Source organism: Argiope bruennichi, chromosome X1, assembly GCF_947563725.1.
Source record: "Argiope bruennichi chromosome X1, qqArgBrue1.1, whole genome shotgun sequence".
NCBI lineage: Eukaryota > Metazoa > Arthropoda > Arachnida > Araneae > Araneidae > Argiope > Argiope bruennichi.
This window is the reverse complement of record NC_079162.1, coordinates 95,000,501-95,144,679: the sequence shown is the minus strand read 5'-3', so window position 1 is coordinate 95,144,679 and position 144,179 is coordinate 95,000,501. Positions and strand designations below refer to the sequence as shown.

Genomic DNA, 144,179 nt, shown 5'->3' with positions numbered 1-144,179 from the left:
TGAGTATTTAAAAATTTAAACATGTAAAATATACAATAATTCTACTTCAGAAAAAACAGGCAATATTTCTACTCTATTCTAATTTTTGAAAGTTAATACTATTCTCATCAATAACAATTTATTCTATTTTGCTTTATAACTTTTTGTTATAATTTATGGATTTAAAATAAATTTCTGAGAAAATACTGAATTTTTTCATAATTTTTTTTGTATATCATTTATTGAATCTTTATTTTTCATATTGCTTAATTTATACTGAGTTTAGATTTCTTTAGAACTATTTTTCGAATTAGATTCCACAAGGTGGCTTCTTTTTTCCTATAATTGTGGGATACTGCTCTTCAGTCTTTCGTATTTTTTTTATTATATATTTATTCATTCTCTTGCAGTAAGATGAACAACATTGTTGCATTCTTTTTTGTCATTTATTCTCAAAAATTTCTGTTAGATTTCTATATTTACAACAATATTTTAATAAATGTGTAAATTGACTGTATTTTCATGAGGAGCGTAGTCAAAAATTGCAAGCTTTATGGATTCAGCTTTTGAAGTGATTTATATTTATTTTATGATTAGTGACTGAGTCGATATTTGGTGTATTATTTGTTGTTTCTTTCAAAGTAAATTAATAACCTGTTTTACTATCCATGTGTGGATAAAATTGATGCTTCTAAGTGTTCCTTTGTCCCCTCTTTTGAAGACATATTTTCTACTTTTCTTGGGTCATACAAGTGTAGTTGGTTTGCTTCTATTCTCATATTTTATGTGTCTATTCCAAACATTTCTTTAAGTTACAGATTAATAATTACTGTTATTCTTGTTTCATATTTGAGTGTCTTATTGACCATATAATCAATTTCATATATCTAGTTCTTGGGTGCAACACAATTTTCTCGAAAAATGATTTTTTCAGGACTGTATGAACATGTTCTAATTTTATTTATTTTATTGCTCCTAAAAAAGCATATAATAATCATATTATTTAGTATTAGTTCAGATAAATACATATTTGAAATGTGTTTTCTTTGATTTCAGATATGCATTTGGACTTGATTGAGTGTGTTTCCTTTATCTTTTGAACACTTATTAATGGTAAGTAATAAATAATATTTTGCTTGATATCTCAAAATTGATACAATTCACTTATTTCACTTTGTCTGCGTGTTGTTTTAGGCATTCCATGTATCAAGTATTTTCTTTTTGAGTATTTATGCCCTAATTACAAGATTAGAAATGATTATTTAACAGTATAAATTGTCTACTTCACATATTTTATTTAAATTCTATTTTGAGAGCTTGTATGCTTGAGCAATATCATAATGAGATAGGAAAAATTTGTAACGGTAATACAAAAATATTCTGTTTTTGTTCGAGTATGCATGTTGTCAGATTTAAAGTGTGGATCAGAAATTTATGGCATCAGAAAATTTTAATACTACTACGCATTTATGGATATTATATTCTTTATTGGTGGATGAAACTTAAATTTTGCATAATGCCTATAAACTTTCACTTCAATATGGGTTGAAATTATATATTAGAAACAATCCTATTTTTAAAGAATAAATGAATGAGAATTTTGTATCACAAGTTTTGTTTAAATAATGTAAGTTACTTGTAGAAATTTCTCAGTATCTTTCTGTCATGGAATTATTATTATTGAGTATTTAAAAATTTAAACATGTAAAATATACAATAATTCTACTTCAGAAAAAACAGGCAATATTTCTACTCTATTCTAATTTTTGAAAGTTAATACTATTCTCATCAATAACAATTTATTCTATTTTGCTTTATAACTTTTTGTTATAATTTATGGATTTAAAATAAATTTCTGAGAAAATACTGAATTTTTTCATAATTTTTTTTGTATATCATTTATTGAATCTTTATTTTTCATATTGCTTAATTTATACTGAGTTTAGATTTCTTTAGAACTATTTTTCGAATTAGATTCCACAAGGTGGCTTCTTTTTTCCTATAATTGTGGGATACTGCTCTTCAGTCTTTCGTATTTTTTTTATTATATATTTATACATTCACTTGCAATATGATGAACAACATTGTTGCATTCTTTTTTGTCATTTATTCTCAAAAATTTCTGTTAGATTTCTATATTTACAACAATATTTTAATAAATGTGTAAATTGACTGTATTTTCATGAGGAGCGTAGTCAAAAATTGCAAGCTTTATGGATTCAGCTTTTGAAGTGATTTATATTTATTTTATGATTAGTGACTGAGTGGATATTTCGTGTATTAATTTGTTGTTTCTTTCAAAGTAAATTAATAACCTGTTTTACTATCCATGTGTGGATAAAATTGATGCTTCTAAATGTTCCTTTGTCCCCTCTTTTGAAGACATATTTTCTACTTTTCTTGGGTCATACAAGTGTAGTTGGTTTGCTTCTATTCTCATATTTTATGTGTCTATTCCAAACATTTCTTTTAGTTACAGATTAATAATTACTGTTATTCTTGTTTCATATTTGAGTGTCTTATTGACCATATAATCAATTTCATATATCTAGTTCTTGGGTGCAACACAATTTTCTCGAAAAATGATTTTTTCAGGACTGTATGAACATGTTCTAATTTTATTTATTGTATTGCTCCTAAAAAAGCATATAATAATCATATTATTTAGTATTAGTTCAGATAAATACATATCTGAAATGTGTTTTCTTTGATTTCAGATATGCATTTGGACTTGACTGAGTGTGTTTCCTTTATATTTTGAACACTTATTAATGGTAAGTAATAAATAATATTTTGCTTGATATCTCAAAATTGATACAATTCACTTATTTCACTATGTCTGCGTGTTGTTTTAGGCATTCCATGTATCAAGTATTTTCTTTGTGAGTATATATGTCCTAATTACAAGATTACAAATGATTATTTAACAGTATAAATTGTCTGCTTTACGCATTTTATTTAAATTCTATTTTAAGAGCTTGTATGCTTGAGCAATATCATAATGAGATAGGAAAAATTTGTAACGGTAATACAAAAATATTCTCTTTTTGTTTGAGTATGCATGTTGTCAGATTTAAAGTGTGGATCAGAAATTTATGGCATCAGAAAATTTTAATACTACTACGCATTTATGGATATTATATTCTTTATTGGTGGATGAAACTTAAATTTTGCATAATGCCTATAAACTTTCACTTCAATATGGGTTGAAATTATATATTAGAAACAATCCTATTTTTAAAGAATAAATGAATGAGAATTTTGTATCACAAGTTTTGTTTAAATAATGTAAGTTACTTGTAGAAATTTCTCAGTATCTTTCTGTCATGGAATTATTATTATTGAGTATTTAAAAATTTAAACATGTAAAATATACAATAATTCTACTTCAGAAAAAACAGGCAATATTTCTACTCTATTCTAATTTTTGAAAGTTAATACTATTCTCATCAATAACAATTTATTCTATTTTGCTTTATAACTTTTTGTTATAATTTATGGATTTAAAATAAATTTCTGAGAAAATACTGAATTTTTTCATAATTTTTTTTGTATATCATTTATTGAATCTTTATTTTTCATATTGCTTAATTTATACTGAGTTTAGATTTCTTTAGAACTATTTTTCGAATTAGATTCCACAAGGTGGCTTCTTTTTTCCTATAATTGTGGGATACTGCTCTTCAGTCTTTCGTATTTTTTTTATTATATATTTATACATTCACTTGCAATATGATGAACAACATTGTTGCATTCTTTTTTGTCATTTATTCTCAAAAATTTCTGTTAGATTTCTATATTTACAACAATATTTTAATAAATGTGTAAATTGACTGTATTTTCATGAGGAGCGTAGTCAAAAATTGCAAGCTTTATGGATTCAGCTTTTGAAGTGATTTATATTTATTTTATGATTAGTGACTGAGTGGATATTTCGTGTATTAATTTGTTGTTTCTTTCAAAGTAAATTAATAACCTGTTTTACTATCCATGTGTTGATAAAATTGATGCTTCTAAATGTTCCTTTGTCCCCTCTTTTGAAGACATATTTTCTACTTTTCTTGGGTCATACAAGTGTAGTTGGTTTGCTTCTATTCTCATATTTTATGTGTCTATTCCAAACATTTCTTTTAGTTACAGATTAATAATTACTGTTATTCTTGTTTCATATTTGAGTGTCTTATTGACCATATAATCAATTTCATATATCTAGTTCTTGGGTGCAACACAATTTTCTCGAAAAATGATTTTTTCAGGACTGTATGAACATGTTCTAATTTTATTTATTGTATTGCTCCTAAAAAAGCATATAATAATCATATTATTTAGTATTAGTTCAGATAAATACATATCTGAAATGTGTTTTCTTTGATTTCAGATATGCATTTGGACTTGACTGAGTGTGTTTCCTTTATATTTTGAACACTTATTAATGGTAAGTAATAAATAATATTTTGCTTGATATCTCAAAATTGATACAATTCACTTATTTCACTATGTCTGCGTGTTGTTTTAGGCATTCCATGTATCAAGTATTTTCTTTTTGAGTATATATGCCCTAATTACAAGATTAGAAATGATTATTTAACAGTATAAATTGTCTACTTTACATATTTTATTTAAATTCTATTTTGAGAGCTTGTATGCTTGAGCAATATGATAATGAGATAGGAAAAATTTGTAACGGTAATACAAAAATATTCTGTTTTTGTTCGAGTATGCATGTTGTCAGATTTAAAGTGTGGATCAGAAATTTATGGCATCAGAAAATTTTAATACTACTACGCATTTATGGATATTATATTCTTTATTGGTGGATGAAACTTAAATTTTGCATAATGCCTATAAACTTTCACTTCAATATGGGTTGAAATTATATATTAGAAACAATCCTATTTCTAAAGAATAAATGAATGAGAATTTTGTATCACAAGTTTTGTTTAAATAATGTAAGTTACTTGTAGAAATTTCTCAGTATCTTTCTGTCATGGAATTATTATTATTGAGTATTTAAAAATTTAAACATGTAAAATATACAATAATTCTACTTCAGAAAAAACAGGCAATATTTCTACTCTATTCTAATTTTTGAAAGTTAATACTATTCTCATCAATAACAATTTATTCTATTTTGCTTTATAACTTTTTGTTATAATTTATGGATTTAAAATAAATTTCTGAGAAAATACTGAATTTTTTCATAATTTTTTTTGTATATCATTTATTGAATCTTTATTTTTCATATTGCTTAATTTATACTGAGTTTAGATTTCTTTAGAACTATTTTTCGAATTAGATTCCACAAGGTGGCTTCTTTTTTCATATAATTGTGGGATACTGCTCTTCAGTCTTTCGTATTTTTTTATTATATATTTATACATTCACTTGCAGTATGATGAACAACATTGTTGCATTCTTTTTTGTCATTTATTCTCAAAAATTTCTGTTAGATTTCTATATTTACAACAATATTTTAATAAATGTGTAAATTGACTGTATTTTCATGAGGAGCGTAGTCAAAAATTGCAAGCTTTATGGATTCAGCTTTTGAAGTGATTTATATTTATTTTATGATTAGTGACTGAGTGGATATTTCGTGTATTAATTTGTTGTTTCTTTCAAAGTAAATTAATAACCTGTTTTACTATCCATGTGTTGATAAAATTGATGCTTCTAAATGCTCCTTTGTCCCCTCTTTTGAAGACATATTTTCTACTTTTCTTGGGTCATACAAGTGTAGTTGGTTTGCTTCTATTCTCATATTTTATGTGTCTATTCCAAACATTTCTTTTAGTTACAGATTAATAATTACTGTTATTCTTGTTTCATATTTGAGTGTCTTATTGACCATATAATCAATTTCATATATCTAGTTCTTGGGTGCAACACAATTTTCTCGAAAAATGATTTTTTCAGGACTGTATGAACATGTTCTAATTTTATTTATTGTATTGCTCCTAAAAAAGCATATAATAATCATATTATTTAGTATTAGTTCAGATAAATACATATCTGAAATGTGTTTTCTTTGATTTCAGATATGCATTTGGACTTGACTGAGTGTGTTTCCTTTATATTTTGAACACTTATTAATGGTAAGTAATAAATAATATTTTGCTTGATATCTCAAAATTGATACAATTCACTTATTTCACTATGTCTGCGTGTTGTTTTAGGCATTCCATGTATCAAGTATTTTCTTTTTGAGTATATATGCCCTAATTACAAGATTAGAAATGATTATTTAACAGTATAAATTGTCTACTTTACATATTTTATTTAAATTCTATTTTGAGAGCTTGTATGCTTGAGCAATATGATAATGAGATAGGAAAAATTTGTAACGGTAATACAAAAATATTCTGTTTTTGTTCGAGTATGCATGTTGTCAGATTTAAAGTGTGGATCAGAAATTTATGGCATCAGAAAATTTTAATACTACTACGCATTTATGGATATTATATTCTTTATTGATGGATGAAACTTAAATTTTGCATAATGCCTATAAACTTTCACTTCAATATGGGTTGAAATTATATATTAGAAACAATCCTATTTCTAAAGAATAAATGAATGAGAATTTTGTATCACAAGTTTTGTTTAAATAATGTAAGTTACTTGTAGAAATTTCTCAGTATCTTTCTGTCATGGAATTATTATTATTGAGTATTTAAAAATTTAAACATGTAAAATATACAATAATTCTACTTCAGAAAAAACAGGCAATATTTCTACTCTATTCTAATTTTTGAAAGTTAATACTATTCTCATCAATAACAATTTATTCTATTTTGCTTTATAACTTTTTGTTATAATTTATGGATTTAAATTAAATTTCTGAGAAAATACTGAATTTTTTCATAATTTTTTTTGTATATCATTTATTGAATCTTTATTTTTCATATTGCTTAATTTATACTGAGTTTAGATTTCTTTAGAACTATTTTTCGAATTAGATTCCACAAGGTGGCTTCTTTTTTCATATAATTGTGGGATACTGCTCTTCAATCTTTCGTATTTTTTTATTATATATTTATACATTCACTTGCAGTATGATGAACAACATTGTTGCATTCTTTTTTGTCATTTATTCTCAAAAATTTCTGTTAGATTTCTATATTTACAACAATATTTTAATAAATGTGTAAATTGACTGTATTTTCATGAGGAGCGTAGTCAAAAATTGCAAGCTTTATGGATTCAGCTTTTGAAGTGATTTATATTTATTTTATGATTAGTGACTGAGTGGATATTTCGTGTATTAATTTGTTGTTTCTTTCAAAGTAAATTAATAACCTGTTTTACTATCCATGTGTGGATAAAATTGATGCTTCTAAATGTTCCTTTGTCCCCTCTTTTGAAGACATATTTTCTACTTTTCTTGGGTCATACAAGTGTAGTTGGTTTGCTTCTATTCTCATATTTTATGTGTCTATTCCAAACATTTCTTTTAGTTACAGATTAATAATTACTGTTATTCTTGTTTCATATTTGAGTGTCTTATTGACCATATAATCAATTTCATATATCTAGTTCTTGGGTGCAACACAATTTTCTCGAAAAATGATTTTTTCAGGACTGTATGAACATGTTCTAATTTTATTTATTGTATTGCTCCTAAAAAAGTATATAATAATCATATTATTTAGTATTAGTTCAGATAAATACATATTTGAAATGTGTTTTCTTTGATTTCAGATATGCATTTGGACTTGACTGAGTGTGTTTCCTTTATATTTTGAACACTTATTAATGGTAAGTAATAAATAATATTTTGCTTGATATCTCAAAATTGATACAATTCACTTATTTCACTATGTCTGCGTGTTGTTTTAGTCATTCCATGTATCAAGTATTTTCTTTTTGAGTATATATGCCCTAATTACAAGATTAGAAATGATTATTTAACAGTATAAATTGTCTACTTTACATATTTTATTTAAATTCTATTTTGAGAGCTTGTATGCTTGAGCAATATCATAATGAGATAGGAAAAATTTGTAACGGTAATACAAAAATATTCTGTTTTTGTTCGAGTATGCATGTTGTCAGATTTAAAGTGTGGATCAGAAATTTATGGCATCAGAAAATTTTAATACTACTACGCATTTATGGATATTATATTCTTTATTGGTGGATGAAACTTAAATTTTGCATAATGCCTATAAACTTTCACTTCAATATGGGTTGAAATTATATATTAGAAACAATCCTATTTTTAAAGAATAAATGAATGAGAATTTTGTATCACGAGTTTTGTTTAAATAATGTAAGTTACTTGTAGAAATTTCTCAGTATCTTTCTGTCATGGAATTATTATTATTGAGTATTTAAAAATTTAAACATGTAAAATATACAATAATTCTACTTCAGAAAAAACAGGCAATATTTCTACTCTATTCTAATTTTTGAAAGTTAATACTATTCTCATCAATAACAATTTATTCTATTTTGCTTTATAACTTTTTGTTATAATTTATGGATTTAAAATAAATTTCTGAGAAAATACTGAATTTTTTCATAATTTTTTTTGTATATCATTTATTGAATCTTTATTTTTCATATTGCTTAATTTATAATGAGTTTAGATTTCTTTAGAACCATTTTTCGAATTAGATTCCACAAGGTGGCTTCTTTTTTCATATAATTGTGGGATACTGCTCTTCAGTCTTTCGTATTTTTTTTTATTATATATTTATACATTCTCTTGCAGTAAGATGAACAACATTGTTGCATTCTGTTTTGTCATTTATTCTCAAAAATTTCTGTTAGATTTCTATATTTACAACAATATTTTAATAAATGTGTAAATTGACTGTATTTTCATGAGGAGCGTAGTCAAAAATTGCAAGCTGTATGGATTCAGCTTATGAAGTGATTTATATTTATTTTATGATTAGTGACTGAGTGGATGTTTGGTGTATTAATTTGCTGTTTCTTTCAAAGTAAATTAATAACCTGTTTTACTCTCCATGTGTGGATAAAATTGATGCTTCTAAGTGTTCCTTTGTCCCCTCTTCTAAAGACATATTTTCTACTTTTCTTGGGTCATACAATTGTAGTTGGTTTGCTTCTATTCTCATATTTTATGTGTCTATTCCAAACATTTATTTTAGTTACAGATTAATAATTACTGTTATTCTTGTTACATATTTGAGTGTCTTATTGACCATATAATCAATTTCATATATCTGGTTCTTGGGTGCAACACAATTTTCTCGAAAAATGATTTTTTCAGGACTGTATGAACATGTTCTAATTTTATTTATTTTATTGCTCCTAAAAAAGCACATAATAATCATATTATTTAGTATTAGTTCAGATAAATACATATTTGAAAATTGTTTTCTTTGATTTCAGATATGCATTTGGACTTGACTGAGTGTGTTTCCTTTATCTTTTGAACACTTATTAATGGTAAGTAATAAATAATATTTTGGTTGATATCTCAAAATTGATACAATTCACTTATTTCACTATGTCTGCGTGTTGTTTTAGGCATTCCATGTATCAAGTATTTTCTTTGTGAGTATATATGTCCTAATTACAAGATTACAAATCATTATTTAACAGTATAAATTGTCTACTTTACACATTTTATTTAAATTCTATTTTGAGAGCTTGTATGCTTGAGCAATATCATAATGAGATAGGAAAAATTTGTAACGGTAATACAAAAATATTCTGTTTTTGTTCGAGAATGTTTGTTGTCAGATTTAAAGTGTGGATCAGAAATTTATGGCATCAGAAAATTTTAATACTACTACGCATTTATATATATTTTATTCTTTATTGGTGGATAAAACATAAATTTTGCATAATTCATATAAACTTTCACTTCTATATGGGTTGAAATTATATATTAGAAACAATCCTTTTTTTAAAGAATAAATGAATGAAAATTTTGTATCACAAGTTTTGTTTAAATAATGTAATTTACTTGTAGAAATTGCTCAGTATCTTTCTGTCATGGAATTATTATTATTGAGTATTTAAAAATTTAAACATGTAAAATATACAATAATTGTACTTCTGAAAAAACAGGCAATATTTCTACTCTATTCTAATTTTTGGAAGTTAATACTATTCTCATCAACAACAATTTATTCTATTTTGCTTTTTAACTTTTTGTTATAATTTATGTATTTAAAATAAATTTCTGAGAAAATACTGAATTTTTTCATCATTTTTTTTTTTTTTGTATAACATTTATTGAATCTTTATTTTTCATATTGCTTAATTTATACTGAGTTTAGATTTCTTTAGAACCATTTTTCGAATTAGATTCCACAAGGTGGCTTCTTTTTTCATATAATTGTGGGATACTGCTCTTCAGTCTTTCGTATTTTTTTTATTATATATTTATACATTCACTTGCAGTATGATGAACAACATTGTTGCATTCTGTTTTGTCATTTATTCTCAAAAATTTCGGTTAGATTTCTATATTTACAACAATACTTTAATAAATGTGTAAATTGACTGTATTTTTATGAGGAGCGTTGTCAAAAATTGCAAGCTTTATGGATTCAGCTTATGAAGTGATTTATATTTAATTTATGATTAGTGACTGAGTGGATATTTGGTGTATTAATTTGCTGTTTCTTTCAAAGTAAATTAATAACCTGTTTTACTATCTATGTAAAGATAAAATTGATGCTTCTAAGTCTTCCTTTGCCCCCTCTTCTGAAGACATATTTTCAACTTCTGTGGGTCATACAAGTGTAGTTGGTTTGCTTCTTTTCTCATATTTAATTCTATTCCAAACATTTATTTTAGTTACAGATTAATAATTACTGTTTTTATTTTTACATATTTGTGTGTCTTATTGACCATATAATCAATTTCATATATCTAGTTCTTGGGTGCATTACAATTTTCCCGAAAAACGTTTTTACCCATACTGCATGAGCATGTACTAATTTTTTATTTTATTACTCCAAAAAAAAGCATATAATAATCATATCATTTAATATTACTTCAGATAAATATATATTTGAAATGTGTTTTCTTTGATTTCAGTTATGCATTTGGACTTGACTCAGAGTGTTTCATTTATCTATTGAATACTAATTAATGATAAGTAATAAATAAAATTTTTTTTGATATGTTAAAATTGATAACATTCACTTATTTCACGATGCCTGCGTGTTCTTTTAGGCATTCCATAAATCAAGTATTTTCTTTGTGGGTATATATTTCCTAATTACAAGGTTACAAATCATTATTTAGCAATATAAATATTCTACTTTACACATTTTATCACAATTCTATTTTAAAAGCTTGTATTCTTGAGCAATGTAAATTCTCCTTAATACATATAAACCTTCTCTTCAATATGGGTTCAAATTATATATTAGAAATAATCTTTTTAAAGAATAAATGAATGAAAAATTTTTATCACAAGTTTTTCTTTAAATAATGCAATTTACTGGTAGAAAATACTCAGTACCTTTCTGTCTTGGAGTTATTAAAATTGAATATTTAAAAATTTAAACGTGTATAATATAAATAATTCTACTTCAGAAATACAAGGCAATATTTCTACTCTATTCTTAGTTTTGGAAGTAGAACCTATTCTCATCAGTAAGATTTTTTTTCTATTTTGATTTATAACTTTGTGTTATAATTTTTGGATTTAAAATAAATTTCTGATATAATGCTGAATTTTCTCATAATTTTTTTAGATATCATTTATTGAATTTTTATTTTTCCTATTGCTTAATTTATACTGAGTTTGGATTTCTTTAGAACCATTTTTCGAATTAGATTCCAAGGTGGTTTCTGTTTTCATATAATTGTTGGATACTGTTCTTCAGTCCTTCCTATTTTATATTATATATATTTATACATTCACTTGCAATATCATGAACCACATTGTTGCATTCTGTTATTCAAATTAGTTACCTTCAAAAATTTCTGGTAGATATCTATATTTACAACAATATTTTAATAAATGTGTAAATTGACTGTATTTTCATGAGAAGCGTATTCAAAAATTGCAGGGTTTATGGATTCAACTTATGAATCGGAAAAAAAAAAAAAAAAAAAAAAAAAAAATATTTATTTTATGATTAATGCCTGAGTGGACATTTGGTGTATTAATTTTCTTTTTCTTTCAAAGTAAATTAATAGCCTCTTTTACTATCCATATAAAGATAAAATTGCTGCTCCTAAGTGTTCCTTTGCCTCTTCTACTGAAGACATATTTTCAACTTTTCTTGGGTCATACATGTGTTGTTGGTTTGCTTCTATTCTCATATTTTATGTGTCTATTTGTGTGTCTTATTGACCATATAATCAATTTCATATATCTAGTTCTTGGATCAAGACAATTTTCTCGAAAAATGATTTTTTCCTGACTGCATGAACATTTCCTAATTTTATTTATTTTATTGCTCCAGAGAAAGCATATAATAATCATATTTTAGTATATTTGAGATAAGTATATATTTGAAATGTGTTTTCTTTGATTTTAGATATGTATTTGGGACTTGACTCAGAGTGGGTCGATTATTTATTGAACACTTATTAATGGTAAGTAATAAATAAAATTTTCCTTGATATGTTAAAATTGATGCCATTGACTTATTTTAGTATGCCTGCATGTTCTTTTTAGGCTTTAGATATATCTAATATTTTTTTTGTGGGTATATATTTCCTAACTTCAAGATTACAAATTATTATTTTACCGAATAAATTGTGTACTTTACACATTTTAACACTATTCTATTTTAAGAGCTTGTATACTTGAGCAGTGTCAGAATGAGATATGAAAAATTTGATACGTCAGTACAAAAATATTCTCTTTTAGTTCGAGAATGCATGTTGTGAGTTTTGTAGTATGGATCAGAAAGTTACGGCATCAGAATCTTCTAATTCTACTATGCATTGATGGATATTGTTTTCTTTAGTGGTGGATAAAATATAACTTCTCCATAATATTTATAAACTTTGTCTTTAATATAGGTTAGAATTATATATAATTGAAACAATCCTATTTTTAAAGAATAAATGAATGAAAAATTTGTAATACAAGTTTTAGTTTCAATAATGTAATTTACTTGTAGAAAATGCTGAGTATCTTTCTGTGATGGAATTATTATAATTTTATTTCCAAAACTTAAAAATGTAAAATATACAATAACTCTACCTCAGAAACACAAGGCAATATTTGTACACTTATCTAATTTTGGAAGTTAAACTTCTATTCTGATCAATAAGAATTCGTTCTATTTTGCTTTATAACTTTGTGTTATAATTGATGGATTTAAAATAAATTTCTGTTTGTGGGTATACATTTCCTAATAGCGAGATTTAAAATTTATTTCTTAACACAATTAATTTTCAGTTTTACACATTTTATCACCATACCATTTAGAGTGTGAGCATACTTGAGCTATATAAATTGAATGAAAATGTATTTATAGGATAATAAAAAATAAAACAAAAAAGAGTGTTTCAGTTTTAGATTGAATTTTGTCAGATTTAAAATGTGGAAAATTAAATTTATGGCATCAGAATGTCTTAATAGCATGTCACATTGATGTATATTTTACTCTTTAGTGGTAGGTAATAGATAGCTTCATCATAATGCTTATAAACTCTCTCTTTAATATGTTGGGAATTTAATATTAGAAACAATCCTATTTTTAAAAGAGTAATGAAATGAAACTTTTGTATCCCACTTTTTTGTTTAAATAATGTAATTTACTAATAGAAATTGTTCAGTATCTTTTTTTCTTCATTGAATTAATGTAATTTAACAGTTAACAATTTAAAAATATGAAATTGACGATGTCTCTACCTCAGAAAAACAAAGCATGATTTGTAAACTATTCTAATTTGGGGATTTGATGTCATCTTTTCTCATCATTAAGATTTTATTCTGTTTTGCTTTAAAACTTGTTTAATTAATGGATTGAAATTGAAATATCAGAGGTGGTGCTGTATTTTTTTTTCCCCATATCATTTATTGAATTTTTATTTTTCATATTACTTAATTAATACTGAGTTTAGATTTCTTTAGAACCATTTTTCGAATTAGATTGCACTAAATGATTTCTTTTTTCTTAGGATTGTTAGATACTGTTCTTCATTCCTTCGTATTTTATTAATTACATATTTATGCAATCGCTTTTGGTGGCTTGAAGAACATTGTTGCATTTTGTTTACGTTTTATAGTATTATTTAACATCAAAATTTCCTGGTAAATTTCTGTTTTTTATTATTGAATTTTTATAACAATCTTTTAATATCAGGGCAAATTTAATGTATATTTATGAGATGCATAATCAAAAATTGCAAATTTTATAGATTCGCCTCAGAATGTTTAAACATTTCTGGTATTTATTTTATAATTAGTGACTAAATGCAAATTTTCCTTTTTAATTTTTAATTTTATTTCAAAGTAAATTAAAGACCTGTTTTACTGTCCATGCAAAGATATAATTGATGTTTCAATGTCATCCTTTTCCCCCTCTTCTGAAGACATTTTCTTCTTGTCTTGGATTATAAAAATGTAGTTGGTTTGTTTCTATTCTGATATTTTATTTGTCAATTTCAAACATGTGTTTTAGTCACAGATTAATAATTTTTTCTGTTTTATGTCCTAATAAAGCGTTTTCTTATATCTAGTGCTGTATGTGCAAGAAACTTATCTCAATAAAATGTTTTGTCCATACTGCATGTATTTTTGGAGATGCATAGTCAAATATTGCAACTTTTATGGATTCATTTTTTGAATTCAAAATATTTAGGGATTCACTTCATGAGTTTTAAAATGTTTTGGTGGTTATTTTATGATTAGTTGCTGAATGCAAATTTAGAGATTTTATTTGCTGTTTCTCTCAAAGTAAATTAATAATCTGTGTAACTATCCATGTAAAGATAAAATTATTTTATCGAAGTCTTCCTTTGACCCCTCGTCTGAAGACTTATTTTCTTCTTGTCTTGGGTCATATCTGTGTAGTTGAATTGCTCTCATTTTTCCTTCTTTTTGTATTATTCTTTTCTTGCCATTTATTCAGTGAAAGATTACTGATTATTGTAATTCATGTTACAGCTTTGAATCTCTTATTGACCTGATAAATCATGTTCACACGTCTACATACATATGGAAGAAACTTTTCTTAGGAAATATTTTAATCCACATTGCAAGAATTAATTAATTAATTAAGTCATAATTTTCTTCATTTTATTGTTGCTGAAGTATCATGTAATATGTATTGTAATATGTTATTACAATCATATCATTTTATACTGGTTACGATAAATATATTTCGAAATTATTTCAATTTTCTAATATGCTTTTGGACTTGACTCAGAGTGTTTGTAATACATTTGAACACAATGGAACAATGGTTAGAATTCAATAATATTTGCCTGAAATGTTAAAAATGGTAGTTCTCATTAAATATTATGTTCCTGCATTTTCTTTTAGAGATCAGATATATCGTATAAGTTCTTACCAGGTATATATTTTTTAGTTTCGAAATTATAAATTATTTTTTAATGAAATTTTTAATGAAATATCTACTTTTTATATTTTAATACAATTCTTTTCAAAGAGCTTACTTACATCCATGATCATTGTCAATATTTAGATAATAAAATATTATTTGATTAATACATAAAAATATATGCTTTAGTTTCAGAATTAATGTTGTCAGAAGGAAAGTGCAGATGAAGTGAATTTATTGTATCAGAAAGTTTTAAATGTTCCACACATACAGGGATATTATATTCTTTACTACTTGATAATAGATCATTTCTTCATTACCTTATAAACATTGATTTCTGTCATTTCTACTGCATAAATTTTTCATTCTTCTTCTTTTTTTTAAATTTTGTATCATAATTGCTTTATTTAATGTTGATGAGAATGTACCATTTATATGGATGGTGCTTTTGGGTTTTATTCATTCGTTATTACTTTGAATATATTAATGAACTGATATATACTCTGTGTTTACATCTTTTTTAAAATATAGAACAGACGATTTTGGAAATCCCTGGCATACTAAATAAATGTACGGCTTCTGAATGTGTTAAAATTACAGCATGCTGCTATATCTAATATTTTTTCTGTTAGATAATAGATGATTTTCTATAATATTCAAAAACAAGCATTCCAGTATGTGGAGAAATTTACTATGGATGTACATATAATCTAAAGTAAATATTGAAATGAAAATATTACATGAGAAAGTTTTTTCAGAAAGTTTTTTTTTTATTTATTTTATTTAGTGTATACTGAATGCTTTTTTATTGTTTAATTAAAAGTAAATTAACTGGTAAAAATTTAAAAATTTGTGTTCTGTCTCTTCACATTGAATGCACAATTCCTTTGCTCCTCTCTTTGTTTACATAGAAAATTATTCCTCCTGATATTAAAACTTTATTCTGTTGTTCATTGAAATGTTTTTCTATAATTTTTGAAATGAACTAAAAACTTGGGAAATTATGTTGCAATTTACACAAGATTTTTTTTCTATTAGATTTTATAAAATTGTAATTTTAAATAATTCTTTTGAAAGTTTGAAAATTTTCTAGTCTTTTTATGGATATGTTTTGAATATGGTTGTTTTTATTTAAAGTTTAATTTTCTCTTGAATAATTCTTAAATGTTGATTGCATTAAATATGTTACCTCTTATTTCCAAAAAATGATTTAATAATAATTATATCTATTAAATATATTTTTATGAGATACAAATTAAAATATTCATTTTTAATTGATTCATCTTATGATATTTAAAATATTCTGATATTTATTTTATTAAGAGAGATTGAATGCAATGTGAACTTCTTTATTTGGTGCTTTGTTCATAGTAAATAAATGCTTTGTGGAATTATCCATATGAAGATGTAAGTGAGGATTGCAAGTCTTATTTTTGTAGCCTCTTTTTGTGACTTTGTATTTTGTTTTATTGAGAATTGCTTGCCCTTTAGAAATTTGTCAGCTGATGTAATATCTCATCAGGTTAGATCAAATAAATAAATTAATTGATGAAATGCTTGAATGTGCTGTTTCAGCTGGTAAATTTACAACATGTGTAATTATCCATATAAAGATGTAAATAAAGATTAAAAACCTCCTTTTATAAACTCCTCCAGTGTCTTAGTATCTGATTATTTTGGGTCATAGAAATGTAAAAGGATTACTTTCATTCAACTTTCTCTTTTTTTATCATTACACTTTAATATTCAATCAATGACTCATTGCTAAATTTGGAATTCATATTACACTTCAAAAAACATATTGAAAACAATAAATAAACATATCATCATCATATAGATATGAAATACTCTAGATGCATGAAAAATTTATATTAGCCAGAGTTTTATTCCATAAAAGTGTTATATATATATATTCTTGATAATGTCCTTTAATGTTGACATAACAAAATATAGGCTAAAATGTAACTATTTCAGGTGTTTTTTTTAGATTTGACTTATGAAATTTCTGATATACTTTAAATATTAATTATTAGTAAGTAATTAAGAAAATTTCACTTGAATTTTTAAAGCTGGTAAGTGGCATTAAATTTGCTGGTAAGGATTATGTCATAATTGCATTTACTATTTCTTATTTTATGGGGATTAATATACATTATTGTTATATATTCATGTAGTTTATTTTTCATTTTAGTTTATATTATATATCTTGTAAGCAAGACATCATCATTTTGCAAATTTAATCATGTGTCTTCTTCATATTTTTCAGTTTTAGTATTACACACACACATATATATATATTTCTATGTGCTCTGCAGGTATTACTTGACATTTTTTTTTTCCCTGACTAAATTTAAATTTTTTGCCTTTTATGTCAATTTCTCTTTCAGAATAATTCTTCGGGTATATGTATTTCACTTATAAGTCATATGTTTTATGAAAAATTGTGTTTCTCTCAACTATGCTTATCTTCCTATGGACATGGAATCTGCAGGGAAAATAGTTTTAAAACCAAAGAATATCCTGCTTAAATTTTTACTGGCAAGATGATCCACTCATTTGTGGAGGCAGTGATTTAATTGCTCCACAGTTGTAGTAGATTTTCTTGAATGTATTTAATTTAAGTCAAAAAAGAAGTCTACAATACTTGGACATTTAAATTTGAATTATTTAAAAATGTTTGAATTTTTAAACTCATTTTCTCATATTATTCAATGCTTAAAAAGCTGGCATATTAGTTTAAGTATTGTTTTTATATTAATATTAATTTGTAGAATTTGTATTGCAATTGTTGAACTCAAGAATGTGAGATTCTTTCCTTGACTAATTTACAAATTTTGATGTTGAGGCTTTGTAAATGTAATGTTTGCAATAATTCAAGATTTAGAAAATCCTCTGTTTGTAATGATCTATATTTAATAAAATATAAAACTATTAAATCAGTGATGATTTTTTTAATGAAAATTATTGTGTAAAATGTATTTATTCAATTTATTCACTTTTAGTGATAGACTTTAATTCATTCAGTCTGAATTCAAGTACAATTTCTTGACAAGTATTGTTTTTTCCACTTTTAATATGTTTTTTTTTTTTTTTTTTTTTACTTGTAAATTTTCAATAACAAAGTTAAATTTGTATTCCACAGAGCAGTTTCAAGTTCAATTTTTCTATGAAATATTTATGCAGGGTATTCTAATGAAATGAAAGAGGCATTTATTTCCCTAACTTTTGCAGTAAGACCTATATCACCAATTGCGAAGTTTCATCAAACAAAGTGACTAAACTTATAAATATTTTGACTTCTAGAGAAGGTAAAAATATAAAATTACAAAAATTCAATTTTAATTCGGCACCCATAGCGAAAATGTACCGATTAGAGAATTATCTTTCTTACACTCATCTATAAGGACAAAAAATTTCATGTTCCTATTTGTAATCTTTTTTTTTTTTTTTTTTTTTTTTTTGAGCTATTAAAATGCAGATTTATTCTCTTAGACCCTTTTCCCATGCTTTTGACTGGTGTTTCAACGAGTATTTCACTGTAATTTTCAAGAGTAGTATACACATTGCAAAAAATTATTAAAAGGACCAAATCAGAAAATAATAATGCATTCTTTGACATCTATACAAAGTTGCATTCTTTAAACAATACTTGTGTATACGTGATCCAGTTCATCACTTGAGGTACAAAGAAAGGCTTTCTGCATTTTTGGACAGATTTGCAGAGCATGTACTGCCGAAGACAATTTATGCTTTAGTTTAGATATATTCCAATAAAAACTAATACCGGCTGAATATATCTCCAACCATTCAGTAAACTGTTGTAGAAAGAGGGCTAATCAAGAAGCTTCTAAAAATACCACACCACTTATTTATAGAAACTAGTCACTGTCTAAGAACCTCTGCTATGAAGAATGGATTTTTACCGTTCCAAAAGCGATCATTTTGAATATTAATGTTTCTATGCCAATTAAAGCAATATTCATCTGTCCAAATTACATTTATCAGAAAAGAAAGTTTTCATTTTACCTAAATAATGAAAAATTATATAAACACAGATCGCGTATTTGTCCATGTAACTGTTATAACAGTCCATGTTCTTCACGAAATCTCCATGGATGCTAGTTATTAAGTTGAAATATTCTCTACACTGTTATTGTTAGAAAGTTGAGCTCTGAATTGATTATTAGTATTCCAGCATGAGAGTAACTTGAAAAATAAGTCAAAATATTAACGTCTATATCACTTGTCTAACGCCTGATTTTTCTGGTTCCTTCTTGGGAAAGTTTGTTATTGCTTCTGTAGTTTGTTATTATTAAATCATTATATGAACGCATTTCGTAGAAGGATGCCGGGAATTCAGAAAACAACGCTTGTACTCTACAGTTATACGAACATTATGATTATTTAAGTATAAATCGTCAACATTTCCAGATGCTCCTTGCTATGAAATATTTCATTCTTTTAGAAAGTGCAAAGTTGCAAACTAAGAATTTTATTTTCTTATTAGACAATCCATTACGTCTCAGTGATATCCTAAATGTTGAGTTTCTCCCTTATAAAGCCGATGTTTCAACTGTCGACTGATCAAAGTCATTATTAAACATTATTCGTAATTAGAAAATTTATTTCATGTCATTATGATTGGATGATGTACTACTAGAAATATTTGCAAAAGACAGTTCTGTATTGAATAAACTTGCCTTTCTGAAATAAATATTTTGATCTAAATTTATGATTAGATCCTCTAAATTAAAAAAGAAGCATATTTCTGCAAATCTTGTAGGCAGAAACATCTTTTGCTCTATTTATCTAATTTTTTTTTAACTTTATTCTCAAACTCCCCAGGAGCGAAGTTGTTTTCGAATAATTTCCCACCTTATTTAATGAATTTTGTGATTGGAAGTATATACCTAACTGCAATATTTAGAGAAAGAAAATCTCGTTTCCCTTTTTTGGAACATCTTGTATATATTACGTTTTTTGATGAGAAGATTTTCTGAAATTGCATCTCTATGGCTAAACTCATAAAGTCTGTATAAGGCTATTTCTGTTAAAAAAAATAAACAATAGCGTGCTTCTGCAATTGGCTGTTCTTCAGTTCAGAAACGAGTAGTGTAGAAAAGATATTTCTGAAAAAAGAACAATTTTAAAAAATCACCTACTCTTAACTAATCCAAAATTTGTGATTGTAATTATCTGTATATTAGAAGTTTCCTGATGACCCTAATTTGTTTCTTTCAGGACAGCATGAATGCAAAAATAAAACCCAAAAATGAAAATGAGAAATCAAAAGAGTGAAGATGAACCTTTTGTTTGAGTGTGTGGGGAGGAGGTTAAGAAAATAAGTTGATGATCGTGTTTTTCGTCTCTTGATGTGTCACTCAGTTTTTTTAGTTTCTTTTATTTCTGTTGGATGCGAGTTATTAAAAATAAGAGTAAAGTGACATTTATTCTTCTGCATCTACTTGCCTTTGCAATTCCAGATGTCACGATGGAGCTCCGAATTCAAACCAGAAGTAATACCGCCATTTTGAGGAGACCAATTAGTGAGAGGCGAAATTGTTTGCGTGCGCCATCTGTTGGTTGCTGCAGGAAACTTGGCAGAGCGGCAGGCGTCGAACGAAGTAGCCTTTCTCTTGTTGACGGGTGAAGCGGTGTGGAGGATGGGGTAAAGAATAGATCTCACGATGGAGCTCCGAATTCAAACCAGAAGTAATACCGCCATTTTGAAGAGAGACCAATTAGTGAGAGGCGAAATTGTTTGTGTGCGCCATCTGTTGGTTGCTGCAGGAAACTTGGCGGAGCGGCAGGCGTCGAACGACGGAGCATTTCTCTTGGTGATGGGTGAAGCGGTGTGGAGGATGGGGTAAAGAACAGGTAGCGAGCTCCCGGAGAGCGGTTGCTCCCACTCCGAGTTTTTTTTATTTTTTTTTTATTCTCTCCGAGTTAACAAAATCTGAAAGGATAATTAAACGGAATTCCCTACGGAATTTTATTTCTTGTCGTAAGTTTTTTTTTCTATGTATTTACTGTAATTTAGTTGATGTAATTTGTTACTAAAAGATATACCTCTTGTCAATGAAATCATCAAAACTAGTTTACTCCTCGGAGAAAATGTCGATTCTGCTTTCTGTGAGTGCGTATTCGTTGAAATTTCGTTATATTCAGATGCAAATATAGTCGACTTGTGATAGATGAGTAAATAGTTCATATTGCTCTTTTATATATATATCGATTCTCTTGAGTCGGCATTTAATCAATGCGATAGTCGCTAACTGATGATGGCGTTAAAAACAAACAAATAATGGAAATCAGTTATAAAACATTTTGTAATCTTAACGAACATACAAATGCTGATTTTAAAAAAATCGGTCGAGGAATTTTTTAAAAATATATCATACGTAATTTTTTACAACCAAACGTCATTGTTATTGTCTTTAGATTGCAGTATTTTTCGAATTATATATACACCGAATGATTTTCCAGAGCAAAAGGGGGGGGGGGATTATATCACTGACTCTCCGACCCGCCTCGAAGGCACACGGATAGAAAAAAAACTGAATGATCGGACCGCGCTACAAGCAACACTGGCGAGTACCGTGGTTGAATCCTAAGGGCCATCACCGGCCACAGTACAACCCTTTCCTAAGGAAGTCCGTCTTGTCATGGATAGGATGAGACAGACTCCTACCTTTTTGTGTACCCTTATGGGTGGTGAGAACCAACCACCATGCTGGTAGCTTCTCATCTTCATTTCGAGGTGCCCCCCGGGGATGAGGGAAGTGGGGGAAACCAGAACAAATTTTTGATTAGTATATTTAAATTGAAAAATTACAAAAATAACCAAGCTGCACAAATTCTACACTATTTACTTACGCAATAAAAAAGTTAATCCTAGAATTAATGAAAGAAGATTGTGCTATGAGTTGCAAGAATTAATGGATGCAAATTTTGGCTATTTTGGAAAATGCTTATTTAATATTGGAAAACAAAATTGCTATCGACGCTATATTCTTCAGATTCTATAAAATTACGCAAGTATTTTTCAGTTTCTTAAAATTATTCAAAGGATTCGCTTTACAATGGCACCTAGCTAATCGGAATGTTTTTAACTCATCTGCAATTTGGTTTTTTCATTCGTCCTTGGAATTTCCTATTAAAATAAAGTTAACTTAAAAAAATTCTTAATTAGCAGTTTTAATACATAAACTAAAAACTCTATTCATTTCTGAACTGTTTTTATTTAAATATATTGTTATATTTTGTTTTTCAGTGATCGTCATAATTTTTAAATCCTTTAAATAACTCGTGAGATCACAGAAAATTTTATTCGCGATTACCGAGAACAAAAATTCAATGATTGATAATTCAGTTTATGTCAAATTTCAGATATTATTTTATCCTAAATCTTAAATTTTCTAATTATCACTAGAGGCGGCAGACTAAATTTGTCGATGGCTGCGAAGATATCTCCGCCGGGAGAGGGGAGCAAACATTTCTCTAATTTATCGTCTAATTAATGCAGAATAATTAATTTTATAATTAAATACAGTTAAAAATTTAATAGCTAATTTAACTTTAAAAGTAATTATTTATAATAATTAACTATTTTTACAAGGTTGGGGTGATAAGAATCGTGCTATCAAACGACAATTAATGATAGAAAATAAACAATCAACTATCCGCCTCCGACGATCAGCTTTTCGACCACGATATATATATTTAAAGTAATTGGGGAAATTAAAGGATCAATCCCTCATTTATAACCACTGAAACGATTTTTTTTAATTATTTTTTTTAATAATAGGTTAACAACACGAGTTAAATATTCCATCAGTAAACTTCTGCTCTGAATCACCATTCAATTTCGAGAGAAATAACTATTTCACTGTACATTCCATGTGGGGAAAACCTTAACAGAATATCCGTGTCGCTGCCATTAAATAAAATATTTTATGCACTTTATACCTTAATTTCATTCATTAATTGCTTTAAATAATTCCGTATTAAGAGTCATGTCTCCAAGAGACGTGATCAAGAATCACCTGCCCCTCCCCCCGCCCCATTTTCGAGAGCTATCGCAGTATAAAAGACGGAAACCCAAACCTCAACAAATGGACAGATTTCGCTAATATTCACTGCAAATTAACTATCATCACTTTGATGGCTAAGTAATAATCAATCGCTAAGCTGCATTATCAAAATATGCTATCATTACTACGTAACAATAATTTAAAATTGCATTTTCTTTTGTTTTGATAACGTGTATTTAATCAAAATCAATCGACATGATTATATTAATACTCCTAATGAGGTCGTTGAAGACGGCTAGAATTAATATTTATTTAGTCATGTCAAATAACTTTGATGAACTACATCAAAGTTGTACATATTATCACAAAAAGTATAATTACAATAATGTTAGTAAAAATTACATCTTTTAACATTAAAAGAGAATGCTGTACCTGTTGTCACATAACAGACTAAACCGTTTGACTTAGAATGATAAAAAATGGCATAAATATACTTTGGGAATTTAGAATGTGCTCTTCGAATGATTTCGAATCTTTGAATAAAATTTTAGATATAAAAAAGTAGCAAAATTGAGAAGATTTTAGCGATCACTTCTGAAATATTACCACCTGAAAATCATTTTCAATCATATAAATTTAGTTTGCAATCTTTCTGTAATTTTGACAAACTCTTAAATATGATTTGCAACAACAGGTTTCATTGTCGAAATTAAACTAAAATTTCAATGTTTCATCAAGTTTCAAACCTACTTTTTTCTTCTATTACTGAAGATAAATAAATATCAGATAACTTTTTACTTTCTTACGCCAGAAGAGAAAGTATAGTCTTCTACAAAAAATTCCAGCTCAAGATTTTCAAGAATCTTCGCTTTTCAGACCTCCTTGAGTCCAAAAAGAGCACTTTTGGAAACTCGTCTGCTTTTTTATCTGTCTGTCTGTGAACCTGGTAATTAAAAAACGTTTTGATCTAGACAGATGAAATTTGGTACATGGTCTTAATACCAAATTCGTAAATTTTTATCAAAATTTAAACGAAATCCATTAAGAGGAAATCTGTCTGTCCGACTGTCTGAATTTAAATTAACACAATAATTACAAAATGAAAAGATCTAGATGAAAAAAAAATTGGCGCAAAAATTTAATATCTAAAAGTAGATATGTATATTAAATTTGGAACCAAATCTGTCAAGAGGCTATAGTCTGTGTATTTTCTGTAGGCGGTTCAAGTCACATTTTCTACCTCTCTATTGATTGTCTGGTATCAGTAAAGCGGTAGAAAATGTGAACTTGAACCGCCTACAGAAAATACACAGACTATAACTCTTTCGTTCTATACTTTCACAAGCATGCAAACACGTAGCAACGCAATGATTTAAATATATGAAAATTTTTACTTGATTTTATGACTAATATTGTAGTTCTGTGTTAAATTTTGGTTTTAACTGGTTGGAAAAAGAGTCCAAAATACGCATTTGTTAATCTGGCACTTTTATAATAACCGCTTCCTAGCGATTAGTTGCCCCCAAAAAAATCGCCAAAGATCGCGCGCAAATAGACTCTTTTGCAACTATTGCTCGCCTATGGCATGAGGTAAATAATATACTAGTACATTTATTAGAGAGTAGGCGAGAAAGTTTTTGTTTTGGAGGGGGGAAGAATTCCGTTTGTTTTTTAAGCAACAATTTTATTTTACTCTTAAACTAGAAAAAGATAAAACCGATTTTACAACATGCGAATGTTAGGTTTTCTTTCTCTTGTATGTTTTTTAGTATAAAGTAATTTTATTTCAGGTGACATTTATTAAGTGTGCATGAGCTTTATAGAAGATTTCTATGGCTTATAAAGCGATAGATATTTTTTACTACGTATTTCTTTAAAAAAATGTCAGTTTATCTTATTTTAAAAGTTCTAAAGCTATAAATTTTCCACAAGTGCTATATAACTGGATTAAATATATAATTTTTAATCGCCAAATAAATGTAATTATTGTAATAACCATTTGAAGCATAAATCACACCAATAAACAATGGCTAAAAAAAGTTATATGTATGTATATATATGCAATGTTATTTTAAAATCTAATTTAAATTTAACTAATTTCCTAATTTTTCAGCTTAATTTAGCCCATATTAACTGCATTCTAAAATGTTCTCTTATTTCCTGATCCCATTCCGCCTTTTTTATTTAATTAATGCAACAGAAGCTCTGTAAAATTACTGAGATCGACAAGTTCCCACACTCAGAGTGAAGGGATAGAAAAATATCAAGCTTAGCACATTCTTTTAAAAGATCCCTATAATTCCCTTACCTGGGTAGACACGTGTAGAGAAATCCCTATCAAAATCTCACAGTATATAATCACTGGGATAAATTTTTCATTAGTTTTTCCTCTTTTCGAACTTGTGTCGTTATGTGCTGGTGTGCTCGTTGCTTCTGCTTGTACATAAATCATGTCTCCCGGGATGGAATAAAAGCGAAGTTAAAAATTCAAAGTGTCTTCTCTGTCTTCGGCCACGATTCTGCTTAAAAAATTATGTTTACATATATATGTATGTGTGAGAGAGAGTGTGTATCCATAAAATGTAAAATATATAAAACGATTAAATCATGGCTATACATACATATATATATATATATATATATATATATATATATATATATATATATATATATATATATATATATATATATATATATATATATATATGTGTGTGTGTGTGTGTGTGTGTGTGTGTGTAAAGGCATTTTAAAGTCTAATTTAAACTTTTTTTTAAAACTTAATTGATTTCACAATTTTTAGAAAATATTCTCTTATTTTCTGATCCCATACCACTTTTTCTATTTAATTAATGCAACAGAAAGCTCGGTAAAAATGTGTTTGTCAATGGAAATAATAGAATAGAACTGATATCAGTTATGCTGTTAATATCCTTTCCCAATTTCAAGAATCACTTGGAATGAAACATTGGAATATCTTGAAATTATTAGGATATTTAAGAGACACGAGAGATTTAAAACTAAATTTATCTCGTGTTGAGAGATTAAAATTCAATTGTTTTTCTGATTCAGATTTAGCAACGAATAGTGATGATCGTGTTTCTATGGGAGGATTAATATTAATGACAGATAAAGTCCCTATTTCCTGGCGTAAATTTAAACATAAATGTGTTAGTCTTTCCACTATGGAAGTGAAAAGACTATCTTTAACGGAAGATGCAAAAGAAATGATTTGGATTAAAAATGTAATTAATGAATGTAATTTGATGTTAAAATTAAACTTTTCTGAATTACCAGTAATTTATTGTGATAATCAAGCTGCTATAAATTTCTCTCCTTCACCTGCAGAAAACCATTGAACAAAACATATTGACGTCCGATTTCACTTTTTGAGAAATTTAGTAGTTAGTAAGTTTTTTGAAATAAAGTATATTAATAGTAAAAATAATATTGCTCACATTTTTACTAAACCTTTAGCTAAAGAGACTGTAAAGAAATTTTGTGATGAAATTTTTAGTAATTAGCAATCTTTGTTCTTTTTGAAATATGAACGTGACGAAATAATCTGCATGAGGAGGCCGCTTGTTGGCAATATTATTTAATCATGCAGAATTATTTGTGTAAACGGCTAACCGTGTCTGACGTCATTGCAACTCGCGCTTGTTGCTTATTTGTCATGACGTCAGAGACGATTGGTTATAAAATGTATTTTTCTTTCCAATAATGTTAAGCAGTAGGATGGTAAGCAGCAGAAAAGCCACCTTCTGTGTTTATGATAACTTTTACTTTTGCTTTGTGACCGAAGTGATGGTCGTAACTTTTTCTGATGTGCCTGTGTTTAATAAATATTAATTTATTTCTACTACTGTGTAGTTATTGCTTCCCAAGTGCAAACATTCTCTGCATAAAACATACATTACCGTCAAGTTCCCGGTAACACAAACTAGGATTGAGTGACACAGCATCTGTTTGATACTTTGTATCGGGTTGATACAGAGCTGCCCGACATGAAACGATCGGTGATGGAAATTACTTATCGATATCAATCGAATCACTGAACCGATACCAAATATCTGTTATTTTTGGGGTTTTTTCAGCGCCATCTATCGATGTGACTTAAAAACTTTTATAAAGCGAATAGTTCAAATTAATTAATCATTATTTATTCATGATTTCTATCACCTTATTCTAAACCAGTTCATTTTTTATGTAGTACTTTTATTCAGTGAATAAAGTAATTAATTAAGTAAAATTAATCCATTTATTTACAGTTTCAAATCTACAAGACCTTTATTTACTTATTTATTCTTGATACTAGACAAATGCAAAATTGAGGAGATTCATCATGATGGAACTCCACTGACTAAGAAAACGAAGCATTAACAAATGATTAAAAAAGAAAAAAAAATGTAATTTTCTTTCAATTCATTTTCATTTTTTTACTTATGAATATTGCAGAATCTTTAAGAAGTTATAGAAAAAAAAAGAGACTTCAGTGAATTTTCTTCCTCTCACAGATGTTTTTCTATTTAGTGCCGCGATCCACAATATAAAATCCTGTCCCTAGGTTTACTCACATTTTTCGTAATCAAACAATAAGCAGCATTTCGATTGCGACAACTGTTGATTAAACAAAGAGTAAAATTCAAATTTAAGCGTATTCAAAGTTTTTTAAAATTGATGAAATAATTTATTGATTTTTGGATTGAATACATTGAACTCGAGTGAAAAAAAAATCAAAGTAAATATAATTTATAAGATTGTATAAAAATCGAGACTTTTTCATTCTTTTATCTCTACATTTAATAGATAAAAAATGTAATCACTTCCTTTCATTCATTTTTTCTAATAGAAATGTATACCTATATCTAATACAGTAATAAGCTATTGGGTCAACATTAGAGTGGACAATTAGTATATATTTCGTATTATTCCAGGCAATTAAAAAAATTCTTAAAAATCATCTTCTTATATATAATATTTAAAATTTTCGCCAAAATGGCAAACTTTTACCCATCAAGCGGATTTTATTTTTGATTTTTCTTAAAGCATATGACGGCAGTTGTTCACGGCCCAAGCTCCATTTGGGAAAGAAATTAATCAGCTCAAAGTCTATTGAAAGAATATAAGGATAACATTAATGAAAAAAAATCGATTCAATATAAAATATTAATTTTAAATGTTTACAGAAAAAGAAATAAAAGTAATCGTTTTTTTTTTCTTCCTGTTTTTATGGGCACTCGGGACTACAACATAATCAGATGTCTGATCAAATAATAAGCAAATGTGTTAAGCATAACATGAAGTTTAAAATTACTTGATGAAGCTTTCAATCTTAATATTTTTATAATGTTATTTCGTGCTAAAAATTTTATTATCCTATAATTTAGAAAGTTTCTTTACCTAATAAATGATCATGGAGAGAGAGAAAAAATTGTGACTCACATAAACTCTGGTTGAAAAGAAAATGTTTATTCATGATCTGTTGATTTAAAATACAGTAAAATGTTTTTCCAATGAAAATTATAAAAAATTTAGAGATTTCATATACACATATCTGTAAATGCTTTTTAAAAAAATGAAGATGAAGAAGAAATGTCTTTTCACAACGCATAATAAATATCCTTAAGCAAAAATTCGAATACAAACGATACTATGAAATTCACTCTTCTGCACGGACAATTCACACATTTGATTCATATTACTATTCCTTTCGAAAAGTAAAAGATAATTTTTCGTTAATTTTTTTTCCATTGTGCATAGAATGGCAAAAATCAAAGGTAAATCATACTATTATACTATAATCACCATATAACTATCATACTATAATCATTAATTACGACCTGTACCTTTTAACTACATATCATACTACATTAATACGAAAGTAGCATAAAGGGAAGAAGCAATACATCAATAGCATCATCATATATAAAATGAATAGCATTTTTAAGAAAATTTCATAAAACCACAAATGATGTACAGACCTTTGCACATTACTGTCATCCACAAAAAAAGTAATGTAAAAGTACGCTATAGTTATTCAATAATTTAAAGTATTATAGTTATTCAATAATCTAAATAAAAAATTCACGATATATACAAAAGCTCATTTCACATTTAAAAAAAAATTATTTAAAAGTACAAATAAAGTACAAGACAAATTTACAGAGGTTGTTTCTCAGACAGTAGAATCTTGAACATATCTTCAAGAAGAAAGAAAAAATGTGACTCACATAAACTCTAGTTGAAAAGAAAATGTTTATTCATGATCTGTTGATTTAAAATACAGTAAAATGCTTCTGCAGTGAAAATTATAAAAATTTAGAGGATTCATATACACATATTAGTAAATGCTTCTTTAAGAAAATAATGATGAAAAAGAAATGCTTTTTCACAACGCATAATATCCTTAAGCGAAAATTCGAATACAAATGATACTATGAAATTCACTCTTCTGCGCGGACAATTCACACAGTTGATTCATATTATTATTCCTTTCGAAAAGTAAAAGATAATTTTTCGTTAATTTTTTTTCCATTGTGCATAGAATGACAAAAATCAAAGGTAAATCATACTATTATACTATAATCACCATATAACTATCATACTATAATCATTAATTACGGCCTGTACCTTTTAACTACATATCATACTACATTAATACGAAAGTAGCATAATGGGAAGAAGCAAGACATCAATAGCATCATCATATACAGAATGAATAGCATTTTTAAGAAAATTTCATCAAACCATAAATGAAGTACAGACCTTTGCACATTACTGTCATCCACAGAAAAAGTCATGTAAAATTACGCTATAGTTATTCAATAATTTAAAATATTATAGTTATTCAATAATTTCAATAAAAATTTCACGATATATACGAAAGCTCATTTCACATTAAAAAAAATTATTTCAGAAGACATACAAGAGCTTCGTTCAAATCTTTTTGTGAAGTACAAGACGAATTTACAGAGGTTGTTTCTCAGACAGTAGAATCTTGAAGATATATCTTCAAGAAGAAAGAAAAATTGTGGCTCACATAAACTCGTTGAAAAGAAAATGTTTATTCATGATCTGTTGATTTAAAATACAGTAAAATGCTTCTGCAGTGAAAATTATAAAAATTTAGAGGTTTCGTATACACATATTAGTGAATACTTCTTTAAGAAAATGATGATGAAGAAGAAATGCCTTTTCACAAAGCATAATATACATTAAAAAAACTTCGAATACAAATTATACTATGAAATTCACTCTTCGGACAATTCACACATTTGATTCATATTACTATTCCTTTCGAAAAGTAAAAGATAATTTTTCGTTAATTTTTTTTCCAATGTGTATAGAATGACAGAAATAAAAAGCTTTTTTTAAGCAAAATGGGAAGAAGCAAGACATTAAATCTTCAGAATGAACAGCATTTTCAAGAAAATTTCGTCAAACCTCAAATGATGTACTGACTTTTACACATTACTGTCATTCACAGAAAATGTCATGTAAAATTACGTCATAATTATTCAATAATTTTAATAAAAATTTCTCGATATGCACAAAAGCTCATTTCACATTTAAAAAAAATATTTGAGAAGACATAAAGATCTTCGTTCAAATCTTTTTATAAAGTACAAGACGAATTTACAGAGGTTCTTCCTCTTCTTCCTCTTCTTCCTCAGACAGGTGAATGTTGTCTATATCGTCAGAAAGATCTTGTATCATAGCCCAATCGTCATCACTAGGAAAATAAAGTAAATATAACACAAGAGTAATAAAACAAGCATTTTTTTTAATTATATAACGCATAAGAATAATGGTATATAAAAATGAATCCAAGAAATCACAGTCATTTAAAAAATGCATTTTAAGTGGCAAATAAATCAATAAAAACTTTCATAAAATGATACACCAAACAATCAATGTACTAATAGTGAGTGAGTTTATAACAAATCAATGCATTTAATTAATTAATCCATGCATAAGCATGCATGGTTAATTAAAATACATAATTCATGTTATTAAATCAATCAATCAACCATTTTATGATGAAAACAACATAATATTCAGAAAGAATTAATGAAAATGTAGGTGAATAGATGGTGGTTGCAAGACCTTTAAAGAAAAAGAGCCTCTTATATAGCAAAATGAGCAATATTCGCCCCAGAAGGCACAGAGAAGAAGAAAGCAACTCCTAATTACAGCTGAAGTGTCAATAACCCCTTTAGTAGTGATCTAAATAAGGATTCACCAGGCCATTCAAATGACACATATAACCTGTTAGAGAAATATTTTCCATGCTTTCTAAATCTGCAGAATTCACTTTTATTCTAACGTAATGAAAAATTGGTAGAAGAAGCGATACATGCTAAACTAAAAAAGATTTTATTATTGAAAAAGATATATTTAGTAGCTGTTTACTAATGTGTAAAGAATGAACAGATAATCAAGTTAAGCAAATCTTTCATATTTCCGTTTATTAAAAAATTCGATTAAAACTCCTCAAAGATCTCATTTTTAATTGAAGTCTTTAGAAACTAAGATATCATTTTTTATATAAAGATGTTCACCCTGAAACTCTAAGCATCTAGAATTACAGATTGAAGAAATTACCATGAATTAAATAAAACATGAAATACAGATACCTAATAACAGACCTACCTACAGAACATAGCACAATAAACGAAAAGGAAAATAATATCATTGCCTTTTTGCAAGAGTGTTCAAAGTGAATGATCAATTCAAAATAGTGAAATGTGCTTAAGAGTGATTAGTTAAATAGAGTTAGAAATTGTAGTGGTTAAAAGTGCAAAAATGGTCAGAAAAGACGGCCTATTTCACCATCTTCTTATGACACCTGGGAAAACAGATACCCAAGTAAAATGTTTATTTTAGACTTCGATTTCTAATTTCCGTCTCAATGCCTTCATCATTAATTTGGGAAAATTCACAAACAGTTAAAATTAAGGTAAAAGATCACAGAACAGAAAATAATAATAATAATAATAATAATAAAAAGATTTTAAAAAATCCACAATTGGAAGGATTTTCTTAACTGATTCCCCAATTTTACACCTAAATTCTGACAGAAAAAAAATCACTTTAATACATTTTGTACCTTAATCCCATCTAATTGATAAATTAATCCTAATAAACTGATCCGAATTATAATTGTTACGTTATGTACTCTGAACACCTCTTAAAGCTCAAATAAATTAAATTAGTCATTAATTAAATTTAATTTTTCCCCATCATACACAAATCAGGATTATTTATTTATTTTTTAATCAGCCAACTCCAGGCCTTTCTAGAATCATTTAGAGGCTCATTAGTTAACTGCCAAACTATGGGTGACAGGCAATGACTTTAATACTGGGGTTTGGTTGAATGTTTTAAATATATAGATGTCAGTTTATTTTTAGAACAAATTTTGAAAATAACATTTTTATACACATATATTAGATTGGAATTCAAAATATAATGTCGCAGCTATCGAAAATCTGCAGAATATTTTAAAAACAAAATTAGAACCTAAGCATTTCCATAAAAATGTAACTAGATTTTTTTTTTTTTTTTTTTTTTTTTTTTACGAATGACTATTGCAATAGTGCTGTTATTTCAAATTACATCTTTTGAAATGAATTTACTTGCATAAATATAAAAACATAGTATTTCGTGGTGTGAACGTATCCTTTTGCCATAAAAGTTATCGAAAACAGACATCAATTCTCATACATTATGAGGAATAGGTGTGTATGAAATATTAATATTTATGTTCTAAATATGACAACAGGCACGAAAGAAACACACCATTAATAGAGGAAAAAAATAAATTTTTATGGAGGTAAAAAATAATATCAATATTACCATCTAGCAACTGTGGGTCTCGGTGATTCGTTCTCTTTCTCATTTCGTTTGATGATCTTGATCACGGGTACCTGCAATGAAGTGGTATGGATGTAAATAATTATAGCGGTTAAAAATACAGCAGGTCAAGTAAGTGTGTATATACAAAGATAAAATATTACGGTCAGGTTTCAGTAGTTGAAATCCCGATAAATTTAATTCAAACATGGCACAGAATTGGAAAAAAAAAATTAAAATATTAAAATAATGAATTGTGGATATATAAACACAGAAGAAAAAATCTGAGTAATTTAACAACACAATGAATATATTCACGCAGAAAGTGCTCGAGGCATAAAAACTAATGAAACTTAAAATACAAATACAACTAAAATACAAATGAAAAACTTCAAAAACCAATTTTAAAATCACTACGAAAATGAGAACTATTTATAATAAAGATTTAAAAAAAAGAAAAAAAAAACAAGTACAAAAGTTAATATCGATTACAAACACAAAAGAAAGTTAGGTCAAAAGTGATCAAATTAAACAAATATTTTTATATATAAATGAATACCCTCATAAGGACCCATAGATCTGGATAATATAAAATGAATGATAACATTAATTGTGATCCATTAAACGACATCCACTATACCTTCAAAAAATTAAAAAAAGTACAAGTAAATGTAAATCTTGTCTTTTTTTAAAAAAATATTTTCAAGCATTTAAAAACTTTTGAAGCCAGCTTTTTCTATACATTCATCTCAAAATTTATGGTGTCAGGGAAGGGGGAAAAAAAAAAAAAAAAAGGAGATATGTGCAATAAGCGTTTCGATTAAGAATAATAAAAGAAATCATTCAGAATAGGCATCCCTTCACAACAGAACTTGAAAGGACGATTTTGTTTTAGGTTTTGGTCACTGTTGAGTGGTTGTAAAGCATATTTTAACTTTTAATGATGGTTTAGAATTGCTTTTTAATATAATTGTAATAACTTAATTTCTTATTTATATTGCTTTCGGTGACTCATACACATTTTTAAATTTAAAAATACTAATAAAAGAGTGTTTTAGAAAAAAAAAATATTTTCATTATTAGTATACTCGACTCCATATATCACGATTACAATTATGATGAATTCTTGCAACTAGATTTTTTCCCTCAAATTCGATCCCTAAATTGTGCTTATTACAGAATTAAAATATTATTAAAGTTGTTTGATTAACTGACAACTAAGTTTTTAAAGTACAAACCTTTTGAACTGTTATCAAAAACACACAATTTTAAATAATTTCATAATTCTAGCACATCAGGAAGAGAGTAGAAAATTGACTAAAAAGTTCTTATCTTACGAATGTGAATTTTATAAGTATGAAAAAAGTTAAATAATGCATAATTTTTTTAAATTAAAAAAGTATCTATGTAAAATCAAACAGGAAGTAAAACAAAATTCACTCAATAAACTTAACTGGAATAGTGGATTCTGCTAATTTGCGCTTTACTAGTTTTGTAGTAGCACCTGGTTGCAACTGGTTTTGCAGCTGTTCGATTCTTCGACCTAAATCAATCCAATCAACAACTCGTTTCAAGTCTTCATCATCTTTTTCTTCTGCAAAGATAAAAGGGGTTAAAAAGGAAGGAAAATAAAGGGACATTACAAAAATACTACATTCTTGATGCCCAATAATTCTAATATCAATGGTATTAAATAAGCAAATTTCTTGATAAGGATTTATTAACTAATTTTTTGATCAGAAAAAAATCAAAGACTTGCAAGAAATATTTATTAAAAGTAGAGGCTTTTTGAGACTTTATTACTATAAATTAAAACCAATTGAAACGAATGAGACTAATTAAAATAAGCATCTCAAGATTTTTAGCTTATGATATCTATTTTATATAAAGAAATCTTTTTAGTTTTTAATACATGCATTAATGCTTTATTAACAAACGACATTGTATGCATTTTTAAAAACATTTCATCCAAACTAATTTTGCTTTATTCATACTTAAAATAACTGCAGGAATTTATCCAATTCATTCTACATTAAAACTCGAACATAAAAAAGCCAGTTTGTTCTAAAAATAATTACTTCATGTTCACCAATACAATGATTATATCCAAACAAAGACTACTAAAATTCTTTCTACTTTAAAAGCAAATATAGTGAAAACGTTTGCCATTTAGGCTTACTTTAACTATAGATTGATGAATTTAAATGTAAAACATAATTAAAAATAATGTTAATTAGGTTATATTGACATTTAAAGTTTTACATTTTTAAGTTTAATAAAATATTTAGTATGATGAAATTTATAGTCAGCAACATAATAAAAAAAATTAATATTTAATAACATAAACACGCTAAAATTAATTCATAAATATTTCACTAAATTAAATAATTTACAATTGCTACTAATTTGACTATTTCTTAAAATGATTATTTCGAAAAACATATTAGTTACTTTTTTAACCGAAATTAATTGCCTTTGCAGGTCATGTTTTTAAGCACTTGCACTTGGTTTTACAACATGCAATCAGTCGTATTTGTCATCTTTTACTATTACAGAATTAGAGCTACCGCAGAAGTATCGATTTATTATTAACAACAAGAGCAAAATATAAAGCACTGAAATATTGTCTCAGAATAAGAATTCTGAGGACTAAACGTGAAAACTATTGTCCATGTTTTTCAAATAATTTCAAGAGCATTTATATATCTCCACAACTAGAGAGTTATTATTTTCACTTTCTTTATTGATAGTTAATTTACTCGTCTAAATTATGCACAGCCCATAAAGAAAAGGTTAAAATTGCGATCCAGTTTCTTAAAATTTCTAAGGGATAATCCAAAGATGCACTTTATCACCTAATGTGTTGTGCATGCAAAATTTCACTTACGGTAAATAAATTTTTGGGTTGAGTTATCAGCAAAAGTATACTCATATACAAATTTTAATTTTATAAATCATCGACTTTTATTCTAGAGCTTTATTTTTTTATTTCACAAATTTGAATATTTTAATTTTTACCTTAGGAATAGAGAAACAAAGGGTTAATATTTTCTTTAATAAGGATATCAAACAACTGGAGATTATTTTCTCTTGTCATTAATAAGATAAAAATATTGAAATTATCTTACGTTCATCCAAAATTTGTAAAACATTCCTTTCTCTTGTCATTAAAAAGATAAAAATATTGAAATTATCTTACGTTCATCCAACATTCGTAAAACATTCCTCTGCTCACAAAGCATAAGTCTCATCAATTTTCCGTAGCGCTTATCAGCAAAAAGTCTCTAAAAAATAAAGAAAAACAAGAAAATATGAAACAACAAGAAAAAATCCACTATTAATAGCAAACTATAATAATTAGTTAATTTCAAACAAATATTGATACCTTACAAAATGCATCCCATAGTTTAAATAAAATATTTATTAAAATCAGGCAAAATAATCTGCCCTGAAATTTTCTCACAAACTCTCTGATACAAAAACATCGTCTCCTTCATCCCGCATGAAACTATGAACCTTGGTCGTGAATGCCCAGAGTGCTCACAGGAGAATATTGTATTTTGCAAGATATAGCAAAGAAAATCACTCTTAACTACATATTAATAGCAGGCCATTGGCAAAAAATAGTTATAAGATCAAACCTGAGGGCAATCTTCGTATTCTAATTTTTTTCTTTGATTAATTACTGACATATGGTTATTAAACCATAAATCTTAAATCAAATTGTTTTGAATGCGGTTTTATCATTTGATTGACAGCAAAATTTCACACACAACTGCAACTGTAATCACAAGCTTGTTAAAAATACATATCGAACTTTATTTAAGTCTACAATTTTCAGCTACCACGTTTACATGCCTGTAAAAGCATAAAATGATCGACAATCAACTGTTTCACAGATTTGGTTCAAAACTTAATAGCATCTACATTTAAATGCTAAAATTGTGAATTAAATTTCATTTACCTAAGTTATTACATATTTAAATAATCACACTTAAAGGCATGCAAGAGTAAAGATTGACAGACTGTTCTCAACAGATTTTCTTGAAAATGTGATGTAAATCTACATTTTAGATGCTAGACCCAGGTAAAAAATACTATACATCTAGCTCTTTAAGTCTTGCAGTTATCGTGTTAAACTTGTACTCAAACAAATAGACAAACAAACCTTGTTCAAATTTTGATAAAAATCTATAAACTTTATATGGAGAATATGAAGATCGCAAGTCAAATTTCAGTTCAAAAAGCTTTTGAGCTATCATGCTTGCAGACAGGAAAATGTGTCTTTCGAACTGAAAGAACATCGAAACGCTTAGATTTCTGAAGTATTTGTATTCTGAATAGTAATATATTTTATATTTGTATGCTTTGTGCACTGGAAAGTAAAAAAAATTCATAATCTATTATAAAATAATGTTACTCACTTCCATATACCCAAGGACTGCAACGTTAGTCATAGTCAGCTCCATTGAATCTGAATAAAGGATAATAAAATCTTTCTTAATGTATTGGATGATACCTATTAAAGTCGTAGGTTCACGCCTAAAATAAAGCAAATAAAAATCTATGAGCATAATACATATTCCAGAAAAATAAACATATAGAGAAGATTCTCCGAATGGAAATCAACCCATTTGTATGCATAAATGAGACTTACAGTGGCACAAGATCTGCAGAATCACTTTGCTCACTTATATTTATATTAGGTATCCTACCGGGTAGATCCATAGATTTATACCTGAAATAAAGTAAATAAAAATCTATTAGCATGTTGCATATTCCAAAAAAATAAATGTATACCATAGATGCTGTCAATAGAAATCAACCTATTTGTATGTATGAAAAGTTACTTACTGATGAGGAATTAAACAATGATACGGATGACTAACATTTATATCACCCAATTCTTGATCAGGGCGATCCTCGGGTTCAGAACTGAAATTCAGTACATAAAAATCTATTAGCATAATACAAATCCCAGAACTATAAACATATACCGGAGATTCCCCTAATGGAAATTAAGTGATTTGTATGTTTGAAAATTTATTTACACTTTCGCAACATCTGAGGAATCGCATTACTGACTCATATTTATATCAGTCATTTTTTGATCAGTTAAATCATCAGTTTTTCAACAGAAATAAAGTAAATGAAAATAAAATAATATTATACATATTCCAGATGTATAAACGTATACAGGAGAGGCTCCCAATGGAAATCAACTATTTTTTATATATGAAAAGTGATTTACACTTCGACTAGATGTGCAGAATCAATATGCTGACTCTTATTTATATTAGTTAATTTTTTATCAATAAGATCCCCAGATTTATACCCGAAATATAGGAAAGGAAAAGCTATTAGTATAATACATAGTCCAGAAAATTAAATGTATACAGGAGATGCTCCTAATGTAAATCAACCTATTTGTATGTATGAAAATGACATTTTTCAAGAAGATTTATAGAATCACTTTGCTGACTTATATTTATATTAATTAATTTCTTATCAATTAGATCCACAGGTTTATAAATGAAATAAAGCAAATAAAAGTCTATTAGCATAAAACATATTACAGAAAAACAAATATATACAGAAGATGCTCTCAATGGAAATTAACTTATTTTTATATATGAAAAATTACTCATATTTATAACAGTTAATTTCTGATATAAAAGAAAAATTCCTCTAGTTAATGTTCAATGATAACAGAAAATTTACACCCAAACTGATGAACATGCAGTGCATGAAACACAAAAGTAAAGTACAATTTTTATACACAGGGATTAGATTGGAATCCAAAATCTAATGCCACGGCTATAAAAAAATCTACAGAATATTAAAAAAAAAAAAAAAAAATAATTAGAGTCTGAGCATTTAAATGGAAATGCAACTAGAATTTTTAAAGACTGACTTTTGCAACAGTGTTGTTCTTTCTAATTATATCTTTTGCAATGAATTTACCAACATAAATATAAAAACGTAGTATTTCCTGATGTGAACGTTGCATTTTGGCATAGAAGTTACCAAATACATACATCAATTCTTATACATTCTGAAGAATAGTTGTGTATGAATGATATTAATAATTATGTCCGAAATATGACAACAGTTATGAAACCAACACAACATTATAAGGGAAAAATAAATATTTATGAAAGGAGGTAAAAAATAATATCAACATTACCTTCTAACATCTGTGGGAATCTCTGATTGGCTAACATCTGTGGGAATCTCTGATTGGCTAACATCTGTGGGAATCTCTGATTGGCTATTTCCTTTATCATTTTGGGATATATTTTCTGGTCCCTGCAATGAAGTAATATGGATGTAAATAACTATAGTGGTTAAAAAATACGGCGGGCAAGTAAGAGCGTATTGACAAAAATAAAATTTTGCGGTCAGGTTTCAGTAGCTGAAATCCCCCAAAAATACATTTAGACATGATGCAGACTTACGAAAAAATTAAAATATTAAAATAATGAATTGTGGAAATATAAACACAGAAGAAAAATATGAATAATTTAACTATACAATGAATACATTGGTGAACTTAAATATAATACAAATGAAAAAAAAATAAAATACAAACGTAAAATCACTAAAAAAAATGAGAACTATTTATAATAAAGATAAAAAAAAAACGATTACAAAAGTTAATATTATTTCATCAAAGTATTAAAAAGCATTGAATCCTTTTTTTAGCCAAAGACCGGATAGATCAAAATAAAAATTGTAAAAGCACAATAAGCTAACAGAAATACTATTACTAAATTGAAATTACATTTAGAAACATTCAGTAATTAAATGAATGTAATTACATTCAGTAAATTATATTTATTTAATTACATTCAATATTATTCAGTAAAACTTCCCCAAGTGACCATTCTAAAGACTAACATACTAAATTTTTGGTTTACCGGGATGATATTATGATAACTCATAGAATTGGAAACTGAAAGTTCTTTAAGTATTTTCTTAATTTGTCTTACCCTGGCTTTTTCTAAAATAAGAAACGAGGGGTTTGGAGATGTATATAAATGAAAGATCAGCACCAGGAATCAAATCGAAATTAATTATTCCTTTACAAAGTGGCGAGGGGGGGGGGCATGAGCTTCTCTTTCCATCATGGTCAGAGATTCAAACATTCATGGTTGCTAAACCCAAAAGAATTTTCTAAACAACCATAAGCTTTTGATCTTCAATAGTAGCAAACTGTCAAGAAAGTTAGCCATATGTTGTTCCCAATGCAGTAGAACATAAGTAAAATCCTTAACACACATTGGGTAAAATTGATTATCGCATCGCTCCTGCTTGTACAATTACTGATAAGTTAATGAGAGAAGTACTTGTTCAATTAAAATACTAAAATGGGAGGAAAATGCAGTAATTGCTACTTAATCCAATCACATTGCAATCATTTTGATAGCATTAAATCACTGAAAACAATAACTGAATTGGGTGAAATCAACTACATTTTTATCATATGAAAGGAAAAGAATAAAAATACTTATTTCAAGGCTATTTATAATTTATTCAAGGATAAAAATTTTAAAAATTCATTAAATGTTGCTTGATGACAAATATTCCATAACAATTCACTTATATATTGTTCATATTTGTTGTAAAACGTTGCATGCTGCGTTACAAAATATCAAGTGCCTAACTAACTTCAACATTCGTTAGAAATCCATATTTGCTTCAACACATCCTTGCCTTTTAGAATCATCAACATTTATTGCTTGATTTTGCTAACAAAAAGCTAACAAAATTTTACAAAGAGGCTATAAAATTTTTAACTGTGCCGCCTTTCCTACAGAGACTTATTTTAGGCAAACTTTCATATCTGTCAAGAATTTAAAATCTATTTTTAAGATTGAAATAAATTCTTTTTTAAGCCATTTTGATTTCATTATTCAGTTACAAGTAACAGTGGCGTGTGGTTGTTCAGATTCCAACAGTCTCCTGTCTTTTTAAACCAATCCAGACAGATCTAGCCCCAATAGAAAGATATGAACCAAAATCCATGAGGAAAATGACAGCCAGATTTTTAATTACAATTAGAACGAGAAATTTCATGAATGTCAACATTAGCAACAATTGAAAATGAAAGATCGGCCAAAAGTGATAAAATTAAACATATATATTTATGCATATTTGAATACTCTCAAAAGGACCCATAGATCTGAATAATATAAAACGAATGATAACATTAATTGTGATCCATTAAACGACATCCACTATACCTTCAAAAAATTAAAAAGTCCAAGTAAACGTTAATCTCGGTTTTTTTTAACAATTATTTTCAAACATTTAAAAATCTTGGAATCCAGCTTTTTGTATACATTCATCTCAAAATTTATGGCGTCGGAAAAAAAAAGAAGATATGGGATAATTTCAAAAAGCGTTTCGACAAGCAATAATAACAATAAAAAAAAATCATTCAGATTAGGCGACCCTTCACAACAGAGCTTCAAAGGACGATTTTGCTTCGAGTTTTGGTCACTATTGAGAAATGTCACAGCACATTTTAATTTTTAATGATTGCTTAGAATTGCTTTTTAATATAATTGTAATAACTTAATTTCTTATTTATACTGATTTCAGTGACTCATACACATTTTTAAATTTAAAAATATTGATAAAAGAATGTTTTAGAAAAAAAAATATTTTCATTATTAGTATACTCGACTCCATATATCACGATTACAATTATGATGAATTCTTGCAACTAGATTTTTTCCCTCAAATTCGATCCCTAAATTGTGCTTATTACAAAATTAAAATATTATTAAAGTTGTTTGATTAACTGACAACTAAGTTTTTAAAGTACGAACCTTTTGAACTGTTATCAAAAACACACAATTGTAAATAATTTCATAATTCTAGCACATCAGGAAGAGAGTAGAAAACTGACTAAAAAGTTCTTATCTTACGAATGTGAATTTTACAAGTATGAAAAAAGTTAAATACTGCATAATTTTTTTAATTAAAAAAAGTATCTATGTTAAATCAAACAGGAAGTAAAACAAAAATCACTCCATAAACTTAACTGCAAAAGTGGATTCTGCTGATTTATGCTTTACTTGCTTTGGAGTAGTAACTCGTTGGTACTTTTTTTCCAGCTGTTTGATGTTTTCACCTAATCTCTTCCAGCGAGAAATTAAATTCTTGTTAGCTTCTTTATCTCTATGTACTGCAAAAATAGAAGAACTTATAAAGAAAGGAAAATGAAAGAACATTACAAAAATACTACATTCTTGATGCTCAATAATTCTAATATCAATGATATAAAATAAACAAATTTCTTGATAAAGATTTATTAATTAGTTTTTTGATCAGAGAAAATCAATGACATGCAGGAAATATTTATTAAAAGTATAGGCTTTTTGAGACTTAATTACTATAAATTAAAATCAGTTGAAAAGAATGGGACTAATTAAAATAAGCATCTCAACATTTTTAGCTTATGATATCTATTTTATATAAAGAAAGCTTTTTAATTTTTAATTCATGCAATAATGCTTTATTAACAAAAAACGTTATATGCATTTTTAAAAACATTTCATCCAAACTAATTTTGCTTTATTCATACTTAAAATAACTGCAGGAATTTATCCAATTCATTCTACATTAAAACTCGTACATAAAAAAGCCAGTTTGTTCTAAAAATAATTACTTCATGTTCACCAATACAATGATTATATCCAAACAAAGACTACTAAAATTCTTTCTACTTTAAAAGCAAATATAGTGAAAACGTTTGTCATTTAGGCTTACTTTAACTATAGATTGATGAATTTAAATGTAAAACATAATTAAAAATAATGTTAATTAGGTTATATTGACATTTAAAGTTTTACATTTTTAAGTTTAATAAAATATTTAGTATGATGAAATTTATAGTCAGCAACATAATAAAAAAAATTAATATTTAATAACATAAACACGCTAAAATTAATTCATAAATATTTCACTAAATTAAATAATTTACAATTGCTACTAATTTGACTATTTCTTAAAATGATTATTTCGAAAAACATATTAGTTACTTTTTTAACCGAAATTATTGCCTTTGCAGGTCATGTTTTTAAGTACTTGCACTTGGTTTTACGACATGCAATCAGTCGTATTTGTCATCTTTTACTATTACAGAATTAGAACTACCGCTGATGTATCGATTTAACAACTAACCACAACAAGAGCAAAACCTTTTATAATAATAATCTAATAATTTAAAACATTGAAATATTGTCTCAGAATAAGAATTCTGTCGAAGAAACGTGAAAATTATTTTCCATACTTTTCAAATAATTTGAAGAGCATTTATATATTTCCACAACCAGAAAGTTATTATTTTCACTTTCTTCATTAGTAGTTAATTTACTCGTCTAAATTATGCACAGCCCACAAAGAAAGAGTTAAAATCGTGATGTAGTTTCTTAAAATTTCTTAAATTTTCTAATTTTTAATTTGTGTTAATCCAAAGATGCTCTTTGTCACCTAATGTGCTGTGCATGCAAAATTTCACACATGGTAATTAAATTTTGGGGCTGAGTTATGAGCAAAAGTATACTCATATACAACATTTTAATCATCATCATCGAGTTTTATTCCAGAGCTTTATTTTTTACTTCACAAAATTTGAATATGAGCTTTATTTTTACCTAAGCAATAGAAAAACATAGGGATAACATTTTCTTAAACAAGGATATCAAACAAATAGAAGTTATTTTCTCTTGTCATTAAAAGGATAAAAATATTGAAATTATCTTACGATGTAACTGTTCCAAGACAGATTTCTGTCTACCAAGCATTTCTTTCAATAATTTTTCGTAACGCCTTGCATTAAAGCAATTCTATAAAAAAAAAATATGAAGTAACAGGAACTAATGCACTATTAATAGAAAACTAATTACTTAATTTCAAACAAATATTGATACCTTATAAAATGAATCCCATAGTCTAAATAAAATATTTATTAAAATCAGACAAAATAATCTGCCTGAAATTTTCTCACAAACTCTTTAATAGAAATATCGCCTCCTTCCTCCTACATAAAATTGTGAACCTTGGTCAAAATGGCGAATGCCACGAGTGCCCACAGGAGAGTCTTATATTTTGCAAGATATAGCAAAGAATATCACTCTTAACTACATATTAATCGCAGGCTATTGGCAGAAAATAGTTATAAGATCCAACCAGAGGACAATCTTCGTATTCTAATTTTTTTCTTTGATTAATTACTGACATATGGTTATTAAACAATAAATCTTAAATCAAATTGTTTTGAATGCGGTTTTAACATTTGATTGACACCAAAATTTCACACACAACTGCAACTATAGTCACAAACTTGTTAAAAATACATATCGAACTTTATTTAAGACTTTACAAATTTCAGAGATCATGTTTACAAGCCTGTAAAAGCATAAAATGATAGACAATCAACTGTTTCACAGATTTGGTTCAAAACTTAATAGCATATACACTTTAAATGCTAAAACTGTGAACTAAATTTCATTTACTTAAGTAATTACCTATTTAAATAATCACTCTTACAGTCATGCAAGAGTAAAGATTGACAGACTGCCTTCAACAGACATAAAATTGATACAGATTTACAATTTAGATGCTAGATCTATGTACCAAATTCTATAATTCTAGCTCTTTGTTTCCAAGTTATCATGTTCACTTGTACTCAAACAAATGGAAAAACAAACCTCATTCAAAATTTGATAAAAATCTATAAGCTTTATATAAAGAATATGAAGATCACAAGCCAAATTTAATTTCAAAAAACGTTTGAGTTATCAATCTTGCAGGCAGAAATTCAAAAATGTGTGTTTCGAATTGAAGCAACACTGAAACGTGCAGATTCCGGAAGAATTGATAATCTGAATAGCAAAATATTTTATGTTTGTATGCTTTGTACAAGCAAAAAAAATTTTAAAATCTATTACAAAATAATGCTACTCACTTCTATAGCCGGAAGGAAACCACAATTACTTAAATTCACCTCCACTGTATATGCATAAAGGAAAATAAATTCCTTTTTAATGCATTGAAGGAGACTTTGTAAAGACGTAGGTTCACGTCTAAAATAAAGTAAATAAAAATCTATTAGCATAATACATATTCCAGAAAAATAAACATATAGAGAAGTTTTTGCGAACGGAAATCTACCCATTTGTATGCATAAATGAGACTTACTGTGCCACAAGATCTGCAGAACCACTTCGTTGTCTCATATTTCTATCAGTTGGTTCCCTAGATTTATACCTGAAACAAAGTAAATAAAAAATCTGTTAGCATGTTACATATTCCAAAAAAATAAACATATGCAGGAGATGCCGTCAATGGAAATCAATCTATTTGCATGTATGAAAAGTGACTTACTCTTCAAGATCTACAGATTCATATGGCAGACTCATATTTATATCGGCTAATTTTGGATCAGAGAGATACTCGGGTTCACAACTGAAAAATAGTAAATAAAAATCTATTAGCATAATACAAATAAACAGATTCGTATAATTGGAAACTGACATTTCGACAAAATCTGTGGAATCACATTGCTGACTCATATTTATATCAGTTAATATTTGATCAGTTAAATTCTCAGTTTCACAATAGGAATAAAGTAAATAAAAATCAAATAGTATTATACATATTCCGGAAGTATAAACATGTACAGGAGAGGTTCTCTATTGAAATTAACTTATTTGTGTGCATGAAAAGTGATTTATTCTTCAACTAGATCTGCAGAATCACTTTGCTGACTCATATTTATATCATTTAATGTTCTTCTCTGTTAGATTCCCAGATTTACACCCGAAATAAAGTAAATAAACTATTGGCATAAAGCATATTTCAGAAAATTAAATGTATACAGGAGATGCTTCTAACGGAAATCAATCTATTTGTATGTATGAAAATGACTTACTTTTCAAGAAGATAGCTCATTCATATTTATATTAGTTAATTTCTTATTAGTTAAATCCACAGATTTATATGTGAAATAAAGCAAATAAACATGTATTAGCATAATATATATTATAGAAAAATAAACATATACAGGAGATACTCTTAATGGAAATTAACCTATTTTTATATATGAAAAATGACTTGCCGTTCAAAACTTATGGAATCACTTTGCTGATTTATATATATAACAGTTAATTCTGATATAAAAGAGAAACATTCATCTAGTGATTGCTCAATGATAACAGAAAATTTACACCCAAACTGATGAACATACATTGCATGAAATACAAAATGAAAGTAAAATCTTTATACACAAAATCTAATGCCATGTCTATCAAAAATCTATAGAACATTTTTAAAAAATAAAATTAGAGTCAGAGCATTTAAATAAAAATGCAACTGGAATTTTAAAAAAAATTATTATTGTGTTAGTGATGGGTTTTTTTTTTTCAAATTATATCTTTTGCAATAAATTTATCTGTATAAATACAAAAACATAGTATTTCCTGGTGTGAAATGAGATTTCTGGCATAAAAGTTACGGAATACAGACATGAATTCTTATAAGTTGTGAGGAATGGGTGTGTACGAATTAATAATATTTATGTTCGAAATATGACAACAGGTACGAAACCAACACAACATAAATAGAGGGGAAAAAATAGATTTTTATGAAAGGAGTTAAAATATAATATCAACATTACCATCTAACACTTAGGGATACATGGTATACGTCATCTTGCTCATTTCGCTTGCGCTTTCTCTTTATTCCCTGCAATGAAGTGGTATGGATATAAATAATTACAGTGGTTAAAACTACAACGGGTCAAGTAACAGTATATAGATAAAGATAAAATATTACAGTCAGGTTTCAGTAGTTGAAATCCCGATAAATTTAATTCAAACATGACACAGCCTTGGAAAATAAAGAAAGACTTGTGGAAGAAATATATGGAACATTTAACTATACAATGAATATATTGATGCAGTAAGTGCTCGAGATATTAAAACTATTATAGAATTGTTACATGAAAGAAAATTATTAGATCCCAAGAATAACAAAATTACATTCCGTAACTGAAGATGGGTGTTGCAATGTTTACCTGTGTTACAGGTAAACATAGCAGGTGTCAATAAATGAAGAATATTAAAGCATTCTTATATTACCAGTCAATTAAGTAGAATACATAAATCTAATACATACAATTTCTAAACAGTTTACCGGTGAATTGGGTGAGTATATCCTTTTTCGAAGGTAATAAGTTAACCTGTCTTAAGACTATAATTGCAATCTAACGTCTTTGTTTCTTGTACTATACCCACCTCCATATTTAAAGGCTGAATTAAATAACTACACTTTGAAAAGGATCACAAATAGCAATGTTTAAAAACTTCTAGTTTAGATAACTTAATCAACAATCTATAATCAAACTGAATACTACAGTATTAATATACGTTAAAAAAATAATGCGTTTCAAATAAAAATGCAAGAAATCTACTTCAAGTACCGTGTAATTTCAGACAGATTAAAACTGATTAACATTAATATTTAGGCACATTTGAAAAGTATTAATTAGTATTAATACTAAATATTATTATTTCATTCAATACAATGACAGAAATCAAAAATGAAAATATATGTAAACGGGCTAAAAACCTTTTTTCCCTTCAATTAAAAAAAGTTTAAATTCTTCCAAGTAATTTCTTTTAAATTTTAATCATACAATACTATCAGAGAGTACATTTCTAAAGCATACAACCAATATATTAAATGGAAATTTAACTTAATCTCTTATCTTTTACACAAGATTTGAGAATACAAAATTATCATAACGTTATCCAGAATTTACATTCAAATAAACTTTAACCTAAATGACATCTTAATACAATTTTGTTAAAGTGCAATATAAAACTGTTCATAATTTAATACACTCAAACTAATGTGTATTGAGAGGATGACAGTAGAATAATTTCTTAATATATTTGCCACACACAATTTTGATTAAATTACTGTGCAATTTCTTAACAAAATGCTATACAATATAGGGAAAAATGAAACGAAGGAAAAAATTAATACATTTTCTGAATAGTATTCAGAGTTTTCTTTGAAAACCAAAGAGATAACTGAAGTAAAACAAAATCATATGTCTACAGGTTTCATGCAAGAACAATGCAGAATATACATTTTCGACTTGCAAGTTTAATTTAAAGACTTAGAGGATTCAAAATAGCCTTTATTGGCTAATAAATACACTGCTGCAATTTATTCAGACCCACATTTTATGCTGCGTTAATGATGCTAATCTTTGATTCAAATTATATTACATGATATAAATACGGACATATTTATAACATTATTACATTCTCTTTCTTAATGGAAACAAGATAATAAACTCCCAAGTTAATTAGTATAAACAGCATATATGTTATATTTCATGTGATTAATCGGTTAGTGTCAATAATAGTTGGTAAAAATGATTAATGGATTTTGAGCATTTACTGGTTATTATTAATACTAACCGATTAATCACAACTATAATATATGTATAAAGTATTAAAATACAAAATCGCATATTGAAATAAACAGCTTTATTATAGAAGTCTTCTGTTTTCTCTAATATTAAATTCATTATATTTAATAAGAGATGCCTTCAAATATCTGCTGGTGTGCCATTTAATTAATTCAAAAATTCCATTTCAAATTGCAGCTGTGAAACAATAGTAATTTTTTTGAAGTTTCTAAACATAATGAAACAATGCATAAAATTGAAGACACAAACAAATGACTACCATAAATCAAATAAAATGTATAGAAAGAAATGTGATTTTTCAGATCAATCAATTAATTCAGAAATCGAAAATAATTCACCCCTTTTCATGTATTAAAAAACAGATGACCTTCAAAATATATCAATTCACACTTTAATGTCAGAAAAAAGATAAATTAAATCTGTTGATAGAAGAACTCTAAATGAATGATGTTATCTATAATCACTTTTCAGATATTGATTTAAGTTTTAAGTTTATATTATTGATACAATTAAAAAGGAATAAAAAGAAAAAAAAAGAGTATTATTTAAAATTTAAAAAAGTGAAAACCCTAATTTAATGATTATTAATATGATAATACATATTTGACAACTGCATTCTGCAGATTGCCAGCAGACAGATAAATATTCATCATTTTTACATAAAATAAGGTTCTCTGGTAAGCGAGTAGGCAGTGAGGTTACAAATACAATATACAAAAATATCAAATCTAGATCAGAGAGTTAGATATAAAAATCATATCACTGTATAGCATTTTACCAAGTTTTTAAAGTATTATTTTGAATTGTCAACAAAAAAATACTACCGTAAAAAATTTCAGAATTCTAGCACATCACGAAGAGAGAGTAGGAAAACTGATTAAAAAATTCTTATCTTACGAATATGAATTTGCTAAGTATGAAAAAAGTTGAATATTGCATAACATTTTTTTAATTAAAAAAAAGTATCTATGTTAAATCAAACAGGAAGTAAAACAAAATTCACTCTGCTAGTTTGCGCTTTACCTGTTCGGGCTTCTTTTCCTGCAACTTCTTTACTAGCTTTTCGAGGTATTCACCAAACATCCTCCAGGCATCCACCAATTTCTTTTCGGTTCGTCTAGCGTACTTTTGTTCTGGAAAGATAGAGAGACTTAAAAAGAAAGGAAAAGGAAAAAACATTTCAAAAATACTACATTCTTGATGCTCAATAATTCTAATATCAATGATATAAAATAAACAAATTTCTTGATAAAGATTTATTAATTAGTTTTTTGATCAGAGAAAATCAATGACATGCAGGAAATATTTATTAAAAGTAGAGGCCTTTTGAGACTTTACTATAAATTAAAATCAGTTGAAAAGAATGGGACTAATTAAAATAAGCATCTCAACATTTTTAGCTTACGATATCTATTTTATATAAAGAAAGCTTTTTAATTTTTAATACACGCATTATGCTTTATTAACAAAGGACGTTATATGCATTTTAAAAGATATTTCATCCAAACTAATTTTGTTTTGTTTACACTTAAAATAACTGCAGGAATTTCTAAAATTCTCTTTGTTTTAAAAGTAAATATAATGTAAATGTTTGTCATTCAGGCTGGCATCAAGTGTAGATTGTTGGATAGATTATAGAATAAAATATTTAGTAAGGTGAAATTTAAAGTCAGTAACATAATAAAAGAAACTTAATATATAATAACATAAACATGATAAAATTAATTCATAAATATTTCACTAAATTAGATAATTTATAATTGCTACTAGTTTAAGGCAATTACTAACAATTTCTTGAAATGATAATTTCGAAAAACATATTAGCTATTTTCTTAATTGAAATTAATTGCCTTTGCAGGCCATGTTTTGCACTTGTTTTTAACACATGCAATCAATCGTATTTGTCTTTTTTACTATCAGGGAATTAGGACTACCGCTGAAGTATCGATTTATTACTAACAATAAGAAGAGCAAAACATTTTATGAAAATAGTCTCATAATTTAAAACACTGAAATATTGTCTCAGAATAAAAATTCTGACGAAGAAACAAGAAAACTATTTTTTATACTTTTGAAATAATTTCAAGAGTCTTTATATATTTCCTCAACCAGAGGGTTATTATTTTCGTTTTTCTTCTTTAGTAGCTAATTTACTCGTTTAAATTATGCACAGAACATAAAGAAAAGATTAAAAGTGTGTTGCAAATTCATAAAATTTCCAAAGGATAATCCAAAGATGCACTTTATCAACTAATGTGTTGTGCATGCAAAATTTCACTCATGGTAAATAAATTTCTGGGTTATCAGCAAAAGTATGCTCATATAGAATTTTTAACTTTACAAATCATCGATTTTTATATCAGAGCTTTATTTTCTATTTCACAAAATTTGAATACTTTTATTTTTACCTAAGCAATAGAGAAACAAAGGGTTAACATTTTCTTAAACAAGGATATCAAACAAATAGAGGTTATTTTCTCTTGTCATTAAAAAGATAAAAATAATAAACTTTTCTTACCTTTATCCACCCGATCCACAAGATGCTTCTGGGCAGAAATCATGCGTTCAAATAATTCTCCATAACGCCTTTCATTAAAGAGATACTACAAAAATAAAGAAAAAAAATGTGAAGTAATAGGAAAAATTGCAGTATTAATAAAACATTGAAGCCACAACAGCCGTACGACAGTTGAGTGTTTTTCGTCACCAATTCGGCTATTGGTGATAGTGAGGACCGAACTCGAAACGTGTGGGTTCGTTGCCGAGGAACATGACCACTAGACAAGACCGATCACTGCTGTCAAACAGCTGTTATCTGGCTTATATAAAGCTTCACCACAAGTTGATTTCGAACAGATATTTATATTTTATGAAATGCATCTCAATAGTTTAAATGAAATATTTATTAAAATCAGTCAAAATGATCTGTCTGAAATCTAATTCAAACCTCTCTCATTCAAACATCTTCCTCTGCCACTCTAATTCAAACATCGTCTCTTTCCGCCCGCAGAAAATTGTGAACATTTGTCAAGATTGTGAATGCCAGGAGTGTCCACGTGAGAGTCTTGTATTTTGCAGTATATAGTAAAGAAAATCACTCTTAATTACGTATTAATCGCAGGCTGTTGGCAAACAATAGTTATAAGATTCAACCAGAGTGCGATGTTCGGATTCTATTTTTTTTTTCATTGATTAATTACTGACATGTGGTTATTATAATATAAATCTTAAATCAAATTATTTTTAATGCAGTTTTATCATTTGATTGACACCAAAATTTGACTCAGAACTGCAATTGTCGTCACAAACTTGTTAAAGAAACATATCGAGCTTTTTTTAAATCTCAGCAATTTTAAGTTCTCATGTTTACTTGTCTGTAAAAGCAGAGAATAACAGACAATCAACTCTTTGACAGATTTGGTTCAAAACTTAATAGCATCTGCACTTTAGGTGCTAAAATTGTGAACCAAATTTCATTTACCTAAATTATCACCTATTTAAATAATCCCTCTCACAGGCATGCATAAGTAAAGATTGACAGACTGAATTAAACAGATTTTCTTGAAAATTTGATGCAGATCAACAATTTAAATGCTAGATCTATGTACCAAATTCTACACATCTAGCTCTTTATGTTATCGTGTTCACTTGCACTCAAATGGAGAAAGAAACTTCGTTCAAAATTTGATAAAAATCTATATATTTTATATCAAGACTATGAAGATCACACGCCATATTTCATTTCAAAAAGCTTTTGAGTCAATATGCTTGCAGACAGGAATTCAAAAATATATGTTTTGAACTGAAAGAACACTTAAATGTGGAGATTCCTGAAGAATTTGCATTCTGAATAGTAACAATATTTTATGTTTGTATGTTTTGTACACCAAAAAGCAAAAAGAAAAAAAAAATTCAAAATTTATTGTAAAATATTGTTACTCACTTCTAGACACTGAAGGAATCTAGCTTTCGTTAAGTTAGGTCCTAATGACAAAGAATAGAGGTACATGAACTCTTTCTTTATCACGGGAGTGGAACATTTTAAACAAGTAGGTTCACGCCTAAAATAAAGTAAATAAAAATCTATTAGCACAATACATATTCCAAAAAAATAAACATATAAAGGAGATGCTCCGAATGGAAATCAACCCATTTGTATGCATAAATGAGACTTACATTGACACAAGATCTGCAAAATCACTTTGCTCACTCATATTTATATCAGTTAATTCCTCATCAGTTGGATCCTTAGATTGATACCTGAAATAAAGTTTAAAAAAAATCTAATAGCATGTTACATATTCGGAAAAAATAAACATTTACAGGAGATGTTGCCAATAGAAATAAACCTATTTGTATGTATGAAAAGTGTCTTACAGTTCAAGATTTGTGTATCCACATGGCTGACTCATATTTATGTCAGTTAATTTTTGATCAGAGAGATCCTCGGATCCACACCTGAAATATAGTAAATAAAAAATCTATTAGCATAATACAAATTCCAGAACTATAAACATATACTGAAGATGCTCTCAATGGAAATCAACTGATTTGTATATTTCAAAAGTGACTAACACTTCCCCAGGATCTGCAGAATCACTTTTCTAACTCATATTCATATCAGTTAGATCTTTTGGAAAAAATAAACATTTACGGGAGATGTTGCCAGTGGAAATAAATCTATTTGTTGTATGAAAAGTGACTTACTGTTCAAGATTTGCAGATTCACACGGCTGACTCATATTTGTGTCACTTAATATTTGTTCATAGAGATCCTCGGATTCCCACCTGCAATATAGTAAATAAAAATCTATTAGCATAATACAAATTACAAAACTATAAACATATACTGAAGATGCTCTCAATGGAAATCAATTGATTTGTATATTTCAAAAGTGACTAACACTTCCTCAGGATCTGCAGAATCACTTTGCTGACTCATATTCATAGGAGTTAATTGCTTATCAGTTAGATCTTCATATGTATACCTGAAATAAAGTAAATAAAATATATTAACATATTACAGAAATCTAAACATATACAGGAAATACTCTCAATGGAAATTAACTTATTTTTATGTATGAAAAATGACTTCCGTTCAAGATCTACAGAATGACATTACTGACTCATATTTATATCAGTCAATTTTTGATCAGTTAGATACTCAGATTCGCAACTGAAATAAAGTAAATTAAAATCAATTAGTATAATACATATTCCAGAAGTATAAACACATACAGAAGAAACTCTCAATGAAAATCAAGCTATTTGTATATATGAAAAGTGTATCACTCTTCATCAATATCTATAGATTTACTTTTCTGACTCATATTTATAACATTTAATTTCTGATATAAAAGAGAAAAATTCTTCTAGTTAATGCTCAACAGAAAATGTACACCCTAAACTGAAGAACATACAGTGTATGAAACACAAAAAGCAATTTTATTTCAAACATATTCCCTGAACAAACTTTCCTTTTTAGTTGCAATATATAGGATGTTCGCACATATAGTCCAAGAGCTATTTTGCAAACCGACAAAGATTGACATACTGTCCCAATCGGAAAAATGCTTTAAATGATGGAATGAATTATTTTTTATGCTGTTTGAATTAATAAAAATATTTCCGGAAAAATTATGAATTGTTACTTTTTATATAGCCCCGCAGTCTAAACAGCTATATTACTTAAAAAATAAGATAAAAAATTACATCGTTTTATGACTAAATTTCCATGAGTTAGAGATATATAACCTAAATACGGGTCCTATATAAATTGTATAAATCTGAATATATAATTAATTATATTATATATATTGAATTTATTTTATCTGAAATCTATAATTATTATATCTGAAATCTATATATAAAATTATTATATCTGAATATCTGAAATATATAATTAATTATATTATATATATTGAATTTATTTTAAAATATTCAGTCAAATTATTAACCATTCAACCAGCTGCAGCTGGAATGTAGAAAGTCATCCCAACCAGTTTCACCAATGATGATAGCTGGGTGGCCATCTTTTCTACAGTTTCTATTGTATGAAAATGAGTATGAATTTCGGAGTGTCTTCCTTTCCACCAATAAAGTCCAAATTTTGATATATATATCTTCGATTGCGTGCACAAGATGGCATTATTCGAAATGTCATTTCTTCATGGCATTGCATTGCATTTTTAATCTCGAGGTTCACATGCATTCCTACATACAGACCTATAGCGAATTTGCGATGCGCGAGGACAAAACCTGGCACCTTGTGGTTCGCAGTTCAGTAACATGACCATGATACAAAAGCAATTGCTTGTGCAGCGTAGTTGTTAACTGGCTTCTAAGCTATTCACTACAGACCCTAATATGTCGTAAAATTGACGGACATGGAAACATAACTGCTTTTTTATGATAAACGATGGCACTAAATTACACTTGTCTAACTCGTTTCGTTTTAGAACGATTTTGATCACATACAGACAGATTTTTCTCATACGAATTAAATCCAAACATGATTTTAAGATGATACAAATCCGGTGTTAGGATCATAAGAAGAATTTTATTCCTGCAGCTTATAGCATTATAAAGTAATCGTTTTCAGAAGGACACATAACAACAAAAATATATTATACTCTTTTTCGTCGGATTCAGCGAGATCTACAAAGCAGGGATTTATGGGAATCTACCACTTTGGAGCAGCTACTTCTTTATGGAAATTCATTCAGTTCACAATGTGATTTCAGAAACGCGTTTCCGTTCTGAGGTCCGGATCCGAAACTGGAATGAAATTATTGTGCAAAATTTCTTCAATGAAGATTTTATTGTGTACATTTTAATAAATATTAAATTGGAAATTTAATGAACTATTGTTATTAATAATACCATTTCCATATGATTAATTCTTTTAATTTCATTTGTGAATCTTACATAATATTGAAAATATAATATTATTTAAAAATTTCTTAAAAATAGTAATTTTCCTCTTTCTACTTCAGAATAAGGAAATTTTAGATGTTACTTCTATAGTTTTCAATTTTTCGAAGAAGAAATGTGAAATTTTTCGTTTTGTATTTTCTGGTTTTGAGTGCAGGCCTTCACTCAAAATTGATTTGATGAAGTTCTCTAATTAGAATTTCTCTTTGAATTTCTGTATAGTTTCTGTTGCATAAGAAGCAGAATTTAACTGCGGAGAGAGATTCTGAATTGCCCAACACTTTTTAAACATTTGACTTCGTGGCACAGTGAAAATTTTCATTGATATTTTCATTCGTCCTTCAATGCCCTTTTCAGTACAATCCTAATTATTACGAATAATTTCTGAGATTTTCATGCGTTCAAAAGCTACCGTTATTTTTATCTGTTGCTTTCACTAGATGGTAGCAATTCTTATTTTCAGAGTTAAAATACTTGTTACTTTTAATTTATATTATTCAAGTTTGCAATAAAACTTGATAAAACTTCTTGACTGATAAATACAATTAAACCAATAAACTATAAGAATCTTGCATAATTTTAACGGCAAAAAATATTTACATATATATAATACATTAAATACATTTTTTCCACCAGAACATAATTTTTTGATATTTTACAACTTATGGACTGGTTTAACTGGGTTTTTTTTTCGGTTGCTTCTGTTTTTTCTTTCTCTCCAATCGCTACATTTTATTTATGAGCATATCATAATCTATGTTTAAGAATTATAAATGAATTGTGATGCGTTTTTATGTGGATAAATGATTTAGAGCTCCATCTTTCTTTTTTTTATTTTTAGGATATATTTAGTCGTGCATTTTATAAGACGATTGCTTTAATTTAGGGTAATAGCATCTAGAATAATTAATTTTTTCATTTTTTAAAAATATACTTTGTAGTGGGCAAATTAATGTGAATTATTGTAATTTTCATTAATTTCATGCTTAATCATAACGGAAAACAAGTTTAATTAAATTTTATGTGCTTTAAAAAGCCATTCTACCTCTGCTTTCTTAACAATGAATTGCACACGCTTAAATCCTGAATATCATTAGCTGCAAAGCATTCAATACTTTTTCATTTTGATTCTGCGTTAAAATTCAGTTCAGACACTAATAAATTTTTGTTGTTCTTTTCTTTTTCCAATTTTTTTTTCTTTGCTGCTTTTAGTAATAAATGCTTTCAGCAGGCTAAAAATCAAATAAGTTAAATAGTAAGAAATTAATTTATTAACTAAATTCAAACTTATAGGCATTTACTTATTAAAAACACATTCTAAAAATAAAAAAAGATTATCCAAAATACTCTAATTTGTGAGGAAGCTCACTTTTCGCACTCAAATTTTAATCCCAACTTTTATTTGAAAAGGATTTAAAATATTCGATATAAAAAATTAAATTGTTTTCGAGATTTATCATAAAGGAGATTAATTGCTATTAAATATTATATTTATATCCGTAAGTCAATAATAAATATGCATATTGTAATGTAGTTTTGTATGCTACATTTTATGGCGTCCATCTTTATGCCTCCAAAATTTCAAGATGGTGGATTGAAAATTTAAAAAAATAATTATATTGAAGTCCCATTTGTTAAATTTTATTTTTAAAATGTAAAAATCAATAAATATTTGCACAGGAAAGAAAATAAGGTAAATTATTATTAAATTTACAAAACTCTTACCTATCTGTTATAGTTATTACTTGTTATGAAGCTCGGCAGTCGCGACTCACAAGATGAACTTGTTGCTCCTCCCGAGATATAAAATGTCTTCCCTTGATGCCAGATGAAGAGGTTTAGGGGTGGCGAGGGGGCAGATCCAGGTAGTTGGCGACATTTTCTTTCGCCAAGTACGCAAGATTTTCACCGCCTGTTTGTTCAAAGCCTGTGTCATGGCTGATTTCTTTCTCATGTTCTATGAGTTTCATTTAATAAATTCTTTGTTAGTGGTAAACTAGATTTATGCAGAATCAGATTATTCTTATTAAATAAATCTCTAAGATATTGCAGAAATTATAAAATAAATTCTGTAGTATGTAGTATAAGAATTCGATGTTGAACAATTTTCTTTACTTACTGACGTTTTTAAAAATCGTGTTTGATATTTTAAAGAAAGGTTTTGTTTTAGTTAAAGTTTAATCGTTCCCGTTTCAAATTAAAGTTCCCATTTTAAGGGAGATAACAGAAAATTAGGGAAGTGGATAATGCAATGAACAGAATGATGTAAGCCTTACATTGTAAGGCTTTTAATACAGCAGGAGTTATATGATTATCAAAATTTGAAGATTAAAAATATTTTACTGAAGAACCTATTAAGACCAAATTACATAAAATATTTAATTGAAATCTCAGTGAATTGGTTGGTAGCTAAAAACGTCTAGTGAGCAATAATTTTAACTAAATTTTTTGTATGATGAACTAGAAAAAAAGAGGTCAAGTGAGATATCATGCAATGAAAAAACAAAAAAGGAGGGAAAGGTGCGATCCCACCTTATGGGTCTGTTTTTTTAATATCTAAAATACTCCTTTTTGATTTTCTAAAATCAAATGCGTTTCGTTAAAAATATAAAAATTAGCAAATTCTCTGCATAAAATTATTTAAAATTTAGAAACCAAATTTGAAAAAAATGAAAAGAATGCGTTGAACTATTTGTCGGATGGTACTTTTTATAACCTTTGTCATCAAAACCAGTGGCGTAGCGAAGTTTTTCCGTTGTTAGTAAATCATATTTTCGCTATCAATTCTCTTTTATATTAGTACGCATATTTCACTTTAAAAAGAATAATAGACTGTGTAATGATTTTTTTTGTCCCATTCCTCAAAAAGATGTCTTGAAAAATTGCATGCCTTTGAATACCCCATCTCTGCGCCACTCCACTGGTGTGATTTTTCTACTGTACTGTACTACTTTGTACTGTCGCCTGCTTGTAATATATATATATATATATATATATATATATATATATATATATATATATATATATATATATATATATATATATATATATAATTTTTAAAAATTTTCTCATAATTATAATAATAATAACCTGCACTCAGAAAAATGTATTTGATATCACTGCAACTCGCTTCTATAGGAGCGTTGTTATTAATCCAAAAACAAATATTTTTGTAAAATACACCTAAAATATTTTGAAAAGATTACTAGAAATACAGGAAAAAGCTAAACAGAATTAAAAAGTAGGATATAACTGAAAAATTAATTTTTTGAATTTCAGAGTGGTGTAAATTGTTTTTATTTTATGATATGATCTGGTGTTATTAAAGAAAATTTTGATTCATTTTTAATTAAAAATGCAATTTAAATTTTGAAATATTCTTTTAGTATTACGTACGAAAGAAATATTCTTTTAGTATTTAGTATTACTGACGTAAATTCTTACAAGTATTTACATCAGTACCAACGATACCTGACTTAAATACTTGTCAAATTTGTAACTTCCGATCCAACAATCTGCCTTGTAAAGCGCATTGCACAAATTTTTAATCTTCGAATGCACATGATGCAGTTTACGAATAGTAAGCCAGTTTATAAAGATTATCATATTAAAAGGAATGATAATTTTACCGACATATAACAATAAAAACTGACTTGTATATATGTATATATGTGTGTGTGTGTGTTCTTGTAACAAGTAAAATTTATCAAAAAATTTAGCAAGTAGTATATATTTTTAAGATATACTTGTAGTAAGAAATTATCAGAAAAAACTTTAAAATCCCGGTTGATTTTTATTTTCTTAACATTTTAGAATTGCTGGTTAATATCCCCCACCCCCTATAAAGCATGATTGTGCTGCTCTCTAGACACAGACAGTTATGTATAATAAAAATTGCAACAAAATGTATTTCAAAATACAATAACCTAAAAAAATGTTTATTTATTCAAATTTTGCACACAAAAAATATTTTTATTGCTTTCATTGCTAAAAAAGTTTTCTTAAAGAATTATCAGTTTAATTTCTGAAAGAGCATGAAAAGTTCATAAACAAAATAACTTGGCTTAAAGCTTCAGGAAAATTTGTTATTTCAGACAAGGATTAAAATGAAAAATAAAATCGCTTAATGGAAAATAGAATAAATCATCATGAATGTGCTCAGTCGCCAAATATTACAATCCTACTTTAGCTACGTCAGAATAAAGACATCCTCTGCTAGGGATGAAAATTCCGAGAATTTTCTACTGCGTTATCGATTGATTTTCGTAGGCACGTGGGGGTTAGTAAATGTGTTTTCAGTTAACTGATTCCTTCCGGAGGTAGGTCGTATAAAACGAAGCTGTTTCGTGTGACAGTTTACTACTTTATGAATTACCTAGTTCTAAATGCTTGAAGAATAATTAACTTAAAAAATTTTCTAATCCGAGGAGAGGGTAACAGACATCTACCTGACCTCTAGAAATAATATCAATGATAAATTAATTGGTTAAGAAACATATTATATAAATAATTTTATAATTAAATGTAACTTTATAAGGGAAATTACTAATTCCTTCATCGCTCGATTTTTTTTTGTTATTCAAATTTATATAATTTATTCTTATTTACTTTTTAAAATTTCAAATTGATACTAGCCGTCTTCGTCGACCGGCTATAAATTTAAAATCATTAGCAAAATTAAAGAACCAATCCATTAATCCCAACCACAGCACCGATTTTGCCAATTTTTTATTTTATGTAAGAATTAATGAGATCTATATACGTGATGATAGATAACATTGATACCCTCCCCTATTTCTCATTTTTAGAGGAATTTCAAAATAACTATATGCATTCTCCACTGGAAAAAAGACAGAATTCCTCAACCCTAAATTTTATGCCAGTTTCGACAGAAGTTTGCGAAATTAATATTTCATATGAAAGCTCATTACTCTTATATACGTCATCATTATTCATCTTACCCGGGACTTCCGCCTCCATTTACGTGTAATGTTGTTGGACAATTAGTTGAACACGCAAACTCAACAATTGGTCTGATTTCGACAATTTTCCTGCCAAATAATTTCGTTGCCTTTCGAATATAATTAACCAATCAGAATATATCATTATTATTCAACCATAATTTGAATTATATTCTCTTTTGTTTTAATAAGATGCATTTCATCAAAACCTGACTTGATTAATAATATTAACATTTCTGCTGTATTAATAAAATTAATTTAATCACGTCTATAAGCTTTCATACACTACATCTTATAACCAGAAAATAAATTATTATTTAAATTGTACTTGCACAATTATGATGGAGAATTCTTGATTAATTAGCTATACTTCAAACTGGAGAAATTAATTTGAGAAATCGATCCAGTTGTTTAAGTCGTCAAAGTTTTGTTTTGTAGTATCTCACGAAATGAAGAGAAGGGCACTGATGACCAGTCATGACTATTTAGGGGTCATGACCTTTTATATAAAAGGAAAATTTTTGAAATCAGTTTAGTGGTTGTGGACGGGCGATTAGCTAATTGGTTTTTCTCATTAATTTAAACATTTTCTTTGCTATTAACTTATTTTCAAAGGATTTCTTTCCTTAGAAATTTACGTTTGAAATATTTTAATTTCCTGAGAACCAAAAAATTCTGAGACAATTGAAAAAAAAGTGTGTAGTGCTGCTGTAGCGGCGGTTCGATCATTCAGTATTTATTATCCGTGTTCCTTCGGGTGGTCGGAGAGTCAATGATATGAATTAACTATCTTAACTGTTATCTGATTACTGCGTACCTGAGATTTTTTTTTTTAATGGAAACTAGTTCCATGGTATCATAGCTTTATTAAAATCGCAAATGTAGGTTCATCTGTCTTCAAACTTTAGCGGTATCGCAATTCATCTTTCTATTGATCCTGTGAATTACAAAGATATTAAATAGAATCCTTCTTTGGCCTTCAGCAATAGAAGAAACTCACACGATCATAGATTTGATGCAAGAATGAAAACCTTTTGGGTTTTATTCACTACCAAATATTGAAAATATTGTTGCGAATTATACTTAAATTCATTACATGTTTTTTTTTTTTTTTTCATGCCAAAATACAATTCTATTTGACTGTTATACTCAGAATAATAACTAAAGTGAAAATAAAAATAATGAAAATAATAATAATAATAATAGCAACATTGGTAATGGATGCAATTAAATCGCAAAACAGTTTTAATATTTCATAAGGTAAAAATGGTATCGTTACAAATTGTGTTTAAATTAATTTTGAAAAAATGATAAAAATTGAATTGTTATTCGGAATTACAATTTATGGCATTGTAAAGTTTTAATATCACTGAAAGTTAAATTTTAATATGGTATAAAGTTAGTTTTTGTGCGATGATAAGTTCTGAAATTAATGGCGGCTGACCCCATTTCATTCTATTAATGGCGAATTTGGAACCTGCAAATCACAGAGAATTGTGCGCAGTGACTTGCGCCGTGCATCCATCCTTCAGCCTAGCAACAAGTTCCCAAAATCTGTTGCATCCGATTCCCTTCAGAGGAGGCGCTGTTTCGTTTTAATATTGATTTATCGATCCGTGAAGCTCCAGAGAAGAGAAAGTCCTATTATTATTATTTCATTTACTTAGTGGTATCGGTAATTTTGCAAACTGAGCAAAATTACCTTCCAAGCGTTTAAAATCAAGTATTTTTTTACTGATTTTAGTTCCATTTTTATTTAAGTAGTTTTAAATGTCAAATTTAGAGAAACAGAAACAGTAAAACGTGTAATGGCAGATCAGTTTCTAAAAAGATGGTTTCAGTATATCGCGTATTAAAAATGCGCAGCTGAAATATCAAAGTAATTTTAAACCAAATAGTAAAAAAAAAGAAAAGAAAAAAAAAAAACTTTTCTTATTATAATCTAAATAATATTTAATAATGGGGGTGGACATTTTTTTTTTTTTATTATAAAGCGCCAAAATTTTTTCAAAAATTTAAAATAAAAAACATAAAATAGGCATATGATAATTAATTAGGAATAAGAAAAATGTTAAAAATTAATTAATTTTTTGTTTTAAATTTGTATAAGCTGGATTGCGTTGCCTTTATAATTAAGGAAAAGCACAGAATTAAATAACTTTCAAAATACTGTGAAAAACTCTTGAGGGTTTAGGACATCTCATAAGTCGTGGGGACCTTAGGAGATATTCTATTTCGCGTATTTAATAATCCGACCCAGCTATTTTGGCTCATATTTTGTAAACAAGGTGCGATAAATACTTTTTTTCTTAAAAAAAATCAATAAACATAAACGTAATTATAAATATAATTTGAACTAACCATTGCATATTTTATAAAAAAAAAGAGCATTATTAAACGAATTTAAGATATAGAAATAAAATTCACATGACTCTTATACCCACAGTATTTTTGAGTTTCACCTCAGCGAAATGAACAATTAAACTCAACGATTACCCGGCTTTCGTATTATTCGGCCTAGTTTTCTTTTACCGTAATTAAATGAGTAAGGAAATGTATTGCATTGCCAACATTGCTAAGGCATTGGAAGCTGGCGTCCTACGATCCTCCCACTTGTTGTGTACAAAATACAAGTTGTGAAAGGAGAAGAGCAGCATTCTGCTAGTTGTTCATTGTTTCACCAGTGTGTAACGGGCCTCAGTTGTTACCACTCTTCCTGATTATAACTGCGCAGTACGTACAGTATTCATAAATTGTTCTTGAGGTGTGCTTAACATTTTTTTAAGAGAACCATAGTGAAGATTACAAAATTTCTGTTAAAATGGGAACATTTTATATCCTTAAACTTACTTTTTCTCTACTAATTCTTGAAACTTGATGCAGTATATAAAATTATGTAAATTACCAGTACAGAGCTTTCTATTTTAACTCTACATGTTACCTGTAACTGCTTCTATAATTCACTGGCTGGCGGTTGCGTTCATATTCTTCGTGGCTTGAGATAAATGGAGGACTTAGTACTCAATAAGAAGTGAAAAAAGATGTATTATTACAGTGCGTTCTGGTACAAAAACGTTGTCTTTCTAGTATAGGTGGGCAAAGAAATGTGTTCATAAAACTCCGGCCTATCCGGCTATTTTATTATCCGGTTTGCCCTTGCACCACATTAGGCCGGATACTCGGAAGTGTACTGTAATTAATTCTCCTGGCTTAAGTTCTTGCTTCATCTCAATTCACTGTGGTGTTTTTAAATCTTTCTCAAGATACTAAAGGCCACTGGCCAACTTCCGACTAGGCAGCTGTGATGAGGAGGGCTGAAGGTAGATTAGTCTAGATTTTTTTTTAATGTTATTTGTCCCTACGCCCTACATGGCCTTCGCGTATAATAGTTATGAAATATCAATCTTTGTTGTGAATTTAGCATTTTTATTGAATTTATAGCGTGACACATGTGAAATGTTTTGGTTGTTAATCTCTGGCATGCGGTTATTTGCTTACGAAAATCAAATTTGTATTTTAGGCCAATCTCAAATTTCGATTGTACCCATCCGATTCAAACCAAAATCTGACATCGAATTACAAATGTAATTACAAAATCACATTCTAAATTTGATATAAACAAGTTACTGAATTAATCAGTTATCATGTTTACATGCTTGTGAAAGTACAGACGGTCCTCCCTTCGTTGAATTTGGCTCAAAATGTAATAGGTGTCTATACTATAAATGTTAAATCTATATACCGAATTTTATCCATCTAGTTTTCTTCGCTTTGTAGTTCGAACAGCCTGACTTCCTTTGAATGGATTTCGTCCGAAATTTGTCAGAATTCTACATTTTTGGTGGAAAGATCATATCCCAAATTTCATAATTCTAGCTCAAAGCGTTTATTGAATTACATTTGCTACAGACTGACAGATATACATAATGCCAAAAATGTGTTCTTTGAACTCAGGGAGATCTAAAATGTGGGGATTCGTCAAAATCTCGCGTTCGAATTTCTTGACGATTACAATACTTTCTCTGTATTTCATATACGAGAAAGTAAAAATGACTTGTTAACTGCAAAATAAACAAATCTAAAAAATAAGCAAAATAAATACACATTATGTCAATTATAAAATATTAAGATTGCAATGCCTATTTGCATCGACTTAAAATGATTATTAAATGAAGTATATTTAATTACTTATTTATAATACTTTAGAATACCTATTATTCATTTAACTGATTTTCGTCCCAAACGTTTTAATCTCTTTGAAAATTAAATTTTAATATGTTATAAAAATCCTTTCTGTGCGATGATATACTACGAAGTTAATGGAGGAAAAACGTGAAATCTTTCTACCCTGCTCCTTTATTAGGACGTGGGGGAACGCCCCCACAAAAACCTTTTTAAATTAATAAAAGCAATTGGTTTTTATAATTTTATTTAACATTTCGTTGCCAATTTTACAACGTTAGAAGACATGGCCTTGCAATTTTATTAATCAGTTTCTAATTCTACAGGATCTTACATAAAAACGCCTTATATATTTTAACCATACGACTGGCGCAGTATAGTCAAATATGGCTCTTGCGCCACTAAATCTCACTATCCATCCATCCTTTATTAGGACAGGGCCCTATTTGTATAAATTTCGAGGAGAAAGGACACCCAGTTTCGTTGAGGAGGTGTAAAGCCTGGCATTAAAATCAACTTCCCAACCTGGCAGATCTTACGCAAATATACGGAAAAAATGACGAGTTAAATTCCATAAAATTATGCACCACGAAGGATATCCAGAAAAGTTATGAAGATGACTTAATTGAAGACAGTGATGCTTCGCAAGTTGATATTACAACACAAACACATGCTAAGGACGAGGAAAGTTTTATTTTAGCTGAAAAAAACCTTACTTACTTTTAATTGACTTCAAAGAGCAAGACTTTTTTAAGTTCCAGATAAAATTTTTACAATTATTCAATAGTATTAAAGCACAAAGACATATATGGCCACATTCTTGACTTCCTTTTCAATTTCTTTCTTTTCTGTCATAATAGCAACCTTTAGGAGCCAACTTGATACTTCTGCCCATTTCTATGCCGTCGATGGAACCCAAATTTATATGCATTGAATGTGGTATCGTCCATTCATTGCCCCATCGCATCCATGCATCTCCAATTCATCTAATGGAACAATAATACTTGCATTTAGATCAACAATTGCGCCCTAAATGACATTAAATAGCAGCCCTACTCCGGCAAAATTGACTTATGCGTACAATTCAATACATAAATCAGTGGCAGCATTAAGTAGGGCAGTGGTGGCGTAGTGGTAAGGTTTCGGAGGCGGAGGGTTTCAGGTTCGAGACTGGATTCAACCGAAAAACCGTCGTGTAATCGGGTGTAGTCGACGCTACATCCCTCGGGGCCAAACATCCTTCCGCTGGTGTGTAAGGTTGGAGAGGGGGGTGCCAGCTCATGTGTCGCTCTCGTCACCCGGATCGAAAATATGAGGTCCGTCTTAAAATAGCCCTTATGTTGCTTTAAAGTGAGACGTTAAGGTAATTAAATTCTTATTTTAACATTTTGTTAAAAATATTATTTTTATGATTTTTAAGACCAAATTCTGTATTTGCTTATTAATCACGAAGCTTCAATTTAGCTTTATACCTCATTAATATAATAATTAATTATATGTTTTGTCTATCGTTTATAATTAAAAGGGGTAAAATGTTAGCAATGCATTGATATTTAATTTTAGCATTTCTGTGTGATTTTTCTTTGATTTCATTATTATTTTCTATGTTTTTAGTTAATTCACTTCTTTACAAGATATGCCATTGCAAAGTATATTGAATTTTATATGTTTATGTATTTATGTTAATGTATGTGTATGTATTTATATTGTATGAGATGTTGAAAACGGTTTCATTTTTTCTGCATGTAAGTTCGTAAAATGTGTACCTTATAAATGCATGGTTAATTCCAAGATAACAACAAGTATTTTAATTTATTTGCACTACGACCATGAAATCCTGAATTATGGAGAACGCGTCTAACAGTGTCAGCTGAATGCTTATTTTTTTTTTTTTCCAATTGCTGCAAGTTTTGCAACTCTTAACCTTCAGATTTTTCTTTACTGAACATATAATCTTCCTCTTTGTAGTAACACTCAAAATTTCTTTTCGTCTTCTTGGAGTATTGGCCACACATCCAGTTCTACAACAGTTCTATAGTACTTTTTTTCACACAATCATGACTTTTTATAATCAATGAAGCAATTTTTTTAAAGAGATTTGCCATCTTTCGACCATATGATATGTAAATAACATAACCCACCTAAAATTCATTACAAGGGATTTTTATAGTGACAAAAATAATTACATTTGTAAAAAAATTATTATTATGTTTATATGTTTCAAATACAACTGTAGAATGCTTTAAAGAGGATTTTCATCAAATAAAGCGGTGATTAATTGACAAATTCTTTAAATGTATACTTAGTTTCGTAACTTCAAAATTTGTTTTTACCAAAAAAAAAAAAACCATGAAAATTATATAATTAAAATATTCTGAAGACTTCATATTTGTTTCTTTTAGCCTAATATTCTTCTGTAACATTTCTGTAAATATTAAACTTTAATGGTAAGTTTGTATTACATTTTTGTACCTTTAAAGAAAAGCGTAAATTGTGGATATTCAATTTCGAGATTCACTGTAGTTGTTTCTAAATTGTCAAGTAAGTGGGTTCGGATCTTGCTGCAGGTCATATTGCAGTGTCATAAAAAATACTGTAATTATCTTACAAAACTATTTTTATTCCTTTATTTTCAGACATGTCAACATTTAAAAAAATTTACTCATAAATATTAAATGAAATCAGTTTATTTTCTGTCTTAAGAAAGAAATGAAGAGTATTTATTCCCCAAATTTATTTAAACGTTTCATAAAAATCAGCATGATTGTTGATTATTTGATTTTACTAATATATACTTATGTTTTAAATTCCAATGTAAGGTTTAAGAAACCCGTTGTAATCGATTTCAATTATTGTGCGTTCAACTAGGAAATGTTATTGGGACCCATTCTAATTTACAATTTTTTCTTTTAAGTTTCTTTTTAAAAAATTATACTCCAGAAAAAATATTATTCTATTAGATTTGGGTTACATCTTAACAACTGTTTTTGACCTAATTTGCTATTTAAAATTTTCAGAAGCATTTTTCATTTCTTAAAAAATAAAAATGTTTACATGCACGTATTTCTCAATTTAAATTTTATTTCATTGCTTCAGAAAATAAGAAAGATCATGACTTGTTTCATTTTTCCTTCATTATATTCTTTCTGAGCTGTTGGACACACTTTTAGAACTTTCACAATTTGTTAATACAAAAGTCTCCACTATTCTTTAAAAAAATGAAGAGTTTTTTCATACAAATATAAGATATAAAAATAAGTTTTAATATAAGAATAAAAAGGAATATGCATAAAATGATAAGCAGTTTTTCTCAACTTTTGAATTGTCAACATTAAATTCCGGTTACATCACAGTACTTAAATTAATATTTTTTTAAATTCTAAATGTACAGATAACTTGTATTGGTAATATGCAACAAACTTCAATAAAAATTATACCTTTTAAATATTGTTGAAATGAATATGAAATTCCTTGAGCATTAAATCATGTGCAAGTTTCCTCTTTTAATGACTCTTCAATATGAAATTTAAAATTACTTTTATAGCAAAGGATTTCTTCAATTTTTTTTTTTCAAAATTGTACAACATTGTATAGTGTAAATAAAAATGTGCCTAATTATCAAAACATGCACGAAATATTATGCAACGCTTCATTGTTAATTTCTGGTTTTCATAAAAAAATAGTTCTGATTTTACTTGCATTTAATGTTAATTTATGTTTTTCTGTTGCATTGTACCATGCGTGGTTAGTATTACTTGACTTTAGTGGAAAAGGAAATTATATATTTTTCTTTCAGAGTGGGTCTTAAAGTACAGAATCTGATTTTACAGTCTCCTCCTTTACTGTAAAAAAATTTCGGCAATGCATATTTCAAATAAAATATTTGGAGATTTCTAATGTGTGCTTTCTTTAATTTTTCGCTGATTATAAACTGAAGAAAGTTTATGTAAGTCCTTAAGTAGCCAATGATAGTTTTACAACACAGTATCTTCATAACTTAAAATATCTATTTTAATTAATTGCTTAAGAGTATTTTTTCAGTTGGAAAAGACACTCTTCAAGTAGATTGTTTCGGCGAGGTATTCCTCATAAATTCTTTTTTCTTTCATATATTTTATAAAAAATCTTTTCTATTTTTACTATTTAAAATAACGATTTAATTATATTGAATTAAAATTCATAAGAAGTGTTACGTTGTTAGATTAGATATATCTGTTCACTTTTACTAAACAATTACTATCAATAATTGTTTGCATTTGGTATCATAAAAAATTTATGAAACAATGGAATATTTAACGGATATTATTTATAATTTATCACAGTATATACCTATATCAGTATATACCTATCACGGTAAATACCTATACAGTATACAGTACAATGCAGTACAGTATACCTGTACAGTATATACCTATCACAGTACATACCTATACAATACAGTGCAGTACAGTATACTTATACAATATATACCTATCACAGTATATACCTGCATATCCAGTAAGTTATACTTAAATTAAATTCATAAATTGTTTGCCAGATAATTCATAATTTCTAATACATATAATAATCAAATACAAATTATTCTATACATTCGTTTGGGAAAATGAAGTGAATCAATTTTACTGTAACAAATGTTAAAAGAACTAGTAAATATGCAGGGTAAAACATGTATGATATTTCATATATTGATATGTGAATTATAAATATTTTAAACAAAAATGACACTTCATAATATTTTAATGATTTTTTTATTATATACCAAGTAAATTATATAGTAAAATAAAGGAAGATACATCGTATTTACATATGATACATTTTTTTAAAAAAATTCCATGTGATACAATTGAAAATGAAATGGCCTCAGGAGAAAAAAAAATGTATGCGTCAGAATTCATGCCACTGTTGAATCTCTCATGCGTTTTTCTGCATCAGAATAAAATCTTTCTATGTTCTTGTAGAATTTCAATTAGCTACAAGCATCTCGTGTTTCCAGAGTAAAACGGCCTACAAAAACATAAAGAATTTAATTTTGATAAAACTCTCGCAAACACACGGAGAAATTATTTAACTATTTAGAAATTCTTTTTAAAACTGTTTTCAAAGTGAAAGGAATGTAATGTGAGTATTTATTGAAAAAACAAATTGGGCATATTTCATATAATTTCTTTAGAGGCTTTCATCTTACTCAACATTCGACAGATTTAAATACATTTAGAAAAAAATCAGTCGACTTTTTATGTTTGAGAAAATAAAAAATAAAAAACTGAAAGAATTAATTAGTAGAGTTTTACTTCAATATATTAATTAGCTGATTTTAACCAGTTTTGAAATCATTACAGTTATAGTAAAATATTTCAGATCTTTTTTTTTTTAATCTTGTTTTATTTTGAAATTATCTTTCGATAATTTTTGTTTATTCTCTTTTTTGTTACTCATTTGATTTTTTCTTTCATTGTTCTTTCTTTTTGTTACTTCTCTTTCTTATTTTAAAACTTTTTACTATTTCATATAAGAAAATATTTGTGCAGTTTCATCATAAATCTCAATTGATGAAAAACTCAGGAAACTTGTATTTTGTTTCAGTTCAAAATAATAATAAATTTCTTATGCAAATTTAATATAATAATATTAATAATAATAATATTTTTCAATAAAACTCAAGCAATTTTATATCATTCCGAATTCTTGCTTCAGTAATTCAAAGCATGAATTAAAAACATATTACTCAATGTAGAAGATGGCATTTTTTATTAATAACTAAAGAAATTTTTTATTAATTTTTGCTAAATAGCAAAATTAAAATGCTCTGCCATACTTTCCCATAATCATAAAAAATACTTTCGATAAATACTAATTTAATAAGTTATTTAAAACTCGAAATAACAAACAAATTCCCTATTCACAATACTTCATTTATACTGCCATTCTTTGTTGTATACAAATTACAAATTAAAAAGATAATTGAAGGGATGCAATACCAACTAATAAAACGCTCTTTAATATAATGGTGTATATTAATAGGAACTAAATAATATACGCAATATGGCAAAATTATCCTTCTACTGCTGGTATCATATTTTCATTTGAGTTCCTGAGTTGAAAGTTCATCTACTTTGTTGCAGGGCTGGGTGAGGAAGAAAATAAACCCGAAAAAAGAAAGCTGGGAAGAAGGAGCAGCAAAGATGTAGTAGAGTTTAGCAACAAATATCGGATTTTGAAGCTATGCATTATAGTCTGAAACACTAACATTAGTTGATGCAGGGAAATGGACATCATATGAGTTATCACATCATATGATTACTAATTTTCTCAGGTCCTCAAGTCAGATCCTGAAAGGGAGAACCTCAAATACGGAGAAGAGATGCTTCCGGTATCGTGGTTGGGTTTTGACATTGAATGAACACAGCAATGTTGTGAGGTCGAATTCTTCCTATAATGGTGGAACGTGCCTCTTACGGAAAGGGTTGTACCGTGACCGGTAGTGGCAAGAGTCAACTATGGTTCCGAAAATGGTGGCGCGATGTTTCGATCGTTCAAATATTCCATGTCCCTTCGGGTTGGTCTGAATAGCGACTTTTGGTATTACCAGGCGCATACATGCGATTATAACCCCCCGACTAAACAGCTTAGTCGGGTTGTATGTACAGTCAATTTCCCCTCGAGTAAATTTTTTAATCGACTGAGAGGTACATACATATGGTTATTAGAAAAATAATCGTTTGCTCATTGTCCGTTTGAGCCATGTTGGCCTAGTGGTAAGCTCTTGGCTACATGGCTGGTGGATTCCAAGTACGAGACCCGATTCCACTAAAAATTCATCGTGTATACGGCAGCTCAGGTGTCGTCCTTATTATCCAACTGGAGGTAAAAATTACAAGGGTCGTCTCAAATTAGCCCTCGTGATGCTTCCTAACGGGACGTCAATGTAACAAAAATAAACGTTGTCAACTCATGCTATGCAAGTGCATAAGACCCTCAGAATGATTTTTTTTTTTTGTACAGCTAGATAACTCAGATTTTCTCAAATTTCTTTAATTCATTTCTAGCTTATCAAACGTTTTAATAGCTCAAAGACAGTCAGAATGAAAAATCGTAGAAACTAATTGTATTTTTCGTTAGTTATGTGGTTCATATCTTTTATCTTCTGTTATTTCCAGAGAATAATTTTTAAGGCTTTTAATTCACTCGAAGATTTTATTATTGTACCATGTATTCATTCAAGAAAGTAAAGGAAAAATTTTCACTTTTTAAAAAAACTTTCGATACATTATTTATGAACTGTACTGCTTATTTTAAAGTTGTATTGAACCATATTTGTATTCAATACATTTTAACATGCTTCTTTCTAAAATTATCAAATAATTTACTAGAACCATTGTTAAATTTTTAGAATATGATTACTATCACTTTATTCAATAAGATTTTGATTAATTATTTATCAACTATGTATTATTCATTAAAATTGTTAAATATTAAAAATAAAATCGTATTGCTATTATCAGAATAAAAGTTGTCTCCCTCTTCTTCTGTACTTGTTTTAAGATTCTTTTCTTTTCTTTTTATTCGCATTTTTCAATAGACCGAAATTTCATTTTTGTCCCGGCAGTTTCAAACTAAGCGTGTTCGAATTTGTTCAATTATTAATTTGTATCAGTTTCCAATATAAAAGTACTTTGTGCAATAATTAATCCAAAATTCTCTTTCGTACAGGAATTCACCCTTTAAAAAAAATTGTACTATTGAAAAAGTGTACTATTAAAAAAAAGAGAGTTCACAAAATGATTTATAATAAACTATGATTCTTTGAAAGCAAAAGAAATAGAAAATAAATGAAAAGATGCATCGCATCTATTACATTGAATTAACGTTCAATAATAATTAGTACTTGTTTATTTTTACTATTCATATTTCAACTTGTTTCATACATATTGTATAAAATAATTTACTTTTTGAGTATTATGGCTCATTTAATGCAGTGTAAAAAAATAATATTTTTTTGTTATGACCAAAACAATTCGCAAAAGATGAAGTATTATTTTTATACAAGGTATATATTAATTCTTTTCAAAAACACATTAATAATGAGAATTGTGGATATAACAATGAAAGTAAGGAATTCAAAGCATTTTAATTATCAATAATGCCGATTAAACTAATTATCTGCCTGTTATTACTGTTATAAATCCCATTTACTTTTCATAAAAACGGAGTAACTTCTAAAGCTATGTGAACGATATGAGCTAAATGATTTTAAAATTTAGCACAGGCCTTATTCATATGCTTCAAAGAATAACTTCATATCGTTTGTAATAGAAAATTACAAGTTAATTTCAGATCTCCTGTTACGACTTATAATTCATATCGAGAGGTGTGAAACGATCATTCAGTCAAGTTTATAGCAAGTAAGTATAAAATATGCTATACTTCAAATTGCGATCCTATATCTGCCCGATTGTTTACTAAAAATGGCGATCAATGCAATCTGTTGACTTTTAAAGGAGCGTTCGATAAAGATATACGCTCTCTCTATTAATTCCATAGAGTTTTGACATACAACTAAATAATAGAGCTATTTTTAAAAAAGCACGTATACGCTTGGACTTACAAGTGACGTAGCGTCAGGGGAGGATTTTGACAATATGAGGCCCCAGGCGCTGAAATATTTTAAGGTCCCTCTTGAAAAAATTATATAGATGACAAAAAAAGTAGCAGAAACTGAACTTATTTGAGCTTTTAACTTTATCTTCATGCTTGTTTACTAATATAGTTTGATAATTTGAAGGCAATTCCTGTATGATATTCAATGTATATATACTTATTTCTCCTCAGTTGTACAGAGAATATACTTTTTATCGACAAAATATATATGTGTAATGATATCTCTAAATTTAAATTAAATCCTAATTAATTTCCTAATTTTTATCTTAATTTCGCCCAAATTATCTTCATTCTAAAACGTTCTCTTATTTCCTGATCCAATTCCACCTTTTTTATTTAATTAATTCAATAGGAGCTCTGTAAAATTGCTGAAATCGACAAGTTCTCATACTCCGAGTAAAGGGATAAAAAATTGTCAAGCTAAGCGAATTCTTTTTAAAAGATCCCTATGATCTCCTTACCCAAATCGACACGTGTAAAGAACTCCCTATTAGAATATCATAGTATATTATCATGAGGATAATTATTACGTTCGCTCTTTTCTCCTTTTGCTCTTGTGTTTTGATGTAGATGTACCTTGTCGCTTCTTGCTTGTACATAGATTATGCCTCCCGGGATAGAATAAAGCGAAGTTAAAAATTCAGTGTCTTCTCTCTCTTCGGCCATGATTCTGTTTCAAAAATACGTGTTTACATTATATATGTGTATGTAAAAGGATTTTATAAACAACATTTGATTTGAAGCAAGAGTCGCAGAGCTCCTTTGCGATTTCTTTATTCTTTATTTTGTTCTTTATAATTTCAAGGAAGCAATCCAATTTTTATACACTATCAAGATACTTTGTCCGACCTGTGATTATAATAATTTTTGTAATGAATTATAATAATTTTTATAATGAATTATAATAATTTTTATAATAAACAGATGATTATTATGTGAAAATTTTATATTCTTTCTGGACTCCTAACTGAAATAGACATTGCCAGCTTTCTATAACTTGAATGGCATATTCTATTATTTATCACATAATATAAAGAAATGTTAATTCCAAATACCAAACAAAAGTAAATTAAATTTTAGACGGAGGTACAAAAGTGCATAGTGAGTAGCATTAAATTATTTCTTTTGATATGGCAATAAAAGAAATGAGAAAAAAAATGAGCTGAGAGTAAAATTTTACAAATATAGAAACAGTTATTGAAAGGCATCAAAATATGAATATGCCACTTTTCTTGCTTTTTATTCAGAAAACTTTTCTGTAATTCTTTGATAATATCATTTTTAATAAATAAGCGAAACAATTGATTCATACTATTCCGCAAATAGTTCTTGGCTATTTTAGAACAGAAAAAACGATCTCGCTCCACTTGCATTACAGATTCTGTATGGCTCCCCGTTTTCGATTTGGTGAAAACTAAAGAAAAAGCAATCAAAGAATTTATACTTAAATATTTAAACGTCATTAATAATTTACTGAATTCGGAATGCTTCCATTAATTTAGAAAACAAATGTATTCATAATATTCTCATTAATTAAAAAAAATCTGACAGTATTGAAAATGGAAGTACTCGCCTTGAGCGACGATGACACTCTTGAGGAAACAAATAAAATAAAATCTCCTCATTACTGGCCATTTTGATTCAAGCAGGAAAAAAAAAATCGTACTATAGCATCAGAATTTATGTAAATCATTATTCAAAATTAATCCTTTTCATTGGATAAACAAAAGACTGATGAATATTCTTTTTATCCTTTTAGCTTAAAAAATACTAACCGCTTCGGTAACCAGCTGTTTGTCCTTCATATTAAAGTAATAATTTAGCTATTTCAACAACCTTTGATCAAATGCGTAAGCATTCTTGCACAATAAACATAAAGCGTACTGGCTGATTAGCTATGCATTCAAAGAAGCAAAATTCATTCGCGATAAAACTGACATAATCTATCTGGTTGTTAAGGGCTGCTTTATAGTTTTACTTCGCGGTAACTCTCAAAATGGAGTGGTAGGATGGACAGGTGATCATTGATTATTTATCTAGAGATCTGAGTCTCTTTTCCCCTTTTTATTTTCGTCAGTATTTATTCCCTCCATCATTTCCTTTGGCTCTTTTTATACTTTCAATTTTTTAGAAAAAAGTAAAGGGAGAAAATGCTGCCAAATAGGCCGAAAATCCTCTCTCACCATTTTTTTTTTTTTTTTTTTCATTAAGAACTTAGAATATTGGCTGACAACGTGGGAAGAAAATTAAATGACGAAAAAACAGAAGCAACTATCTTCACCTAAACCCTAAATAACTGATTAAGGATTACATTTTATGGTACCGAAATTATCTGGTTAAACGAAGTGAAGTACTTGGTATTATTGATAAGCAGCTAAATTCGAATTCTATGTTCAAACCTTCAGGGAAATATATATAATAAGGTTTTTAATTCCAATGTTCACTCACATGTAGAAATTCTAGCCCTTCTTTCGATGACGAATAGCCCCTTTTCTCTCCTGTCTGCACCCCATTCATTCTGCGTGCCCGATCTAGGCTTTCGCAGCGAAAAAAGAACTTGAATTATTGTTCAGGTTTCAGCGAAAAGCAGAGATAGGAAGAGCCTTAAAGGTTCCCCCATTCGACAATTCATGTTCAAATTGGCAGAAAACAGCCTTAACAATTTGCGGAATATAAGTAGCCCAACAACAGTCACCTAACAATAGGTAAATTTCCCCTTTTCGATCCAGGTGAAGTTTCTAACAAAAGAAGGCCTCTCTGCGCTCTCAATCTCTACAGATCATGAGCTTCCCCAGTCATTCATATTTACCTTGTTGGCAGGTACTCAAAGAAGCGGAAAATACATATGTTTACATCTATGTATATAGCCCAATTTCTCACCGTTGATGCTGCTTCTAGCTCATGATAAATGGCTTTTATAAGAAGGAACTTTTTCTGTAACGACGTATTTTGTTTTAAATTTGTTGCTTCACCAGTGAATTGAAGCTTGAAGTACATCGATGTAGATATGATTATAGGAATCATTATAATACATTTAATTATAGGAATAATTATTATATACATCATTATGAGAATAATTATTCTGTAGGATATTTTTATAATCAAATGTTATAATGTATGTCTTAATAACAAAAATTTATATTAGGTTTTTTTATTATTATTAAAACGGAACAAAACGAATTCAATAAAATTCATTTTGTTTCGGAATAGAAACTTTATAGCCTTCATCAACCAAATATATTAAATGGACTCATAAAATCGATAAAAAAGAATTAAAAATTGTAATAATACATTTAAATGTGATTTAACAAAAATAACGATTACATTTAAAAGTCAGAATAAATATTGGCTTAATTTTCGCATTCGTTCTAAAAAATTTAAAATTCATTTCAAAAGAAGAAGAACAAAGCTTTAATTCGTTTAAATAAAAATATTTGATAAATCACGAATGTTAGCATAACAGATAAAATAAAGAATAACCGTGAACATTTTAAAATCACTTATAATCTGTTGTCTTCTTTGTAAGTATCAAATCTTTAAAAAAGTAATAAAAATGTATTTAATTCGAAAATTTGTGTACTGGTATGTAATCAAATATTCTTGATTATCAAAAGAAATTCTTATGAAACAATTTTTCAAGAAATTATTAATTTCGACATTTAAGTAGAAGAAGATTGAAATTTTTTGTTAAAAGATAGAAATTGAATATTTTTAAATTTTATTTGATGCATTTCTCTCCTACTTATAAATGTAAAAAATTAAAAAAGGCATGAATTTAAGTTGACAAAAATATTGGTAATCTGAAATATTAATCAATACTTCATGAATCATTAAAATTATTTGAAATTGTTCGTTTTCACGTATGTGCGGAATAAATGTAATATATTTTTGCATCCAAAAATTAATATTAAATGTATTATTTAATAATGTTTTGATGCTTGAATTGTTTTTATTCCATTTATGATGATTAAAAACAATGCTGTAATAATTGCAAATATGGGCAGATTAATGCTATGAAATTTTAGTCTTTTGTAAAAAATCTCGAATGCATAAACAACAATAAATATTAAATAAACAAAATTGGTCCTTTCATTGTTACAAAATGTAGAGCTCATTTCGAATTAATTATAAGTAAGTATGCTTGTAAAATTAAATAATTATAATCCTACGAAATATTTACTAGGAGAAAGAAATCCCATTCTTCATTGACTTCTTATATTCTGTAAGCACAATTCTATGAGCCAAAGACTAAAAAAATTAACTTGCCACAAGAACAGAAACTCACCGCCAGATTTAAAAGTAGTGAATATTAATAAAATATTATGACACTGAAACGCATTTTTTAACTTTTGTTTGATATTTTTGGTAGCCTTTGAATTTTTTTATATATTCTTACATTACAACAAGGTGGAAAATAATAACCGATAAAGAAAGTTAAATGTTCTTCCAAGTTCTTTAAAAATACTTAGCCTTCCTTTTTAAAGATGCGATTTTTCTGAAACATTCGGCATGTTTTCAAAATATTTGATGCCCACAAAAGTAAAAAGCATATTTTCAATGATAGCAAAAAAGTATTTTTAAAAAATTCTCAAGCTTTTTTTTTCCCGAGGAATAAACTGCTTGCATTAAATCATAAGACTGTGACAGTTCTTAAATTCCCCTAAACAATTTACAATTTGAATATTGTAAATATTAACGCCTCATACATAACAAACTTGTTACTCACAACATGCATTGATTATAACACGTATCTACATTTAAAAAGACTAATACTTTAAAATTTCTAAATTTAAATGTTTCATCGTTTAAATGTAATTCGCTAGATTTAAGCAATTGTCAACTCCCCCCACCCCCTGAATCTTAATACTATTTGCAGAAAAAAGAGAGAGGAAATAAAAAAAATTCATAATTTAGTATGAGGGGAAAAAAAGAAATAACTAATTAAAATATAGTACAACAGAGAAAAGTTTAAATCAGTGACTTTAATTGTCAATTCTTTGGCTTTAATAAATGTTAGTACTCCCATAACCGAGTTCACTTTAATAAAAACTCTACCATTTTCCTAACAGTAATTCTCCTTCTATTGAATAATAAATACCATTCACATGATTTTTGTTCCAAAAAAATTTTTGAAACTTTTTTCGAAATGCATATTTTGTTGCAAGGTATTGCACGAAGTGTATTTTTTAATTGCTTTTTTTTTCTATATAGAAAATAAATCCTAAGAATAATGTCTCAAAGTTTTTTTTTAGTGTGTTTTTATAAAATTTGAACTGGGAGAATTCAAATAGTTAAATATCCCTTATTTACTGTGGAATTTTGTAAAAATAAAAATTCATAAATATTTTTAATCACTTAAAAATATTAAATTAATTATAAAATGGCAAGCCACAAAATGAAAATTATCATTTCATTTTTTATTTTTGTTATAAATTACGTTCAATTTTTTTCAAATTGACACATACAAAAAACTATAGAGTAAATTCTCTTTGAATCATTCAAAAATGGCAATAAATAAATATTTATAATAGCTGCGAAAAATTGTATTTTTAATTTTTAAAAACTGCATTTGTTTGTCTCTATACTTTGAAAATGTGTACAGAAGTTGGCATCTTCAAAAATCCAACGAAAACAAAATCTCGTGAGAATAAAACGCGTAATTTTTTTCTTCTTCTTTAGCTTATGTTAACGGATAATTGTTGACTTGTGAGTCAATTAGCCAACGAAAAGAAAAGATGGATCTCAAAGATCTGCAAACAAACTTGAAATAAATAAATTCTAAGAGAAATATTCTGAAATTTGACAGAAAGTTTATTTTAATTATAATGCGTTCGAGCACACTATCCTTGTAAATCAAGTAAATAAAACACAATTGCTCATTTGTATCCAAAAAAAAAGTACTTAGATCGTCCGGTGTGCCATATCTCCCTCAGTTGTTAATGATATACAAATCATATGATTTTGCTGATCATATTGCAATTTATTTGGAACAAATGGTTTTGATATTTCGAGGGGGTTTTCCTAAATATTTTGTCATTTTCTATATCTTAGAAATTTCCCGAATATCATTACTTTTAAAATTATTTATTTATTTTTGGTTTTTTTCATTCATAGATACTCCTCCCTATGTTTCGTTTGACTCTTCATTTTCAATGAATTTCGTTTTTCTTTTCTTTTTTTTTTCTGAGTAAAGGAGGGGGAAAAACTGTGTGCAAGCCGGCAACGAAAAAAATTACTTCTGATTCAGCACTACGATATAGACTTTGAGCCCCCCTCCCTCCGGTCTCAAGTCATGAGGTGACCACCTTCAACGCCTGTGCAGAAATCCGCCACTGTGTAGCTAGGGTAAATGGCTTACAAAGCAGAGTAATTATTTTCTCCTCCTTGTTCTTATTCTTATCTACTTCTGGCTTTACAATCGTTAAATACATTCCCTCATTGCATGTGCTCATGACTGACACCTGAGGCATTTATAAACCCTTTGTCCACCCTCACTACGCCATTAGTCTCACGATGAAGAGAAGTTGCTTCTCCTGAGAAGGGAGGGTTTTTTGAAAGGCTATTAATTACAAGAAGGAAAGTGTGATGTTTCTCGTTGTAGGACGACACCTTTTATTTCTCGAGAGTTGCAAGATCGTTGTAAAGCGGTAGGAATTTTGTCTCTGCTTTAAATTTAACTCTATACAGTTAAATGAAATTTTAGTTATCTAATACTTAAAGAAAACCAAAATTGATGTTTTTAGTAAACTTTTAAATTTGATGATCGCACCTTTAAAGGATATATATTATCCCATTCTAATTTCGAAACATTCTTTTTCGGAAGAATTTTCTTTTTTATGAAGAGCTTCTCTATTTCAGTTAATTAAAAAGTTTGTTAAAAATGTAGTCGTCATTAAAATAGTTTCATGTGACGAAGCTATTGTTAAACAAAAAAGCGATTGAAGTGATTGAAATGTTACTGTATTTCTTACCGAGGCTCCAAGGAACTGTCATCGTCCTCTGACGATGATTCATCTCTGTTGTTCGGTTCTTCTAAAGCGACGTCTTGAATTTGGTCTTGATCTCGAACCAAACGACGATCACCGTACATTGCATCATAGATGCAAAATGCCCTACAAAGAAAAAGGAATTATTTTTCATTTTTAGTAAAATACTTCATCTGTTTATATGCTGTCCTTTATTTATGCTAAATTTAGCATCAATATAGGACGTCGATTTGAATGTTTACATCCAAATAAAGAGAAAAAATAAAATTAATCCAGTACGAGGGCGTCAGATTCAAATGCTAGCCCGAGCCAAATAAACAAAGTCTAAGTTTATTCGGGCCGGGGGAAAACAGTTTTTATAGAAATATAGGTTTATTTCGAAAACACAGTATAAAAAAAAGAGCAAAAACAACCTTAATCCTTAACTGGGGAGTGCGGTATCTCAGACCTCTAAGGATGGACTTTCAGTCACTCCTATTCTATTCTTAGCCCAATCGAATGGATTGACCCTGTAGCTTCTTGTTTCGTGATCTTCACTACACGTGCACTTTTTCAACCAGTTTCAACGGAGTTTTTTTTTTTTTTTTTTAAATATTTCAGTTACTTTTTTGCGTGACGTCAATGAGACCGCACCTATCTTTCAGTGTTCCAGTATTATACAAGGCTTAGCAGGTGGCCCTAGAACTTGGTCCTCGAAATATCATCTAGTCTATTGTTACTCGTTACGAAGAAAAGCTCCAGACTTTTAATTGAAGCAGAAAGTGATTGTAGTGATGAGGATAATTATAAAAAGATTTTTTCGATGAAAATTCGCATTTGACTGATTCTGTTATGTATGTTCAAGAAAAATTAATTTTTCTAGTGATAATGTATTTTGAAAACTTATTAATATACCAGTAGAAATATCTACAGAATTTATAGGCTGATTTTTATACTAGTACTTAATTTGTATGTTTAAAACGTCCAACGAATGTTCATAAGTTTCTGCGTAGAAATGATACCGATAAAAAAGAAGACTCAATTTTACCCATTGTCATTTTTTTTCCATATAATAGTTGAAATTTCCATTACGTTATTTTCGATATACCTTTGTATACTGTTGTTGTTGTTTCTTATGGCACTTGCCTTTTATGGACAAGCCCGCTGTTATGAAGACAGCGATCCTTTGTATACTGGAAAAATAAATATGATTTTAAAAGTAATATGTTTTTTCAGGAATATTATTTGTTGTAACATGTAATTTGAGAAAAAAAAATGTATGTTCAAATGCAATTACTTTTTTCAATGATAACATATTTTGGAAAATTTCTAAAGCATATTTATATATCAAGAAAAGTATCTATCGAATCTATTGGCTGATTTTCATACTAATACTTTCATTAGAAAATTTAATTTGAGTTTAAAGGAAATGCGGTCTCGTAGACCGCACCCCCCCCCCCCCAGTTAAGGTTTAATATATTTTTGTTCTTTAAATATTTGAAGCAGGGCATCTCTTCTCGGTTATTAACTTTCCTATTTCGAGGAATATCTTGATTTCGCCGATTACTTTTAAAACTGATTGTGAGTGAATGATAGTAATTCCGAACAGGATTCATATTTCTTTTCACTAATAAAAACGTGTGCCAGCATCGATAAGTATTTCCAAACATGGATGAAATGCACAGCTATCATGTGGTGACTCCTCTGAAGAACTCGGTAAGAAAATAAATATCCAAGCAGGGCAGAAAGTGTGTGAGAGAGAAAGTAGCGGGGAGTTTGGAGGAGAGAAAAGCGCCTCGAGGCCCTCTTAAAAGATCATCTAGTTTTTATTAATGTGTTGTATTTTGCATTATATTCTGTACGATTCGTAAAATACCTGAAATAAATAATTTTGTGCCCAAAATCATCGCTCCTATTCTCCGAAGTTCACACATTTACAAAAATGCGATAAGTAAAAAAATCCTCTTAGAATGGAGATAATTTCATATGCCATTTTTATAGTGTTTTCATGTCTGTCTAGCAAATATTTGTAAAACCAGGCATTCTAATTACATTGAATTTTACATCAAATCTGAACAGTATTGGATATCGATTAACCCTATTTTCACATGATTAGGTGTTGCTTCTAAATCTATACTACATTATCAGCTCCTATAATATTCGCTGTTGTTGGGATTGGAAATGGTGTGTCGATTCAACATGACATTTGATCAGTCGCTGGCAAAATGTTTTGGTTCATTATTCGTTGTGGGTTTGGTGAGGAAGCGAGTTTGAGGTCTTTGGGATTTGGGGACATCCGGAGATGTTGGCAGCAAGATATTCTCCACAATTACATCCCTTTGTTGAATCTCCACTACAACCATCCACGATGGAAAACATTGATGTGTTGTTTTACTTGGAAAACAGATCTGGGTCCGCATAGTTAAAAATTTGATCAGAATTCGAAGTGTGAATTAGACCCTTCTTTTCAGGAGAGAATCCGCTTTTTCTAAACGATTTTGGAGCAAAGTTTAACTCTCTGGAAAGAACTCACCAAGCACTAAGGTTGCCCATAAGGTACATCCTTAGTCACATTTAGAGCAAAATTTATTGCTTTTTTTTAGAAATTGCATATCAATTTTTTTACAAACAAATGCAGAATGCAGCACATAAATATCATGTAAAAACCAAAAAGAAATACATAAGTAAACTAAACAAATACCAATCAAATAAAATGAATAGCAAGATTCTCGATCAACTTCGGAATCTAACAACCAATAAATTTAATTAATGAAGTAAATCAATAAAGGCAAAATTCAAAACGTATACTAATGCAGAAACATATCCAGATTTCTCTATTAAAATTCTAATAAATATTAATAACTGAGAGAAACAATAAAAAAAGGCCCATTAAAACAAAACAAGTGAAAAAACAGAGCTGATTGCAGCAACAAAATCAAAATTTAAAAAGATATTAATTTCTTTTGCCCTTAGAAAATTCTTAGTTCACAGAAATTGGTCAATAATATTCCGTAAAATTTCATAATACTGTTGAATCATGAGCAGTAACCCTTTATTAGTTAAACATTTTTAAGCCAAGTATTTTTAACTCGTTATCAGGTTTAACCATATAATGTTCTGATATAAAAGAAAAATTAAAAATATAGTGATCTGCGTCATCCAGTTGTTTGCTAATTCATAAAGTATTTGCAAACTTATAACGATGTGGATAAGAAATAAAAGATGTACGATCAGTAATAAAATATATTAAGAATCTATTAAGAATGACATGCTTCAAGACCTCGTGCTGGTAAAAATTCAAAAACCGCTACTCTGACTTTCAAAACCAATCCAAAATTTATTACAATTTAAAATAATTGTAGTTAACGTTATTTTAGTAAAAGTCCTTTTATAGAGGATATAGATGGGTTACAAACGGCTTTATAATAAATGGGTTGTTCAAGTATTAGTGTTACAAAAAAAAAAAAAAAAAAAAAAAAAAATCCACTCACACACACGCGCGCACTCTCTTTGAGAGGAGAAGAAATGTTTTTCCAGGAAGGAATCGATTCACTAGAATTCTCCATAAGGAGGAGCAGAAGAAAAACAGTCGATATAAAGTATCACTGGAGATAGAAAAACAAGTTTTGGTAAATTAATCCTGTTTTTAATTTTCAACTAAAGCAGTATGATTATTTTTTTCGTGAGATAAAAATGAATTGCTTTTAGCATTTGTCTAGAAAATTGCTTCATAAATGAAAAATAAGATTTTTTCATCACGGTATCCTATATTCGTTCGTTTATTTGATAATTTTTAATCATATATCATTAAATACATCAATAGAAAACTTAGTAAAATACATAAAAATAAATCTAAATCAATTAAAATAAATGTTAGTCATGAATTTATTTTATTATAACTTCTATTTGATTATTCTTCTTAAAATTATATTCATTAAAATAATTTTTAATAAAACTATATTTTATTTTATCACAAAATGAATTTAATGATACGGAAAAATGAGTAAATAAAAGGAAATGAGTAAATAAAAGGAATTTTTTCTGTGCATTATGAAGTTTTAAAAATATTTGCATTTTTCATTTCAACCTTCGTAAGAAGTATGATAAGTATTTCAATTGAAAAATTAAAGTTAATACAGAAAATAAAAGAGTTTTTCTATGTAGAGGTGATGACAAATTATGAAAATTCATTAAAAATTATGTTTTCAATTTTAGCTTCAGATAACAAATTATTTTTTTTTAAGTAAGAATATCAACGTTTGATACAAGTAATCAAGTAAAAAACTTAAAAAAAGAAATGATAATTTTAAAATCCTGTCATCAAAGCACAATAAAAAATGAAAACATGAATGTACCAAAAATATAATTTCTTGAAGCATAAAATAATGAGATGTAAATAAAATTAGAACTAGATTGTATAAAGATGTATAAAAGATTTAACGTTTTAAAAAATGCGAGAAAAAATCAAATCAGTCTAAATTCCAATTCTTCGTAGATATGATTTTTGAATGTTAGAAAAAGAAATATAGAAAGTATAGAAAAAAAAGAAAGATATTAATAATTTTACAATTTTTCTTTTAAAAAATCTATTGAAAAATGATTCTCAACGATGATCGGTTTATCCGCTCTTCATTAAGAATTTAGGAAAATAATATTTTTGCAGTAAAAAAATTCAACAAATAAAAATGTGGGGTTTTTTTTTAATGCATTTAGTAATTCTGGGATTTTCACTTACTGATATTTTAAGAACATCAAAAATGCTTTTAAAAAACTTTTTCACTAAAAATTAAAAAAAAAAAAAATGATTATTTATTTAAAGCCTGTGGTTAGACATGTTCACTAAGGAAATTTCAGGCATTTGCTATAGCCTTAAGTTTAAATGCTCTGCCATAAAAATATGGCATTTTAACATTATAAAGATTTATTGCAAAAATGAACGAGAAAATAATTTCATAAAGAAAAGTTGTTCGAATATTTTTTGACACAAAATTTATATATATTACACAGAAATTTATATAAATTAACACAGAATTATAACACAGAAATTTATATAAATTTATGTCTCCTTTTTATGCCATTAACACAAATGTTCAATAACTCAAATTAATTATTTTTAAAAAATTAAAAAAAAAGCACAGTTTCTAGTGACTGAATTTCAAAGTAATTTCATAGAGAAAAATTCTGAAGGAACAGTTTTTGAATTACTTCAAACATAGAAAGGAAATATGTAATACAGATGCACAGGGTGTCCATGAGTAAACGAATCTTTTTAAAGTTGTCTATAGACGAAATTATTATTCAGAAGGTTATAAATTTTGTGAAGGACATAATGAAGGGATGGAAATTTGTTTGATTAAATAAAGCATTAATTCCAAATTCCGACTTCAGAGGGTGTTTTTCAATAAATTATACATTTCGTATATATTGTTACAAATCTGTAATTTGCTTCCCAGCACAGTTAGTTCTTCACTGGAAAAACCGTTTTACGATCAGCTCTGTTGGATGCTGATCGGATGCCGAATCGGTGATCTCAGGGCTTGGCGACAAACTTAGCGACTTGGCGATGAATTTGGCGACTTTGGTAACAAAATAGATAATATTGGAATCTTTCAGAATTTTGGTGATAGAGCCAATAGGACCCAAGATATGCCAGATAGTTCCAGAACCTTCTCTGTCCGGCTCCGGGAACTATAAAAGACCGGCAATCTCACGCCGAAGATAGTCGTGTATAGAGTCGTCGAGAGGTTTAGAGTCGCAGGGCGAGTTAACAGCGAATTAATTGGATTAGTCTAGCTAAGCGTAGGTATTGAGTGGAGCTCAAGCCATTGCTGAATTTAGCTGTGTGCCGAGTCCTGGAATTTATTGCAGAAGCAGCATCGAGTCGTGTGAGGAGTATCCAGTCGTGTGGTAGTAAGTCAGCAGTTGGATACAGCTAAAGCAAGGAGACAATGGAGAATCGCAGGCGTGTGGAGAGAGAGTAGAGAGTAGCTACGAAGATTCCCTCCTCCTGCTGAATTCTGTCTGGCCGCTTTATGTTCTGCGGTTGTTATTACTACCGATTACTACTTGTAGGCTACTGTTTATTGTAGTGTGCTGCTGTGTGTTGTTTGTGTACGTCTCGGCTGTGCATTTTTTGTCTGCGTATTCTTGTCTTCGTGTTAATAAAAGTTGTCTTTTGTTACTGAGGCCTGTTGATTGTGAACACCATAAACCCAATATAAGCGAACCCATTAACTTGACGGACTTAGTGGAGGAAGTTCCATAACAATATTTACAACATTTTACAAATTTTATTATAATAAGACATTTTCAACGTGACAGCCATCATTGAAAATAGAGGCATTTAATTATGGACATCATGCATTTGAGAAATACACTGGGAATCGAAGGGTCATATTAAGCAAAATGTTAGGAAACAAATTTAGTTACATACTGTCAGTTTTCAGATGTGGAAATCCTTCGCGCATTTGCGCATACACCAGAAAGTATTGATTTCGGCAAAACATAGATTAGATGAAAGCCGGAGATATTTACATTCAAGAATAAGGTGAACCCAGATTTTCCATAGAATTAGAACGAGTAATGACCGCGAGCAACCCAGAAAATTTACTCGAAAATACTTTAGAGCCGTTTTTATTTTCAGTATGTAGCAAAAACATAAAATTATTACTAAACAGTAGATTTCTACACTTTAAAATCTATTAATATATTTTTTCACATTTTTTTTTTCATTTTAAAACGCCTTAATTTTGCAAAACAGAAATTAATTTAATCAAAGACTTTTTTTCCTTCCCTAACATAACTGTCATCCACATTTCATATGATAATGCTGCAGTCAAATTCATCAGTAGATCTTTTTTTTAAATATTGTTTTTCATTTTTTAGGATCTTTTTTTTAGGTTCATCTTTTTCTCTCTTCTTCTTAAGCTCTTCTCGGCAAATTTTTTTAACTAGAAGATGTGCCCGTATAGAGGGGCGTTTATCCTATTAACGATGTCACGGATATGATTGTCATATAATAAATAACTAATAAAAATAGTAGAAGAAAATCTTATGCACATTGGCAGACTGCTTAAGAAAAAAGATATTATCTGCCAACGGATTCTAAAATCCACCACGCTTTTGCACATGCGTTAGGATGGGTTAAATTCGTCAAAATAGGGGTGAGCGGAAAGATAAAAGGAAGAGATGTTTACATTTAACTATAAAGCAAATTCGGATTACTCGCAGACTAAATTAAAATAAAATAATTAGGTTAGAAACGACACAATACTCACGTATCCACGTGAAAAAAAATGAACGAAAAAATATCTAATAGGGCGAGAATCAAGGTCAAAGAATGACGAAGAATTCCGGAAATACGCTCATCCTGCTCAGGAAATACGCTCATACGTCTCAGGATACTGAAAAGAACAGTATATTTGTAGTACATTTTGCATGCAAATATATAATAACATTAAAGGTTTTGTTTCCTTGTAGAGAGATCTTCTCTATCCATAATATTCACGGACACTCAAACTCAAACTAATTACTTAAATAGAGTTAAAAAAACATTGATCAACTAACAGAAAAAAAACGCACTTCCATATACAAAATAAAAATAATGCTGGAAGAAAATATTTGCAATAACCTCCGATTAAAGAGAAGAGATTATGAATCTGCAAACATTAGTTCATTAACTTTTGATACAATCCAGTAAAAAAAAAAAAAGGTTAAAAAATATGAAATTTGCGAGCCCATAACCAATTTTTATTCTATTGTCTTTGCTTCTATACGCAATATTCACGAATACGCAAATTAAAACTAATAATTAAAACCGGATTTAAACAAACAGTAATCTATTAACAAAAAAAAATACATTGCCAAATACAAAATTAAAAAAAGAAATACTAATTAGAAGTAAAGAAAGAAATAACTTCTAACGGTCTCACGAAGTGAAAATATAACGAAATTTGCAGATCTCACCTACAGTCTAGCATTAAAAAAATCGTGAAGTTTACTATCCCATAAATAATTTATATTCATGCTTAGTTTTATTCACACATAAAAAAAATCTACATGAACTTCAAAATAGTGTGGAATTTGCATAAATGGGTTATTTTTAAACATTGTCCAGGGTTGCAGATGGCCCTGGGCCTTCTATTTACTGATGACGTTATACAAACAAAGCAATTTGACTGACGAGTTTTCTAGGACTTGCGACCATTATAATTAACATCCCGTTTTCTGCTTCTCAATCACAATATTTAATAGCATTATATAAAATATTCCTAGTGCAACCTCTTGAAAGCTTTATTACCATTTGAACTAATTGTATGAGCAATAAATGCACAGGGTTCGAATTACTATAAAATAGTGCAATCGAAAACGACAAGCGGAGTTAAAAAACTGAAAGTAAATGTATTTAACACCGGATGGTTTCGTTTAGTTCAGTTACATTAACACCCCGTTTTAAAACAAGACTAGGGCTGTTTAGGTCCTCGTAATTTTGAACGAGGACTACACCTGAACTGTTTTTTTTTTTGGGGGGGGAATAAAACAGAGCAATAGCAATTCACTAACGTCTATTGAATCCATTAATTATACTTACCTCATTCTGAAATTTTAATCAAAGTATAGCACAGATTAAATATGAAAATACTGTTTATAAAAGTGAAAATAATTAATAAAATTATAACATGAAGCATGAATTTTTCGAATGCATTTAAATTCATAAATGATTTAATTTCAAGTATGATAAATGCACAATATCATTAAATTAGATACTACTATTATACTTTGTATAAATAGTTATGAAGCACATTATTAACATATATTTATATTATTTTCTTCCATTTCCTAATTAATATTTTTGTATTCATTAGATATTGAGTTTCATATACAACTTTTAAAATAAAATATGCAAAACTTCGAAAGCTATAGTATTTTTTATTAATAAAAAGAGTTAATATGTTTTTCGTTCACGAGTAGTTACAGGAAAGTACAATTTAGGGTTTTAAAATTATGTTCAATAAATTAAGTCTATAACGGGATTTGAGAGTTCTAAATAATTTAAATTAAATGTTTTAAGCAAATAATTTATTACTTAGTCACATCTAAAAAGTAATTACATTAATTTATTAAAATACCATTTTTACTTACTTGATAAGCAGCATTCCGGCTAACAGACTCAAAATAAAAATAGTGTACCAATTCAATGTAGTGTAGTCCATTCCGAAATTCTGCAATTCAGCCATTTAACCTAAAATAACATTGAAAATTTTTAATTTCACAAAAATGTGTTCGCATATAAAATATTTCAAGTATATCCTATTACAAAATTGAATAAAATAAATAGCGGTGGCACTCTAATTTATCAAAATTATTATTAACTATTTAATTAAATTATTATTAATAATTAAATTATTACTAACTAATTAATTATTTATTAATTTATTAAAATTATTATTAATTATTTATCAAAATTACTAACCACAATATGATGTTCTTGCCGTTTGAATGGTAAAAACATTTAATATAAGTGAACATCATATTAAGGAAGTATAATTATTTTTAATAATTTGATGAAATTGAATACATGGATTGAATAAAGTATCTTTAAACAGATCCAAGAGATATATTAAAAATAAATATAATCTTCAAAAGAGAAAAAGAAATATATTTACAACACTATGTTAAATACTAGTATCAGAAAATTTAAACAAAAACTTTATTTTTAAACTGAATATAAAATTTTGAATATATTGCTAAAGTATTAAATAAACAATTTCACACTTTTCCTATTCAAAATTGAAAAATCAAGCTTACCTCAATTATAGGTCAACAAATGAAATAGTGAAAATATGATTATTAAAAATTATATAAAAGATTAAATTTTGAAAATGAAATATTGATGGTATAATTATTTTAAAAAATAATTACGTATTATTACGATTAATTACTTATAATATCCAGTATAGATAGACGTAGTATACTAATAGAAAAAATAATATTTATATAATATTATATATATGTTATTATATATAATAATATTTTATATGATAATTCACTTTTTCTATTAGTCTCCTGAATATATATATATAATATATATATATATATATATATATATATATATATATATATATATATATATATATATATATATTCGGTATACTAACAGAAAAAGCGTCAATTCTCGACGAAAGACAATTTCAGACTGGCGTTCCATGCTCTCTGCGTTTATTCCACAACATTTCAAAAAAGGGGGGGAGCAGTATTTTTTAAGTATATAAAATTTCAATGAAAACTCCAAATGGATTCTTGGAAATAAATGTTGTTTTTCTACTAGCATAAAGGGTGTATTTCTATAGTTCTTTCTGCTGTTTATTTTAGAGAATTGCTTAAAAGCATTTTCTATCAATAACAAGTTCAATCAACAGCTGATGACGGGGGATACTGGGCAACATTGTTTGAGGAAAGGATTTGATTTCGAAATCCATGAAAGAGAATTAATTAAATGCTGGGAATCAGTAAAACTTAAAATAAAGAATAAAAGTGAATTTTCTGTGAAATAAATCGCAGGTCAAAAAATAACAAGTTAAAATGAATCATTCCTATTTAGATAGAACGATTTTATTTATTTCTTCTGCATTTACAAATAGGCCGCTTTCTCTTCAAGATACTTAGAATCTGGTACTGAAAATATTTTCTATTCCATATTGATATTTTTTTATTAAATATCGTAAGATGTTTTAGTGAATATAATTAAAGTAAATTTGACACTTTCTGTAAAATTATTGAGCATTCTCAATGCTTTTTTATATACTTCCATATTTCTCTTCAATTAAAGCCTGCTGGTGTAATGCGATTATTTGGAGTTAGATGCCAGCTAAAGTGTCGTTCTAGACATCTGATCGCGATTCAAACTGATGAGGTTTATCTCATAGTATTTCTACGTATAGCTTCAATACGGGACTTTTGAAAATACACACGGTTAAACTCATTATTTAATTAGGAGGATTATTTATTGGGACTACATAAAATAGCGTAAATCGTTTTGCTTTTGTTTGGCGTAAAAAGTTGGAACAGTTATGAAAAATGAGTGGATAAATTTGTTTGACATTGTAACACTAACAATTAGCATACGCATTGTACAAAAGGAGAGTTTGTGAAAACTTCGTTTATACTTAAAAAAGATATTAAGTTTTCATTTTTCTAATAAGTCTTTGAATTATAATGTGGCAATGTGATGTGAATTATATGTGATATATGCGGTGTAAATGAAAGGTAAATTTTCGGTGCGGTGTAAATTTTCTGCAAAGGCATTCCTAAACAAGCACAACAATAAAGCGCCGATTTTGACATTTGCCTGAAAAATTTAAAATACTTTATCTATTTATGCTTTATTTTAAATGATAATATAATTCCTTTCAATTAGCATTTATTACAAATGCAATTTTTTTAATGTATCGCCCATTTTATTTATGATATACAGGATGTCCCCAGAACATCGACTTTGACTTTTATTTCTTAAATATTGGTGATAGGCATACATTATAAATTTAAAAAATATTACGTAAAAGATAATGATATCGATTTAAATTTTCAGGAGAATAAATCTGAATAAATACAAAATTTAAACTTTTTATACGACTCCTGCACGAAAAATTTCTTAATGAGTAAAATGTTCCACGCACACTGATAAGGTGATGTAAAAAATTTCGAAATTTATCACAAAAAGTTTCAGAGATATTTTTACACAATGTTTGTGAGAAATTATTCACTGATTATGGTATAAATATTTATTTTTGTTTTGTTAACATCCCGTTTTAAAGCAAGACTAGGACTATTTTGAAACGGACCTCGTAATTTTGAACCACAGGCAGATGGCGAGGGTGGCAGCTGGGTTGGCACCCCCTCTCTAAGCTTCTGCGCTACGTCAGGGGGGGGGGCAAGATTTAAGGTGCATCAGGCCCGCTTGCACGACGGTTCTCCGTTAGAACCAGATTTCAAACTTGAAACCATCCACTTCCGAAACCGAGGCCTTACCAACAGGCCATCGGGGCCCCATGTAAAGATTTATAGCTAGAGTTCAAATGACAGAAAGCAGAAATGCATCAGCAAATAAAGTGTGCCTCTCATCTTTGGTTTTATTTGCAATTTTTCCAAACTGCGCTTATGAAAAACACTTTAAAATTTTGTATGACTAATACGGAATAAAAGTTGAAAATGTTATAGTCAAAATGAACCTTAAAACTGATTAGAAATATTTAGATATTCAAATATCTGCTTCTGATTGGTGCATCACATAATCACAACAGATGTTTCATTACATGAGAAAGTTACTTGTATTTTGCCATTGAAGGTCTAGAGCAATTTCTGGTTTGATACAAATCTATTCGTGGTTCGTGATGTTCATCATCAGAAGCCATTTAGCAATTTTCTATGAATGTATGGTGGTTTTTTTTTTTTTTTTTTTTTTTTTTTTTTTCAGAAACAGCTTGCATTTTACTGTATGATTTTCTGAATGAACACAAGAAAAAATTTTTTTATTTTATTTTATTGTTTTTAAAAAAAATTTTTAAACTATCGATACTTTACATCAACATATGTTTGCAGATTTTTCGTAGATATTTTCAAAACAAATCCTATTTTTATAAGCAAATAATCAATGCAACAACAGCAATGTAAAGTAATGAAAAGCAGTGGAAATTGACATATTCGAAACCAACGAGATGATGACAATCTATGAATATATGGTGTGGGGTTTTTTTAACAGCTTACTTTTTACTGTATGATTTTCTGAATGAGCTGTCCTTAATTTTACAAGAAAATTTAAAGATTCTTTTTTTTATTTCAGTTTTTCTATCTATCGATATTTTATATCAAGATATGTTTGCAGATTTTTCTTATATATATTAAAAACAAATCCTGTTTTTATAAGCAAATAATCAATTCAACAAAAGCCTGACTTGGAAGTTGACTTATTGGAAGTCAACGAGAATACGTAAAAAACTCAATTTACACAAAATTTGAGTTAAAAAAATTTTGACTAAAAATTATCTTTTAAGTGAAAACATTGTTAAACAGTTAAATTCTGGAACGAATTAACAGCCTTAAAAATGTATTTATTTACAATCATTCAGAACACGAAGTATAGACGTATTTAATTAACGAAAACAATAGGGAATTCAAGGGATAAGGCAAAAATTCAAATCATGACGAATTCGAATAAAAATATGCGAAATATTCAAGATGGGTTGTAATAACAATGATTTTACCTGACTCTATTGATACAGATCTAGTATCCACTAGTCACTTTATAAATTGCAGCATTTTTTTTTTCAGCCTGACGCTAATTTTTTGATAGAAAAAGCAAATGCTGACTTTATTTATTCCTTTTTTAACCTTACTAAAAGTTTCGGATATTTGTTTTATCAGAAGTTAGGAGTTTTAGTGATGTTAGAAATAACTAATTATAATTTATTAGTCGAAGAAATATCGTCAAATTACACGATTTTCAAGATGTTCTGTCCGTAAATGTTTCCGAGGTAAATAGAAAAAGAAGTGATTTTATACAGTTGAACGTAAAGAATTTGTAAAAGGTTTTCTGACATTTTACGTAAGAGAAAGAATTTTCATAAAAGTTAAAGCAAGATATTTTTTTCTAATATTAAATACATGAAAAAAAAATTTTTTAGTGGTACAGAAAAAGAGAAAAATCTATGTAATTCAACAAAAATATTTATTCATGTTTAAAGATGCTTTTAATAAACATTTTTCTGAGTACATCATGCAAATGAAATCTTGGGAATGCAAATTTTTGATAAAGAAAAATGAATAAAAATTTCACAATTTTTATTCATTGTCTGTCTCATATACATCATACTGTCTCATATACGAAGTATTCAAAAAGAAAGAGTACTGTAAAGAAATTCGATCTCAAGATTTTGGCGAATCTACAAGTTGCAGACTTCCCTCAGTTCAAAAAACACATTTTTTGAAACTATATTTGCTTATCTATGAACTCGATAACTCAAATGAAACTTTGCAGCGGCTTTAACACAAAATTTGTAGATTTCTGTCAAATTTTGAACGAAAATCTTTTCAAATAATGGATACCTGTCCGGCATAATAGCCACAAAATGAGGAAAGTTAGATAGATTAAATTCGGTTTATAGATTTAGCACCTAAAGTGTAGATATGTATCACATCTGGAATCAAATAGTCAAGGTTTCGACCGTCTGTCTGTCTATACTTTCACAAGCATGTAAGGGGGCCACCAGATCTCGGCTTCGGAACCGGAGGGTGAAGAACCGTCATGTAAGCGGGTCTGGTGTCTATCGGGGGTTGTGGTCTGGTGCACGTTAATTCCCTCTGGGCCAAATGCCCTCTCGCTGACGAGTAAATTTGGAGAGGGGGGTGCCAACTCAGGCGTCGCTCTAGTCATCCGGTTCAAAATGACGAGGTTCGTCCCAAATTAGCCCTAGTGTTGCTTTAAAACGAGACGTTAATATAACAAAATTCACAAGCATGTAAAAGGAATAACTTAAACTCGCTAGCTTAGTTAAATTAAATTTGGTACATAGTTTAAGCATTTAAGGCGTAGATTTTTTTTTTTTTTTCTTTTTCAAATTTTGAATCAAATCTGTCCAAGAACTGACCGTGCTTTGTGTGCATATAAGAGCCATAGCTCAAAAACGTAGTTACTTACTTGTAGAAATGAAATCTAGTAAAACGTTTTGCATCTGATATGTGTATTTGAATGAAATCTGCCTGAAGGTTGACTATCTGTCGATCTATAAACTGTCCTGCATGCAAATAAGTAAGTAAGCCTTCACTTCTTGTAAAACTATACAAAATTATTTATGTACAGTTATCAACAGCAACAGAAAAAATGGAACACCTCAGTAACATTTTTATTTACAATCGCATCTTCAAAAAATTGGTGTCAGGGGAAATAATTCGAGGGCTCAGGTTTGCTCAGATCCATAAAATGATTAATTAAGTTAATTAATGTAGATAATTAACTATTATCCAGAAAATCCTCCATCGTGCTTATGCATTCATTAATTTTTGTTGAATCGATTTATCGACATGAAATCAACCTCTCGATAAATTTTTATGGAGTTCTAAAGATAATTCCGAGAGTTATAGTGTTTTTAAAAATGATGCTTCTAATATTAAATTAGTTTTAGGAACTTTCGGCGATATCTGGGAAACTATTAAATATTTCTAAAAAAAATCACTCACTAAAAGAAAATTATCTTATTTCACAAAATCATGAAATAAATGTAAAAATAACACATATTTAATACATTTTATGAATTTTTTAAATATGAATGTGGAATGTGACATAGCACAATTTTTGCATGGGAACAAAATTGACATGCTAAAATGTCAGAATACAAAATACTGCATGCCTAAATAGATTTCTAAATATTGACCAAAGTTGTAAAATTGCCATAGTCGATTTGTAACGCCCACATTTTGGGGGACGGTATATTAAAAGTGTTTGTATGCATAGAAACGCAAGCTTCGACGGCCATTATAATATCGTAATTGGCTAAATATTATATTTATTTTCTGATCAGATAATTTGAATTTAACACGAATTCTGCTTTTTTTTAATATTTTTTTTTCAAATTTGACTACAAAATAATTAATTGTAAAAATGTTTAATAAATTTTTATTCATTATCAGCAGTTACCGTTTACAAGTAAATGAAATAGAAATCTAAGGAAATACACTACACCATTTCTTATCATTCAGTAAATTAGTTAGCTCTAAAATATGGAAATTAATGAGCTCATATTACTTATACATTCAATGGCTTAAAAATAAGCATCCATTCATAAATTTATTTTATTAGATGAAAGATATTTTCAGAATATCTTAAAATGAATCACTCTGAATTAATATATTCTCCCTTTACAGTTGCTTTTATATAAAAACACAATTTCCAACCTCTACTTCGAAAACTCGTAATATGATAATGGCTAGACTAGGTTTGTTTGTATTTGTACAGCTTGATTGTATCAGCAGTTGATTAAAAGAAAAAGAAAAACCATCACCCGAGTCATTCTTACTGCTGCTCATTACCGTGTTAATGTTCCACCATTTTCTAGAGCCTCGGTGACCTGGTGGTAAGCTCTCGGCTTTGAAACCGGAGGGTTTCAGGTTCGAAATCTAATTTCACTGAACAACCGTCGGGTAAGCGGTTCTGGTGCACTCTAAATCCATCGGGGCCAAACGTCCTCCCGCCGCTATTGTGTGGAAGTTTGGAGAGGAGGTGCCAGCTCAGGTATCGTCCTCGTCATCTGATAGCGTTTCACAATTACGAGATCTGTCCCAAATAGCCCTAGTTCTGATTAAAGCTGGAAGTTAATATAAATAAATAAATAAAGAAAGAAAATAAACTCAATACGTACGAATAAACAGACTGGGAGGAACTATCTTCTGATACAGCTAGAAATTCGAGATTTGACGCATACATACGAGTCTAATAAATAAGCCTTTAGAAAATTTTATCAATCTCCTTATTTTATTTATCATGTTTGCGTAGATTTAAGAGGGCAGATCGAAAGACTTTTTAGATGGATTTCGTCCAAAATTTGATTCGAACTAATGATTTCGATGTAAAAATCACGTAATAAAATTCATCTTTCCAACTTGTCTTGATGTTTGACTTCATTTTGAAATGTTCATGATGTCTTCATTTTTGAGTTAGCATGCTCACAGTGAGACAGATTTGTAATGTACATTTTTTTTCAGCGCCAATTAAAATATCTATTTTGCCCGAAATATTAAAATTAGGATCCGCAAGGTCAATTAATTCTGGAATATGTACACGCGTATCCATCATCTTATTCGGTATTAAATCTATTTTTGATACCACTAACATCGAAATATTTCTTTCGAAACTTTTATTTTTATTAGCCACAGTTGCTGTAACTGCGATTAACTACCAGTGAGGCATTAGTAATACAGGAAATAGATTGATTTATTTTTTCACTTTGGTGTTCTAGCCTCTGCATACAATTCTGACTCATGAGGCAGCACTGTGAGCCGTTATCCAAAAGGCACCTTACTTCCTGCCATTGCGAACATCTATCTTTCATTAAACATCTTACAGTAGAAAAAACTACATTTTGATTTACGATTAGATTTGTTGCAGCGAAAGACGGATTCCACTCACTGGGGGAAACCAAACCTTGTTCTGAATTTTTCCCCTCCGACTGCGAATTATTTATGACTTCAGCGGTTTTTACATTCGAAGACGAAGCATTTTTTGCTTCTTTTGAGAAGTGTATTAATTTATTGTGAGCCTTTTCACAGAAACAATTTTTATACGAACACTTTTTAACACTGCAATTAGGCGATAAACATAAAGCAGGCGTTTTTATTTTTCACTACCTCTACGCTTAGTGTTCATTTTTATGTGATTAAGTTTTCTATAAAAACTGAGCTATCGAGGGCCAAAACAATACTTATATTTCTTTCGTTATTCCTTAATATTATTTTACTATTCTTTCTCAGATAAGTAGGGAGAAAGTATTGTGATCTTCAAAAAAAATTTAAATTCGAGATTTTGATGAAGATTTATGTTTTAGACCTCTCTAAGATCGAAAAACACATTTTGGCATTATATCTGCTTATTTTTGACAAAGATAATTCAAAAACGTTGTGACTATATAGATGAAATTTGTTATGGGTTTTACACCAAATTTGTAGATTTCTATCAAATTTTAAGCGGAAGTCATTCAGAAAGAATCTCTCTGTCCGAATATACGATAACAAAAGAATTTGAAAACTATGAGAACTAAATCGATAAAATTTAGTATACAAATTTAGCATCTACTGTACTTGTCAAATTTTGAACGAAATTCGTAAAGGGTTTGACTTTCTATTGGTCTGGACTTTCACAAACATATAAAAGCTATGATTCAAAAGTGCATGTACTTATGAATTTGGCTTATGAATTGTAGTCCTGTGTCAAATGCAGGACTGTGTCAAATGCATTATCAATACTTATGAATTTGACTACAATTGTAGTCCTGTGTCAAATGCATTGGACGCGGTCACCTCATGAATCGAAACTTGGGCGGGGGGTTTCAAATCCAATATCGCAGTGCTAAACCGGTTGCATTTTTTTTTAATTGCAGACTTGTCCTTATATTCATGTTCTTGCTCTTCAAAATACCCGTTTTTTGATTTTCTTTAACATCAAATATTTTGAAAGCCGTCAAATATTCCGTTAAAATCTTAAAAAATGATATTAATATTTTATAAATGATTAATCATTTATAAAATATTTCATTATCTTTTAAAGTCATTCTGTGGTGAAATTTAGTTCTTTTTTGGTATGCTTAAATCGAGAAAAATATATAATGTTACAAATCTGTAATGTTGCTTCCCAGCATGGTTAGTTCAATCACTGGAAAGACCATTTTATGATCAACTCTGTTGAAGGTTGATCGGATGTCGAATCATTGATCTCAGGGCTTGTCGACAAACTTGGCGACCATTTGGCGACTTTGGCGACAAAATAAATAATACTGGAATCTTCCAGAATTTTTGCAAAGGAGCCAATAGGAGCCGATATATTCCTGATTGTTCCGGAACCTTCTTTGCCCGGCTCCAGGAACTATAAAAGACAGGCAGACTAAGTTGAAGACAGTCGTTTTTTTTTTTTTTTTTCTTCTACACTTAAAAGGAAGAAAGAAAAAAGTATTAATAATACACGTAAAGCAATATTTGCAAAAATAAAGAAATATGAAATTTAAACAATAGCACTTGACAAAAGTAACTTACCAATTTTTAAAAAAAAATCTTCAGGGAAAAAAGGTATAAAAGTGAAAAAAATTTACTATATCATTAAAGTAAGTAATTAAAATTCAAAAAAATATATTTTTAAAATATTTTTATTGCATTAACATTGAATTTACTAATAATTTGGCACAAGAATAAAGTAAATGATAATTATTGTTATTCTCAGTAATGCATATTGCTTAATTCTTTTTTCATTTTATTAATTTCTTCTCAATATCGTCATCATGGAACTGAAAAAAATTTAGTACTATTTATTAAATTAGATGCACAGAATTATTTAACACCTAATTCATCCATAGATACTCCAATCGAACAGAAGATTAATAAAATCATCAACATGAAACTAAATTGTTAGCAGTTTGTTTCAATGGATTTTGTATAATAAATTTTAAAATGCCCTACAATGCTTCTTCAAATTTCTTTTGTGATTTTTACAAAGTTTGGAATAGAATTTCAAATTCAGAATATTATAAAACTTTTTTACATTAATATGGTTGTTTAAAGTTGTATTAAGTGATCAAAATTATACAGTTCACACTGAAATTGGGTTATAGATTAATCTTACACGATATACTACTGAAAAAAATGTACTTTCGAATATCTGATTTAAATATAGTAATTGTTTATTGAGCCGTGCTATGTTATGGCATGGATATATTTAAATGTAATTTCTAATCGTTTCAATATACTATTTTTTTTCTAAAATCGTAATTAGTAAAAAAATTCAAATTAATGAGCGATAATTATATTACTACATTCTTTTGTAATAGACTTCTCGTGAGAGAATAATCAGGTCCTTCCCTCCCAAAATTTAAAGTACTGAAATGTTCACAAATTCTTCTTAGAACATATTACAATAATTCTTACTATTGCATATTTCACCTGGTATTGTTTCATGAATTCCAATCTCTGATATCAGTAAAATACAAATTCATCATTGAATAGTGTGCAAAACTGCAGATAATTTTATTACAATTTAAGAAATCAAAATGACTTCTGTTATTACAATAGCCTTTGCTTTTTCTTTTTTTACTATAGGAGAATTTGCAATAAAATATACAATTTTTTTGTCATTCTGTAGTTATTCATTGCTGTCTATTTGATTTGAATTAAAGTAGTACTGTGAAGTGAATTTAATTCTAAAATATTTTCTTCTGTTACAGCTTCATGCCGATAGATTTCGTATCTGTCGAGTAAGAAGTTTTTGTTAATTCTTTTTTGTATCAAAACGTTCAGTGTGTAAGAAGGATTCTGTGACCTAGACGTGGCCTCCAATTATAGAAGGTGTTGTCCTAATCTGTAATAGTCTACCTGAAGAGGCACAAAAAATGTGCGCAAAAATAAAATGGTGTTCACAAGAAAGAAATGAGTTTTATTTGAAGAGAATTACATCTTCATAAAATACCTTTAAAGGCTGCATAATTTAAACCCATGATCTCTCTATATGTGTTGTAATAATGATTCTATATGAGAGAGAAAGAATCCTGAAAACATGCTTTTTGATAAATTTTCATATGTTGAAAAAATTAATATAACTATTTTTTATTTGACCTTATAAAGGAAATATTGGCATGCTGAAAGCTCAGGGTAGGCGATGGTATATGGAATATATACCATATAATACAAAAATATATATTTCTACATTGAAATTAATTGTAATAAATCTGGACCAGGTAAAATGTGGAAATAATGAGAGCGAGGTACTGAAGAATATTAAGAAAGAAGTGATCTAATGCAAGAAAGAATACAAAACTACATCATAGCCCATTAGATGTAGTGGATCCATTTCACTAAAAGGAATTGTTCAATCTCTTTGTCATACCTAAAAAGTAATTTAATTTTTATTCTGTTTTTCTGTAGGTAAAAAACCCACTTATCACGATAGATAGTTTGAACACTTGCACATTCATCGGCTCATAGTGCATGCTTATAGCCATAATGCACTCTTTTACACTTATCGCTTCTTCTTACAAATGCTAAAATAAATATTCATAAAAATGTCGAGATATAAAGTAAAAATTTTATGAAATATTCACTGTAAAAAAAATGTCAGCCTAGAATGGAGAAGATGCATATTTTTATTTCAAAATAAAATTACAGAAAAAAAATCTATTAATACGTTTAATCATTTACCCATGTACAACAATAACAAACACAAATGATTGAAACCATCTACTGGTTTCATATGTGCTTCATAAGAACATTTTGAAATGTTGAAATGAAATCCTGTTAATTAGGAATATCATGTCTTTAACAAAAATTTTTGATTACTCTTATTGACATCTCTACAGTGTGTCCCAAAACTCATGGTGCCTACGTGAGGTTGTGATAGAACACAGGTAGATAATCAAAAATTAACATACAATCCATAGTCGGAACGCAAGTCGTAAAGCTCTAAAGCAAGAAACATACGGTGTCACGAAATGATGAAAAACAAGACCGACAAAGATGGAATGAAAAGACACCGATAAAATGAAGAAAAACACTTTACTCAACAAAATAAATTTAAACAACACAAAGCCCCTCCCCTTCATTACAGCAATTGCTCAAAATTGCGGCCGCTAACATTAACGCAGGCTTCACACCGTCGATGGAGTGACCGCCCTATACTGGCGAAAACACCAGGCCACCTTATGGTTCCACTTGCTTTATCTTCAACACTGTTCTCACTTATTCTGCAAAGAAAACATTTATGATACATAGGACATGAATTTGATAAATAAGGATATACAAATATTCAATTATGTAAAGATGTTTTCAGAAATACACAGCTAAATATATTTGAATAATTTAGCAGTATTGAATAGTATTTATGAATATGTGTAGCTATAATATTTTGCATAATAATTCATAATGATCTCAACATGCAACATTTAAGTTTGAAACCAAAGCAAATCTACAAAACTTACAGAATTTATTTCCTGTAGATTAAACTAATTTTTGATAAATCCCTTGATGCTCAATCAACATCATTTACCAAAAGATTCAAAAATTCATATGCGTATTTTTTGTAAGGTAATTTACTTGTTTTTTCCTTTTGTAGGTTGAAAATGAGAAGTAAATCAAATTGAACTAAAATATGATAATATTCATAGAATTTTGTAAAACATTTGGTATGTTCTCAAAATATTTAATGAGGAAAAAATTAAAAAAAAAAACAAACAAAACCGCATAGTTTCCAAAAATAAAGTAAAATAAAAAAAAAAAGTTCTTACTATTTTTTCAAGGAATTAAATGCTCTTGTTAAATCATAAGATTGTGATACTTTCTAAAATTCCCGGAACAATATCATTGAATTTAACAATTATAACTTGAGTAATGTAATTATTATCAAAATAATTACATAACAGAGGAGTGTTATATACGATATGTAAGGATGTATAATGCATATCTATATTTACAGAAACTGATATTTCAATATTTAAAGAATGAAGATGCTTCATTATCTAAATCATTCGATGTACTGAGCTGCTAATCAAGTTTTTTTAATAAATCTAGATATCATTTTCAGAAAGAAAAGAGGGAAGAAAAAGGACCTATATAATCTAGTTGGAGGAACTGAAAGAAGCTAATTCAAACGGAAAGAATGAAAGAAGGAAGAAAGCGTAGCAGAGAAAAGGTTAAAATGAAAGCTTTGAATTGTATTCATTTGCATTTCAATAAACGGTAGTATTATCATAATTGGACTTACTTTAATAATCACTCGCATAATTTTTGTACTAAAACAAGAAAAAAAAAATCACAGTTAATTTGGAATGTACATTTTGATGGCAGTTATTACATGAAATGAATTTTTAATTTTTTTTTTTTTTTTTTGCTCCAATTAAATCCTAATGAATAGTTTTTAGATATTTTATCCTCGGATTATTCAAATAATTTTATATTCTTTGTCTACTATGGAATTAAAAAAATGGATTCATAAATTTTTTCTTACATTTAAAAATATTAAATGGGTACAATAATATGTAGATGGCAAAAATCAAAATTAAAATTTTCATTTCATTTGTTAAATTATTATTCATTATTTTTTTATAAATTAAGTTCCGCTTTTTTTAAATCCGAGCCTACATAGAAATTGCATTATCTATGATCACTCTTTAAATCATTTAGAAATGAAAATTTAAGTTAACTGAGAAAATTTTCATCCTAAGTTTTAAAAACCTGTTTTGTTTGTCTCTACATTTCAAAAGATGTCCAAACGCTTGCTATTTTTAAAAATTCAAGTAAAAATTTGGCAATATCTTATGAAAATCTAAAGTTGTAATTGTTTTAAAAATATCGGAAAAATATGAAACAAAAATACGCAGAAATCTCTCCAAAACCATGTCAACCCCTCGGCATAAGATAAAAGTAAAAAAGTGAATACACTGTCTTCTCTGTTAATATTTCTTGTAAAAGAAGTCATTTTTTTTTTCCTTTTTTCATTTTACGATAGGATGGAATTGTAAACTTATGAGTCAACAAATTAAAACAAATCAGACCTCATTGACTTGCAAGCAAATTCGTAACCGAAACTTAATTTAAAAATAAATTATAAGAAAAAACTCTTCTGAACTATAAACAAAAGGTGATTTCATTTAGAATACATTCAAATACAATGTCTTGTAAAACAAAATAAATCAGTAAATAAAAATTTCCTAGTTCTATGAAAAAAGTATCATGACCCCAAGACATATCTGCATTGCCTCCTTGATAATTCGATTATGCGCTCCAGGAAAGAAGAATTTCGATCATCGTCTCAGAACATGAGGATTGACGGCATATTTCTGTTGGTTCATAATAATATTCTAATCATACAGTATCGATAATCATATTGCAACATCATGCATAATATGCGGTTTTCACATATTGTTTCTTAGATCAGAAATCATCTATTTAAAAAAAGTTTTGAATGTCACTGCTTATGAAATTATTTACTGACCTGTTTTTTTCTCTTGGCGTATTCGTTGATGTTTATTTCCCCCTAAGTTTTGTTTGACTTTTTTCGTTTTCATTCTCGTTCATTTTTTTTTTTTCTTTCTTCCTTCTTTCTTTTTAAATAGAAAAAATTTTGTGAACAATTCTCCAATGCAAAAGATTTCTCGCTGACTCAGCACTACGATGTAGAATTTGAGGCAGCCCCAATAGGATGGTCCTAATTCTGATATAAAAAATCGGAATCGATTTTGGCATAGTACGCAAAATGAGCAATGGATAATGGAGGATAAATACTTAAACAGCCTGAACTTAAAAAAAATTTCTCAATTTTTTCGCAATTTCAATATTGTTCATATTTAGCCACGCCTCTTTGACACTGAAAGACAGAAAAAAATGAGAAAATCATTTTCTGTACAAAAATATATATATTGAAAAAATTCCAAAATTTTTTCTGGCATGCAGAGAAAAGGTTATATAATGGGTAAATTAGAATTCACAACACTTTTTATTAACTTCTTTCAATATTTAACTCTATACCTTTAACTCCAAAAATTCGAGAAAAATGAAAAAAATATCGGATTTAAAAAAAACAACTGTATTATGATAATTGTTTTCCGTTATTAATAGAAACATTAATTTATTAATTAAATAATACTCTATATAATAATAGTTACTTTTTAATTAAATTTTTTATTCCATTTTTTATGTAATTAATACTAGCTTATTTTCTTGAATTAAATGCAGACAAAATACAGATTAAAGTAAAAATCTACAAATTTGAAATGCATATAATAATATATATACATATGGAATATTAGGTGTGAGAATAATATTGCCCTTTGTTCTCAAAAGCTGGAAATTCTTTTCTTGCTTGAAGTCTTGCACGAAAATGTCCGTGTCTTGCAGTCTCACACAAACTTTCATTGCAGTTTCATATATTAGTTTACAACATTGCTCAACAAACTGCATATGACATGGAAATTCCTTGAAAGCACAGGAAATTGTTCTTCAGTGCGCTTTTCTTTCAAGTCTTTGTCTTTTATATGCATTGTAAGAGACAGCTCTGTTACAATACAATTTGATCATCAATTAAATCAATACTATCGGCTGCTTCGAAATTGAGTTTAGGAAGCCTGAAAATACGCAAACCATCCGAGAACTCCCTCTTCTTACGTCAAGAATATGTCCAACTGCTAATTCCTAGAAGTGTTAGTAGAATCATCTTGCATTGCTAATCATAGATGTTCGCGATGCCCGCAACATGCATTGTTTGAGAATACTTAACAAATAATGCGCTTAACATTGTCTGAATGTTGTCTTGGAAGGGAAATTATTTTTCATCTATTTTGGGCACTATATTGGCAATTTGATTTCCTTTTAATCTCGTATCACATTTGAGCATAAACCATCACTACATGTTTCACGAGAGGAATGCCAATGTGTAACGACCAAAGCAGTCGGTTTGTGGTGGTCAGCCATTGTGCATGACTGAGTTTATCAGTCACGCTGGAACAACAACTACCAACTTTTATGGTAAGACAGACGTAATGCAAATTTTGTTAGTCAGTGCTTAGCGTTTTGATATCTGTCAGAACCAGTACAATAAATTTTATCAAATTTAAACACTTAATTTTTTTTTCCACTGTCTTTTATACCAATCCAATAGGTCTAGAATATGAATATGGTCCCTTTGTACAACCGTTCATTTTCAGAACGAGGTGCTTTAGTGATGACTCATTAGTATGTAATACACATATATTCCATAGGAATGGTCTTCCAATGAATATCTCAAGCGAATGTTTCACTCAGCCTTCCAATCCCATATCACACTATTCCATATCAATCGATAGGTTTTGTAATCTCATATTATAAGCTTTTGTGAATTTTATAATATTTTGGACTATTTCTTTTGCAGTTTCACCAGCGGTTAACGATATATGATTTATATACTTGCTACTTGGCTACTCTATTAATGCTATTTGCGAACGGGCGTATTTTTAAATCGACCAATAAACATCGAGTAATACTGACTGAATTTTCTGTGGGTTCTAAATGACGCATTGCAAACTATTTCCATTATATACTAGGGCTAATTTTAAAATTACTTTTCAACTTATATTCCTTCGAAAAACTCAGTTTACCTTTTCTCAATTTTTTTAATGCCAATGGGCCGCAGCTAAATAGTGTACGAAAAAGATGAAAGTTTCCAAAGGTTTTAACTGACTCATTAGATAACATTTCTGCTGTATACCAGAACTAATTTAGAAATTAATTTTCAAAATTAATTTTTCTAGAAAAAAATAATTTATCTTTTCGGTATTTTTTTTAATGCCAAGGGGCGCATCTAATTGCTAAACAAAATTGATGAAATTTTTAAAGCACTTTAAGAGAGCTATTGCATAACTTCTCCATACTATGTCAAAATCTTTTTCTAAAAACAGGATTTTTAGTCCACTCTAGCACCCAAGTTTCACCAGGCGACTAACTCCAATTGTTGTGCGGAAAACAGCCACTGATTTTAAGTTATAATGTGAGTATGACCAGTTGAATTCCAGAATCTTGCGGTTTTCTTTTTTATACAAATTGTGTCGTTTATTTTCTCTGCAATGGATATTTAGAAGGAACTTATCAAGCAATTAAGTTTTGTGAATTACATGAAATTTATTTAATATCTTCGTTCTTCTAATTCTGAAGTACTGACCTCTTTAAATATAGATTCGCGTAATATATGGATATCCGTTATATAAACATGCTAATAATTGCATTACAATGATTATAAGTTCTTTGATGAAATCTAAGAACTGTCACATTATTATAAAAAATAACACAAATTATTCGTTCCTCGGAAAAAAAAAAAAAAGAAAAAAAACTTCGTAAACTCCTTTTTAACCTTTTTTGTTATTTTAGTGTTATAGAAATGTATATAGTTCTGTAACTGAGAGATATCCAAATTTTTCATGTATATATTTATTATTAGAAAGATATAAACATAAAAATTATAGAGTTTTCTGAGTGTTCTTTCTGCTCAGTAAAGTGTGCGCTTTTCTAGTATAAATTCATAAGAACTTCGTTCTAAAGCAGTGATAGTACACTACTATGCTATAAGATTTAAGTGCTCTTGCATGAAATCCTGATACAGTTTTTTCATTAACTCATTACTTGAAAGTTTTTTTCAAAGTTGATATAATCTTTTTAGTTCAATAGTTTAGGATTCTTTGGACTTTTCAACATCCTTTACTGGTATCTGAACAATATACCTGCCTGTTTCATCCCATTTATGCGTTGTTTTGTAATGATGCACACAAAACTGTTCCTCTTCACTAAACAGATTCTCAGATTCAGAAATGGTCTCTATTTCCCAGAATTTTGTCTAGAGATTCTAAGCCACTAGATAAAAAGCATCATTTTGTTGAAGTATCCAAACTATCGTCGGAAATGCTACCTGAAACGAGATTACCTAAAAAGCTAGATTGTGGAATAAGTTATTCTCCATTTTAATTTTTATCTTCCTCTAAAAATGCGAAGAATAACTCTGTACCTATCAATCAATCTACATTTTGAAGAATAGAAAATGTTAGATCTGCAAGATCCATTTTCCTGGGAAAATTCATATGCGAAATATTAATATTCCTAGCAGGCGAGAAATTACAAATTCTCGGAACTAGTAATAAATCAACTTCCCACTGCATATCATTTTTCTCATTTTATATTTGAGAGGAAGTTTTTCTTTTTACATTAATAGCTGAGTCAGTCAAAGTGTTAATCGGAATGTTTATTTTTTCCTTTTTTTATGCGTAATACATCTGCTGAACTTCAACTAATAAAGGAAGATGCGGAAGCATTATCCAAAATAGCACGAAAAGGGCGTTGAATACCTATGGCATCTTTGAAATAAATTTTTTCAGTATTTGTCAAAATATTTTTATTATTTCCATGTGTGCGAAATCAAAAGCGTGCATTTTCCGAAGAAGAATCGATTCATTCAGAATTGTTTACAACTTCCGGTGAAGGATCATTGGTTGGCACCAGAATGTCTGGATGAGCACTGGCATTATTTGCCGGCTTTGAATATTTATGAAACAATGTATAATGAATTTTTTTACAGACGAAACTTGAAGTCTTTTAATTACAAGAGGATAGAATATGAAATTCACCTTAGCAATTAAAACAAACACGTTTTTTAACCAAATCAAGTCTATCTGATACTTTCATTGCTTTAAATTTATTGCATTGATATAATGAATGAGGTTGCGTTTTACAGGCGATACCCATCCTTGATTTATTAGAAATTATCAAAGATTTATTATAAATAAAAAGAGATTTTGATCTTTCACAGTTTGATTTCGCAGGAATGTTACAACTAATGCTGCTTAAAATTTGGCATCTTCTTTCGAGGAATTCCAAACACAGATCAAAATTAGGCACTTAATTATCTTTTAATGTTAATTCATATTGCTTTCTTGTTTCTCGTTCTAATTTGTCAAGTATAACATTTAATAATAAAGCATTAGAGAGTTTATCTGTTTCAAATTCCAAGATATTTCTATTTCTATTTCAAATTCCAAATTTAACTCTAACATTTGAAGATGTCTTCAAAAGAATCAATGGCTGCTTCTGCTTCCGCAAATTCGGTGTCAGAAGCGTTCTTGAAGTAATCGTTTTTCAAAGTTTAAAACTCTTCCTGTAGCTTTAACACAATATCCAGTTGAGCCTTCAGTTCAGGCATCGTAAGCTATTTAATAATTTTATCCAGGAAAGCATTTTCAAGTTTTGTTACCTGTCCTTTTATGTTACCCCGTCTGCAATTCAGCGTTGTTATGTCCATTGCATTGTGGTGAAAGCTTATAAGTAAGTTAACAGCTACGATACATGAGCAATTGCTTTTGCATTGGGGTCATTTTACTCGTCTGCAAACTACAAGGTACTAGGTTCTATCCTCGCTCATAATAATCCGAAACAGCATCATCAACAGCGGTGACTTTAATTTTGCGGTTTGCGAGAAAATAAACAATAAGAACTATATATCCACCAAGCGAAGATTGTTTCTCCAGTCGATACTGACCATTATGCGCTGGCAAGCCTAATTATAAGCTAAATTAGAGGACTGTATTTTCTTGAAATAGTTTTATTGCAAAGAAGCGTTTTGAGTTACAGCGTTTAAATCTATTCCATTCCCGTTGCCTAGAGCGTCACAAAAAAAAAGCGTGCCAATCGGTGGATAGTTCGGTTGCGCAAGCAAATTTGATACATATTACGCACCAATATTCCAAAGAAGATAGATGGCGTTTCATCTTTCTAGCTGCCCCATGATGGGAGAGGTTGAAAGTCATTTTAAAGCAAATACTTAGAAAAGTGTTAGGAAAAGCACATCTGTCTTTCCAAGAATCGAGCACCGTCTTATTCGATGCAGAAGCAGTCATTAATTCACGTCCTCTAACTTATGTCTTGGAAAATGATCACTTAATATCCTTCTCTCCGTCACTGTTTCTGCAAAATATCAGAAATGCCAACGTTCTAGATTGTAATGAAGTGGGCGAACAATCCTTAAATAGAAAGCAACGATATCGGCAGTAGATTAGAAAAGATCTGCGCAAATGTTTCAAGTCCGATTATCAAGCCCTTTTTGTACAATGAAAAGAATCCAAAACGAATCAGCATAAAGTATCGTTAGGAGACAATATTGTTCGATTGGTTAGTTTACGAACAGAAAATCATTCCGATTTATTAAGGCATGTTGAAAGAATTTTTCCATTGGAAGTATCATCTAAGAGTTAAATATGTATTGCTCACTATTTAACTGAAATTCCTACTGACGAGATCTTCGAATAATCCCTTCACAAGGACATAGTCATCCTCAAAGAGAAAATGGTCGTATTATTAAACAACCCAAAGAACTGAATTTATAATGCGTGAAATGTTATATTTTATGAAGATTTTTGTTGAGTTGTCCTCTGAGACCTCAAGGTGGGAGGATGCTCTATTCATATATGACTTTATCAAACTTTTATCTCTACAAACAAGTGACTTTACATTATTAACTCTCTATGTGATATATATTATCTTTCTATAGTATAAGATTTTTATTTGTATATATAGTATTTAGTTTTCCTCTATGGCAACATTTTGTCTTAGTTTTGAAAACAGAGTTGGAGTTCTAATATTTTGATTAAAAATGGTTATATAATTCATGTTTTGCGATGATATATCTTGTGTAGGTTAATATTTGCAAACTTTATTGTGTAATATAAAAGTAAATAATAAGGCGTGAGCACGCCACACCTGATAGTAACGTACGGGAAGAAGGGTTGACAATAGTGCCGAGGACCAGGGCCGAAATTTTTCTCTGCAAACGCTAGTTTCGTCACCTATCGTACTAAGATGATCACAGCCAAGCTTTCCTCATCATCACAATCAATTCCTATAAAGCGGTAAGTTTTATAATACTAAAGTTTATGACATTGGTTAGTTGAATTGATCTTTATAATAATGAGACTGTATATGACTATATACTATTATTTGATTAATGATAAGAAAAAGTGGCAGATTGGAAGTATAAAAAATGATTAACTTACGCAGAAGTCCTCGAAAATTAAAAAAAAAAAAAATGTCTGATTCACATTATATTTTAATCTTGATTGAAAAGCTGACGATGAGGGCTTTAGATAATAAAAGATTTTTTTTGTATATATTATACAAAATTATTATATTATAGATATTATCTAAGAAAGAATTTTTATCCTAATGTTTTATGTATATAGAAGATATCAAGAGATTGCATTGAAACTGTTGACCATGAATTGGATGACCGTGATTTGATAAACTAATTGGTTTTTCCAAGTTGCACACTGTATGTTTCATTTGTTTATATACATTTTCATTGCTCAGACATTAATAAAATTTTGAATATTACATTTTCCCTGCCTTTATTGTGATACCTCTTGTCTTTTTTTTTAATTATTGAAAATTGGTTATATTCCATCATTAGTTGTAGTTGTGACGGCCTCCAACCAGGAAAGTTATTTTATAACCTCAGTATTTTCAGTTGAAGCTATATAACTAGATTCTCTTTTTTTAACTGTTTCTTTCGGGTGATGTTAAGAAGGAGAGCCACGCATTATGTACGAAGACGAAAACATGGAAGAATTATCTCCCAGAACTCCAGTGTGATTGGACATTGTAATTTATATTTACATTTGTTTAAAGTGAATTTAAAAAGCAAAGTGACATATTGTGGATAGCTCAACTTTATATCTGCTAGTTGAAAGGGTGGAGGTGGGAGGACTATGGATATTTGTGTTGTGGTGTATATTCAGTATTTCCTAATTTTTCATCAATTTTTGAACTATAAAAATATAAACATCTGTTTCAGAAGCTTTCATTCAATTCTTTTTAGTTGGAAATTTGTTAAGTAACTAAGAGCAATAATTGCTCAATTTTTAAAATATTGGTTTCTTTAAGAATTGTAGGGAAATTTAATTATTTGGAATCACTTATGACCTTTTAGTAAATCTTGCATCCTACGTAGCATCTTAAAAAGGGCTCATATTTAAAAACCATTTTAAGGAAAAATATGCAGATTAATCCAACGGACAGAAAAAATTACAGCATGATGAATCTAGTACTTCCCAGGCATATATTGAACATGGGAGAAACTTTTCTAAAAATATTTACCATGAAGCCTCTGTAAACTATTACGCATTTAATCATTGTTTTCAGGATCTGTAGCATCATTAAAAGTCCTTATTAGCTGCTTATTTTTTTTCATTCTTATATAAAGGCCTTAAAAATGTTTTTTTTTTTTTTTTTAATTCAGCTGCTTATATTTTTTATTTCTTTCATTTCACTACACTATATTTGTCCGTGTACTGCTTGTATTTTCGATAACTCCGGTTTTTCCCTATTTATGAAGTTAACCTCTTGCATGCCTCGGGCGTACATATACGTCTCCCTAAGTCAATGTGTTAACTACCCCTGGCGTATATATATACTTTTTGCAATTAACTATATACGTATATATACTTGGTACTGGGAACCGAATCTCACAAGTTATCCTTAGCAGTTAAAGGGTTCATAAATCCATAGGTAAGTAAAGGTTGTTTTATTCTAGTTTAAGATCATACTGTTGGAATGCGGATATGTTTTTCCACTTTTCCTTGTTTAGAAAAGTGGGAATATCTTTTCTTTTAAGAAATAATTTTATGTATTCCTGTTACATTTGTAACAGTAACATCAGCTCATCCTTGATTTTTTGCATGTTGTTCCTTGTTTGTAGAGTATTTGTTATTTTTTATATTTCAATGTTATTTAGTCATTTTAGTAAATAATTTAAGCATTTTTATTTTAATTAATTTTTGTGCGAAAGCTTTGAACTTTTTACTATTAAGCCGGAAAATGTACATTTGACTCATTATGGATTTTTAAAAAGTGAATGCTTCAAGGTTTCCCAAAATGAAAAAAAAACGAAATGTTCATGATGATTAAAAGTTGTTTGTAGGTCATTTTATACTCTTGCAATAAATACCAAAAATAATTAATTCAATATCATTCCTTTACCTTTTCTATATCAACAATTCAAACAGAATAAATTGTATTCGCCAAAAAATTCAAACTTGATATTGTCATATCTTCATGATTCAAAACTTCGAACAAAACATTTTTAGTATATTTTACACATTTTTAGTATTAGTATAATACATTAGTCCATATTTTTTATTTATTAAAATTTTAGAATTTTTTTGAATATTTTAGTTTTAAATAAAGATAATAAATAATGGCAGTAATTGTATTCTTTTACCTCACTTTTGAATATAAATCTTTAAACTGACTAGTTCAATTTATAGACAAATTAGTCGTTTTAGGTATCCAGTTGGTTCACTAAGATTATTGATAATGTTTGATTTTAAATAATTGCTCATTTTCAAGATTCTGCCAAATTGTCTAACAATAGAACACAATTATCTTAAGTTCTGTTTGTTAGGTAGATGATTCTTTTTAATCCATTCACTGCCATTTATGAGATATCTCTTAGAAAACTGTGGAAAGTTAAGTATCTGTAAATTTCTCATGTAGTGAATGGATTCGTGAAGACAGTTCCATAACATCATAGCACTAGTACAAACTTAAGTATCTGGTTTAATGTCTTCTAAATTTCTCAGTATTGTAATTTCACTTTGTTTTATTTGCCTTGTAAATTACACAAATATTAAACGGAATCCTTCTTTAAATTCCAAAAATGGAAGATAATGCCGCTATTATATATATTTGATGAAACGATGGAAATGGTTTGAAGTCTAGGGCAACAATGTAATCTGTTGTTGGAAATCAGGTAAAACATATATTTTTTAAGACATTTCCAAAATTCAACAAAAATTTTAAAATGGTGTGGCAATAATATTTTTGGAAATTAATGCAGGAAAACTCCAAAGTTAATATTAATTTTTAATTAAAATTTTTAAAAAAATTACTATTAATTGCACTTTTCTACCCTCCATGTGCCAAATTTTATAGCTACAAGTCAAATTGTGTGATTTGTAGAGCACCAATACATTCAATAATCTTTATTATTAATAGAGATAATGATATTATATGGCATTGTAACGAACAATCAAAAGAAAAACTGAAGTTCTCGTGATAGTCTTTACTTGAAAAATGTACATAGTTTTTTCCCCCTTATAGTTATTTTATTTTTGCACTTATGTATTTTTAAGGACATATAATTATCAATGCCCTTTCTGTATTTTCAGCACATTTTGCGGAAAAACAATTATTAGACAGGCACATGCCTTATTGGACAATATTCTTTGGAGTTGCAGTAATTCTCTACTGGCTCTCTTTTAATATATGGAAGAGGAATTTGGTCATCTAAATTTGAACTAGCTGAAACTGGTACTTCTACTACTTCTAGAATGGAATTTTAAATCAATATTATGATGGTCTATGGATGGATTACTAGGTATGCTCATCACTTTCTCGATTAAAGATCAGGTATTAATTGACTCAAAACTTCCTGTAAATTAATATTCCCTGAAAAATTTGTCTAAAAATCTCATTCTATACCTATGAAAAGCCACTGGCACACCATCTGGGATGAAAGGATCCATGTTTGCTATCTCAGAAGTTTTTGTGCAACTGTCAACAAGAATTTGAGTAAGTATTACTTTGATTACTCACATTATTTTGCTCACTTTCTTATTACTCATATTTTGTAATGAAGTGTGTGAAAAATTTTGTCCAATACTAGTTATAGATAATAAAGAAAATGGTGAATCTCCGAATGATGAATTATCTTCCGATGCCCTACTAATCTCTTCAAACTGGCCAGGATAAAAAGTCTCATCAAGCATTTTTTGCATCTGCTTAAGCAGCAAAGATAAGGTTTTCGAACTAAGAACAAGATCCTTCAAGTCCAGTTGTTTCACCTGCAACTTTAAGTGTATTTGATTTGGAAAGCTGATTTGTACTTTTGCAACAATTATCTGGAATAGATGAGTTTGTTCTTATGTTGGATATACACGTCTTAGCATCAAAAATTGAGTTTTCTATACGCCTCAGTTTGCGAGAAGGTTTCTTTCATTTAAGAGTTGCTAAACATCGATTTGAATAACTTTTCAACTCGCAGGTTGAGTTTGGAACATTTGCAGACAATGAAATCTGTCAATTTAGAACTTTTTTCAGATATTCACAGGATTTTGCGACTTTTCGGATGTAGATTCTATGGTGCTTTCAAACTGTTTAATACTTTTTGTAGTCTTCAGTAACGAATTCTTCCTCTTCAAAGAAACAGTTAATTTTTCACCTTTGGGCTATTCTTCGGAAACAGATAGATATTTCCCCCTATACTTCATTCAGATCGATTACTGTAATTTTTGAGCTCTATCAAAAGATCAGATTGATTAGAACTATTTCTTGTAACATAACCTAGTAAATATTTACTTGAATGATTTGAATCATTTTTAATATTAAATGTTGCACCTGGTAAAGCACTGCAATCAAATTGACTGAAAGGGAATCATTTGTTTCCAGCAATCCATCTGTTCTGACATGCTTTATAATATCTTTAGGAATCTTCCTTCTAGCACTACTACCTGAGGCATCAGCAATATTTGAAGCACTAAACTATTTTTCTAGAATGGAATAAATGTTATTGAGTGAAAGCTCATTCACAGTTTCAGGAAGCTTTATTTTTGCACCTGCCTCTGCGCTGCAGCTAATGAATTGAAACTTTTATTTTGTTCAATTTTATTTGTACTTTTAAAAGAAGTGAAAGCTCTGTTATTATTCTAATTAAGATTTCTAAATTCAGCAAATCTGATTATAAAGGAAAAGCATACTATGTATTTAAATAAGTGTAGATTTTTTTAAAAAATGAAACTCTTGAAATATTATAAATATTTTAAATAAAGTTTTACTAAAATTTGTTTATAAATGACTTTGTGACAATATTATTTATTCTTGAAATTCGTAGTTTCAAGTTGCTGCTTGTGTGTATAAGTTATATATGCTATTAAAAAAAGTGCAGTCAAAATTTGCAGTAAATTATTAAAATGTTGGATTCTTTGAGATTTGCACGAAAATTTCGTTATTTGGAATCACTTATGACTTTTTAGTAAATCTTGCAGCCTACATAACATCATGAAAATGGATGAAACTTAAAAACCATTGTTAAGGAAAAAATACACAGATTAGTCCAATGAACAGAAAAAATTACAGCATGATGAATCTGGTGCTCCACAGGCATATATTGAATATGGAAGAAACTTTTCTAAAAACACTTACATGAAGCCTCTGTAAAATGTTACACATTTAATCATTGTTGTCAGGGTGTGTAGTATCATTAAAAATCCTAATAAGCTCCTTATTTTTTATTGTTCTTATATAATGGCCTAAAAGTACTTTTTTTAAAATTAAGTTGCTTATATTTTTTCTTTCATTCATTTCTCTACACTAGATTTGCCCGAGTATTGGTTGTATTTTCTATGCCTCTGTGGTTTTACCATATTTATGAAGCTAATGAATCCATGGGTAAGTAAGAAAATGTTTTATTCAAATTTAAGATCATAATGATAGAATGGGGATAGGATTTCCCACATTTCCTTGTTTAGAAAAGTGAAAAGTAAAGTTGTTTAGAGAAGTGAAAGTAAGAAAATGTGCATTTGATTCATTATGGATTATTGAATGGAATTTTATACTTGCAAGTCAAAGTGTCTGATCTGTAGAGCATCAATATATGCATTAATCTTTATTATTAATAAAGATAATGATATTATATGGCAATGTAACGAACTTTCAAAAGAAAAAACTGAAGTTCTCTTGATAGTGTTTACTTGAAAAATATGCATAGTTTTCCCCCTTTATAGTTATTGTATTTTTGCACTTATGTATTTTTAAGGCCATATATTTAACACTGGCGTTTCTGTATTTTCAGTACATTTTGAGGAGAAACGTTTATAAGAGAGGCACATGCCTTATTGGAGGATTTTCTTTTGTATCATAATCATTTACTGGCTCTTTTTTAATATGCGGAAGAGGAATTTGGTCATCTAAATTGAAACTATTTTCATTATTTGTAGAATACAAGCTATGATCAACATTTTCGCAACTAAAGATCAGGTATTTATTGACTAAAAACTTCCTGTAAATTGATATTCCCTGAACAATTTGTCTAAAAATCTCTCATTCTATACCTATGAAAAGCCACTGGCACACCATCTGGGATGAAAGGATCCATGTTTCGTGTCTCGGAAGTTTTTGTGCAACTGTCGTCAAGAATTTGGGTAAGTATTACTTTGAGTACTAACATTATTTTGCTCACTTTCTAACTTATTACCCATATTTTGTAATGAAGTGCGTGAAAAATTTTGTCTGATATTAGTTATAGTTAATAAAGAAACCGGTGAATCTCCGTATTGCGCATTATCTTCCGATGCCCTACTGATCTCTTCAAACTGGCCAGGATAAAAAGTCTTGTCGAACCATTTTTTCCATTTGCTTTAGCAGCAAATTTAAGATTTTCAGACTAAGAAAAAGATTCTTCAAGTTCAATTGTTTCACCTGCAGCTTTAAGTGTATATGATTTGGAAGGCTGATTTGTACTTTTGCAGCAATTATCTGGAATAGATGAGTTTGGAATAGATGTTGGATATAGCCGTCGTAGCATCAAAAATTGATTTTCCTATACATTTTGGTTTGTGAGATGGTTTCTTTAATTTAACAGTTGCAAAACATCGGTTTGAATGACTTTTCAACTCACAAGTTGAATTTGGAACATTTCCAGTCAATGAAATCAGTCAATTCACAGGATTTTTTGATTTTTCTGATTTAGTTTCTAAAGTACTTCAAAATTATTTAATACTTGTTGTAGTCTTCAGTAACGAATTCTTCCTCTTCAAAGAAACAGTTAATTTTTCACATTGGGGCTATTTTTCGGAAAAAGATAGATATTTTCCCCTTTACTTCATTCAGACCGATTACTGTAAGTTTTAAGCCCTATCGATAGATCAGATTGATTAGATCTATTTCTTGAATCATAACCTTGTAAATAGTTGCCTGAATGATTTGAATAAGTTATTATATTAAATGTTGTACCTGATTACGCATTGCCACCAAATTGACTGAAAGGGAATCTTTGTTTCCATTAGAATCATCAGGAATCTTCCTTCTGGCGCTACTACATAAGGCACTTCTACTAAGGTGTTTCATTGAAGCTCAGTTATTGCACCTGCCTCTGCGCTGCAGTTAAAGAATTAAAACTTTTATTTGGTTCAATTTTATTTGTACTTTTAAAAGAAGCGAAAGCTCTGTCATTATTCTAATTAAGAAATTATTCTATTTAGAAATTTCAAAATCTTGAAATACTACAAATATTGTAAACAAAGTTTTAATAAATTTTGTTTTTAATTGACTGTGAAAATATTATTTATTCTTGAAATTTATCATTTCAGGTTACTGCTTGGATGTATATGTTGTATAAGCCATTTCAAAAAATTCAGTCAAAATTTTGAGTTAATTATTGTTTGTTTTATATTCATAGAATTTTATTTAATGTTGATCGTTAAAAGTTTATTGTTTTGCATGGTTGTTTTTCCTACCCCCCCCCCTCTCGAAAAGCGGGGAGTTTGACAGTTTTTTAAATATTTGTCTATTATACAAATTAAGACCAACAGAACAACAATTCTTGTTATACGTTTATAATTAAGTATACAATTTCTATAACATTAAGTAACTTAATAAATTATTAATAAATAACAAGAATATAAGAAATTTCGTTTAATTTAAAGAATTGTTGCATCTTCTCTGTATGGAATTCTTATGAAACATGTTTTTGAAATATTCAAAGTTAATCAAAGATTAAAAAAAAAAAAAGGAAGTAGAAATTGGAATTAAATTATTAATTTGTGTCAGTAAAATGTTGTCTATTGAAGAAATATGGAAGGGGAATTATCTAATTGAGAATTTTACTCAATGCTTAACCAATGCATTAAAAGAGGGAGGGGGCTGCAAAACACATTAAAATAGGAATATCAATTTCTTTTTATTCATTTCATACATTGTTTTTCAGTAATTGTTTCTTTATTGCTCACATGAAGCAATATAAAAATATATAGTAAAAAATATTTTTTATAAGAATTTTATATTTTTCGGCTTTGAATTTTCATAGAAAAAACTTTAAAATTAACAGATGATGTAAGCAATATTAAAAATTTAAAAGTAGATGTATTATATATGTATCAGTAAAATTTTACTGATTAATTATAAAATTGACACTATGAATGTGTTAACATATTTCCCATAACATATTTTCCATTAACATATTTCTTGGAGAACTGTAAGAAACATTTTTTTTTTCTTTTTTCATTTTGTCATTTAAAAATGTTACATGGTTATATATATGCTATAATAATTATTTAAAAAGTTGAAAAAAAAAGTTAAAATCATGAAAAACATCATTCTATCAAAAGCAGGTAACTGTTTTATGGAATTTTAAGTTCATGAAAATAAGTAACGAAAAATTATTTATAAGTAAAAAAGAAAACTTCGCAAACTATTGCGTATTTTCAGTCAATCAAAATTTTGAAATATGACAGTAGTTTCTAGAGTTTGAGAAAATGAAAAACCAACAAGCCAATATTTCTGAATGAAGCCGTCAGGTTTTCAGTAATAAGTCGCCTAATGGTTGTTATGGGGTCAATTCAGGCTCACGTGACAGGAACCAAACAAACCACTTCTGTTCAATTTTCAACCATTCTGTGCATGTCGGGATGTCTGCGAAAACGTTGATGAAAGCCTTGAGGTTGAATGTTGCACTAGGCGAATAATTATTAAAAAAAGAAATTAATTATTTTCTCCCAATTTTCAAAATAATGTAATTTTATTTCTTATATTAAAATTTAATTAGTAGTTTCAATATAATTAATGTTTTTTGCATAATTAATTAATATCACTTTTTAATTAGTTTGGTGTCATTTTATTCTTTCCTTTCCTATATCCTTTTTCTTTCTTTCTTTTTTTTCTTTTTTTTTTTTGTCCAAAAGATACATTTTGACAAATGGCTATGGCAGTGTTTTTGAAAAATTACATTCTTTTTTACATATAATGTTGTTAAATTTTATGAATATAGTTTTTTTGAAAAAATAATTATTTCTCTTAGATGAGTTAAGATTTTGAAGCTTACTAACAAAAACTATTACATTTTTTTCTTATGTAATGATTTTTATTAATATTGGGACTTTTATGTTTTCAGTTTGAACAGAGGAAAGAACATGAAACTAAAATTTATATATAATGAATAAATGATGTTTACAATTTCAAATTATGAAATAAAAAGTATAGATACCATTTTTTTAAAAATCTATGCAACTTATGAATCAGCTATTTCATTTTAATTTGTAGAAATAATTAAAGTAAATCAAGCAAAATTATATAATTATTTTAATTTTTATTTACGAATTACAATATATATATATAGTCTTTACTTGAAAAATGTACATAGTTTTTTCCCCCTTATAGTTATTTTATTTTTGCACTTATGTATTTTTAAGGACATATAATTATCAATGCCCTTTCTGTATTTTCAGTACATTTTGCGGAAAAACATTTATTAGACAGGCACATGCCTTATTGGACGATATTCTTTGGAATTGCAGAAATTCTCTACTGGCTCTCTTTTAATATATGGAAGAGGAATTTGGTCATCTAAATTTGAACTAGCTGAAACTGGTACTTCTACTACGTCTAGAATGGAATTTTAAATCAATATTATGATGGTCTATGGATGGATTACTAGGTATGCTCATCACTTTCTCGACTAAAGATCAGGTATTAATTGACTAAAAACTTCCTGTAAATTAATATTACCTGAACAATTTGTCTAAAAATCTCATTCTATACCTATGAAAAGCCACTGGCACACCATCTGGGATGAAAGGATCCATGTTTCGTTTCTCGGAAGTTTTTGTGCAACTGTTCACAAGAATTTGGGTAAGCATTACTTTGAGTACTAACATTATTTTTCTCACTTTCTAACTTATTACCCATATTTTGTAATGAAGTGAGTGAAAAATTTTGTCTGATATTAGTTATAGTTAATAAAGAAACCGGTGAATCTCCGTATTATGCATTATCTTCCGATGCCCTACTAATCTCTTCAAACTGGTCAGGATAAAAAGTCTCATCCAACCATTTTTTCCATCTGCTTAAGCAGCATAGTTAAGGTTTTCAGACTGAAGCACTAAACTATTTTTCTGGAATGGAATAAATATTATTGAGTGAAAGCTCATTCACAGTTTCAGGGAAGCTCAATTGTTGCACCTGCCTCTGCGCTGCAGTTAAAGAATTGAAACTTTCATCTTGTTCAATTTTACTTGTACTTTTAAAAGAAGTGAAAGCTCAGTCATTATTCTAATTAAGATTTCTAAATTTATCAAATCTGATTATAAATCTAAAGCATAACCTGTATTTAAATAAGTGTGGCTTTTTTAAAAAAATGAAACTCTTGAAATATTATAAATATTTTAAATAAAGTTTTACTAAAATTTGTTTATAAATGACTTTGTGACAATATTATTTATTCTTGAAATTCGTAGTTTCAAGTTGCTGCTTGTGTGTATCAGTTGTATAAGCTATTACAAAAAATTCAGTCAAAATTTTAAGTAAATTATTAAAATGTTGGATTCTTTAAGAATTGTAGAAAAATTTAATTATTTGGAATCACTTATGACTTTTTAGTAAATCTCAGCCTACATAGCGACATGAAAAAAGCCGATATTTAAAAACCATTGTTAAGGAAAAAATATGCAGATTAGTCCGATGAACAGAAAATATTACAGCATGATGAATCTGATGCTTCACAGGCATATATCGAACATGGGAGAAACTTTTCTAAAAACACTTACAATGAAGCCTCTATAAGCTGTTAAACATTTAATCATTGTTGTCAGGGTGTGTAATGTCATTAAAAGTTCTTATTAGCTGCTTATTTTTATATAATGGCCTAATATATATATATTAAAATTTCAGTTGCTTATATTTCTTCTTTCTTTCATTTCACTACACTAGATTTGCCCGCATATTGGTTGTATTTTCTGTGCCTCTCTGATTTTTCCATATTTATGAAGTTAATGAACCCATAGGTAAGTCAAAAAAGTTTTATTCAAGTTTAAGACCATACTGATAGAATAGGGATAGGGTTTTCCACTTTTCCTTGTTTAGAAAAGTGAAAAGTAATTTTGTTTAGAGAAGTGAAAGTAAGAAAATGTGCATTTGATTCATTATGAGTTTTTAAAGGGAATTTTATAGCTACAAGTCAAATGGTCTGATCTGTAGAGCATCAATGCATGCGTTTATCTTTATTTTTAATGAAGATAATGATATTATTTGGCATTGTAACAAACTATTAAAAGATAAAAAGAATATATCTCTTGATAGTGTTTACTTGAAAAATGTGCTTAGTTTTTTTCCCCCTTATAGTTATTTTATTTTTGCACTTATGTATTTTTAAGGACATATTATTAACAATGCTCTTTCTGTATTTTCAGTACATTTTGAGGAGAAACGTTTATAAGAGAGGCACATGCCTTATTGGAGGATTTTCTTTTGTATCATAATCATTTACTGGCTCTTTTTTAATATGCGGAAGAGGAATTTGGTCATCTAAATTGAAACTATTTTCATTATTTGTAGAATACAAGCTATGATCAACATTTTCGCAACTAAAGATCAGGTATTTATTGACTAAAAACTTCCTGTAAATTGATATTCCCTGAACAATTTGTCTAAAAATCTCTCATTCTATACCTATGAAAAGCCACTGGCACAGCATCTGGGATGAAAGGATCCATGTTTCGTGTCTCGGAAGTTTTTGTGCAACTGTCGTCAAGAATTTGGGTAAGTATTACTTTGAGTACTAACATTATTTTGCTCACTTTCTAACTTATTACCCATATTTTGTAATGAAGTGCGTGAAAAATTTTGTCTGATATTAGTTATAGTTAATAAAGAAACCGGTGAATCTCCGTATTGCGCATTATCTTCCGATGCCCTACTGATCTCTTCAAACTGGCCAGGATAAAAAGTCTTGTCGAACCATTTTTTCCATCTGCTTAAGCAGCAAATTTAAGATTTTCAGACTAAGAAAAAGATTCTTCAAGTTCAATTGTTTCACCTGCAGCTTTAAGTGTATATGATTTGGAAGGCTGATTTGTACTTTTGCAGCAATTATTTGGAATAGATGAGTTTGGAATAGATGTTGGATATAGCCGTCGTAGCATCAAAAATTGATTTTCCTATACATTTTGGTTTGCGAGATGGTTTCTTTAATTTAACAGTTGCAAAACATCGGTTTGAATGACTTTTCAACTCATAAGTTGAATTTGGAACATTTCCAGGCAATGAAATCAGTCAATTCACAGGATTTTTTGATTTTTCTGATTTAGTTTCTAAAGTACTTCAAAATTATTTAGTACTTGTTCTAGTCTTCAGTTACGAATTCTTCCTCTTCAAAGAAACAGTTAATTTTTCACCTTGTTGCTATTCTTTGGAAAAAGATAGATATTTTCCCCTTTAGTTCATTCATACCGCTTACTGTAAGTTTTAAGCTCTATCGAAAGATCAGATTGATTAGAACTATTTCTTGAATCATAACCTTATAAATAGTTGCTTGAATGATTTGAATCAATTATTATATTAAATGTTGTACTTGATTACGCATTGCAACCAAATTGACTGAAAGGGAATCTTTGTTTCCATTAGAATCATCAGGAATCTTCCTTCTGGCACTACTACATAAGGCACTTCTACTAAGGCGTTTCAGGGAAGCTCAATTATTGCACCTGCCTCTGCCCTGCAGTTAAAGAATTGAAACTTTAATTTTGTTCAATTTTATTTGTACTTTTAAAAGAAGCAAAACTCTGTCATTATTCTAATTAAGAAATTATTCTATTTAGAAATTTCAAAATCTTGAAATACTACAAATATTGTAAACAAAGTTTTAATAAATTTTGTTTTTAATTGACTGTGAAAATATTATTTATTCTTGAAATTTATCATTTCAGGTTACTGCTTGGATGTATATGTTGTATAAGCCATTTCAAAAAATTCAGTCAAAATTTTGAGTTAATTATTGTTTGTTTTATATTCATAGAATTTTATTTAATGTTGATCGTTAAAAGTTTATTGTTTTGCATGGTTGTTTTTCCTCCACCCCCCAAAAAAGCGGGGAGTTTGACAGTTTTTTAAATATTTGTCTATTACTTAAATTAAAACCAACAGAACACCAATTCTTGTTATACGTTTATAATTAAGTATAAAATTTCCATAACATTAAGTAACTTAATAAATTATTAATAAATAACAAGAATATAAGAAATTTCGTTTAATTTAAAGAATTGTTGCATCTTCTCTGGAAATTCTTATGAAACATGTTTTTGGAATATTCAAAGTTAATCAAGGATTTTAAAAAAAGGAAGTAGAAATTTGAATTAAATTATTAATTTGTGTCAATAAAATGTTGTCCCTTGAAGAAATATTGAAGGGGAATTATCTAATTGAGTCTTTTACTCAGTCTTTAACCAATGCATTAAAGGAGGGAGGGAGCTGCAAAACACATTAAAATAGGAATATCAATTTCTTTTTATTCATTTCATTCATTGTTTTTTAGTAATTGTTTCTTTATTGCTCACATGAAGCAATATAAAAATATATAGTAAAAAATATTTTTTATAAGAATGTTATATTTTTCTGCTTTGAATTTTCATGGTAAAAACATTAAAATTAACAGATGATGTAAGCAATATTAAAAATTTAAAAGTAGATGTATTATATATGTATCAGTAAAATTTTACTGATTAATTATAAAATTGACACTATGAATGTGTTAACATATTTCCCATGCAATAAACAATGAAATAAAATAAATAGGAAATATAAATGAAGGAAAGCAATCTTATATATCGATAGACCTGAAGCTGATCAAATTTAAAATTATTTCAGATTATTTTTACATTTGTTTTCTTGGAGAACTGTAAGAAACTTTTTTTTTTTTTCTTTTTCCATTTTGTCATTTAAAAATTTTACATGGTTTAATATATGCTATAATAATTATTAAAAAAGTTGGAAAAAAAAAAGTTAAAATCATGAAAAACGTCATTCTATCAAAAGCAGGTAACTGTTTTATGGAATTTTAAGTTCATGTTAATAAGTAACGAAAAATTATTTATAAGTAAAAAAAAAAGTTCGCAAACTATTGCGTATTTTCAGTCGAAATCAAAATTTTGAAATATGACAGTAGTTTGTAGAGTTTGAGAAAATGAAAAACCAACTAGCCAATATATCTGTATGAAGCCGTCAGGTTTTCAGTAATAAGTCGCCTAATGATTGTTATGGGGTCAATTCAGGCTCACGTGACAGGAACCAAACAAACCACGTCTGTTCAATTTTCAACCATTCTGCGCATGTCGGGATGTCTGCGAAAACGCTGATGAAAGCCTTGAAGTTGAATGTTACGCTGGCCGAATAATTATTAAAAAAAGAAATTAATTATTTTCTCCCAATTTTCAAAATAATGTAATTTTATTTCTTATATTAAAATTTTAGTTAGTAGTTTCAATATAATTAATGTTTTTGCATAATTAATTAATATAACTTTTTAATTAGTTTGGTGTTGTTTTATTCTTTCCTTTCCCATATCCATTTTTTTGTCCAAAAGATACTTTTTAACAAATGGCTATGGCAGTGTTTTTGAAAAATTACATTCTTTTTTACATATAATGTTATTGAATGTTGAATTTTATGAATATAGTTTTTTTTGAAAAAATAATTATTACTCTTAGGTGAGTTAAGATTTTGAAACTTACTAACAGAACCTATTACATTTGTCTCTTATGTAATGATTTTTATTAATATTGAGACTTTTATGTTTTCAGTTTGAACTAAAATTTGTATATATTGAATAAATGATGTTTACAACTTCAAATTATGAAATTAAAGGTATAGGTACCTTTTTTTTTTAATCTATGCAACTTATGAATGAGCTATTTCATTTTAATTTGTAGAAATTATTAAAGTAAACCAAGCAAAATTATATAATTATTTTAATTTTTATTTACAAATTACAAAAAAATATAGATAAACTATATATGATAATTATTTGAAAAAATATGATAAAATGGATGTTTCAATGTACACACCTATTTAAAAAAAACAAACTCAAAAACTATTTATCAACATTTATTTTTCTAAACACTTAGAAGAACATGAAAATAGCATGACGAGAATGTCAAAGTAAATGATAAAATCAATTTTATTCAACAGAAACATCCTAGATATTTATCAACATCTTTTATCACCTACAAAAGCATACTGTTGAACAATATGCTTTTAAAACAGAACATTTCTGAAGTGTATTTTAAAATGCTAAAGTTACATTGAATAAATATTATAAAATAAAACAAAATCATACAATACAGTAAATGTAATAAACAAGAATTATTCCATGATAAATATACACTTATATATATATAAGTTAAAGAGGAGTTGTAAGAAACACTTATGCTTTTACAAAATTTTATGATTCAAAATCGATATGTTAAAGAAATAGAAAAAATGAGTGAAACATCCACATAGCAATAAAGTTGGAAATAAAAAAAAAACATATAATAAATGCTGATATGGAAATTGATTTTCAATGATAAGATCTGTATTTTTTAAAACAGAAATCACTGAGGTGCACAATGGTATGGTATGGTATGGTATTACGATAACAATCAATTTCAGTTTAAATGCAAGAAACTAATGACATTATATTTTTAACAATAGAAACAGTAGTTTGACATAAATTCACCTTGAATCCATCACAAATCAGTAAATGTATTTATAAAACCAGTAATGCATTCTGGAGCCACCAATTTCATTTCACCATTATATTGTGATAGTATTGATAACTGAAATTTAGACAACCATAAACGATTATAAAATAAGAGAAATTTGACAACCAGTTTTGCTGTCAAAATGCCAATTTGATTGCTCAGCAATGAATAATAAACTACAATAAATAAATTGTAAATATGGCTGCAAGTGATTCAGATAATTAAAAAATATACTAAAATATTATTTTTATGAATGATGTAATGAAACAAAAATGATAATTATCAGAAAAAAAAGCATTAATAAGAATAAACAATTTGCTCTTTTTTCCATTAGACTTGATTACCTAGCAATAACGAACTAATATGAATTACTAAAAGATAAAGAAAGAAAAATTTAAGGTTCACAATAAAAAACTAAAACTTCAAAATGGATTTTATTATAATGCCAATAACTAAAAATCAAATACAAAAATTATTTGATGTTAATTATTGATCTTTGAAAGTTACACGACATGTAAGTAATAAAAAATACTGAATTGGCATAATATAAACATGTTAAAGAGGGAGCTCCTGCAAAATATTTGTACATTTTAATTCTTGAAATAGTTCTTTCTACTATAACCCTCGCATTGGATATCTTTCAGTTATCACTTTTTTCAGTAATATTATACTAAATACAGTCCTTTTAAAATTTTAGGACATTTCAATTTATATCCTATTTCTTGCTGTTTTTGTACAATTTGGAAACCTTTATCTGCCATCACAGCATCATTTTTAATACATCCATCAGATGACTTTTTATAAAAAGTTCCTTGTCGTATATACTACCACAATATAATGGTGAAAAGAAGCTGATGGCTCCTGAAGGCATTACGACTATCATATCTTTTAAAGTATTTGTTTTAACATAAAAACTGAAAGTCATTTGCTGTTCTACTGGATTACTAGGTGTCTGTATAAGAAATTCTGTGCAATGAATAATGACTCTGGAGTCTTTATTTTTAGAGCGAAACTGTTTTGTCATGGTTTCAATAACTAATGACTTTGGAGGAAAAATAGGTAAAAATTTCAAGTTTTCAAAAAAAAAAAAACTGTTGTTACAAAATTAAAATACGCTGCAACAGTAGAATCTAAAATTTGAAACAAAATAGATAATCGACCAAATTGGGTAGCCCACTGGTAAAACACATCGCGAGATGCTTGGTATAAAATCGCCATTGATAATACACGTCGGGAAATGATCGACAAATATGCCGGAAACAAGCTGCGGTGATCATCGACCGGCATTCTGCCGCGAGACATAAGCTTTATCGGGGTGAGTTCGCCTGCGATGTCGTCCCAACCTGGCGCGTTCTATAGGGAGATCTTTTACTGCTTGGGAAGTCTGTTAAAAGTATCTGAAATTGTATAGTTTTCGCCGCAAAGACTAATTGAAAGAAAAAATTAAAAAAAATACTTTCCCCTATTACATAGTTATAATACTGAATGCAGAATCTGAAAAATTTAGGTTGTAATTTATTTAACAAATTTAGTGCATGCTTGGATAAACTTTTAGTGTAGCTAAAAAGCCACCATACAACATATATTTATTTTTTGTCGTCAGTTGCAGTCGATAATATTTCTTTAGAGTAATAATTGCAGCCTAAATAATTAGATTGCAAAAAACAAAACAAAAAAAAACATATTTTATTGTTAAATGAATTTAATTTACAGTTATACAATTTACTTATTCCATTGATTAATAATGGATTCACATAATTTGGCTACATAAAAGTAACTCTTCTTAGCATGCATATTGCACAAGATTGTCAATAAAAAAGACTGTTTCACTAAATTTAGTTTAACCATTAACTAGATTTTAGTCAGCGATTTCCCACAGTGAAATAAATAGATTTACCAGTTCGTTAACGAAGAAGCAAAATTTAGATGAATAAAACGATGATTAATTTTAGAACTATTATTTATTGATTTCTGAATTAGGGAAAACTACTCTACGATTTCTTCATGCATGATATAAAAGAAAATTTCCCTAATAATTCCACTGGCAAGTAATCGAAATACTAAAGGAAAATAATTTTTTTTCATAATCTATGATAACACCTTAGACGAAAAACAAAGGACAGTCAATAAAAATGCGACGACTTATTCACTTCCCAGCTTATTGATTATTCTGCTAAATCTTCTCCATATTATAAGCTGAATGAACAACATTTAAATCAGATGTCTGAAAATCTGCGTACTTAACATCGTCCATATCCACCGCATTGAGTTCATAGTCGACCGACCAAAAATTGTCGGCAGAATGCGGTATCTTCTTCACCTTACCGGTTATGTTGCAAAAACTAACGCAAATTAATATATCATGAACAACATTTAAATCAAATGTCTGAAAATCTGATGACTTAACGTCTTCTACATCCATCGCTTTGTGTTCATATTCGGCCGACCAAAAATTGCAGGCAAAATGCGCCTGCCATCTTGTTGATATCTTATTCATTTGTCGCGTTATCGGTTGTATTTCCTAAAGCAGTGAAAATTATAAGCTGAATGAACGACATTTGAATGAGGTGTCTGAAATTCTGGGGATATTCGATATCTATCGCATTCAGTTCTTAGTCGATCGATCAAAAATTGTCCGCAAAATGCGCATCTTATTGACCTGCCATCCTATCGATTAGTTTGCCAAATATAGTCAAAGCGCTTTAACCGTTATTTAGATATTTCGACTGTTTACAATATATTAACTTTAAGGTGCATTTAATAATGGGAAACTTTCCACAAGCATCTGAATTGGTGAAGATTTTTGGCGATGACACTCTCAATATCCTCGTCAACGGGCGGGAGGGGTCATTAGCTCCCCTTCTAATGCCATCTCTGAGGTGTGCACCTTTTGATGGATCTTAAAGAGATTAAAAACCTTACATTTAATTTATTAAACAAGTAAAATTTGGATCATGTTAGTACAGCTGTAAGATAGAATGATGTAATGAGGTTCGAATAAAATAAAAGTAAAATAAACTCCTTGCCATTTGGGATATACGGGAGTGCATCTGAATTTGCTTTTTTTTTGTTACTGTCTTCTTGAATAGAGTTGGAGAACAATTTGACTTATACTGCATATTTTCGAGAAGTATAATATAATAAGGAATGGTAGCAAAGAAGTAAAATTTTTTACAAGTGTTCTGTAAGCCACTCAGTGCCATAACCAAATAACTATGAGAAAGGGACATATCTGGATGATTTTTTAAATCATCCATCTGGAATGTGGATATACTCAGATAGAAGTATCCATAGAACGTGGAATCGCCCAAAGTATCATCTCTAGGCTTTGGCAACGATGTCGTCGACGCTCATAAAAAGAATTCAAGCTCATTTAAATAAAGGCTCATTTAGCGGACTGTAATTCACTTTTTATACACAATAATTCATTTGACGAGAGCAGATGACACAGACATCTCTTTCCGGCTGCTCGACGCTCTACACACTGTTTTAACAACAAACACTTTTTTCGTACAAATGGCACCGTGGTAGTATGCGCAGATATACACCACCAGGCATTGCAATATTTTAACATTCGACAAAATTATACTGTTTCACAATTTAAGATAAATATAAAATTCACAAGAATAAACGAAATAATCTTTCTCAAATGACTAGTAATTATCAATCTCGTCAACCGATGATTAACTGGTAACGATATCGGAAACTTTTTGTCAAAGCTGTTGGACAATCGTTCACCAACTCTTAACCCTCTGGGTGGTTTCATTCTGTGTGTAAAACTTTTCGAAAATCGACAGCAGGAAAACCATAAAACTATTGCAAAAGCGCATGAGTTTTTAAACAGAGATGCATGGAAAAGCTAGTGGGATTTTCCCCACCCCTCCTTATGTTTTGTGCAGTCATCCGTCTCCAATCTAGATACAAATTACTGCTCATTCAAGTCAGAATTTATTGCTTTTGTTCATTGTGAGTGGTTACAAAAGTCAGATTTCCTTGGAATTCTGTACTGGACGAAAGTTTCGCTGCATTTAAACTTCGATCGTCGAGTGATAATATCGATATACGAGTAGTTGCCATGCATAAATATAAAGAGAGATTGTATTAATTTCGGCTAAGAACTGTATGCACAAAAATTTCCATTGGATGGTTGGCTTATATTATATATATATATATATATACACCTTTCAAAATACTTTATAAATAATTAAATGATTAAAATTTTTAGAATTTATGAAGGATTAAAATTACATTCCCTTATTTTTCTTTTAAATTTGTCTTTATTTTTGTATTGAGCAATCAACATTTGCAATATATTAGTATTTGTCCAGAGCAGGAATTAAATAATTATGGTAACCTCGTAGTACAAATAATAATATGTATTAAATTTTAGAAGCAGTAGCATCATCATTTATAATAGTAAAACAGAATTTTTGAGTGCGAGTCAGTAAAATGACTGGATAATTGGAAAAAAAAAAAAAAAGTATACTGATCCATACCCAAAAATATCCCATCGCATTTTTTTCAAAAATTCGATATCATTTTTTGAGCATTACTTTTTTTTTTTATTGAAAAGTGATGACATCTTCACTCTTAAATGCTTCAAAATAAGTAAATTTTTAATTTAAAACTTTATGAGCTGCGCCATGTTAAGCGTCTATAAAGAACTTTTATTAAGAATTTATTTTCGAAATTCTAAACTGCTCTACTTATTGAATGCATTTGTGAAATTTAGCAAAAATATAGAATTTTTTTCCCGTCTGCGTACCCATTTGTAATCGATTTTAATGAAGTAGTCATCTCCAAAAACATTTAAAGGCAATTAGAATAGATAAACGATTCTCTTATGATCTTATGCATAAGAATATTTTTTTATCTCCCAAATACCAGTTAGCTAAGTATTATTATTTAAATTTTAATTTAAATATAAGTTTCTAATGTTTACGCTATTTTTATAAAAAATGCAATGCAATTGAAGATAATGAAATAAATTATAATTTTCTTCCTTTCTAAAAAAAACCCCTATTTATTGCTACATTTGCTGATTTATCAAACAAGTAATTGACATAAGTTTCAGTTACAATTGGTTCTATGTTTCTTAATTTGATGAATTAAATATGTTAAACACTTATGTTGTTAAAAAATTTCGCATCATTTCTCTTTCACGCTCTTATTAGGGACTGCTTGGAATGGAAATTACAATTAATTGAAATCTGCTTTTTTATTATAATTTGTAATTATGGATTCAATGAAGGAAAGCTGTTTTGCTTTAAAGTGAACCATAATATTTGCCAAATGATCATTTATTAATCTTGTTATGTCAACGTACCATTTTAACATTAGTAAATATTTTAGAAGACAATAAAATAATGCTAGAATGAACTGAACTAAAAATTGAATTTGAAAAAAAAAAAAAAAAAAAAAAAAAAAAAAAAAAACTTGAAAATCTTAAATACTTAAAATGAAAGTTTTCTTTATTTTTTCAGATTATTTCCTTAGATATAGAAGGAGTCCCAAATTATATAAGCAAATGGAGCTAGTGCTGTTTAGATTTCAGAGAAATTGGGATGCACGAATTTTACAAATGCTTGCCAATCTACTTGAAAACTCTCGAAAATCGGCGTAAAGAATTATTCCATATTTAGCAGTATTTATCGATGTAGGCAATTAATTTCACTTAGGGTAGAAATGAGTCTTCTGCTAAATCCAGAATTTCTGACTTTCAGGCTTCAGTTTTAAAATAATAAAAGATAAGAGCTTTTTGTTTCCTGAAATTCATAAAAATCTATTTTACTAATGCTTCATGTAGGACATAAGCACTTTTTCTATTGATAGAGCTATCATAAACCGTATTCTAAAATAGCCAACAATTAATATACTTGAAAGATGAGAAATATTTTTTTTTTATATTTTGATACTTTTATAAAAAAAATCTAAAGCTACATGCTTGCTACATGTACACTCATTATTAAAAAAAACGTAGCTTATTCATTCATCCTGGTTCAGCAAAGAACGAAATTATCTTCTAACAGAAATAAATAAATAATATTTTTTGTGTGTTTCATTATAGGAAAGCATAATTCATAGGTTCAATAAATTTGATACTTATATGGTCCAGATCCTAGAACTTCTCATTGTGGTTTTAACATAAATTCAGTTTAATTTTCATCTCTATTTTTTTTAATCAAAAAGTAATGATCGTGTTTAAACGATTACAGATACTGACTTACTTTTACAAATTTACCAAATTAAATCCTGATAAAAATGTCCATAATTTACAATTTGTTTCTAACTTGTAAGCTGGTCCATTGATTTAAGATGATTTTACTTACTAGATTTGACTCTTTCGCATTTTTTTGCGATTTTTCCTCCCGCTTGTTTGCTCCCGAACTGCAACATACAGCGAATCACAGTTATTCTTCGAATTAAAGAATCTCTGTAATTATTCGAAACCGCATATCGCTGTAATTTGTGTTATTCATGGGAAAGTATTCGAAAATATGAAGTCACAATTTATTAGCTAAGTGTGCAGTGGACTTCTATCTACTAACTTACTAATATCTGTGGTTGCATATGTAACATTTTTTTCTAGTGGCACCATCTATAGAGCTAAAACACATGCTTTGAATACAATGAAATGACAGTTTTTTTATTTCAATTTTTTTTAGAAAGCACTTTACTTTAAAACTTTTACTTACAGATTTTTTTTTAATTAAAAGTGTGATTTAAATAATGTTTTTGGAACAAATATTTAAAAATAATAATTACAAAAATATTATTATTAAAAATTATATATCTCTAGTATCGATAATTGATATTCGTTATTTTTTGTTAATGGTTATAAAATAATGGTTCGTCAAATATTTATCATCCTTAGTTTTGAAAAGTTTCTTTTCATTGAAGACCGAAATTGTTTCTATTACCGTATTGTTATTCTAAACACTCTATTTAAGTGAAAAACTAAAATCTTCTGATTTCATATATCCAAATAACTATTCTTTTAATTTGAGCTTATTAAAATAAGTGTATTTTCAAATACAAGTACAGATCTCTAATCTAAACAATTCAAGGCTAACATTTCCTCCATCTTTTTTAAAGATGAGAAAAATGCCATTATTTGAGACACTTTTGAAAATTATAAAGTGATTTAGCTTGTTATTTGTATCATTTTAAACATTTAAAGCAATTTTTCTTCCCTTAGCTTGTTATTTTCCCCTGATCTATTAAGGATATATATATATATATATATATATATATATATATATATATATATATGAAAGTTTACCATGAAGTACCAATGAAGTCCTAAACAGTCTAGAATATGCTCAGCAAGTGCCTGATGTTGGCAGCATTTCGGTCAAAGAGGATAAACTTTTTCACCCTGAGAAAAGAAAAGACATTTAAGGTGGCCACTGGCAAGGCGCGACAGGCAAGTGTTGGTTTTTCTATCACAAGGAAGAATTAAGGACTGGCCCAGCTTATTCGCTAATATAATAAGTGAAAGTGACGAAGTTGTCCTATTTTCAGTGCATGCGTAAGGATTGAGGGTTTGTATATATCTTTATAAAAAGTAAAAAGGTCACTTCTTAAGTAGACAAGACTTATTTTATCAAAAAAAAAAAAAAAAAATCCCGGAGAGCGAGTTGAAGTCAACATTAACGAGTTAAGCCAAATGGATGATTGATATTATTATAAATTTACTGACAACTTTTTTTTCTTTTAAAAAAGAATAATTGGAAAGCCAAAATAAATTGAAATTTTACACGCCGGGGAGAAGATTTCGATGATTTAGTTCGAGATAGAAATTTTATTATAATCAGTTTATTCCAATTTAATTTATAATCAAGTGATTAATTCAAACAATAAAATAACTCATAATCAATTAATGTTAACTATTTAATGAAACTAAAAATAAATTCCTTGAATGTATAATTTCTTTAAAAAAATTAATGAATAAAACATTCAAAAAAAAAAAGGCATAGATCGACAAAGAAACGATTGAATGTCGGCTTTTAATCAAAAATATGTAATATTTTTAACATCTACTTTGATCAAACTTTATCGATTAAATTATTTATAGGAAAGAAACAAAGTTTTAAAAATTAAAAATTTCAGCAAACTCCATTAATTTAGAACAATATCTTTCGATGATAATAAATTAATATTTTTGATTATACTAATAATTATATGTATTATTTCAATACTTGTTTTGTAACTGACTCTTTAAAAAGAAACATCAAACATTTTCATTTATTAATTACTGATTGTTACAATATTTGTTTAAAATAACGCAGAAAATGAAGGTAAACATATGAAAGTGTAACCTGCTACCTATTTTAAAACTCTCGAAATAAATAAATACTTAAAGATATTTTATTTTTCCAATAATTATTTAAAACCAGGTTTTTGCTTCTGAAATATAAAAAATGCATTTCGGAATTACCCCAAAATTCGGACAATTACATTTGTGACTTTTTTGAGGACGGGGGGGGGGGTATTTACTATAGGAAACGTTTCAATGTCTTTCAAATCGGGTAAAATGAAATTTTAAAGTAAAGGTAAAAGTATGGAAAGTTTGCAATATAATCTGAGTAATGGACTTAAGAATACTAGTAAATTATATAGACAGGGCCCTTTCTAATAAAAAAACATTCTTTTAAATTAAATCTTGTTTTGAAATTAAATAAGCCAGCTGGAGTGATCTTCCCAAAACTTCATCGTTATGCTTTAATAAGGGCGTTATCCCTTTCCCTATTCCCACATAAAATTGCAGATCTTGGATAAAGGCTTGTATCTTTATTAAAACATTCGCAAAGAACGGTTATGAAATATCAATTTTTGGCGTAAATTTAGTGTTTTTACTGAATCTATCGAGTGATTTTCGACGGTTTTTTTAGAAGGAGTACTCCATAGCATACTGTTAATAGAAACAAAAAATTAAATTTGTGTTTTAGACGAATTTTCCCCCCAATCCATTGAAAACTAAATTTTATACAAAACTACAATTCTTGTCACAAATTCATAGAGCAAATAGAGTTTACATGCTTGTGAAAATTCTATTTCTAATATACGGAACAACAGACGGTCAACCCCTTGACTGATTTGTTTCCGAATGAGATAGATTCTATACATAAAATGTTAAATCTATGTACCAAATTTTATCCATCTAGCTCCATTCCTTTTATCATGTTAATTTATATTAGCGCAGCTGGACAGATAGTCTATATCTGAATTGATTTCGATCAAAATTTGATAGAAAACAAATTTGGTGTAAATACCATGAACCAAATTTTATTTGTCGAGCTCAAAGCGCTATTGAGTTATCGCGTTCCAGGACAAATAAACAAACGGTGAAACTTTATACCAATTTTTTTCTTCTTTTGTACTCATTGAGGTTTAAAACTAAATGATTCGTCAAAATCTCACGTCAAATTTTTTAAAGATTGTAATACTTACTCTTTATTTCATTAATGAGAATTTTTTTTAATTAAAAAATAAATAAACATTTTATTGTTGTTGTTTTAATGTTGGCTATTTGTTTATTACTAGTGTTTAAAACCTGATTTCATAGGATTTTGTTTATGTTTGTGATGTACAAAGAATTATATTTTAGATGCTTTATATAAAACCTTATTATCTAACTCTTGACTCTTTTTTACTTATCGTGTTCACTTGTACTCAAGTAACCCTACAGACTTCCTAAGAATGGATTTCGTTCAAAATTTTAATGAAATCTTCAAATTTAGTATAAAATCCATGCACCAAATTTCGTACATGTAGCTCAAATCGTTTTTCAGTTATCATGTTCTAAAAACATGTTTTCAAACTCGGGAAGATCTGAAACGTAGACAGTAATCAAAATCATGACTTTCAATTTACTTAAATTTTATTTTATTTATTTATGTATTTTTTCGAGAATTATAATTGTATGTACTATCTACATGCACAAAATTTGGTGCAGGGTATTTATACTAAATTTGTAGATTTCTATCAAATTTTGAATGAAATCCTTGCTCAGGAAGTCAGTACGGCTATTTGAGTACATGTGAACACGATAAGTACAAAACGTAGAGAAATAGATTAAAAGATTTTATAGAAAGCACCTAAAATATAGTTCCATATCATATTTTAAATAATATCTAAATGCGACAACTTAAATCAAAATAAATGGAATTTGGTAGGTAATTTTGTTACTAAAATTGCAACCCTATTTTTCTGTTATATTTGGGATTCGGGGTCCAATCGGTAGAAAAAACCGTTCCTAAAATACATGCGCAGTTTGCATAGCTTTTTTAAGAAGCACAATGCTCTCATTTACGGAGCTCTGAAAATAAAAATTTGAATACTCGTGATGTATACGACCTTTATTAAGGTCCATTTTTGTAGTAGGAGGAGGGATGATACATCATTATTAGAGAGTATACGAAAAAGTTGCAGGGAGACTATTTCTGTTAACATTAAGTTTAGCTGCGATTTTTTTTTTTTTTTTTGAAGTTAAGATTGCGACTTTAAAAAATATTTTGATTAGTATGAATATTAGATTGAAGATCGACAAAATTCCTCGAATTACAATAAAATATCTCCATTGATATAATGTGGAAGTTTGAAGAAATCGTAATACTTGAAAACCACAGATAAGACTTTAACACTTTCGCTGCCACGACTCACACCCAATATTCGGGTCCTCTATCTAGTTAGATGACCCCTTCTTTGCTATCTCCTGACTGTAGTAGAGAAGGGTTCATCTAATAACATAGATGGTTTGGTACAATTACATATTATCTGCAACGCACTGGCGCGTCATGCGGCAGTCAATGTGTTAAATTAATACTTTAAATTGAGTTTCGTGCAAATATTAGTCTCTTCAGAAAAAAATTTCACTTTCCATTTGACAGGTTATGAAGATAAAATTTGCAAAGATGCGAATTTTAATTTTCTCATCTTTGGTTTTTAAAAATTTTAGTCAGTAAACCGGAAGACGTTGAAAAATTTTGTTTATTAAGCAATAAAGTAATAAAAAATGAGTTCCGTCATTTTCCCACCAACTTTATAAAAATAGAGCTACGAAAATGAAAGAAGATGCGAGAGAATGTAACCAGCATTAGTATTCTAAAGAATTGTCACAAGCAATGCTTAGAAAATTTAAAGAATATTCATACTTCTAATTCAAAAACACAGTGCATGACAATGTATTAAACTTGATTAGTTATTATTTTGAAAATTTTCTCCTAATTAAAATAAATAGCGATGAATATGTATGAAAATAAATGTATTTAGTATAGTCACTAAGTGCCTGAAAATAAATAAAATGATTGAAGTAATAAAAAGTATTACTATAACATTAAAATCTTGAAAAATTAAAGAATTGACTGGAAATAAAATTGATTTTACTGAAAGGTACAGTTGAACACGGTAATCTCAAAACATAAAAAGCTAGATAGATAAATTGTGATAGAAAGATTCAGCACCTAAAATATAGATCCGTATCATATTTAAAACTGAGTCCATCAGGAAATTAACTATCTGTCTTTACTTTAACATACATATAAATGCAATAAGTTAAGTCGCAACAATTTAAATAAATTAAATTTGGTAGGTTACTTTATTACTAAAATTATAATCCTTTCTTTTTTCTGTTATAATTCGAAGTCTGGTTTCAATCGTTAGAAGAAATTATCTCCAAAAATGCATATACGGTTTCTCATTACTTTCATATACGGGGCTCTGAAAATAAAAATCTGAGTTTTCGTGATGTTTATTACTTTTCATGCTATGTTTGGTGTCGATGAAAATTATTCAAGCAAACAGGTTTATATAGGTCGAAAAAGTAATTAATTAAGTTGATTAACATAGTGTTAGTATCACGGAATTTTTCCATTACGGAAACAGATTTTTCAAAATTTGGGGCCCAGTATGCCTTTATATACAAGCGAGTGTCAAATTCCATTCCGAAATTTTCAGTAGTTCTTGAGTTATAAATTAATTTTGTTTGCTTAAATTATATAATAATTAAGTAATAGTTAATATTACTATGTGTTCCCTGCTTTAAAATCCTATATAAAAATAATTTTTAAATTAAAGTTATTTTTCTGAAATTCTTATTCTATTGTAGGCTTCATAAATAGGAAATTTTATTTTGCATAAAAAAAGTATTTTTACACAACCCTGTAGTTTTATCCTTTCATAACTATCTTAGTCATAACTTCAGGGTTAAATTTATTAAAATATTTGATGTGTTTAAATTATATGCTTATACTTTACAATATATATATGCACATACGATAACTTGTAAGCTGATCCATTGACTTAAGATGATATTACTTACTAGATTTGACTCTTTCGCATTTTTTGCGATTTTTCCTCCGGTTAGTTTTCACAATTTCGAAACCTCATCAAAAACGTCAAACTGAAACATATAGCGAATCACAGTTATTCTTCGAATTAAAGAATCGAATAAAGAAAGAAAGAAAAGAACCGCATATCGCTGTAATTTGTGTTATTCATGGGAAAGTATTCGAAAATATGAAGTCACAATTTATTAGCTAAGTGTGCAGTGATTTTATTGACTTCTATTTATTAACTTAATGATATTTGGTGTTGTCTATGTAACATTTTTTTCTAGTGGCACCATCTATTGTCAGTATATAGAGCTAAAACACATGCTTTGAATAGAATGAAATGACAATTTTTTATTTCAATTTTTTTTTAGAAAACACTTTACTTTAAAACTTTTACTTACTGATTTTTTAAAAATTAAAAGTGTGCTTGAAATAATGTTTTTTGGAACAAATATTTAAAAATAATAATTTTAAAAATATTTATTATTAAAAATTCGTGTATTATGTATCTCTAGTATCGATAATTGATATTCGTTATTTTTTGTTAATGGTTATAAAATAATGGTTCGTCAAATATTTGTCATCCCTAGTTTTGAAATGTTTCTTTTCATTGAAGACCGAAATTGTCTCTATTACTGTATTGTTATTCTAAACACACTATTTAAGTGAAAAACTAAAATCATCTGATTTCATATATCCAAATAACTATTCTTTTAATTTGAGCTTATTAAAATAAGTGGATTTTCAAATACAAGTACAGATTTCTAATCTAAACCATTCAAGGCTAACATTTCCTCCATCTTTTTTAAAGATGAGAAAAATGCAATTATTTTAGACACTTAGGAAAATTATAAAGTGATTTAGCTTGTTATTTGTATCATTTTAAGCATTTAAAGCAATTTTTCTTCCTCTAGCTTGTTATTATACCCAATGATATATATATATATATATATATATATATCTTCAGCGAATCTGGCAATAAGCTATAGGCCGGTATATTCGAACATTTCCGAGAATTCGGAAAACCTTGTGGAGTATTGCGAAATTCTTCGGCTCAGTTTTGTGATCGTCCTGTGTATGCTGAAGTAACCACTAGGTAAGTACCAGTTTCAAAAATGTAAAACAAAAGGTTTAAAAGCTATTTCTTTATGAAAGCGATCATATTTTAACATACAGTTATTGGTTTCGAATAATTATTTTAGATATTTCGGTTTTGAATCTTATTGTAAAATATGTCTTTGATCGTTTAGAGTAGTTAAAAGTTGTGATCGTTTAAAACGAGCTTCTTACACTGTGGTTCTCAAAAACTCTAAAACAGTCTTTCTTCTTGCTTTTCTGTTAAAGTTATAGTTTGTATTTTTAATTAAAATAATTTTCTGAGTTGAAAAATTGTTTGAAATTGAAATTTCATTTTTTAGTTTTGTTTTCATCATTGATTGATTATGTGTTTTTAAATTTATATAATGTTACGTGTTTTTAAATTTGTATAAAATGTATATAACGATTCTATCAATTATGGTAATTAATACAATCGTTCAAATATTTGTAAACAAATATAAGTAAGAAATTCATCTAATTTTAAAATATTTTATTAAAATTTACTGATTAATAATTTTGCATTGAGTATTCTTTTTATTAATTGTCAAACGTGCAATTTATTTATTTCATTCCTTATTTTATGGTGTGTGTGTTTTTTTTTTCGATGACCTAGCAGTTTTGTTTTGAGAACGCATTTAATTTTCAGCTGTATATAGGAGACTATGTATATTACTTCACAGGAGAATTGAGATTTTGATGATTTCATCAAAACTTCTTGTTTCTAGTTTTAATATCTTATAATGACTTATTTCTTTCTCATTCGCTGTAAAATGTAACAACTTGAATATAACAATAAGAGCAGAACAAATGTGAAAGGAATAGGGATAAAATTTTTCTTATAAAATTTGGTTTTAAAAGTGTCCACACCTAGAAATGAAGACATTAAAGTGTTTTAAAACCCTTTTATAGGTAATTTTATTTGTATATAATTATAATATAATGAATGTTTAACATAATCTTGTCTTTATTTGTAAAAAAATTAATTTTAGCTATTAATGTATCAATCAATTTTACAAACAGCTTTTTTTTTTTCTTTTTGTCATTGGTAAATGCTGCATTTTATTTTCCAATCATTTGTCAGCAACTGATTTTTTAAATGAAAGTATGTTTGTATAAATTTTGTAAAATATTTTGAAACAAAGATGAGTTTCCAAAATGTTTTTTCAACGTAAAGTATTATATTTGTAATAAGTTTTAATTTTAACAGAAATTTTAAAATGATTTTGTCATTTTAACAATATTAGTATTTAGCATGATCCTTTAAATGTTTACAGTAAAAAATAATAAAGAAAACAGTATTGATTTAAAATGTTTCATTAAAATATTGAAAATAATTATTTTAAATTTAGATTTTAATTATAATTAATGCAGAATATTCAGATTTGTTTTTCGTTAATGAGATTATAAAAATATTTTCTATTAAAAGCATCCTAAAAATGCATTTCTGCTTAAAGAGTTGATATGATTAGATACAAATTCCAAAAAACCTTTTCCATTTGTTATTTTTGGAAATATCTTAAACCGCCACTTTTCCTCAAATTAATTATTATAATTGTACATAATTGGTTTGCTATGTAGTGAATTGTAGGGAATCTGATATTGTGTGATAATTATAAACATTTATATTATATTTGATAACAAATACAAAAAGCATAAAATCATTGTTCACTCTTTGTTTTATAACTAAATCAAGCTGCCAGCAAACAGTTTTAGAAAAACTTTTACCCTGTTTATACAAAATACTCTATAATATAACATCTTTTCATGGTAATGGATGATATTCTGAGTATCAAACATCTTGGAGATATTGTACAATACCTTGCTCTAAAAAGGCAGAAAATCCTTTTATTGATATTTATATGTAAAAATAATTTTTATCTTTTCTGATTTTTGAATGATATTGAATTTTTGTTTAATTTTAAATTTTTTTATTATCTGATGAATTTCTCTTAGTTGCATCATTTGGAGATTTGTGATCAACAAGTGCTTTGAGCAATGTGACTGAGTCTGATGGTGGGGTTGAGCATAAAATTAAGACTCAATTAAATATTTTTTTTATATAAGTAAAATTATTTTAAGCTCGCTTGTCTTTTTTTTTTTTGTGTGTGTGTGTATGTGGTAGATATTTAGGAAGCTTGAATTTTTACAGCTTAAGTCTGTATGATAAAACTGCTGACTGTAATTTAAATTAGTTTCTTTAAATTACTTTAGATATATGATTTGAGCAGTTTTATTTGGTTTCATAGTCATCAAAGATACTAATAAGTAATATTTTTAACACTTTTCTTTGAATCTTCAAAACAATGAAGCAGGATAATTCAGGCATAAATCTGAAATAATGAACTGCAAAGTAAATTTAAAGGTAACTCTTTGTGCCAAAGGAAGTAGGAAAAAAATTTTCTGAATTTAAAATTATTTATTCCATTCTACGTATGTTATGCAATGAATCGCAGTAAATTCTATTTTTGATGTCGGACTACGTACACATAGGTAAAATTTATTATAATGAATTTGAAATCCTTAAAATGATAATTGCCTTTTAATTTTATAATTATGTCATTTATATCTTACTTAAATTTATAGTAACTTATGGTCAGAGTCTTCATTATACACTTTCATTTAAAAAGCTGATTCTGTTTTATATGTTTTTACAGCTTGGTACATATAATATATGAGGTGAGAAAATATCACTGTTAGACTAAAATATTGTACAATATCATGATATTGTTTGATATTCTGAATGTTATACAATATTGTGAAGATATTGTAACAGTAGTGTTGGGTATTTTCTGCTAGGCTCGGTATAAAATTATATGCTTACTTTCAATATTAATCTTTCTGGTTTAATAAATACTGGGTTAAGCTGGGCTATAAATTATTTCTAAATTTTTGGTTTTGAAACTCTTAAAAGTATATTTTATCACTACTTATTCATTGCTCAGTTAATAATATATTAATAAGAAGTAATATTATTCTATGTACTGAGATTTTGAAAAATTGATTGAACTTGAAGAAAGTGTAATCTTTAAGAAGAAAAAAATATAAATGAATTGTAATTTAGTAGTATTGCTACTGTCTTGGCATTCAGAAGAAACTGGATTCTATTTATTTGCTTATGACTTGTTGATACTTTTGAATAATTTAATTTGATAAGTGAGGTGCTTGAAATTATATTGTCTATATATGTGGTTTTTTCCTTTTGGATACTTATGTACTATTATTATAAACTTGCTGATGAAATGTAATAATTTTTTCGGAGAGAATAATGGAGCAACATTCACATTATTCTCAGTTTGACCGAAGGTTATGATAATACAAAACTACTGTGATTTGCATATTTCATATATTCTTATATTTATTGTTTAGCTTTGGATAGATGTTATCTTTTAATTCTTATTTCAGAAGTTGAATCTAGTATATTTTCTTTTCTTTTTTTCTAATTTCTTGATAAAGTGTTTTCAAAATAAAATGAAATTTAGTTCTTTGTAAAAACTTAGTTAAAATTTTAGTTGAATGTATTCAGTAATAGGTTTGAAATAGATTATTTTTAAAAAAATAAATGAATTAGTTTTCATGTTTTTGAATTAATACAGTATTTACATATGTGGATTGTTCTGTATTATAGAAATAGAGTTGTATTAAAGGAAACTTTATTAATTTCTTCCTAAATATTTTTCAACATTACATGTGACAAAATTTAAATATTGAGTAATTTTTAGTTTCTTTATTTAACTTATTCAATTCATAAAGACCATTATGTTAATTTTCTCCACTAACATTTATTATTATTCTTGTGTTATTAATAATTTCTAAGCAGGGAATGCCCAGAATTCTAAATTATACCTTTTTTTTATTTTTTTCCTTTGGTGGTAGTTCACATTTTTATTACATTAAAAAAAATACACTAAAATCCAGTCGAGATCCTAATGTAGGTGAAGAGTAGAAAATACATGAATTGGTTTTGGGCAGCAAAATAAAGAAGGGTGATAATGGAATTCAAATTGGATTTAATTTTAAGCATCTAACAATTGCATATATAAAATTATTTATTACATATAATCAAAATTATATGCATAGTTACAATAAGATTTCAAAAATGCACTAATTTTTGCTTGTT

General features: G+C 28.2%; 3 protein-coding genes and 1 long non-coding RNA gene across 6 annotated transcripts in view; 2 read left to right on the top strand and 2 right to left on the bottom strand.

Moving 5' to 3' along the window:
* Positions 1 to 28,957: 28,957 nt before the first annotated feature.
* On the bottom strand, positions 28,958 to 57,612 carry LOC129959148 (uncharacterized). Its single transcript, XM_056071970.1, has 22 exons — positions 57,504 to 57,612; positions 53,750 to 53,833; positions 53,553 to 53,633; positions 53,223 to 53,303; positions 53,022 to 53,105; positions 52,789 to 52,906; positions 51,364 to 51,448; positions 49,869 to 49,978; positions 47,019 to 47,086; positions 45,728 to 45,808; positions 45,542 to 45,610; positions 45,309 to 45,426; positions 44,106 to 44,187; positions 42,382 to 42,524; positions 39,516 to 39,637; positions 38,183 to 38,263; positions 37,986 to 38,066; positions 37,753 to 37,870; positions 36,528 to 36,612; positions 34,783 to 34,922; positions 33,332 to 33,402; positions 28,958 to 31,205 (listed from the first exon to the last, which is right to left on the bottom strand). The coding sequence occupies exons 2-22, from the start codon at positions 53,791 to 53,793 to the stop codon at positions 31,109 to 31,111; spliced, it is 1,959 nt and encodes a 652-aa protein (XP_055927945.1). The 5' UTR covers positions 53,794 to 53,833; positions 57,504 to 57,612; the 3' UTR covers positions 28,958 to 31,108.
* Positions 57,613 to 69,854: 12,242 nt separating this feature from the next.
* LOC129958179 (uncharacterized) lies at positions 69,855 to 90,399 on the bottom strand. 2 transcript variants are annotated; one of them, XM_056070442.1, is made up of 5 exons: positions 90,352 to 90,399; positions 89,686 to 89,785; positions 87,822 to 87,947; positions 80,551 to 80,691; positions 69,855 to 69,925 (listed from the first exon to the last, which is right to left on the bottom strand). In XM_056070442.1, exons 2-5 carry the CDS (start codon positions 89,778 to 89,780, stop codon positions 69,892 to 69,894), a joined length of 396 nt encoding a protein of 131 aa, XP_055926417.1. In that variant the 5' UTR covers positions 89,781 to 89,785; positions 90,352 to 90,399; the 3' UTR covers positions 69,855 to 69,891. The 2 variants fall into 2 exon arrangements, with proteins under 2 accessions (XP_055926417.1, XP_055926419.1); XM_056070444.1 differs by lacking the exon at positions 90,352 to 90,399 and having other exon boundaries at positions 89,686 to 89,808.
* A 19,998-nt stretch (positions 90,400 to 110,397) lies between these two features.
* LOC129958333 (uncharacterized) lies at positions 110,398 to 123,779 on the top strand. Of its 2 annotated transcripts, XR_008783202.1 has the most exons (12): positions 110,398 to 110,699; positions 114,015 to 114,223; positions 114,338 to 114,417; positions 116,219 to 116,292; positions 116,696 to 117,044; positions 117,909 to 118,271; positions 120,345 to 120,553; positions 120,668 to 120,747; positions 121,825 to 121,898; positions 122,304 to 122,488; positions 122,573 to 122,652; positions 123,517 to 123,779. It is a non-coding gene; the product is annotated as an uncharacterized LOC129958333 (long non-coding RNA). The 2 variants fall into 2 exon arrangements; XR_008783201.1 differs by having other exon boundaries at positions 122,304 to 122,652.
* A 16,191-nt stretch (positions 123,780 to 139,970) lies between these two features.
* The window catches only part of LOC129958332 (uncharacterized), a 17,338-nt gene continuing 13,129 nt past the window's right edge, over positions 139,971 to 144,179 (top strand). The window contains exon 1 of the mRNA XM_056070747.1: positions 139,971 to 140,060. The gene's annotated coding sequence lies outside the window, so the exon portion shown is untranslated. The remainder of the gene's footprint in view (positions 140,061 to 144,179) is intronic.

What these genes read in the sequence shown, in the direction of transcription:
- LOC129959148 (XM_056071970.1), bottom strand. Translation starts at nt 53,793, where the DNA reads ATGAATATGAGTCAGCAAAGTGATTCTGCAGATCCTGAGGAAGT. An exon ending in CAGCAGAATCCACTTTTGCA is followed by an intron (nt 39,638 to 42,381) that starts GTTAAGTTTATG and finishes ACTTCATTGCAG; the next exon opens with GGACCAGAAAATATATCCCA. An exon ending in AGACCCACAGTTGCTAGATG is followed by an intron (nt 31,206 to 33,331) that starts GTAATATTGATA and finishes TTATTTTCCTAG; the next exon opens with TGATGACGATTGGGCTATGA.
- LOC129958179 (XM_056070442.1), bottom strand. Translation starts at nt 89,780, where the DNA reads ATGGCTGAATTGCAGAATTTCGGAATGGACTACACTACATTGAATTGG. An exon ending in ATTTTTTTTCACGTGGATAC is followed by an intron (nt 80,692 to 87,821) that starts GTGAGTATTGTG and finishes TTTTCTTTGTAG; the next exon opens with GGCATTTTGCATCTATGATG. An exon ending in GACAGTTCCTTGGAGCCTCG is followed by an intron (nt 69,926 to 80,550) that starts GTAAGAAATACA and finishes ATGTTTTTGTAG; the next exon opens with GCCGTTTTACTCTGGAAACA.